General features: G+C 42.9%; 2 protein-coding genes and 2 pseudogenes across 2 annotated transcripts; 2 read left to right on the top strand and 2 right to left on the bottom strand.

Moving 5' to 3' along the window:
- The first annotated feature begins 10,948 nt into the window (after positions 1-10,948).
- LOC118670161 (protein Shroom3-like) lies at positions 10,949-101,408 on the top strand. Its single transcript, XM_036337166.1, has 3 exons — positions 10,949-11,116; positions 95,919-96,073; positions 101,384-101,408. Exons 1-3 carry the CDS (start codon positions 10,949-10,951, stop codon positions 101,406-101,408), a joined length of 348 nt encoding a protein of 115 aa, XP_036193059.1.
- On the top strand, positions 17,320-17,788 carry LOC118665083 (annotated as a pseudogene).
- Positions 76,230-76,983, bottom strand: LOC118670160 (mitochondrial assembly of ribosomal large subunit protein 1-like). The gene is given in 2 exon segments (XM_036337151.1): positions 76,230-76,430; positions 76,433-76,983. Coding segments are annotated over 2 exon segments (717 nt in total). The 5' UTR covers positions 76,965-76,983; the 3' UTR covers positions 76,230-76,245.
- LOC118661811 lies at positions 80,374-80,494 on the bottom strand (annotated as a pseudogene).
- Positions 101,409-119,291: the final 17,883 nt, after the last annotated feature.

The raw sequence follows: 119,291 nt of genomic DNA on the forward strand, positions 1-119,291 counted from the left end.
CCCAGGCCGTTCTCGAAGTTGTTCCCCAAATCATCTTCCCAGATTCTTCCCAACCAGCACCGATCCCTGTCGCTCTGCTCCCAAGGGTCAAGCCCAACCTCGGCGCTGCCCGTCAGGCCTTGGCCTTGCCTCGCCTCTGACCCTTCCTCCTCCCTCTCCTTAAATCCCCCTTTGAGCGGTTCCAGTTTACAGAATTCACGTTATGCAGCTCTGCCGTTGGTTATGCTGACCCTACGTCCGGGGTGTGTCTCAGGGTTCAAATGTGCTCTTCTCAGGGTAGCTGGCCCTCTTGCCTCGGAGAGTGGTTTCCTCTGCTGGGCTTCAGCTGCTCCCCGTCCTCCTCGCTGATGGAGAATTTATCAGATTATGTGATTACACACAGGCCTCTCGATGCTGCCCAAATCAGTGCTCGAGTGGAAGGAGTCCAGGATGACTGGGTGTGATAGATACGGCCTGCGGCGTTAACACCATTGGCAGTCACATTATATAGACGCCTACAGCGAATAACTTTTTATGTATTAAAATATTTTAGTTATCTAATAGGTGATTTTCATTGGTGTCTCATGTTTGTAGTTGTACCAGTACTGGGCCCTAGGAACTAAAAGACTTCCCTTTTCTTTTTGAAGTCTTTAATTAAAATATTGTGTTACTTAGAACAGTATAAAATTATACAAAGCCACATATATGTATGCAACTTAGGTAGCCTAATTTTATTATAAAAGTATTTGCATTTTGAGTATCTTGTCATTATATTTCATGGTAGTTTTTTTATATTGAATTGAAAAGAGTGTCTTAGCTTTTAAAATAAAGAATTTAGAAATAAAGGAAGGGGTCCAGAGTTCCTTTACCATTCATTTAGTCATTTCACAAATATCCATAGAGCATCCTTCACATGCCAGCATAGGTGTTGAAAATATAGGCGTGAACCAAATAGAGTTGGCATTCTTGTGGAGGAAGATGAGCAATGCACAGAGATAAGTTCAAATATGTCAGATGGGGATAAGTATTAGGGAGAGTGAGGAGGTTAGGGAGTGCGGGGTGCTGTTTCACAGTGTGGTCTGAGAAGGCCTGCTTGATAAAGTGACACTGAGCAGAGACCTGCAGGACTGGATGGGGGCGGGGGGGGGGGGGGGGGGAGGGGGGGGGGACATGAGGATACTGTGGGGTAGAGCTTCCTAAGCCTGTGGGAACCTCTTGGCCAGTGGACCAACAAGAGGAGGTTGAGGGCCCAAGTCACAAGAGCTCTTTAGTAAGAACCCATGTCTGGATCCAGGGTTGTTCTTTGTCTCCCTTCATTGGGTTCCTACTCTGGACCCGGCCCTATGCTAGGCACTGGGGGAGATAGGAAGCAGCTCATTTCTACCCTCAAAGAACCAGTGTCCTTTCCAGTGTTGTCAATCCAAATGGCTGACCTTTATGGGGATGCAGTTAAGAACAGTCAATTGAGCTCTAGCTGGTTTGGCTCAGTGGATAGAGGGTCAGCCTGCGGACGATGGGTCCCAAGTTTGATTCTGGTCAAGGGCACATGCCTGGGTTGTAGGCTTGGTCCTCAGTGGGGGGGGCATGCAGAAGGCAGCCAATCAATGATCCTCTCTCATCATTGATCTCTCTCTCTCTCTCTCCCTCTTCTTCTCTGAAATATATATATATATATATGTATATATACATATATATATATATTAAACACCTTTAAAAAAAGAGAAGTCAGTTGATTCATAGATGGTTCAGAAATAAGGAACTCAGGTCTGGTCTGAGCTTTGGCACTATTTATATGACTTTGGGTATTAGCATTTTCATTTGTAAAATGGTAGATGTAGAAATTATCTCATGCAAACAAAACTATGATTCTATAAAATCCCAAAATAGAATTTAATCTTAGTACGAAAACATTTGTTAAATCCCTTCAGACATCATATACAAGGTGTGTGTGTGTGTGTGTGTGTGTATATATATATATATATATATATATATATATATATATATATTTACTTAAACTTTAATTCATGATTTGCTTAGTTTTTTAAAAATGTGTTTTACCTGATACAATCAGGTAAATGTTTTGTAAATGAATGGTAGTTAGAAAAAAAAAACGTTTTAATTTAAAATATATAGTAGATTATGTAAAAAAATTAAACATTGTGTTTTCTTTATGACTTTGACATTAAAGGTCTTTTGCTATATGCCTTCAAAACTGCCCAGCCAACATGGCTCAGTGGTTAAGTGTCGACCTATGAACCAGGAGGTCATGGTTTGATTCCTGGTCAGGGCACATGCCCAGGTTGCGGACTCGATCCCCAGTGTGGGGCATGCAGGAGGCAGCTGATCAATGATTCTCTCTCATCATTGATGTTTCTATCCCTCTCCCAACCTCTCAGAAATCAATAAAAAGTTTATTTAAAAATAAATAAATAAATGAAGATCTTTGAAATGAAACCAGAGTTACAGAGTAGCCTGGATTTTGGTATAGATATTTTACCTTTCTGTTTTTTTAAAAAAATATATGTTTTTATTAATTTTAGAGACTGAGGAAGGGAGAGGGATAGAGAGAGAGAAATATAGATCAGCTACCTCCTGCAGACAACCTACTGGGGACAGAGCGGGCATGTGTCCTGGCAGGGACGAACCCGTGACCTCTTGGCTCATAGATCCACACTCAACCATTGAGCCACACCAGTCAGGCTCCTTTCTGATGATAAGGATTAAATTTTTCTATTTTAAGTCTTATTTGACAGCTGTATTTTCCCATTGCCTGGTACAACACGGACCCATCAAAGTAACTCAATATATATTGTAGAGGAAATAAGTGGCAAGTCATCTCCAATAATTTTTGCAAGTAGGTAGGGTAGAAAATATTAAAGACCATATAGTTTATGCTCAGACAGTCTTCTCTCCACCCAGGACACACAAAGAGAAATATATTTAATAAGAGAGTTTGAATTCATTTAACAAATATTTATTAATCACCAATTATATGCCAGGAACATCAGTGAACAAAACAAACCAAACCCTGCCTTCATAGACCTTACATTCCATTTAGGGGAGACAGATCATAAATAATCACTGTGACTTAATAACATATTAGAAGGTGATAAGTGCTGTGGAGACAAATGAAGCAGAGACGAAGAGGGAGTGTGGGTTGTATGGAAATTTAAACAGAGCAGGCAGGACCCACCTGCTTTCCAGGGGCACTTGTGATTAGCAGTCTAGGAGCATTTCCTGGCAGGGTAGGCTAAGAAAATGAGCAGTTTCTAATTTGCGGTTACTCTTGAAACTAGTTTTCAAAGAAGATTTTCATCAACCATCCGAAATGCAGGAGTGCTGTTTCTCTTTAGAGTTGATCGAGGTTTTTTAAATCAACTTTACTAATGTACACTTCACTTACAATACAATTCATTCATTTTAAGTGTACAGATTGATGACTTTTGAGGAATGTATATACCCAGTAACCAGTGCTCCAATCAAGCTGTAGAGCATTTGTTCTGGCCAGTGTGGCACAGTTGGTCACCCCATGCAACAAGAGGTTGCTGATTCCTGGTGGGGCACATGCCCGAGTTACAGGCTCCATCCCCAGTAGGGAGCATGCAAGAGGCAGCCGATAGATGGATGGTTCTTTCTTCGTGTTTCTCTCTCCCTCTCCCTCCCTTCATCTCTCTCTCAAATCAATAAAAACATATTATATTTTTTAAAAAAGAGAGACGTAGAGCATTTCTATCTACCTAGAAAGTTTCTTCACCTCCCTTTTCAATCTCTCTCTTAATATTGGTATGCATTGTGCCTTTAACAATATACGTTTTTAAGTTTGTTTGTTTTGAGGATAAACACTTTACAGAAGAATGAAAAGGGACAGAAAAAGGAGATAGAAGCTAAATAGCTAATAAAATAAGGTCAGATAGCCCTTTCTCTGTTTCTGCTAGTGAAGCCATCAGCATTGTCACTAGCATCTTTGAAGCCAACTTTGTTTTCTCCAAAGGACAGAAAATGCATGCTCATTATCATAACCATCTACTGTTTAAAGCTAATACTGTGGCTTCTGATTAGCTACATTTTTACTAAGATCTTTTACTTCTCATCTAGGAAATAAAATAAGTTTATAGATATACTAGAGGCCTGGTGCACAGACTCATGCACTGGTGGGGTCCCTCGGCATAGCCTGTGGGGATCTGCTGAAACCGGCAGTCCAACACCACCTGCCGCTCCTGCACCTGCCACCATTGCCACTTGGTAGGCTTGCTGATGTTCTGCTTCGGTCTCCAGGCTGGCACCCATTCATCAGCTCAGCGGCGCTCCTGCTGTGGGAGCGAACTGACCACAAGGGGGCAGCTCCTGCATTGAGCATCTGCCCCCCGGTGGTCAGTGCACATCATAGCAAATGGTCGACCGGTCATTCAGTCATTGGGTTGCTTAGGAAATCTATATATAGATAGATTACTACCAGCTTTCTGTTAAATTAATAATTCCTATAACAGTCATAACTTCTACCAGGTATTTAATATTTAGTACATGCTAACAGGTATTTTTATTTGTTTTTTTAATGCATCTTCCAGTTTTGTGACATCTACCCTCAAATATACTCAGCATGGTGAAATGATGAATAATGAACTGATTAACTATAGTGTCAGATTTTAACTGTGTCTTTACTTTTATGAGCATTTTAAACCTTTTATATTGTGGTAAAATATACATTACATATAATTTACCACGTTGACATTTTTTAAGTGCACAGTTCAGTAGCATTAAGTGTATTTACATTGTTTTACAACCATCACCATCATCCATCTCCAGAATATTTTCATCTTTCCATCTGAAACTCTGTACCCTTTGAACACTAATTCCCTAATCCCCTTTCCCCAACCCCTGACAACCACTATTCTACTTTCTGTTTCTATGAATGTGATTACTCTAAGTATCTCATATAAGGGATCATTTATCCTTCTGTGACTAGCTTATTTCACTTGGCATAATGTCCTCAAGGTTCATCCATGTTGTAGCATGTGTCAGAATTGCCATTCTTTTTAAGGCAGATTATCATGCTGCTGTATATGTAGACCTCATTTTGTTTACCCATTAATCCATCAACGGATTCCTTGACTTTAAAAAAACAACTAACTTTATTAAGATATCATTTTCATTCAATAAACGACATCATTTAAAGTGTACCATTTGAGGCCTGGCCAGTGTGGCTCAGTTGGTTGAAGCATCATCCCAGAGGCAACAGATCAATGCTTTCCCCTCACATCGATGTTTCTCTCTCTCTCTCTCTTTCTTTCTCTCTCCCTCTCTTTCTCTCTCTCCCCTTCCTCTCTCTAAAACCAATAAAAAAATAAAATGTACCATATGATGAGTTTTGACAGATATATATACACATCTGAAATTACTATCTCAAGACACACAACATTTTGATCATTCCTAAAAGATTTAAATTGACTGTGCTTTGATGGTTTTGGGGTGGCCCTTATGGTAGTTGGTGAAGCGAATGCTGTAAATTGCACACCCAACATCCATTTCACCTTCCTGCTTTCTCACAGAATCCTGGAGTTGTTTGAGGATTCAACACAGCATTCTACAGAACATTGCATAAGTGGGACAGTTTAGCTGGTGGGTCCTGATTATTTTAAACTAATCTGTGTACTTTCATCCTTCTTCCAAATGACTGTTTTCAGGGGTGCTTCTTGCCATTTAGACTTGAGGGAAGGACTGCTGGGAGTTTTCCTCAATCTTAAGAAGGAGACACATAAAGAGATTATTCTTTTTGCATTTGAGAGGTTGCCTAGAGAGATTGTGCAAACTTTAAAATAAGGTAGATTTTTGTCTACTTAGGATGGTTCTGAGACTTTTTTTCTACGAAAACTAAATAACTTTTCAAACCTTGTGGGAAGCCACCTATTGTCTTCACTAGCAGAGAGGTGTGGACAAGGAACCGGGAAGGCTGGTGACCCTTGAAGGCCTGGCAAAGGTCAGGGCTGTGCACGCACTGTTAGTCCAGACAATGGTAGCTGAAGCAACTTCCCCATTTATTATTATGTAAATCCTTGCTGATGGGCTAGTCTGCCTGTTACTGGAAATTGGCTGCCTAAAGGCTATGCTATGGGTGTATCCCAAACCAATAAAAGGTTGGTGAGGCCTAAGCACCAGGGGAAGTCCTTCCCCTTGAGTTGGACTTGCCCGCCTGGCCACCCAATATTTCCAAATTATTATTTCTTGTCTTGTCTCTTTCATTTGTGTGCGGCCCCTCTTCCAAATCCTGAACCCTGAACCACGCGGGACGTGAGGGAAACTTTACACAAAACTTACAATTTAATAATTTATTGTCTACAATTACTTTAATGATTGTATAGTCAGAAGATCCACTAGATGTCACTATAATGTTTTTCAGATGTAATCTAGTGACACTTTCAATCTTTGAAATATTACATTCAGAGGCATTAAAAAATCCAGGAAGTTAAAAATCATATTTAAAGTGATAGCAAAGACAAAGAGAAGAATGTTAGGGCTTACTATAAAAAAAATGCAAATCAAAAAGTGAGAATTTTGAATAGAACACATTAACTTTTCCTTAAGTGATGTTAGCAAATAGAATGATTCATAATTTCTAAGATGCCAAAACAATAATTAGGCAAATGACATTTAAAAGAGTGGTACTGGAATGCCAGACAATGGGAGAGTCAATCTGATTGAAATATTTTTCTGCCCTGGAGCCATATTCACAGTTAACGGAGCAACATGAACTCAATCACCAACAGTAGAAATGTTTCATATAGAAACAGAAAATAGAGTTTTGATCTGTTTTCATGAAAGAATGAATTTGATTAAGAAAGTGGCAGTAAATCTAAGTTAGAGGCAAAAGGAAGCAGGGAAGCAGTAGAAAGAAAAGATTCAAAACTGTATCACCAAGTCAGCACTAGCTTCCCTAAACTTTCTCTTAAACCAGGAAAAACCATGAAGAGTTTCATTGTATATTACTCAGAACTCTTTCAGTTGCAAGTAGCAGAAACCCAAGGCCAACTGTGTAAGGAAAAAATAAACAGGTATGTATAGGCTCACAAAACTGATTAAGAGTGAAGTCTCTGTTATGCCCAGATTTCAAGATCCTCAAAAGCCCACCAGGGAGCCAGCCGAGTCCGATGCAAAAGCAAAGAGTCTTTATTCGAGCTAGCTCGGCTCCCCGACCACACTCACTGACGCAACGGCAAGCCAAGTGGTAGAGAGAGCCAGCCCTGTGGGGAGAGGGGTTTTATAGTAAGGGGAGGAGAGAGGACTGTGGGCCCTGCTGATTGGCCAGGCGCAAGTCGGTGTCTTGTTACACAGGATGTGGTCATATCTATGGCACGCATGTCCCTTGATTGTCATTGGTTAGTTTAAAGAAGTCCTGGGTGTGGCTAGCAGAGGCTTGGGCTTCCGGGAAGAAGCCTTGCTGAGCACATGGCTGCCCAAAAATAGAGGATTTCTGGGCAAGATGGAGGGCATAGCCCTCGCCCTTTCAGTCACCTCAGGTATGGCCGCATCTAGTTAAGGCAGCAATTCTCAAAGAATGGTCTGGGAATCTTGGGGAGTCCCCAGATCCTTCTGGGTCTCCATGTTCAAGACCTTTTTCATAATAATAAGACCTACTTTGCTTTTTTTGTCACTTCTTCTCTAACAAGTGTATCGAGGAGTTGTCTGGGAGCTAAGCCAAATGGATATCAAACAGATAGAATGTGGAAGTAGATAGTAGGACCCAGCTGTCTTCTATTCAACTGGCCATAAGGAGATTTGTAAAAATGTAAAACAATGCCATGCTTCTCATTAATTTTTGTTGTTTGAGAAAATATAATGATTTTTCATTAAAATACGTTAATTTTAACATACTAAAATGGATTTATTATTTTTAAATGAATTAAAAATAAATATTTTAAATGTTCTTTTCTGTTTAAATTGTCTAATACAGTAAATGTTGATAACATTTCTATGGAGCCCTCAATGATTTTTAAGAGTGTAAAGGAGTCCTGAAACCAAAAATTTTGAGAATTGATGGTTTAAGTAAGGTACAGTGCACCCAGGACTCAAATGGTATTACCAGAACACTGTCTCCATATCTTGGATTGATTTCTTAGGGAGTTGGCTTCCTTCTTGGGTTTGTAGTGATCTACCTACCAGCTTGGCAGTAGGAGAGAATGAGCCTTTTTGTTAGCTCCAGTAGAATTTCTAGTTATTACATTGGCCAAGCTTGAGTCACATGTCCATCCCCATACTAATCATTTGAGCCAAGGTTGACACCTGGAGCCAGAGGTGGGGTCAGCCCACCAGCACCACAGTATAGGTGAAGTGGTTCTTCAGCCCTAGCTGGTTTGGCTCAGTGGGTAGTGCTTTGGCCTGCAGACTGAAGGGTCCCAGGTTCAATTCTGGTCAAGAGCATATGCTTGGATTGCCGGCTCAATCCCCAGTAAAGGATGGGGTGGGGGGAGCAGGGTGCAGGAGGCTGCCTATCAATGATTCTCTCTCATCATTGATGTTCTATCTCTCCCTTTCCCTCTGAAATCAATATAAATATATTTTTAAAAAATAATAAAAGAAGTGATTCTCCAGAGAGATACTGACTAGACAAAGCAAACAAGTCCTTCAGGGTGGAGATTTTAGGGACAGCCTCAGGGGAAGACCTCAATAGAATATTCATCAATTTCCAGGTGTGTCCTTTCAGGGTTGTGGTCTCCACTGATTGGTCGGTGCCTGGGATGGCGCTCATTAGTCAAAGCAGCTGGTCCTGAGGTGAGCTCTGGCCTGGCTCAGCTGGTTTTGCTGCTTTTCTGGGCCTGGAGCAAAACACAACTGAGGCCTAGATGTATTTGATTCCAGTCAGAACCTCCTTGTCCTGGGGCTTAATGCTGAAGGGCTGTTCTCCAGCTCCCTTGTTTGTTCCTTCTCTCAGGGGGTCTAACCCACAGGACTAGCAGCTTGCCAGGGGAGGAAAGACCTGGGGAGGATCCGAACCACATGACCAGATATGCAAGGTCAGGGGTCTAAGCTGCATGACCATCAGTATGATGGGGTGGAAAGGTTACCCTGGGGGCGAGGACCTTGCTTTCCCAGTTTTGCCTCTTGCTAGGCACCCGGGGCTTTCTACCCTGGTGACCTGTACCCGGCCCATCTTCCTTGCTCTGCTCATGTCTGTCTAACTGCCGACCACATTTCCACAGAAATACTGTTATTACACATAAATTTTACTTTTTTGTGTTTCTTTCAACCCCTCAGATAAAGTTACCACTGAAAATCAAATAACACTTGTCATGTGTTTTACATTAAATTTGTCTAGATTTATTATTGCATATTATGTCTGCTTCTGTATTACATTACCTTTTCATTAATTATGAATACAAACACCAAAATTAAATTGGTATCAAACCTACACTAATTTTTAACCTGTTTCCAACACAATTTACATTTACCACATACTTTTAAACAGAAAATGTTTTAGCAAACATATTCTTTGGAAATAATTCTAATTTGTTTCAGTAACTTGATAGCTGAGGCTTCTGTGTATAAGATATAGTTATCTTGGACGGTTCACAAATTTTTAATAAAAATTAGTAATGTTAAATTTCATGTAACATTGTTACAAAATCCCACCCATCACCCGAAATCAGGACACGATTCAGCCTTGAATGCCTACTACTTGCCAGGCATTTATTTTCATTTGAAGAATGAATAACAGTCTTGGAGCAGATAATTAAAGTAGCGAAGAAACCTGCCTTCTGTTCGTATTGAGTCAAACAAGCAGACACTTGATTGGAGAATCTTATTGCAAGATGAGAGGCTGCTCATGCTCATGTATTACATTGGTATTTTCGTCTCATGAAAAACATCAAGCCCTTAGGCTACCACCTTGGCACTTACGCTTAGGGCGCTGCTTCCTGAACTGGGCTGCACAGCAAAACGCACAGCGTTTAAAAAATGTCAAGGCCTGTGTCTCACCCCCAGGGTTCTGGTTTAATTGGTCCAACTGCTTCCCACTCCGAGGCAATTCGCCATCTGCATGGTATTTTATCAGCGGTGAGGCTGTTTGGATTGGTCAGGTCTTTGTGCTGAACTGAATTCTGCACAGCACAGCTCACTGTGCAGAAAGGTGGCGGTGCCTCTCTTTGCCTTAATCCGTTTCCCTCTCACTTCCTCACTCTCCTCGTACTTGAGGAGGGAGGCGGCGGCCTCAGCAGCAGCAGCCCTGGCTGATCATCACCTCAAAGACCAAAGAAAGGACCGGGCTGCCCCCTGAATATTTTCTCCGCTGAGGATTAATGTACCGCTTTTCCCACTGTTCTCTACATCCTGCGAAAACTTTTTTCCCTTTTGCAAGAAATAAACTCGGAACTTATTGCTGAAGCACATAAGCAAAAAGTTTTAGCACAGCTTCTCTGTCTCTTGGGGACAACTTTGAAAATTCTGAAGCAAGCTGAAGCATAGTAAGTGCTTTCTTTCTTTTAAAGCTACTTCTGGGGAGAGGGGAGGCTATTGTAATGGTAAATTTCACTGCTCGAGGAAGAAAGGGGTGATAATCAATCAAAAATGAAGTATTCGTTGGAGGTTTCGCAATTTTCTTACTATATTGTAAGACTATTTTAATTTCCTCTGTAACCATATACAGAAAATGTTTTATTGTGTATATGCATGAAATAAAAGCAGTCTTGAGAGAGACATTGAAAGAAGTTTTGTCCAATGAGGCGAAGAGATATATACACCACTCTGGGGCTGCATTGAGATCCCAGAATTCCAGGAGGAGACTGACTTTACAGAATGTTGGAGTGAAAAATCCTCCTGGGTCAGCATCTTGGAGTTAAGCTTGGGAGAAGATTTTACATCTGAAAGAACTCATTTCTTAAAACCCCTCTCTGGCCAGCACGTCTCGTGAAGGGGGGATAATGGGCTATAAGAGAAGCATCGCTCTCTTGAATCTGCTTCAGGCGTTTACAATTTAACTCGCATGATGAGAACCACAGAGAACTTCGAGGAGACTCGTGCCACACTAAGCCCTACCACGACCCCCACGGGAAGGTACATTTATCTGGAAGCATTCTTGCAGGGAGGAGCTCCCTGGGGTTTTACTTTGAAAGGTGGCGTGGAGCACGGAGAACCGTTAATTATCTCTAAGGTATGTTTCCTTTGCCAATAATGCCTTTATTCACATTGCTTTTTCAACTTTTGTCAAAATGTAAAAAAAAAGAGAAAAGTTGAGCATTGCCTGACTATTGCTGAATGTGCTGTGTCATACCTTGCCGATTGTATCTGGACATATTTTGCATAACTTGGTGTTTGAGAGAAAAATGTGTCTAGCTCATTTATTCTGTGAAAGCCTGGAGAAAAATGTGCTGGTTGGATGGATAATCTCTTTTTGTGAATGAAATAGTATAAAACCAGCTACCATGTGATCTTTTCAGTTGTAAATCAGATTAAAGATGAACATAGTTAAGGCGATGGCATAGTATATGTTTTTGTATGTGTGCCTCTATTTAACATATGGCTAGAAAAATATCTCTTCTTTTTCCTTTCAATTGAAAAATATCTAACATTCCAAAAATATTTTAGAATTTCTTTGTAATTCTGGATAATTGAGTATGCAAATATTATTGCTTTTCAGCACACTCAGAGAGGAGAATTAAATTAGCTTTCAATATAATTCAAGGGCAAAACACCAATTTTCCTCTTCTGTTTATGTATTTAAACTGATTTTTAAACTTTAGTCATCCTGTAACATGCCTCAATTCTTTGTTTATCTCTGGTGTGGATAGGTATAGCCAGTGAATGAATCTATTTTATACAATAGACTTAGTATTTCTGCTTTTTTCTTAAACTACAGTGATTAAGAGAGATTACAGAGATTTCTTTTAAAATTTCAGAATATTAGTCATCTAAAACAGCAGAATATAAGTGCTTTTCATGCAATGCATTATTCAAGAAACATTTGTAATTGGGGAAATGTTTTCGTGAAAACTGAAATGACTCTTACTGTACTTAGATGAGCCAGTGGAAACTAATTTCTAGCAGGCAGCCAAGAGTGTGACCACTGTGAGCTGTGTGACTTTCCCTTGTCATTCCTAAGAAACAAAAGATGTGTTTGTGTATGTATATCAGGAAGCCTTCCTGCTATAAGTAACCGAAGTCCTGATTTATAGTGGCCTAAATAAATTGGGTTTGTTTTTCTCATATTACAACAAGTGTGGAGGTAGGCTGTCTAGGCAAGAAGCAGCAGTTCAATAATGTCAACACGATCTCTCTGCCCTGCCATTCTTGATGATGTTGCTTTTGTCTTCATGGTTGCGTGACGGATGCTACCTCTGGCATTGCGTCTTCATTCAGGGCAGGGTTTTGGCTTTTTTGTGTGTGTGGAAAGGGGCACCCTTCCATCAGACTTCTGCTTACATCTCATTGACCAGAACTGTGCCACATACCTATCCTCAGGTTACTTACTGGCCAAGGGGAATGACATGCCCATGACTGGTTTAGACCAGTCAGGATTTCTCTCCTGGATTCTGTAGTAGGAACTTACCCTTCCTGACGTCAAGGAATCTCTGCCCACTATTTGAACAAATTGAGGTTTTGTTTTCAAGCAGAAGGAGGGAATGAGTGCTGGGTAGACAACAGAGAATGCTTGCCACAAATATAAATGTCATCTCTGCATTTAAAAACTCTGGTGGTACACTCAATTTACCTGGCCTTTAAGGATAAGATATTATGTATCTGTACACCAGAATACAGTTTGCTCCCAGATCTAATTCTACCACTATTGAGCCATTCCTCTAAGACTCCATTTTTATCTGCAGAATGGAGATATACTCTTATTTTCCTTACCAGAATGTGTGGGAATTAAACGAGACCATGCATTTAGAGCAGTTAGCGTAGGGGCTGGTACACAGAAGGAAAGGAACTCAAAAAAATCTTAGCAAAGATTGTGATTATTGCTTTTCATTGTTCTGGGAGAATTTGAATTAGTATACAGACTTGGCTGCTGTGCAGAGATCCAAAATAACAATAGCTTAAACAATATAGGCTTTTATGTCTTTCTCACATAACAATCTGAACATAAGCCAAACTGAAAGATGGCTGCATGACGTCAGGGACCCAAGTCCCTTCTACCCCTTGGGGTGATGTCCCGTCTGCTTGATCCAAGATGACTTGCCACAACATCTGCTTTCCGGTCAGTAATAAGTGGAAAAGGGGGAAAAGAAGGCAATCTCCTTCCTTTCAAGGGCATAATCTGTTCTGTCCAACGTGGTAGCCACCAGCCACATGTGGCTATTTCCATTTCAATTAAAGCTAACTAAAACGAGATACAATTTAAAATTCTGTTCCTAATATGCACTGGTCAGATTTCAAATGCCATATTGCTTCAAAGCTCTTGAATATCTCTCCCCATCCTGTTTGTCTGGCAAACTCATACTCATCCACTCTCTGATTCTTCCTCCCTCTGAAGTTTTCCTGACTTCCTCCTGCTGAGATAGGCAGTCTCTCTTCTACGCTCCCATAGCCTGCAGGTTCTACACTGAGTCATAGAGATACATTTTTATCTACGTTGCCTGTCTTCTCAGAAGCTTGTGAACCTCTTTGGGGCAGGGACTGTTTTTGTTTGTTTTGTTTTCATCTCCACCACATCTAACTTGGAGCCTGGGTACACAGCTGTTAGTTGAGTAAATGAAAGGGCAATGGTTTCCAACCTTGGCTGCACATTAGAATCACCTGGGAATCTTTTTAAAATCCTGATTTCTGGGCCTCATCCTCCAGAAATTCTGTTTCTTTGTTATGGGGTGGGGCCACAACATTAGTAACAAAGAAACAGAATTTCCGGAGGATGAGGCCCAGGTGATTCTAATGTGCAGCCAAGGTTGAGAACCACTGCTCTAGAGTCTCATGGTCTCCTTTCTCCATCTTTAAAGCCAGCAATAGCAAGGTGAGTGCCTCTCACATTGCATCATTCTGATTTCTAATGTCTGCTTCCCTCTTCGATTTTAAGGGCCCTTGAGATTGAGCTCAGCAGGATAATCTCTCCATTTTAAGATCCGTTGAGTGACAACCTCAGTTCCACCTGCAACCTTAGTTCTGCTTTGCCATGTGACCTGTCATATTCAGAGATTCCAGGGATTAGAACGTGGATGTCTTTGTGGGGAGATGGCATTATTTTGCCAACCAACATGGCGTGTGAAACTGATGGAAGTCTATATAATTAAGACAGTGATGAGACTAAAGTGAAATTTAGTGCCTGATCATGTATATCCCAGATCTTCCTTCTAGGACAGTGAAAAAATGGACATTACCTCATACACTACTAACCAAATGTTTGCTATTCTCCCAATCTAGGGTGACCCCCATTGTAAGAGAAGGGAAGGGACAGTACACATTGAGTCATACATATGAAAGGCACGTATACAAAGCAGTTATAAACTGCCAGGTATGGGTGACAATATAATGAATGAAGTATCATTTTTCTGTTGGTACAAATGAGGCAGGAGAATGAATAGGGAAAAGGGAACTATGAAAGGGTGGCAATAAAAGAAATCATTTTCAAATTCCTTTCTTTGGGATTTAAAGTCCCTAAAAAAGGAAAGGTGGGGGTGAGGAAAGAGCCTGTGTAATCTTCGAACTTCAAAAAGAAAGGGTAACTTAAAAAAAAAATAGCGTTTGTATGTGGAAGCTCAAGTAATTTAATAGTTCAGGAAGTTGGCAGCCTGATTTCATTATGACTCACTCTGCATTGTGGCTGAAAAAAAGCAGTTTCACCTGCAGTGGGCATGCACCTGCCCCCACAGTTTATAACTCAAGTAAGAGTATGACAACAATAAACAACTACTGCTGGCATGTACTGAGGGCTTACTGTGTGCCAATCTCTACTCCAAAAGACCCACATGTGTTAACTCCTTTAATTTCTACAACTCCGTGAAGAAGGTAATATTAGTATGCTAATTTTGTACATGAGACAGAATTCGAGTGGTTTACTGAAGCTCTCACAAGTGGTGAGTGATGGAGCTAAAATCTGAATCTAGGCATCCTGGTTCCCCAGAGTCTGTGCACTTAACACACTATGCCATTTAGTCATCATTGCCTATCAATAGGAATATTTGGCTCTGACTAGACTCTAGAGCAGGGGTGGGCAAACTTTTTGACTCGAGGGCCACAATGGGTTCTTAAACTGGACCGGAGGGCCGGAACAAAAGCATGGATGGAGTGTTTGTGTGAACTAATATAAATTCAAAGTAAACATCATTACATAAAAGGGTACGGTCTTTTTTTTTTTTTTAGTTTTATTCATTTCAAACAGGCCGATCCAGCCCTCGGGCCGTAGTTTGCCCACGGCTGAGTCCTCTTCATAATTCCTCCTCTGGAGAGAATCATCCAAAACATCCCAATCAATCTGCCATTTTAGAATGAAATGAATTGCTTTATTGCCCTGTGAGAAGCCTTGGAAATATAACAGGTCCATAGGTTAGGAAATTACTAATTTGGAACATACTTAAATTATCTGGGTGACACATGGAGATTTCCTGAATTTTCTTTTTATTTATTTATTTATTTATTTATTTATTTATTTATTTATTTTATTGCTTAAAGTATTACAAAGGGTATTACATATGTGTCCATTTTATCCCCCCGCCCTAGACAGTCCCCTAGCCTCCCCTATCCCCCAATCTGAATTTTCTTATTCACCTGTCCAGTTCAGCACTTTACAGCCTTATAGCTCCTTAGTTCCAGCACAGCAGCAACAGCCATACAATCCCTCTTGGCCCATTTCTTCTGCATTAAAGCAATGCTTATTTTACCAGCTCTTTAGCCACGATCCTTGAGTTCAATGTGAAATTGGTTTTAGGCAGTTCCCCAGACCTTGAGCTGATTCACCTGAGGTCATCTTTTCCAAGTACCAAGCTAGATCAGCTTATTATTGCCCTTTCACAATAGTCAGTCCCTTCTGAGATTCTCTCCTTACCTTGCTTTTCCTATAACATCCTCTGTCCTTCATACCCAAGTAGCCTCCTGTCGTTATTGTCCTTAAACTAATTTATTTGTTCTTTAATTGTTTCATCCTTCTCTGTCATGCATTTGCATTAGTTCCTCCTTCCGCTTATTGCCTCAGCACCTTTATTCAGGCCCTCTTAATACAGGTAGTTGTTTGCATTTGGAATCCTGCCAGTATCAAATGAGTATTTCTCTAGCTGTATATTCTGCTTCTCCTAGCAAAATACTTATTATTTCACACAGGAAAAATCCTCAATGAATGTTAAATGCCTTATGGAATTTTTATCATTTATTTATCTATTTGTTTGCTTGTTTTGTGTGTGTGTGTTGTTTGTTTGTTTTTGCCTTAGATCTATAAAGAGTTTCACCCTTAGACTGTCAGGGCCTGCCCCATTCTAGATTAATGTTTGATACTTAAGATATCTTAACTTCAAAAGGAAACAATGATTTACAAAAGACATTTTAGTCTGACACTTTTAGTGTATGCTAGGAGATGTCAAATATGGTGAGAAATAAATAAATAAGTAAAAGAATCTCAGCAATCATCTAATCCCGCTTCCTCACATCTAATCCCGCTTACACAAAGAGAAAACTGAGACCCAATAAAGTTAATTTATTTGCCAAGATGGTTTCTGCCTTAGCAAACAAATTGTGTGTGGGTGTAAAGCTCAGCTATGAGGGCATAATTGCTTTCTAGTTGTACCATTCATAGTTTTGTATGAATGCTAGCTCCCCATTTAGGCTGTTAACCTCTAGAACAGCGGATCTCAACCTATGGGTCGCGACCCCTTTGGGGGTCGAACCGCCTAAGACCATCGGAAAACACATATTTGTATTTAGAAATAAATATTTCACAATATATAATCACATATTGTTTTTGTGATTAATCACTATGCTTTAATTATGTTCAATTTGTAACAATGAAAATACATCCTGCATATCAGATATTTACATTACGATTCATAACAGTAGCAAAATTACAGTTATGAAGTAGCAACGAAAATAATTTTATGGTTGGGGGTCACCACAACATGAGGAGCTGTATTAAAGGGTCGCGGCATTAGGAAGGTTGAGAACCACTGCTCTAGAAGTTAAGGACCTTTCCTTTCTCCTCTCTTCCTCCCTTTCTTTCTTCTTTCTTTTCTGTTACCCACAGTGCTAAAACTCTGCATAGCAATGATGAAAATAAAAATGTGTTAATGAATAAAGAAGAAGATAAATGAATATTATAAGGGATCTTCTTTAAAATCTCTGTGAGAAAGATGTTGAGGGTAGTGTGCAAACACAGTACTGGTAAAACCTGTTTTAAAAAAATAAGGCAAGCTCTTTCCTCCATCCTTACGGGCTGCCATAATGGTGTGTATGGACGTCCTGGCTGTTGCTCTCAAGAGTATCAACAATGCCGAAAAGAGAGGCAAACACCAGATTCTTATTAGGCCGTGCTCCAAAGTCATCACCTGATTTCTAACTGTGATGATAAAGCGTGGCTACACTAGCGAATTTGAAATAATTGATGAGCACAGAGCTGGAAACATTGTTGTGAACCTCACAGGTAGGTTAAAGAAGGGTGGAGTAACCAGCCCGAGATTTGATGTGCAACTCAAAGATCTAGAAGAATGGCAGAACAACCTGTTTCCGTCCCATCAGTTCAGTTTCACTGTATTGGAAAACTCGGCAGGCATCACGGATCGATGCAAGAAGAAAACACACAGGAAGGAGACACACAGGAGGGAAGAATCCTGAGATTCTTTTTCTAGGGATGACATACATACATACATACATGCAAATAAAGTGCCACAAGGAACAACAACAACAAAAATAAGGCAACTAGGTTGAGCTTGACTTTCAATATAATGATGTCTTGCACACATTTAATGTTTGGTAAATGTCTGTTGAATTAGATTGGCGGGAAAGGGAGTTCATGTTTTAATTTAACCTTTAGAAGTTACCCTTTAAACTCTGCTTAAAGTATTAGGTATTTTAGACACCAAGCTTATGATTCTATCAATGCTGTTGGAAATAGCTTTTGTTCAAGTAACATGATGAGGTTGCGTGCCAAATGGATCCTAGCATCAATGAGAATTCTGCTTTCTCTTAAAGCTAATATTTATTTCCAAGGCATTGCCTCTTATGTAGGGAACACAATTTAAGAAATATTTGTTTCCTTTCAGTGAAACCACAATGTGATTGGAGACACATAATGAGAGACTTCCTATCAATCTTTGAAAAAAAACAAAACCCCAAAAGACTTTCTGGATCTGAACTAATTCACAGACAGATTCTTCCACATCTCTCCCTTTGATGTACTTCCAAATAGCAAACATCTTTATCCAAAGAGCTATGGAGTCGGTATTCTCCTGCATGGTCCATCCCAGGAGTCCATCCATCTCTCACCCATCCCAGGCCCTTCAATGAAACAAATCGAGGCAGACTCTCCCCAAATCTGAGCGCTGTTTCTCCCCCTCTTCTAATGACTTTCCCACACAAGAGAACTTGTGTATCTCGATCTGTAGAATGGAAGTAACAAATCTTTGCTGCCTTCACAGGAGGCTTTTCTAACTTGGCAGACCGATGTGTAGAACACTCTGTTCTGGGCATCTGAGCCTGAATTTGCTCTTACGTCAACTGCATTTTTTCATTCCTCAGACATTCATGCATCTAGTCGTTATGTCCTTTTCCGTCTCAAACTGCATTTTATCTTAGAGATTTATGAGATTTGTCTAAGTCTTGTTTTTCAATGTTCTTTGCTATTTTTCTGTTGCTTTAGGGTTGTAATTCCTATGTTATCTTTTTTCTTTTCATTTTAGAAAAGTCTGTCCAGTGTAGCCAAATACACTATCCCAGACTCTATAGGGCTTGGAATGATAATAGACATGTTTCATGTCAACGCAGTCTTTATGGGCTATGTGAACATGGGCAAGTAATTTAGTTTTCCTGGCCCTCAGCTTCCTCATCTTTAAAAATGAAACATTATCACCTAAAGAAGTTGCTGTAAGTATTCAATGGATTAAATTACACAATAGTGCTTTGAAATGATAAAAAACAATCCAGAGTTATAATATGATGATATGAACTGGTGGGAGAAGAGTAGGTACCAAACAGAAGTTAGCAACTCACATAACAAAGCTAATACTTGGCTGATTTTCTGTATCATGGTCAACAGTTGTTACCTCACACTGAAACACTGAACAGATCATTCCCTGCCCTCATGGAGCTTACAGAAGAAAGATGCTGGCAACAAATACATATGTACATGATAATTTCTTTCTTTCTTTTTTTTTTTTGTACATGATAATTTCAAGGTTGGTAAGTATTATTAAGAAAAAAAAAACCAGCCCTGGCTGGTGGGGCTCAGTTAGTTGAGCATCGTCCCATGCACCAAAAAGGTCACTGGCTCGATTCCGGTCAGAGCACATGCCTGGGTTGTGGGCTTGATCCCCAATACAGGGTGTGCAGGAGGTAGCCGATCGATGTTTCTCTCTCACATTGATGTTTCTCTCTCTCTCTCTCTATCTCTTTCTCTCTCTCTCCATCTCCTCCTCTCTCTGAAATCAATAAAAACATATTTTTAAATTTTTTTTTAAAGAAAAACACTCCAAAGTGATGGGTTCTAGAGTGGTAGTGTCTGTAGGGTGGAGGTATGGGGAGCAGAGTTAACTTTAAATGGTGTGATTAAAGAAGAGATTTCTGATAAGCTGACATCTGAACTAAGACCTAATGGATGAGAAATAAGAAATCAGACATATGAAGAGATTTGTAAGTTGGGGTGAGGCAGGAAAGTCTTGGAATGTTTCAGAAACAAGAAGAAAGTCAGTGTTATTGCAGTATAGTAAGTGTCTCAGTCTGTTCAGACTGCTATAACAGAATATCACAGACTGGGTGGCTTATAAACAACAGACAGTTATTTCTTATAGCTCTGGGGGCTGGGAAATCCAAGATCAAGGCACAGGCAGATTCAATATCTGGTGAGGCCTGGCTTCCTGGTCCACAGATGGTATCTTCTCCTTGTGCCCAAACGTGGCAGAAGGGGCAAGGGAGCTTTCTGGAGTCTCTTTTATAAGGTCATGAGTCTCATTCATGAGGGCTCCACCCTCATGACCTCATCACCTCCCAAAGGCCCCACTTCCAAATATCACATTGGGAGAATAGGTTTCAACATATAAATGTTGGGGGAACACATTTTCAGCATATAGCAATAAGCAAGGTAGAGAGTATTATAATATGAAAATGGAAAGTTTGTCATGGTTAAAGCACATGGGACCTTGTCGATAGTAGAAAGGACCTTGAATTGGATTTAAATGTAGGGTGTGAGGGTATATCACACCATGAGTCTTTCTCTACTTAGAGTGGATAACCAATTGCATGTATTTAAACTCTGGGAGATTTTTATTTTGGGGGGGTCGGGGGAGGTTAATTGCTGGCTCCTAAAGCCACCTTCTCTTCTCTCTCTCATATATTCCTAAGCACTAACTGGGTCTATAACACAACAGGGCCTTCCAAAAGTCAACTGTCAAAAGTCATTATGATTTATGGAATGATGTGTAAATAAACAGTAAATTTTTTTTTTTTAATTAATTGGGAGAGGTTCTCCTGCTCTGCCCCAAAATTATTAATCTCTTGGGGCTTATTTTTTATTTCGAGTCAACACGATTTCCTGGATTTGCTTTTGTCATCATATGACTAACTCTACTGAGGTCCTGCTCTGTAACAGGCATGCTATGTCACATAAGCTTCATAAACCTCTTGAACTATAGGTTCTATTTCATTTGCATTTTATGGATGAAAAAACTGGAAGTTTGCTTAAGGTTATAAAAGTAGGTAGGAGCTGATCTAAAACCTTTTGAATCTGAAGCCTGAAAAATGATTTTTAAAGTAAATATTGCATTGTCATTTTATAGTTCCAAAGAGTCCTCCCATCTCCTTTGTCCCATGTCATGATAAAGTATGGAAGAAGTGGGATGTGTGAACTGTGTGGAAAAATAGGCAGCTCACCCTGCTTGGTGTGGCTCAGTTGGCTGGAGCATCTTCCCGTGCACTGAAGCTCACAGGTTTGATTCCCAGTCAAGGCACATACTTGGGTTGTGGGTTTGATCCCTGGTTGGGGGGTGTATGGGAGTCAACTGATTGATGTCTCTCTCTCATCAATGCTTCTCTCTTTCTTTCTCTCCATCTCTCTCCCCCTCTTCCTTTCTCCCTCTATAAAAAAAAAATTTTTTTTTTTTGAAGATAGCTTGTGCCATGAAATGAGCAGTGTGCCAGAGACAACAACCTTAGGAATTAAATTGGACTCCCTGCTTCTTCCCAGGCCCTGCTGCTTCCTGAAGCCTTTTACTTCTGCAAGGTTCTGACCTCTGTCTCAAGTCACCTCTCTGATTGTTGTTTGTCAACTAGGATCTGGTTGTGTTTTCATCTTCATACACAGTCATTATCTTTGCCTTTGTTTTTCTATCATGTCCTTATCTCCTCAACTGACTTAAACTCTCCCCTCCCCGCAAGCCTAAACCCTTTGGCTTACCTTTTGACTTGGATACATTCCATTGCATAGTGAAGTCATGATAAAACCTTAACACTCAAATCAGGCCTGTTACCAAGGAGAAACACTAATTCACTAAATGAACATTAAGCAGTTTAATGCTAACAGGGGCTGGATCTAGTTAATACAGGAAATCAGACTTGGGCTTCGAACAGCTAGAGCACTGCTTTTCTGGGGTATCACAAGTCCATGCCCCCAACTTGGTGAAGAGACTGGTGATAAGATCAGCACCACTACAGTTGCACTTTCATGGAGGAGAGTCCATTGTACCAAATTTTGTGTCATTTTGTTTGTCCCTTTCTAGCTCTCACTTAGTTCATAATATAGTGCATCTGTTCTGCTCTTCCACCTTGTCTACTGTTCCATGACTCTCATTAGGACTCATCTTCCCTGAAAGGTATACTTTCCGGCTCTCCTAATAGTACAGTCACTTGGCGTGCTCCTGGGACTTCCACACAGTCGTTACCCTCAAAGCCACCGCTGCTTGGTAGCATCCCTCACCCATACTTGGCTCCTGGACAACTGGTTCAGACAGATCCTAGAATTCTAAAGACCTCAACATTTAAAAATAACTATTACAAAGCAAATAAAAAAATAACTGTGACATGAATTTGGAATCAAAACACCTGCAATTTAAGTGGCATAGACCTTCGGATTAGTCAGACAAAGTGCTTAGCACTTTGGGCGTTAAGGTATATCCTGAGCCACATATTTGCTAGAAGGTAGGAAGAAATATTAGACTTATATTTTAAAAAACATGTTTTAATTGATTTCAGAGAGGAAAGAAGAGGGAGAGAGAGAGAGAAAAACATCCATGATGAGAGAGAATCATGGATTGGCTGCCTCCTGCATGGATTGGCTGCCCACTGGGGATCGAGCCCATAACTTGGTTATGTGCCCTTGACCGGAATCGAACCTGGGACCTTTCAGTCCACAGGCCGATGCTCTATTCACTGAGCCAAACTGGCTAGGGCAAAATATTAGACTTCTAAAACTAATTGCCTGACTTTTTTCCTTTGAAAATTTAAAATCTTTAATGGAGGAAGGCGTATGTGTACAATTTAAGCTTTTGTCATCTGTGTGTAGTCCTCTGAGAAGGCCACATTTTTTAGGCCTTGTTTCATGGGAGCTGGGAAATGAGCTGCTGGAATTCAGACCCAGCATCTGGCTGGCTCCCAGAAATACATTCACATGTTGGGTGTTAAGATACATTAACAGAACAGGAGAGTGAGTAAACTTTTGGAAATATGAAGGCAGAAAATTCCTGACATTTTCCTGTTATTCCTTGATTATTTTGTTTTTCATATTCTCACTTGTGAGTAATTACTAAAGAGCAGCAGGTAAAAAACAACGCAGTCATTGACCTAAGTGTAAGCAGCAGGAAGGTTAAAAGAATTAGTCTTATTCTTCAGGATTGCATCCATAGTTGCATAGTGGCGCTCCTGGCTCAATGTTTACACCTTGACTTGAGTTCCAGCTGCACCATCTGCATTTCTTTCCTTACGGACTTTATTTTGCCTCCTTTTTCTACCCAGTTATTGACTCTGGGAGGAATGCTCAACCCAGGACTGAGTGGAGTTGGTAGATAAACAGCCCACGCTCTCGTCCCTTGGATGGGAAAACTCTGAGGTGCGTGTTTCCCACTACCTCCTAGAGTTGCCCTGGCAGAATTAAGCTGCACTTGCCCACGTTGTAGCGGACTTAATAATGCATCTGTATGAACTGTCTTCCTTTCGCAGTCTCCTTTGCCTACGTCCCTCTTAGTTTCCTTTACTTCCCAGATAAACTACTTGCCTTTGAATTCTTATCTCTGGGTCTGCTTCTGGGGAAAGCCAAACCAAGGTAATCCCCATTTAGGGAATGCTCACTAACTAGGTGAAAGCCAGAACCTGAAGTCTAACGTAGCTCTGTTTCCAAAGTATCTGGTCTTTCCACTCTACTATGGAATTCAAGCAGACGGAATCCCGTAGCAGCTTAGACCTAACATTTTCTTAGGTGCTAAGAAAAGGAGAAATTCACTCCTAGATATGAAGTTTTGCAAGTCTCTCATCTACTCTCTCACAAATGAGCTCGCCTTTCTCTTTTTTTCCAATGAAGGGGTTGATGAGTCACACTCTTTCTGTCTTAATCAAGCACCAAGAGCTCCGCTCCCCCCCCACCCCCCCTGCCCCGTCCCTGAGAGGAGGAGCCAGTCTCTCTTTTGCTCCAGTGATTCTATTATTCTATAGGCTCCATAGGTTAGTGGTTAAGAAAAATGTGGCCCCCTGGGCAGAATAGAGAAAATTACATCTGATTTTTTTGGGGGCTCTCTGAGCATAGCTTCTTTCCTAGAGTTTTATTCATGTTGCTTTTTCGCTTTCTCAATTCATGCTCTAAATACAGCACAAGAAGAAAGTAAACAATGTACTGTTTTTTAGTCCAGAAAATTTGACAGTATGGCCTGGCAGGGGTATGAAGTTTGGCACCTCAGCAAGCCATAAACTATAACATAATTTCCACCCCACCCAACTTCAACACAGCAGAATAACTTTTCAACACTGAATGTGGTTTCTGTGTAACTTGTATCACTGCCAAATTCAATACAAGAAGCTTCCTTTCTTTTGGAGCCATCTCCCCACGATGTGAATATTCTTTGACTCACCATGTTGTCCTTTTCCAATTTCCTTGTTGTTGTTTTTTTGCTTGAGTTCACGAAAGACTGACAAACGGTGGCCTCATGTGACAGCCATTAGTCTGCCTTAAACCTCAACTTGATCTTGAATGGATAGAACAATGAGTAGATTTTATGTGATTTAATTGATGTTGTCAGCTATATGAATTTGTTAGTTCAAGAGAAACTAAGCTTCCAGTCCTTCCTTTTCTAAATTCCTACCTGATTATAATAATGTAAAAGGCAATGTTCCCGCTTTCCATTGAAGCAGTTTTATAGCAGTCTGGACGCCGAATAATGGAGCAATAAGCATTTTATTCTATTTAAAAAGAAAAGGCAAGGAAGATAAGTATTTGCTTCTTTGGATTAGTGGGAATTAACAAGCATTTTTTAAATTGTGCTTGTGTGGGTGAGCACAGGGAGGGACTTTTCATCACGGGGGAGGTCTTGGCAAATCGGTGTTCATTTCAACCTCAGAGCAATGATTGTTGAACACATTTATGCCCACTCTAGCTCCAGGAAGCCTGTGGCATAGAATGTAGATTCAGAAAACAGTACAGAATAAAATCATCTCCCACTTTCCCATCTCTCAAGCAGGGGAAATGGTGCATTCTTTTTAGTCAGAACTCCCTGACTTGTCCTGTTTATGCTGTCATTTCATGGAGATTAAAAGTAAACCTTTCCATATATTGTTAGTGAGAATGTGGAATGTAAAGTGGTGCAGCCACTTTGGAAAAACAGGTGGCAGTTTCTTAAAATGTTAAACATGGTTACCACATCACCCAACAATTATAATTCTAAGTACTAGAGGCCCGGTGCACGAATTCGTGCATGGGTGGGGTCCCTTGGCGTGGCCTGTGGGGATTGGCCGAAACTGGCAGTCCAATGCCGCCTGCTGCTTCCGCTCATCCTGGCCCCACTGCACCTGCTGCAGGCTTGCGCCCAGTCAGTACTGATTGGGAGAGGCTTTCACCGCCACAGCGCACTCGCCAGCCATGAGCCCTGCATCTGGTGCCCGTCCTGAGGGACACCCTTGATGGCCCAGGACAGAATCTGTCCCGCTGAATTCCCTCCGGTTGTTGGGAGCCACCTGGCAGCTGCTCATATCGTTTCTTCCTTGCAGAGTGTCTAGGGAGGGGAAGCAGCCACGGTGCCCAAGGATGACTTCCAGGAGGCCAGTGGTGCTGTTGGGATCATGCCAGCAGCACTGGTCCATTGATGCCTGGCCCATTATCTGGAGATTAGACCTGCAGGACTATTGAGGGAGTGAGTGGCTGACGCTGGGCTGGTGGGCCACCGGGACAGGTTGGTCAGCTGAGCAGCACTCCCACTGTGGGAGTGCACTGACCACCAGGGGGCAGCTCGTGCATTGAGCATCTGCCCCCTGGTGATCAGTGACCAGTCAACCGGTCATTTGGTCACTTAGGCTTTTATAAATATAGACTAGTGGCCCGGTGCACAAAATTCATGCAAGGGTGGGGGGTGTCCCTCAGCCCAGCCTGAATCCTCTCCAATCTGGGACCCCTTGGGGGATGTCTGACTGCCGGTTTGGGATCGGGCCTAAACCAGCAGTTGGACATCACTCTCACAATCTGGGACTGCTGGCTCCTAACCTCTCACCTGCTTGCCTGATCACCCCTAACCACTCTGCCTGCTGGCCTGCTCACTCCCAACTGCCACCCCCTGTGGCCTGCTCGCCCCCAACTGCCCTCCCCTCCTGGCCTGATCGCTCCTAACTGCCTCTGCCTCAGTCCCACCACCATGGCTTTGTCCGGAAGGTCTCCCGGTCTAATTAGCATATTACCCTTTTATTAGTATAGATATGCCCAGCAGAAAAGAAAACATATATCTACTCAAACTGAAATTCTGTACCCATTAAACAACTCCTCATTCCTCTGTCCACAATCCTTAGCAACCTCTACCCCCCAATTCTACTTTCTGTCTTTATAAATTTGACTACTCTAGGTACTTCACATTAGTGAAATCATACAATATTTGTCCTGTGACTGGCTTATTTCACGTAGATAATGTCCTCAAAGTTGTAGCATGTCAGAATTTCCTTCCTTTTTAAGGCTGAATAATGTTCCATTGTATTTTGTTTATTCATGAACATGTGGGATTTCCACCTTTTGCCTAGTGTGAATAATGCTGCTAATAACATATGTGTACAAATATTATTTAAGTATCTTCTGTTTTGATCTGCTTTGACTGCCATAACAAAATACTGGGTGGCTGAAAAAACAGAAATTTATTCTCACAGTTCTTGAAAACTAGAAGTGCAAGCTCAATTTTCTGGCTGATTTGGGTTCTGGTGAAAGCTCTGTTCCTAGCTTGAAGATAGGGATGCAGTAAGATGAGATTTGGGGCTGGAGGGGAGGAGGGGTTGCTCTCTGCTCTCTCTTCTTATAAGGACACTAATTCAGACTGGTTCCCCACCCTATGACCTCATTTAACCTTAATTATTTCTTTACTCCAAATAAAACCATGCATATAAATTTGGGGAGGAATCAAACGTTTAGTCCATTATACTTTCTTCCAATTTTTCTTTTTTTGATATATATCTAGAAGAAGAGTTGCTGGGTCGTATGGTAATTTTATGTTTAATTTTTGAGGCACTGCCATACTGTTTTCCACAGTGACTGCACCATTTTAAGTGCCCACCAGTAATACACAAAGGGTTCCAATTTCTCCACATCCTTGCCAAGACTTATTGCTCTTCTTTCTCCTCCCTCTCTTCCTCCTCCACCACCTCCTCCTCCCTCTCCTCTTTTTCCTCCTCCTCCTCCTCCTCCTCTTACTTCTTCTTTTAAAATAACAGCCCTTCTAAGTGGTGTAAAGTGGTATTTCATTGTGGCTTAGATTTCATGTCCCTAATGATTACTGATGTTGAGATTCTTTTCATGTGCTTATCGACCATCTATATATCTTCTTTGGAGAAATGTCATTTTTAAATTGGATTGTTTGTGTGTTTTTGTGTGGCAGTTCTTTATATATTCTGGATATTAATCCCTGATCAGATACATGATTTGCAAATATTTTTTTTTCCATTCTGTAGGTTGCCTTTTCACTCTATTGACAGTGTCCTTTAATGCACAAAGTTTTTAATGTTGATAAAGCACACTATTTTTTCTTTGCTTCCTATGCTTGGTGTCATATCCAAAAAATTATTACTAAGGTTAACATAATAAAGCTTTCCTTTGTATCTTCTTATAGAAGTCTTATAGTTTTAGCTTTTACATTTAGGTCTTTCATCCATTTTGAGTTAATTTTTGTATATGGTGTACAGTAAGATTCTTTTGTATGTGATATTCAGTTTTCTCAACACTATGTATAGGGGTTGGCAAAAGTTGGTTTACAGTTGTGAGTATGCAAAACAGTTTATTTTTGTATTATATATGAATTATTGCATTATTCATTATTATTAACCTACTTTTTCCCACCTCTGTATTGAAAAGACTGTCTTTTCAATTTTGAATGGTTTGGGCACCCTTCTAGAAATTCATTTGACCATAAGTGTGAGGCATTATTTCTGTGCTCTCTATTCTATCCCATTGGTCTATATATTTGTCTGTATACCAGTGCAACACTTTCTTGATAAGATAGCTTTGTAATAAGTTTTCAAATCAAGAAGTGTGAGACGTATAATTTTACTCTTCTTTAAAAAAATTTTTGGGATCCCTTGAGATTCCATATGAATTTTAGGATGGAGTTTTCTATTTCTGCAAAAAAATGTCATTGGGGTTTTGATAGGAGTTGCACTGAGTATGTAAATTCCTTTGGGTAGTATTGACATCTTAACGATATTAAGTCTTCTAACCCAGGAACAGGGGATGTCTTTCCATTTATTTGTATCTTCCTTCATCTTTCAGCAATGTTTTATAGTTTTCAGTGCACATGTCTTTCACTTCCTTGGTTACGTTTGTTCTTAATTATTTTTTCTTTTTGATGTTTTTGCAAATGGAATTGTTTTCTTAAGTTCCTTTCAGATCATTCATGGCTTGTGTATAGAAACACAACTACTTTTTTGTATGCTGATTTTGTATCCTGCAATTTTGATGAATCCACTTATTACTTCTTATAGTTTTGGGGGGCATAGGATCTTGGAGTTTTCTGCATATAAGATCAAAATCATCTGCAAACAGATAATTTTACTTCTTCCTTTTCAGTTTGGAAGCCTTTTATTTCTTTTTCTTGCCTATTTCTCTGGCTAGAACTTTCAGTACTCTGTTAAACAGAAGTGTTAGATGCAGCTCACCTCTAACAATTGTGTTAAGCTCAAGAGTAGGAATCTATTAACAGGTCAACAGCAGGAAAGGAGGGGAGGTGGGGTGGGGTTTGGAAGGGGCCTTAGAGCAGCTGCGGTTCATTTAAAATTGGCTTTTCTTTTTTTCTCTTACTCCTGCAACTCCTATAGAATCCAGGAAGAATAGGGACGTTTTTTTCCTATACAGCTGATTATAATAACAGGCCAAGATCTCTTTGAACATAACCAATATAGAAAAAAAAAGCATCCGTGGCCATCAAACTGGGTAAAATAGTAACATAATCCCTGGTTTGTAGTTTGAATCCTATTAATTATAATTGTGTAGATTTGTACAGTGAGAATGCTTGGGGAGTTTTAACGCCAGATTTTTCAAAGACGACATTCCTCATTAGACCTTCCCCATTAAGGCATGCTTGAATGATGCTACACAGCCGAATAGTTGAAATTTTTTTCCACTCTTGTCATAGTCTGAAGACAAAGGATTCTTCCGCTTGCCAAAGTTCCCCGGAGCCTAGGTTGAGCGGCTGTGACAGCACTTCAGCAGGGAGCTTTCTATTCAGGCTTTGGTTTGCCATCAGGCCTCATTCACTAAACGGGATCGAGTGGGAGCAGTATATGGAGAAAAAAAATCAATGGAGGCAAAATCTGACACAGCCAGATATGGTGCCATGGACCCATGTTTACCTTTCACTGATGCTGAGTCATGACGCAGTCTAGGCTACGGCACAGAAAATTGTAAGATCCTTGTTCTAAATGCATTGCATATTCTTGGTGCTTTGGCTGAAGCAATGCCACATGCATAGTTGAGCAAATGCTAGCATAGTATTGCAGCTTACTTGACTTCTTCTATGAGAAGCAGTGAGAGTGGTGTAAAAGAGCTGGGAGCCCTGCGGTTGATAGCAAAGGGTCTTCCGATGGTCTCACAGTCTTGCTTGTCGTCAATCTCTCCTAGCCTCTATTTCCTCATCCCCAAAGTATGGGTACTGTACTTGTTCCTTCTAACTCACAAGGTTCTTTTGAGAATCACATAGGGTTGATTCATGTTTGTTACATTACCAAGGCATACTTCTTATTCATTATCATTAGAATTTTTATATTTGAATTTAGATGTTGTATGTATATGATTCTTCTGGATTATGTGTGTATGGACTTCAGCCATTACCAAGAGACAACTTTTTAATATTATCCAAGGAAAGTGTTGAGAGCTATATCAAAGTGACTTTAACTTAGGTATAAGAATTAAAAGGTTCCCTCCATTGGCCTTCAAATGGACAAAAATAGCATATTTGTGACTAGACATAGCCACAGGCATCTTTCTCTTTTATGTAAAATTTGGCATAGCATAGTGGTTAAGAGCACCAGCTCTATGGCCAGAATTGTTGGGCTCAAACTTGCTAACAGTATGCCTTGGACAATTTATTTAACCACTCTGTCCCTCTATGTCCCCATTTATAAATCTGGATAAAAGGTGGTAATCTTATATAATAAAAGGCTAATATGCAAATCGACCGAATGGAGGAACAACTGGTCGCTATGACATGCACTGACCACCAGGGGGCAGATGCTCAATGTAGGAGCTGCCCCCTGGTGATCAGTGTGCTCCCACAGGGGGAGCACTGCTCAGCCAGAAGCCAGGCTCATGGTTGGTGAGCGCAGCAGTGGTGGCAGGAGCCTCTCCTGCCTCTGCAGCAGCGCTAAGGCCTAAGCTGTCACTCGGACATCCCCCAAGTGCTCCCAGACGCAGGCTGGGCTGAGGGACCACCCCCCCCCCCCCAAGTGCATGAATTTCATGAATTGGGTCTCTAGTTGCTTCATAAGATCATTGTGAGGTTTTAAAGGATTAACAGAAGCAAAGCTCTTAGAACACTGGTTAACCTAGTGTTATTAGTATTATCTAGTTAATTGGAAGAGAGTTTAGGGAAAAGAAGGAGAAAGAAGGGATCAAATAAATAATCCCTTCTCCCCAAACAAAACAAAATTGGAAAGAGTTGTCAAGAGAGGAAAAGATAATGGGGAAGGTAGGGATCCAGGTAGAGACACAGGTCCACAAACATATCAAAATAGATGTACAAAGACACTTTCACCCCTGTGACCTTTATGTCTTTTACTACTGAAGATTCTAAAAGCTGTATTTCATCTTCGTATCGTAGATTATGTGTTGGCTTGCTAGGGCTGCCATAACAAACTTCCACAGGATATTTTGCTGGGCGGCTTGAAAAGCTGGAATTTTCCTTAGAGTTCTGGAGGCTAGAATTCTAAGATCAAGGTGTCGGCAGGTTTGGTTTCTCCTGAGGCCTCTCCCCTTGGTTTGCAGGTGGCATCTTCTCATTGTGTTCTCCCATGGTCTTCTGTGTGCACACAACCCTGATGTTTCTGTGTGTTCACATGTCCTTTTACAAGACACCAGTCTGTTTGCATTAGGACCCACTCTGACAACCTCATTTTAACTCAATAACCTCCTTACGGCTGCTATTTCCAAGTAAATCATACTCTGAGGTACTAGGGGCTAGGGCTTCAACATAAGAATTGGTGGGGGGATACAATTCAGCCCATAACAGGCTCTCTGCTCCATAGACAATGAGAAATTAACCAAAGGAACAGAATTTACTCCAGTCTGATATAAAGGAGTCAAGGGCAATTGTGAGTCCAGTAGTAAAAGTTGCTTGAATGTCTCATGTGGTACTTATGTCACCCACATAAAAGATAATCAATCTGACTTTCATGGAGAAACTCAGACTTTCACGGAAAAGTAATAGACATTTAGCAATAAGTTTTGGCTTGGTTTAGACACGATGCCCATAATTTTTGGTTGGAAAGTAGGATTTGAAGTTGGGTCAGATGGGAAGATAGAATCTCTGCTAGTTGTTTTGGCAGAGGAAAGTTAATATAGGAGATAAGCATGAATATATTTACTATGACCTGCTCATGAGGAGCAATTTAGCATGATATCATCAACAAGGTAGATATATGTGATGTTCTGTGGGATGTTAAGATGATCAAGATCTCTGGAGACTAGCCAGTGACAGAAAGCAGAAGAGTTGGCTTAGTCTTGAGGTAAAAGAGTGAAGGTATACTGTTGTCTCTGTAGGTAGAAAGCAAAAGGCTTGTTTGTGATCCCTCAGGATTGTTTGAAGGGGAAAAAATTAGATCAATAACTGTGAACCAGAGGTGAGATACATGTGTTCATTTGCTCAAATAAAGTCATCTTATCTGGAACAGCAGCTTCAATTGGCAATGCCTAGTTACGTCTACAATAATCCATAATCATTATCCAAGATGAATACATCTTCTTCACAGACCAAACAGGTAAGTTAAATGGGAATGTTAGGAATTGCCACACCTGTGTCTTTTAAGTCTTGGTGGTTCTATAAATCTTAGTATGTCGTAGTTTACTGTCTGAGTGGGGTGGAGGGATCTCCAAGAGCTTCCACCTGGCCTCCTACAGTAGTAACTCTTCTGTCACATTTCAGTGTGGAGATTAGACCAGTTTCCAAGCATCATCAACCATATACTCAAGAACTAAGATGTAACCACAGGTGAGCCTTGTAAGGTAGATTGAGCCAAACTTCATTTATCACCTCAGCACCATAAGTCTTCTCTTTGACTATGATCTCCAGTGGTGTTTTGGGTTCCCAGGAATTAGCATACATTCAGGACCAGTATCTAGAGAATTTCAAAGATCTACAGGCTCTTTAATTTCCCTCAATAAAAAGGTCAAGATTTCAGTTGAATCTTATTAGCAAAGTTGGTCCCCATCACTTGTTTATTCAGGCTACTATATGTGTATATACTAGCTGATGCCTGACACCTGCTGTGATAGGCAGTCTTTGCTCTGGGGCTCCCCATCAGCCTGGCCAAGTCTTTCTCAGAATTGCACTGCAGGCTGAAGCTCTGCCTATTTAGGCTACTTTCCTTCTCTCCCTCCTTTCACCAGAGTCAGACCTGCACTGTGGTCAGAAGGCTCTCCCCTCCTATTCCTAACCCATCACCCCTTTATCTCCCACAAGTGTTTCCCCCAGTACATGTCTTGCACCTCCAGTTCCACTTTGGTGTTTGTTTTTTGGAGAACCTGAACTGACTTAGAAATCAACTAATCATGCAGAAAAAAGCCCAAAGTCCATTGAATATTAGATTGTTGACAAATATAAAATTGCTGGACCTTGGAAGCATAGTTTTATATTTCCCTGATAACTTAAAGTTTTTTTGGAACATTAATTAAATGTGCCACACATAAAAGACCTGAATACAGTTGCTTTCTTTCCCCAGAAACACACCTATGCTCTAGGGCAGCGGTTCTCCACCTGTGGGTCGCGACCCCTTTGGCAGTCGAACGACCCTTTCACAGGGGTCACCTGAGACCATCCTGCATATCAGATATTTACATTATGATTCATAACAGTAGCAACATTACAGTTATGAAGTAGCAACGAAAATAATTTTATGGTTGGGTCACAACATGAGGAACTGTATTTAAAGGGCCAGAAGGTTGAGAACCACTGCTCTAGTGGGAAATTGTCACTTAGGGAAATAAAATTTTAAAGTGGGTCCAGGGAAGAGATTAAATTCTGGGGATTGGGAACAGAAACTGTGCTCTCTTTATCTTCCTCTTTATTTTGCTTCCTATTTTATATCATAGTGTTAACAGGAGAGCTAACATGCCAGAAATGAAAAATGTGGGGTTCATGTGGTGCTCTCAACAGGCTCCTTGAAGAACATTTTTCCCTTCTTTCCAGGATCAGCTAAAATTGAATTTGGCATTGTTTGCCCTTTGTCGCCTAGGCATTCGGGTCAGACTCTTGTCTGACCTAAGTGAGGCGATGATGGACAGGTCTGTAGAGGGCATTACCACAGCCTAATCAGATAAACCAAAGCCAAAATTGTTTTTCTCTTCTCCCACGGTGTCTGCTCCTTCATGTTCTTCCTCTTTTATGTTCTCTTCTACTTTGCCTTGTGAATTTTTAAGACAGTGCAATTTATTGTTGTTAGTGAGATGGAGAGTTTGACTTCAGGAACGGTAGTATGAATCGAGCGTCTTCTGCCTTGTAGACAGACTTTCTCAGGAACTGAGAGCAGTGTATGTCAGCCCTGGCCACTGAGGCACAGCCGCTCTATAATATCTTTTGCCTAATGCAGAAGAAGGGGCCTGCTGTTTCCTGGATGCTTTGGGCATTCAGTCAATAATAACAATGCATTTAATCATGGGAGAGTCTAAAACATTCACCTTGTAAGAGTAACAAAAAGTCCAGAATCAGCAGAAGCCTTGCAAACAAATAAACTAAACAAGACTAATAACAGAAACCAAGTACTAAGGGCAATAAAATAATCTTTTTTTGTGTGTTTAATTTTACATTTTAGTAATCATAACAGACAAGGAAGGAATATGCCTGGGTTTGGGGCTGAAGATGCAATGACAATTTAGGCTTAAGAGAAAGTAAAATAATGCTAAAATAGTATTTTCCTTCTCTGCTAAGAGAGTAATAAAAGGAAATTGTTGCTTGTGTGCTTTGTGCCAACCCTTGTGCTGGGTGGTCTATATATATATTATCTTAGTCCTCCCCAGAATCCGGGAAGAGAAGCATGTCACCTCCATTTTACTAATGAGTAAACTGAGGCTTAGAGACGTTAAATTAGCCCAAGCTCACATGGCCTGTTCATGGTCTCTCTGGCTTTGAAACCCAGACCTGTCTGACTTTAAATTATGGATGAAAGATAATGATCATGGAGTATAAAGGACAGAGAAAATACTGGTCAAAGGGATGAACACCCAGGGAAGCTAAGTAATGAGTTCTAATGTAGAGCAAGCAAAGGTGCTTGGTGATCGTTGCCATGTACTTTGTGAATCCTAACCAGGGTCTCAGAGACCTCCCAAATGAAGATGCTGAAACTGCATTGATGATCTTCAAGGATCTAAGTGAGGAGAAAGGGGAAGGAAGTACAGGAAGACTCAAAATGAAGATATGTCATCTCAACTTTCATAAACCTAGTCATAGTTTGAGTAATTTGGACTAGCTTTGAGACATGCCAAACCCTCATTGTCACTGGCTTGAGGAAGTTACAACCAGAACTTAGAAAAATGACTTGGTTGTAAGGCTGACTCCAAAGAGTGCACCCTACTTTCCAAACCTAATTTTAAAAATGGGAATGAGTAATTTGGGCTTGATTTGAGCTGACTCCATTTTTCTAAGAAGGTGGGACAAGGGGAAATACAGACAACAGACGATATTTGAATTAGCATCAAAGAGCACAAGAGACTCCTTTAGCTTAGATGACAAGATTCAGCCCCCTCCAAGGCAGAGGAATAAGGCTCCATCAAAAAGGCTGGGATTGATTTTTACCTCTCCTATTGCAAGATTTGACATGAGTGGGGTGAAACATTCTACATACAGGAAACATTCCTACACATTTCTAGTGGAAATGTAAATTGATACAACATCCACAGAGAGCATTTTGGTATCTACATTCTCTTTAAGCCAGCAATACTACTTCTAGGATTTGAACTGATAGACATACTTATGCACACAGTGATATATGTACAAGGACAGTCGCTGTAGCATTATTGGGAAAAGCAAGCAAATAGAATTTCTTGTCTCTTGACTAAGATTTTTTTTTTGCACAGTTTTTATAATTCCCTTTTAGGGCTTTTAGTAGCTATTACTTTGCTATTATTTTTTGTAATAAACTTGGGTTCATTAAAAAACTACTAGATTAATTAATAATTTTTATGATAAGCCAAAAACAAACACACACACACACACACACACACACTGAGTGGCCAGATTATTATGACCACCTGACGTTTGTAGGCAAATTAGCTATAATTTCACGCTGAAGTTGCTAGAGGGCCAGACCATTATAAATAGGGAAGCAGGTTGTTTACCATGACAGTAGAAGTGATTTTTTTCTGAAGATATGGGTAAACAACGAGATTTAACAGCCTTTGAATGTGGGGTATATATACACGTTTACCCATTTCTTACACAATCACCAGATCTCAATCCAATTGAGCATTTGTGGGACGAAGTTAAAAGAGCCATCAGGCAGCTGGTTCCACACCATCAAATCTCACAGAACTGGACAGTGCTATTCATCAGGCATGGTGTCAGATTCCTCGCATCACCTTTCAACATTTCGTGGAATCAATGCCAAGAATAATCACCGCAGCATTGAAGGCAAAAGGTGGCCCAATGAAGTACTGATGGTGTGGTCATAATAATCTGGCCACTCAGTGTGTGTATGTGTGTGTGTGTGTGTGTGTGTGTGTGTGTGTGTGTGTGTGTATGGAGGTCTATATATCTGTGTGTGTATGAAATTCACACATTATATTAACCAAGATTATGTTGTTAAAGCTATTTCTAATTTAAGGTGGTACAGTGTTTTGCTATGTTGATTCATTGTAGGACTATAGCCATAACAAGCATTTCAATATTTAATAAAATAAATTTTGTTTGTGACTATAGGTCATGGTCCACTTTTCCCAGAACTTACAATGTCAGCCGCTATAGAATAAAGTGGGCATTGGAAGGTGGAGAGAGAGTAAAAGGCTGCTGATTGAAGGGTATATAATAAGCCTTTAGAGGCAAGTCATCCAATCATCTCCTTTTGCTCTTTTTAAATTTCCAATAATCTCCTTTCCCTCTTTTCTCTAACCTCTTAACTTAGTACTCCAGATAGGTGAGAGGATTAGGGTCAGGAAAGAGTCCAATAGGTCGAAGAATGAGGCTAGGTTTAATTTGAAGAGACTGGACAATAGACAGTTGAAGATATGGTGTTTTTTAGGAAGGAAGATTGAGATTTAATATGAAAAATGTGAAGAATGGGTCAGTTAAGTTCTATCTGGTAAAATTCTGAAAAGATCTCAAAAGCTTCATTGACACACAGATTTAAAAACATTTTCAAAAATGAAAATTATAGCCAACTCTTAATTAAGACTTAATATGTGCCTGCACATAGTGGCCTCTATGCACTGACTCTTCTTTCACTTTGCACAACACATCTATGAGGTGGGTCCTATTATAAACCCCATTTGCATTTGGGGAAAGAGACTTAATGGCTAAGTGATTTGATCCAAGACTCAGAGCTACTCGCTGCACCACGTCCCTCTGTTTATCTCAGGGGTTTCTGTGAGAATCAAGTGAGTTTTTGTGCATAAAAGTACGTTGAAAACCACAAAACATTAGATACTTGAAAGCCAGTTCTCAAAAGATAGAAAATGTTATTCCCTCTATTCTATGGAACCATCCTTTTAATACTAAACTTGGAAAACAAGTTACTCTTGGAGCTAAAACAAAATTAACCATGGAGGATCAATTTTGGATAGCAAAGTAAGTATTAAGAAAAACAGAAGGATCAAAAGAAAACATGGCATACAATCTAGATAAGTAGTAATAAAAAATGGCCTCTTTTGATGGAGTGAGAGAGTTTCACAGAGCTGAAAGCTGTGATTGCATTGCCACTCTGTATAGAAAGTCTCTGGAACAGGACTGACCTGGCCATGAAAGGGTAATTGCATGGCCTAAGAGATTGTTCCCACCTTCAGCTGCTAATGAAGCTCTTGGAAAATGCATCCCCACTTAACGAATGAGGCTGAAAATGCCAAGGAGCCTTTGGCCAAGGATGTGTTCTCTAGGCTCAGACTGAATCCATTATTTTGTTAGAGTACTGCCACCAAGCCAACCATGGGCAATTTAGCATGCCACATTTCAAGCAGAGTTTAATTCGTCTGATACATTCACTTTTGTGTGCCACAAATGAGACAAATACCCTATGATCAGATGATGGCCTGTCAGGAATGCCACAAACACAAAGTACTGGCATTAATGGAGAGTTCTTCAGTCAAGTCTTGGTTAGACTCTCATTTAAAGCTGGTCTAAAAATTTGCCAATGATCTCAAGTTCCCACCTTTGCTGTGTCTGTGCCTTCTTAGAAGAGGTAAAAGGTGTGTGTGTGGGTGTGTGTGTGTGTGTGTGTGTGATACCCAACTCCACTTTTGTTATGAATCATTGCTTATTTTCATAACAACAACAAAAACAAACAGTAAATGTCTTGACCAAGGAAATCACCTCTGAGTGATGCCAAATCTGATATGGATACCTCTTTATAGAATCAGACAGTTCTGGGGTTACCTGAAGATAGTTGTCTCTTATATGTACTAGTTCCTTCTTTTTTTATGGCCATACACTTTCCCTTATGTAGCAAATCCAAAAGCAGGGATGGTTGGAATGTTACCCAAAGTGGGAGAGGCCTTACTCAGTCCTAACACCCACAGAGCCCACTATCCCAGTCAGAAAGTGTCACATGAATGCATCAAAAATGGGTCCAGCATCCAACTGTAAGAGAATGCGTTATAATAAATACCACTTACTGAATACCTCCAGTTTCAAGGCTCTGTACATCTGAAAGAACATCTGTGAGAGACACACAGGATCCAGTGAGCATCTTTTTTTCCTAACAGATTTAAGGCCAGCTCTCAGGTACTTTGGGGATCAGAATTACCTGGGAAGAGTTAAAGGTTGTATTATGCAGGCTCTGGAGTCAGGTGCCTGGTTTTGCATCTTGTCTCTGCTGTGTGTTAATTGGGTGGCCTGGGGCACATTACTTATCCTTGGTAAGCCTTAGTGCTTGTGTTGGTAAAAATAAAAGGGGGGAGGGTGCGGAGAGGATGAAAAGAGAAATAATCATAGATAACTCATTAAAGATGTTGTGACGATTGACTTATATAATACTTGGCACAGTTTCAGGCAATGGTAAGCATATAATAAATATGAGCTTTTCATTATATACTAGGGGCCCAGTGCATGAATTTGTGCACCTTGAAAGGAACTGTGGGCCGCAAGGCTGTGGTGGGCACAAGGGCGAGTCTTGGCCCATCCTTCGCGCCTCCACCCAGTACCTCCTGCCACAGCCTCTGGTCCCCTGTCTGCCAGCAGCCCTGCTCCCGCCACCGCTCCTATGCTCTGACAGCCCCGGCCCAGCTCGCATCCGCAGCCAGTGCTGGAGCCTCCACTTGCACCTGCTGCTGGCGCCTGGTGCCGGTGCCAATCGCTTGGCACCATCAATGGGTGCGAGTGGCAGCTGCTGCCCTGATTGTCCCTCAGGAGCAGGGGGAGGTAGAGAAGCCCTCAGGGGCAATCAGGGCTGGCAGCTGCCACTCGCAACTGCTGATGGTGCCAAGTGACCAGGGCTGGCGCTGGGCGCCAGTAGCGAGTTGTAAGCAGCAGCTTCGGCGCCAGCAGTGGGAGTGAGTGGTGGCTCTGGCACCAGCAGCAGGTATGAACCAGGCCAGCGCCAGCAGCAGGTGCAAGTGCCAGGTGGGACCGTGGCACACGGGAGCAAATAATTTTCAGTAACCACCAGAGGCTTGCCCCAATGACAGAGACAGGCACCTCACCTTGGTCTGGTGGCCCCGCTCACCTGCTCCATCATCCCACTGTGGCCAAAACCCACCATGTTCCACATGAGCCCCCTGGTGGTCAGCGCACGTCATAGCAACCGGTTTTTCAGTTCTGCTGTTCAGTCTATTTGCATATTAGCCTTTTATTATATAGGTTATATTTTTCCCACCTAGAATGAGCCATTACCTAAGGTGGATAGAGGCAAAACAAACAAACAAAAAACAGATTGAGAACACAGCTTTGTGCAATAATTTAAACCTCTTCACTAATTGAAAATTTACAGGAGATGCTATTATTAGATAGTAAAATTAACTGATTTTCCATTCTTTGTTAATTCATTCAGTATTTGCTATCAAGTACTGTAATAAATGCTATTTGAACACAAAGATGGATCTAATTTGGGCTTCGCCTCAAGAACCACAATCTTATATAGATGAGAGGGTGTTTTAATTGGGAAGCAGTGGTGGCATTGAAGGGAGCCTTGATTGGCAATACTCTATTTCTTAACCTGGCTGGTGGTTTAATAATAATAAATTAAGTTATGCACTTATGTTCTGTATACTTTTTGGTATATGTATTTATTTATTTAAAAATGTCTTTAAGAATGGTGTGTGAATTATATCTCAAAAATATATGAGATATTCATTACCTGGATTGGGAATGGTTTCGTCGGGCACCCAAAGCACATGAAACCAAAAGAAGAAACTAAATAAATTGGCTTTATTAAAATTAATAACTTTTGCTTCAAAGGACAACACCAAGAAAGTGAAAAAGACAACCTATAGAATGGGATAAATATTTGGAAATCACATATCTGATAAGGATCTGGTATCTAGAATATATAAAGAACTATTACATTAGTCAATTATACCTCAATAAAGATGAAAGCAATTAGACAAGAACTATTAAAACCCAACAATAAAAAGAGATATATAACCCCATTAAAAATGAGCAAAAGATTTGAATAGACATTTCTCCAAAAAAGATATGTGGCCAACAAGCACATAAAGATATGCTCAACATCATTAGTCTTTAGAGAAATGCCAACCAAAACCACAATTAGGTACCATACCCACCGAGATGCCTATAATGAAAAAGACAGACACCAGCAAGGCAAGGATGTGAAAAAATCGGTGGGATGTATGTAGCCACTTTGGGAAACAATTGGTGGTTCCTCAATAAGTTAAACATAGAGTTACATGATCCAAAAATTTCACTCCTGAGTGTACACCCAAGAGAAATGAAAATGTATGTCCACACAAAATCTTGTACATGAATATTTATACCAGCATTATTCAGAATAATGAAAAAGTACAGAAAAAATCCAAATGCCAATGAATGGATGGATAAATAAAACATGATATTTCCATATAGTTATTAGTCAACTAGGGGCCCAGTGCACGAAATTCGTGCACTGGGTGTGTGTGTGTGGGAGGGAGTGTCCCTCAGCCCAGCCTGCCCCCTCTCACATACTGGGAGCCCTCAGGCGTAGACCCCCATCACCCTCCAATCGCAGGATCGGCCCCTTGCCCAGGCCTGATGCCTCCGCCAGAGGTGTCAGGCTTGGACAGGGGACCCCCATCTCCCCCCGATCACTGGCTCTGCCCCCCGCCCAGGCCTGAGGCCTCTGGCCCAGGAATCATGCCTGGGCAGGGGACCCCCATCTCCCTCTGATCGCTTGCTCCACCCCCCGCCCAAGCCTGACGCCTCTGACCCAGGCTTCAGGCCTGGGCAAGGGGACCATCATATCCCCCCAATCCCCGGCTCCGCCCCCCACCCAGGCCTGATGCCTCGGCTAGAGGAGTTGACCCTCATCACCCTCCGATCACCAATCACCGGATCGGCCCCTTGACCAGGCCTGAGGCCTCCGGCAGAGGTGTCAGGCCTGGGCAGGGGACCCCCAGCTCCCCGCGGTTGCAGGCTCCACCCCTGCCCAGGCCTAACGCCGAGGCATTAGGCCTGGGCAGGGGACCCCCAGCTCCCCGCGGCTGCAGGCTGTGCCCCTGCCCAGGCCTAACGCCGAGGCATTAGGCCTGGGCAGGGGACCCCCAGCTCCCTGCAGTTGCAGGCTCCGCCCCTGCCCAAGCCTAACGCCTCTGGCCTAGGCGTCCGGCCCGGGCAGCGGGGACCCACAACTGCAGTGGCCCCGTGATCGTGGGCTCCGCTTTAGGCCCAGGCAAGGGACCCCTAGCTCCCAGGACTGCCAGCTTCGACTGTGCCTAGCTCCCATCGCTGGCTCCACCCCTACTTCCTGCTATCACTGGCCAGGGCGGCAAAGGCGCCTGATTCTCCGATCATGGCTGGGGGGCAGGGCAAAGGCCCCCAGGGCCACCTTTGCCCTGCCCCCCAGCTCTTAGCTCCCCCCTGGGTTTCCGATCACTGTCAGTGGCAGGGGGCTTCTTCCTGCTTTCCCTTTCGCCTCCCTGCATTGTGCCTACATATGCAAATTAGCCGCCATCTTTGTTGGCAGTTAACTGCCATCTTAGTTGGCAGTTAATTTGCATATAGCCCTGATTAGCCAATGAAAAGGGTAGCGTCGTACGCCAATTACCATTTTTCTCTTTTATTAGTGTAGATCATATAACAGAATGGAGCACATGGAATTAGATAGTGGTAATGGTTGTAAAACTCAGTGAATATATTAAAAACACTGACTTGTATACTCTAATAAGGTGAGTATCATGCTATTTTAATGACATGTTTTAAAAAATTTTTAAATATTTTTTATTGGTTTCAGAGTGAATTACATCTTAATAATATATAAGGTATGGGGCAGTTTCATGATTTTAATGTTGTACTCGCCTAAATTATAGAGTGTATGAAGAAATAATAGGAAACAAATTTGAACATATAAATTGGTATCTATACTAACAAAAGGATAATATGCTAACTAGACCAGATAGACTGGACATCTTCCGGACGTCCTTCCAGACAAAGCCGTGGTGGCTGCGAGGGCAGGCAGCCACAGAAGCTGCGAGGACCGAATGGGCAGGCAGTGGCGGCAGCAGCATGGTGATGGGGCGGCATCTTCCCCTGATTGGCCCAGTTGCCTCCTGCAGATGGAGGCCAGACTGGCTTAGGCCTGCTCTGGAGCAGGCCTAAGCCATCAGTAGGACATCGTCTGAGGACTCCCGGACTGTGAGCGGGGGCAGGCTGGGCTGACGGACCCCTCTTCAGTGCACAAATTTTCGTGCATTGGGCTTCTAATCAAATTATAAAGGGCTTCCATTGCTGGGAACTTGGCAGTGGAGAACAATTTAAGGTTATTGGGAAAGTCAGTGATAGTGTTTCAGGAAATTTAGTCCAGCATCACTTTCATCATCATCTCTAACATCTTTCATAGGCTTTGTACTAGACAGTATTTTGTATCTTAAAATTTAGTTTTGTGTTAGGGAATATATGTGATTTTAGAAAATCTCTCCCAAAAGACTTGATCATAGAAGCCTGGTAAATTGTGTTATATAAACCTTCATAATGGCATAAAACATTATGGATATCTATATACATATATACATATATACATATATACATATATGTGTATATATATATAACTTTTATAGGAAAGAAGTAATAGATAGAAGATGAAAGCAAGATTTTATTTATTTATTTATTTTTTTCTTTAATTTCTTTATCGGTTAAGGTATTACAAATGTGTCCTCATCCCCCCGAAAGCAAGATTTTTATCATGTTCACTAATACACATCCTTGATTTGGAAAATAGGAAAGGGAAAATATATTACTGTATCAGTCCAAGTCTCAATAGGACACATCTATATATACAAAAGCCTAACCAACCGGCCGACCAGCCAACCGGCCAGTAGCTATGATGCACACTGACCATCAGGGGGCAGACGCTCAACACAGGAGCTGCCGAGCAATAGCAATTTTGCAAAGTGCCCTCTTGCACTCCGGGACCCCTCAGGGAATGTCGGACTGCCGGTTTCGGCCAGATCCCCACAGGCCAGGCCGAGGGACCCCACCGGTGCACGAATGCATCGGACCTCTAGTATTATAATAATTGGATGAGAGTTTTTAAGAACTGTGAAGAATCAGAGTTTGCCTTACTAGCAAGCTAACAAGTTGTCCTGCCACAGTTTCATAGATGCTGGTAGAAAACAGAAGACTCTTGGGTCAGAGACAGAGGACTTCTTTAGTCTGTATTTTGCCATAATCCATTTCTACTTCAGTAAAAGAGTTAACCATTTACAGAATTTTCAGAAATATGATCAAAATAGTATTTGGAAGCTCTAATAAATATAAAATAAAATATTAATACAGAAGCTGTATGAAATCTGATTGATTTTTGAGTATATGCTACTGGACATTTGACAAGCTTATAAAGTAGATATTGGTTTTGGGGATTGAAAACTATAAGCTAAAATAGAATGTCCAGGAATTCAAGACAAATTACTTGAACTTACACAGAGCACTTAACTTTCTCAATGCAGTTCTTCAGAAGGACAGGTTCAGTAAAATGTGTTAACTGCAAACTCATTGTTCACACCAGCCTTCTTTATCCAATATTCCATGGTGGGGGAACAATTTACAGTGAATGAGAAAACGTTTAGCAGTGAATTCTCCTAGTGTTTTCTACAATATCTCCTGGGATCCATGTGGTTTAGTCAACACAAAACAACACTGTCCTAAAGAAATCCCCTTGTTCTAGAAATCCCATGAAGCCACCTGATCTGTATGACAGTTGTATTTTATTTCATGTAACCCTGATGTACTTCTACAAGCCGGGCAGTATGCTGAGTACTAGCATATGGGGGAAATGAGACTTTGGTGGGGGCTCCAGGATTTGAATCTGGAGATAGCAAGTTTTCCAAGTAATTTGAAAACTCTTTGTTTTGAAGGGATCCGTTACCAATTAGGTTAGAGAAGCTTGTGTGTTTCATACACAAGGAGAGATGATCTTTCTACGCTCCCTGGGCTCCCAAAGCCATTTGCTGCAACTATCTGACCTCCACCCAAGAGTGTAGCTCTGGCCTAGGATCTGTTTTCTATAGTTTCCTAAATGCTGATCCATTCATTATTAAAGAGACTTGGCCTCTAGCATCAGATTACCGCATTTCTTGTAAACCAGCTTAGTGGCAACAAAATCCAATTCATCTCTAGACATTGGGTTTTTTAGCGGAGTGCTTCTATTTTTGTTTCTTGGTTAAAGAAGAGCTGCAAATAAATCCATGGGCCTATTTGGTTATCACCATGACTTTTAAAAGATCTGACCATATAACCTTTTGTCCTATCTTAGATATTTGCTGTGTTTGTGTGTGGGTTTTTTGTTTTTTTTTCCCTACTGAAATGTCTTTCTTGTTCTTAAGCAGAAATAGCAGAAGATTAAGAATTAGGATATGTCGTCTCTCCTTTCCTTTCTTAATCCCCCATGTATAACCTAGTGCAGTAAGATAATGCTTCTGAGAATGTGCTATGGGTTTTTACAACGTGTGTGACTGCTGGTGAGCTGAGACAGGCTCAGCTACAATATCTATGAGTTTGGAGAAACAAGTAAGGATTAAAGATAGAAGAGAATATTCATAACATATATATTCACTAGTTTATAGGGATGAAATAAGACAGAAAGGCTGGAGCAACATTTCTTAAACTAAATAAGATTTGGTTTACTTTGATGTATGGCAAGGGGAAAGGTTTAATTTGATGTATAGGAAGGGAAAAGGTTCAGCCTCCCTTCCACCCACCTCCCTGAGGGAAACACACCATGGCTCTTGCTGCGAGACTTCATAACTTGTCCTTTTTCTGTTTTTGCCTGAATTGTCTAGAGGCTCAAAACCAGGGGTGGGCAAACTTTTTGACTTGAGGGCCACAATGGATTCTTAAACTGGACCGGAGGGCCGGAACAAAAGCATGGATGGAGTGTTTCTGTGAACTAATATAAATTCAAAGTAAACATCATTACATAAAAGGGTACGGTCTTTTTTTTTTAGTTTTATTCATTTCAAATGGGCCGGATCCGGCGGGCCGTAGTTTGCCCACGGCTGCTCAAAACCATTCTTAATGCTCAGTTACAGTGACTATATGAATTTTAAAAAATCTAAAATCATTGTCATAATTTTTCCTTCTACTTTATTATAAATGTACATATATAGTTTGTATGATGGTTACATATGTGAGTGTATATAGTGTAAATCTATATATTTATTTCTTCTAAAGTCATCTATAATCGTTTTTGGAAGGACGTGAGATATAAATACGTGGTAAAGATCACATGAGGTGTGCTGGATAGTTCCTTTTCTGTGCATAACCTTTAATTAGCATTTTCTTTAATTTCAAGGGAACAGTAAAGCTCATTATGAAAGGAATACAGAAAGGTGACAAAAGGCAAATAAAAAAATAGGTCTTGAGAGGGCTGATTATGGTTCAGCAGGAGCATCCTTTGAACTTTCTTTTTAATTCCAGGGATTTTACTCAGCTTGCAAAAATGTGCTTGAGATGTAGTGACTCCGAGACCCACCATCTGTTAGCAGAAAGTAAGAGGGCTGTGATTACAATCTAAGTTTCAGAGCCTGGGTGGTGGGCTTGACATTTGAGAAACCAAACAGGGCCAGCCTTTTTGTCTTTCTCTCCCCTCCCCCTCCCCCACTTCCTTCTCTAGGACCCAAGTTCTCATGCTGCCAGCCAGACCTGTCAAATTGAGAAAGCACTGAAGCCTTCCACCCACTCTTCTCTACTCTGCCGACCAAAATATAACCTTCCTGTGTGTGTGCCTCCAGATCTGTTAGGAGGTGGAACCCAATGTGATTAAAAAAAAAATTCACAGTAAATATTAAATAATAGAACTAATTTCCTTCTCAAACCACGTAGGAACCCCACTGTAGTCAGCTTTCCATATCCTTTCAATGGCCTGTGTGTTCTCTGGATTTGGCTGTTGACATGTCAAATTAGCAATCAACCATCACTTGCTCTCCCTGCCTAATGTCCTCACCTTCCTGCCTCACAGATACTAGCCACCTGCAAGTAGCCTGGACTCCTGCCTTTTCTTTTTCTTTCCATGTTAAAACAAGGATTAAAACTCTATTTGGCTAGAGTTGGTAAGAAGGATTGGAGAGTAGTAGACAAACTCCTAATTGAGTTTTTTCCCCCTAATATAAACAGAAAAATTGCCTGGCTGGTGTGGCTTGGTGGTTGAATGTTAACCTATGAGCCAGGAGAGGCCACGATTTGGTCAGGGCACATGCCCAGGTTGTAGGCTCGATCCCCAGTAGGGGGAGCGCAGGAGGCAGCTGATCAATGATTCTCTCTCATCATTAATATTTCTATCCCCCTCTCCCTCTCCCTTTCACTCTCTGCTTTGATTTAAAAACAAAACAGAACAAAACAAAAAACACACACCTAAAAATATAGTCTTCTTTTAAAAAAATAGAAAAATTGACATAATGTTTATGAGAGAAGAGTTATATGTTTAGTTGTTTGGAACATTTTGTTTCAGAAATAAATATCCAGAGATAGAGCCACTTATGGTGTTTTCAAGAGCTTATCTTCCTGCTAGAAATGGGTAAGGTATGTTTGCTCACCTCAGTACAGAGGCTTTGATGCTTAGCATAAAAGAGGAACTAGTATTTGAGACATCCTGGACTGGGGGGAGTGGAGTTAGCTTTGGTTAGGTAATCCCTTTAGATCAGACCATAGAAGTCTGCAGTATCTTTACAGAATGTTGGCGTGGCTGTGACCCACGTTTTGCCCTGCTGTTCCTGAAAAGGCTTTTTCATCACCTTTTGTCCTTTCCTAAGTCGTTTAACACTAGAAAGACTGAAATTTAGTATATACCTATATTGCCCAAAAGCAGTCAAAATGACTGCATTGTGAAAGAATAATATCGGAGCACTCTTCACTTATGTTCCTTAGCTTTTCCAATAACTCACTTCTATTCGACATTTCTTTCATGAATTTAGGGCGCAAAAGAAATAAAATAAACAACTTATTAGAACACGTATCACTGCATAAAGATTCGAATAACAAGTACTAGTTTAGCTTATTGAGCAACTGCAACTTATCAAGTATCGACAATTTATCATGTACTTGTATGTTATCATGTGACGGTAATCGAAAAAAAAAATGAAAACTGTTATTTCAATACAGAGCCGAACTGGTCATATAAGAAATTTACTCAATTCAATAATAAGAGTCATTTGATTATTTAAAATTTCCCAAGCAGTCAAAATGACTGCTTTTGGGCAATATAGATATAACACATATATATACTGGAAATGAAGGAGGGGGAGGTAACTACAATTATTAATTAATGCATTTATATGTTGTACAAAAAGTCACAAAATTCTAAGACATTGTGTCCTTAGATACATAACTGTTTTTCTAATTGAAATTAAAAAGCAGTCAAAATGACTTCCTTGGGCAATCTAGTGTTAAAAATAGAGGAAGAGAGAATAATGTGATCAGGAGCTCCAGGAGCATTTATTACTTAAGTACTGCAGTAATCAAAATAGGGATGTTTCATTATTCTTTGTCTTATATGTCTGAACTGTATCATCATAATTAAGTGTTTGTTTAAAAACACTAAATAGAACAAATGGCCCTAGGGAATAAGTCCTACTTAGTCATAAGATTCACTTGCATAGATACTAATATGGTCTCAATTTGGTCATTTCCATTTTTTTTTCTGCTTTCCTACCCTTTACACAACACATATGAGATTTTTCAGGTCTGACTAGTTGCTTCCCACCCTCTCTGACATAAAGAAGAAAATGTATGTATTGTCACTTACTTAAAGGTCAGCAGCTTCCCTCTCTGCTGGTTGGGATGGAAGTGAACACAAACAAGTTTGATCAATAAACATAAGTGTATTGCTACCTATATTTACTCCAGAAGCACAGAAAGTTGTATATTTAATTGGCAGCTCAAAAAAGCCAGAGCAGCCCGGCCAGCATGGCTCAGTGGTTGAACGTCAACCTATGAACCAGGATGTCATGGTTTGATTCTCCGTCAGGGCATATACCCAGGTTGTGGGCTCGATCCCCAGTGTGGGATACGCAGGAGGCAGCCAATCAATGATTCTCTCTCATCACTGATGTTTCTATCTCTCCCTCCCTCTCCCTTCCTCTCTAAAATCAATAAAAAATATATATATTTTTAAAAGTTAAGCACAAAAAAGCCAGTGGATGGCAATTAGCATATTTTGAAAATGATCTATAATAATAAAAGTGTAATATGCTAATTAGACTGGATGTCCTTCTGGACGAAGCTGCGACAGCAGGACCTAAGGCAGAGGCAGCCACTGCGGAGGCAGGGGCTGAGGCCCTTGCACGAATTTTGTGCATCAGGCCTCTAGTATTATTATATACAGAAAGCACTGGCCAGGTGGCTCAGTAGGTTGGAGTGTCATCCCCTATACCAGTGGTTGGCAAACTGCGGCCCCTTGAGTGTGGCTCTTCCACAAAATACCACGTGCGGGCGCGCACGGACAGTGCGATTGAAACTTCGTGGCCACACTCAAGGGGCCAAAGAGCCGCATGTGGCTCGCGAGCCGCTGTTTGCTGACCACTGCCCTATCCCAAAAAGGTTGTGGGTTAGATTCCCAATCAGGGCACATACCTAGGTTTTGGGTTCAATCCCAGCCGGGGTGAGTAGAGGAGGCAACCGATCCATGTTTCTCTCTCATTTTGATGATTCTCTCTCTCTTTCTCCCCCGTCCCTCTCTCTCTAAAAATGCAATAAAAGAGCATATCCTCGGGTGAAGATTTTTTAAAAATTATGCAGAAAAAGATGATCTGCCTATAAATAAGATTGCAATTTATAACCACATGATGGATGGGAACCTCTTTCCTAAATATCTGAATGAGTTGGGGTCAAGGCAGTGGGGCTGATAATGAAACTTTGTCTTGTAGACCCTCAGGAGAGCTGGCTGTGCCTACTGGGTTCAAACCAAATAGCCTGGCTGGCCAACCGCTGTTTGTATCCCAACCCATTGGTACATATTTAATAATTCTTGCTAAAAACAAAAACAAAAAAACTGGTTCTTCAGTGGTGGTGGGAGGGAGAATGCCCGGAAAAAAAGGCCACATGCTAATGCCTTCATGGTAGCCAAGACCACCTCTATGGCCATGAGATCTTGCTCTGCACGACTCCTGGAAACACCATCCACATAGATTCCAAATGAATGACACAGCCTGTAGTTGTGCAATGTCTCAGCTCTAGTGGTAATCATTTATTTGCTGATTTGGAAATGTTTCCAGAAGTATCCCTAGTGAAGGACAAAGGTCTACTGTGTATCTTATATACTTCACTATTAACCGTCTGATTTGTACTGAGTAACTACTGAATAAATATCTACTCAGTAAAGAAATGAGAGGAAAGCAACTTTGAAAAAACAGTTTTATTGAAATATAATTCACCCATTTAAAGTGTACAATTCAATGGTTGTTAGTGTATTTATGGACTAGGGCATCTATCACCGCAATCAATTTTAAAACATTTTATCACTCTCCCCCCAAAACCTCATACCTACTATCAGTCACTCCTGATCCCTCCTTTCCCCAGCTCCTGGCAACCACTAATCTACATCCTGGCCCTATAGATTTGCCTACTTTGACATTTCATATAAATGGAATCAGACATTGTGTGTCCTTTTGTGATTTTTCATTTTTCCATTTTCATCCATGATTTAGCATGGATCAAAGTTCATTTCTTTTTATTGCCAAATTATATTCCATTATATGGATATGCCACATTTTATGTATCCATTCATCCATTCGGGCAGTGGTTCTCAACCTTCCTAATGCTGTGACCCTTTAATACAGTTCCTCATGTTGTGGTAACCCCTAACCATAAAATTATTTTCGTTGCTACTTCATAACTGTAATTTTGCTACTGTTATGAATCGTAATGTAAATATCTGATATGCAGGATGTATTTAGATGACCCCTGTGAAAGGATCGTTTGACCCCCAAAGGGGTCGCGACCCACAGGTTGAGAACCGCTGCATTAGGGGATATCTGAGTTATTTCCACTTTTTGGCCATCATGAATAATGTTGTTATGATCATTCATATACAAGTTGTTTATGTGAACATATATTTTCAGTTCTCTTGGTTGTACACATTAAAGTAGAATTGCTGGGTTGAAAGGCCATTTTTAATTTAGAAATCTCTCCATTAGTAACTCTTATATTAAAGGTCATTTTACTGATGGTTTGTGTCTGTCTAGGCTGGTAATTCTTGGTCCTGCACCAACCTTCCAGCCCCCACTCCCAACCATGTTGTGAACCAGTAGGTGAACCACAGAAAATTGAATTGTACTAAATGTTTACTCTCTTCTAATGAGGTCATACTTACGTTGAATTCACTCTGATTTATTATTTTGCTACTGAACTTGGAACACAGATGGTATTCCTAAGAACTGGAACTATAGAGTGGGAACAGAGGTTCGCTGTTTCCATTAGTCAACTCTCAAAGGATGGATAGAGCCAACTTCAGATTATTCTAAGGCCTTTGCTCTCTTAGTTCTTTGCCATCCTTCTTTCTTTTGGCCCTTTTGTTTTCCATTAGTGCCACTTGGTGAGCTAAGAGACCTGAAACACAGATAAGTCAGCCAAAGTATTTGTACCTCAAGAGGTGTAAAGAACTTTTCATATGTGTGTCATCATGGTTTTTCTGTACTTTATAAATTGTGTTTATCCTGAAACTATGAAGAAGTTGCAGTTTGCTTCTTTGAACCTATTCTTAGGTTCTATATTGTGTTACTAGAGGTATTATTAAGGATGGTAAAAAGAACTTACAGTATTGGAGGCAAATTGTTTAAGTGTATAAATTACAATAATTTATTTTTAAAAAGGAGGCCACTGAGTGAAAATAAGGACCACCAGAAAGAATTTTTAAAATTGACCATATTTTTATCATAAGAGTAACTTTCTGTATAAGTACTCTGGCTATGATTTTGCACAGTGAACATTACTTTAGACTTGAGATCCCAGGATTAATGGATTTGTCAAAAGTCTGATTTTTAATGAGCCAAAGCCATTTGAATTGTTCAGACATTAACAATTTTCTTAGTGGCATGTATATTTGAGTAGGAGGTTATAAAGAGTAGGCAGTGAGAGGCATGCTGTTTGACTTTTAAGGAGAACATTCTTTCATTGGAGAGGAATAAAATATGGACTCCCCTTTAAGCAGAGCAATTTTCATCTCTATTGTCCAGGTTTCTTAAGAACCTGATAAAGCATTAGCCTGGCCAGATTTCTCAAGCCCCTGATAAATCATTAGCCCTACCGTATCCAGCGTTCCCCATTTATCCTTCTTGGACTCCTTTTCCACAGAATGAAATTGGTTGATTCATAGTCTGGCCCGGGGCTTTGAATAGAGAGCTTAGGGAGAATGTTTAGGATGTGTTCCAGCAAGCCAGCAAGACTGTTGACAGGTGGCCAAGCCAAGGGAAAAAGTATTAGTAGTAACAACAGCTTACACTTACATAGCTCTTAATCATATGTCAGGCAGTGCCATAAGCATGCTACATGTATCCATTTGTGTGATTCTCACGGCAGTCCTATGAGGTCAACCAATTTTTATCCTTAATTTAGCTGAGAGACCTCAGGCACAAATAAGAGACTTGCGAAAGGTCACACAGCCATGATTTGAACCCAGGTGGTCTAGCTCCAGCATCAGTATGCCTAACCGCCATGTTTCTGCACAGAAACTCCCATGCCCGCCTCTGGCCACTGGAGGAAGGAGGGAGGGCAGGGCTCAGCTCCCTGCCAGCACTTTCCCAGAATGGACTGGTGAGCTGAGGCATTGTCTTAGCCCTTCACTGCTTGGATACTCTCAGAGGGCAAAGGAAGCATTTGTTATGTGGAATTCTTTTGTGGCTAGAGGGTATCAACAGGGAACAGGTCTTGCTTATCTTTCTGATATATCTTTTATTGCTATTTTTTAAACAGAGAATGAGTGCTCTATAATACAGCTAGAGGCCCGGTGCGCGCCGGTGGAGTCCCTCGGCCTGGCCTGCACCCTTTCGCAATCTGGGACACCTCAGGAGATGTCAGAGAGCCGGTTTCAGCATGATCCCCACAGGCCAGGCCGAAGGACCCCACCGGTGCACAAATGTGTGCACTGGGCCTCTAGTATGCATATAAGCTCTTTGGTTAATCTCTTTCTGCCCTCCCCTCTCCCCCCTTCTTTCTGAGATTCATCAATCTGTTCCCTGTTTCCATGCCTGTGCATTGAGCGTCTGCCCTCTGATGGTCAGTGTGTGTCATAGCTAACAGTCAAATGATTGAACGGTCACTTAGGCTTTTATATACATAGATATTGACTTTTATTATAGTTGGTTGTGCCAACTGGCTAAGAGTCAAATTAAGAGGAATCAAAATTTGAAGATGAGAAAGCTAAGTCCCAAGACCATAGCAAAGTGAGAAGAATGTAGTTTGTGCGTCCATTTAATCCCTGGTGTGACCTTTAATCTCCAGCACTTAACATTTACAGAAACCATCTAACTGAAACACAAGGAAACAAAGAGCCACATGGCTTTTCATTTTTGCTTTTTGAAGTTGTGCAGATGTCAGATGGAGATAAATAAATACTGTTATCAGCTTCTGGAAGCAGAATGTGCTTTCAAAGAGTGAGTCAAGACGTGAGCCAGGGTTTGTGGCCTCAGAGCAAATGAAGGTCTCCCTGAGGACACAATGGGGTTTTAAAATGTTGGAGAACACTTCTTGGAAGAATGAGCATGGCCCAAAATGTGGCTCCCCTCGGGTCTCTCCTCAGTCAGGTAGAGAAAGACAAAGAGTCCGTTTATAAAATGGATATTGGGTGGTGGATAAAAGGTAAACTCAGCCAATGGAATAGTAGAAATTTATTTCACCAACTGAAATGAGCTCATTGAGGGCAGGCGCCATGTATATATTACACACCCATACATCCTAATACATAGTGGAGTGCCTGCTACTTAATAACAAGAATAACGGAAAAAATAATAATTACCGTTTATTGACACCAGGTGTGCTATGTATCATTATCCCCTCTGTGCCGCGCTGGCACGGCCAAGGGTGAACCTGAGTGGGGGTGAAAAGACAGACAAGAGAATGAAAGCCGGGTCTCGGTGGGACGCTGCTTCTCTGAGAGACAGCGCCAACGCCCACAAGCTGTGTCTTTATTTTATAGCAGATGCCACGAGGCAAAGTAAGGGCGTGATCAAGATGTTTACAGCATTCTCGTGGGTTTCAGTCCTACTCAACTACACGCACCTGAACTCCATCACTCAGGCACGTGGGGCCACGTGTTCAGACCATAGGTTCAAGCTTACAACTATACAGTGGGGCCTTGACTTACGAGTTTAATTTGTTCTGAGACCGAGCTCGTTAAGGAGCTCATTAACTCAAATCACTCTATCAACTCAATGCAAAATATCAGCCAAGAGACAGCTGGTATCTCAAAAAACTCGTTAGTCGGGACACTCGTAAGTCAAGGCCCCACTGTAGTTGTTGGCTCTAATTGTGCTGGGAGGGCCCTGCCCTCCAAGCTGGGACTTGCATGTGGCCACGAGAGGACTGTGCCCTCTCATCAGCCCAAGGCTCGAACCTGTCCAAACACTGTAGCCGTGCCCCACGCCCCTCCATTTCATAAATGAATAAACTGAGTCTTGGAGAGTTAAGTCAATAGCCAAATATCACACAAGTCATTTAACTACTTAGTCTGCTTTCTTACCCACAGCAGCCTGTTGTGGCTGACCTTACAAATTAGGCTGAGTTTTTTTGTGTGTGTGTGTTTTTAAATATATCTTTATTGATTTCGGAGAGGAAGAGAGAGGGAGAGAGAGATAGAAACATTGATGATGAGAGAAAATCATTGATTGGCTGCCTCCTGCACACCCCCTACCGGGGATCGAGCCCACAGCCTGGGCATATACCCTTGGCCAGAATCGAACCTGGGACCCTTCAGTCTGCAGGCGATGCTCTATCCACTGAGCCAAACTGGCTAGGGCTAGGCTAAGCGTTTTAAAATATCTTCTTGGAAAGTTTTCTGAATTGCAAACTTGGAAAAGTGGTATGTGGGATGAGGGCAGAATGGTTTGGTGGCTTTTGCAGCGTAGTGTGGCTGTGGAGTGGTAAGGGTCTGAATCAATATTCTAGGTAGAACCAAAAGGAGAGGAGAGAGCCAAGACTCCCTGAGGAGGGGTGAATGATTTTGAGATGTGAGTACCAATTGATTATGGGAATTAGGGAAAGGAAGGCGTCTGAGAGGAATCTGAGGTGTCCAGAGAAGGGACAGAAGGATTTCTGGCACCATGAGTAGAAATAGGGGATCAGGAGAAAGCCAGTTTAGAAAAACTTTTTGGCATGTGGCGATGGCAGGGTGCTGATGGACAGTGGGAAGTGTGGCAGCCCTTTCCTTTCGTCTCACTACAGAGGAGCTGAAAATTCTGGATTCTTACTTTCCTAGATTCCTTTGCATGTGTCTCCCTTGTGTCTCTGATGATGAGACACAGTGGATACCTGCTGGGGTTTTTTAGGAAAGATTTTCCTCTCTGATAATAAAAACTCTAGTAAGAAAAATTCTTTCAGCTTTGGTTTTCAAATGCAGGTTTCTCATACAGGGAGCTGCTGCAGCCATCTTATAGTCTTGGGGCATCGACCAAGAAACAGCTGGGAAGCTGACTTAGAGCCCTGCCATGGGGGAGCTCCCGAAACCACACTGGGACGACCCAGCTCTTGACCTGTCGTGAAAAAAAAAACAACAAAAACAAACAAAAAACCCCACAAACTCCCATTGTTCAAGCTATTTTTAGAGGGATAGTTTGTTATTTATAGCCAGAGCATCCAAATTGTTGTCGACTTTATGTATGTCCCAGGCTATCTTGAGATCCAAGCTTGGCTATATTTTCTCTTTTAGACATAATTTTTGGAAAATCACCATAAGGGGAGGGATCGTCAGAATTGTTCAGCGAAGCCTCCAAAATAGTAGGAGTTCTTACAAAAGGAGAATGCCATTTCTAGAGAATGAGGGCTCTAACAAAAGTCTCTAAAGGTCAAACAGCCTGACGTAGGTCTTAGACCCAGTTTGCTGGTAGGTGAGAGTCCCTGGGAGTTTGCAAGGTTGCATTTTCTTATTTCAGAACAGCTGCTCTTTTCATTTGCTCCTCCCACCTCCCTTGCATTTGCTGGAGTCTGCTGGCAGGGAGGCATGGTTAGCCCAGTGATGGATGTGCACTAACAAGAATTAGCCTGCTTTGTGGAGCTTTGGAATTGCAGCAAGCATGCATTCTGGCATTCTGATGGTCTGAATGACTGATTGATTGAAAAGCAATTGATTGCAGAATTTCCAAATGAGATTCAAAAGGTACAAGTTAGATTTCACAAAAGCCAACACTATTTTTCACTCTTTCAATTCTTCATTTTATACTTTTAAAGTTTACAAAATTAATTTAGAATTTAGTACTCACTTCACCATCTGCCTCCTAAAATTTTATCTATTATACATAAAATTTAAATTTATTTATTGGTTTTAGGGATGAGGAGGGAGACGGGGTAGAGGAAGGGGAGGAGGGGAGAGGGAGGAGAGGGAAAAACATTTATTCCTATGCACCCTGACCAGGGATAAACCTGCAACTCGGGTATGTGTCCTGACTGGGAATCTGACGAGCAACCTTTAGGTCAGCGGTTCTCAACCTGTGGGTCGCGACCCCTTTGGCGGTCGAACGACCCTTTCACAGGGGTCACCTAAGACCATCCTGCACATCAGATATTTACATTACGATTCATAACAGTAGCAACATTACAGTTATGAAGTAGCAACGAAAATAATTTTATGGTTGGGTCACAACATGAGGAACTGTATTTAAAGGGCCAGAAGGTTGAGAGCCACTGCTTTGGGTGCACAGGAGGACATCCAACTAACTGAGCCACTCCCCAGCTGGGCAGATTCCTCAGTTCTACATGAAGGGTAGGGCTGGGTGTGAGGTTTCTCTACACTCTTCTCTGAGAGAATGTACCTGAAGACAAATGAGAATCTTGCTTGAGGTACAATCTCAACAAAATCTGGTTCTGATGGTGGGATTCTGGGTGGAGATGCCAGGTAAAATATAGGACCCCTAACTAAAATTCAATTTCAGGTAAATAAGAATTTTATTTTTTATTATAAGTATGTCCGAAATATTGCATGGGGTGCGCTTATATTAAAAAACTATTCATTATCTATTTGAAATTCAAATTTACCTGGGACTTTTGTATTCGCTAAATCTGGCAATCCTACTTTTGAGGGAGTAATTGATCATAATGGCATCAGCCTAAGTTGCTTGAGAGAGGGTAAAGGAAGAGCTGCTGGAGGGCCTGTGGGTTTGATAGATCTGATGTCCCAGCTGGGGGCTGAGTGGGTTCAGCCAAGGGTGAGGGGGTGAAAAAGCTGAGGTCTAGATCAAAACTGGGTGAGAAGAGAGCCCTCACCTCTTATTCTTCACTTCCCCTTAACATCTCTTCTACCCCCTTTTCCTTTTCACCCCTAATTGGCTTGAACATAACATGAAAATATTAATTGTTTATTATAGGCTGTAGTTATGACATCGTTTTTATGGCCCTTGTTCTGAATTTTTAAATAAGTGGGTTGGCCCCTGTTTATTTTTCTCACTCTTCATGCTCATTGCCCCCTCCCAAATTAAATTGATTTCTGCTGGTGTGTGCCCTAGATTGATTTCTCTCTCCCCACCCCCCACCCCCCCACCTCTGTTTTAACTATTTCCCAATAGAAAAATGATTGCCACATTTCTCAAACACCTATATAAATTTCTAGCCCTTTTAGAATTTTATTTATGATCATCATTCAGTTATTTGTACATTCTTTACCCACATAGCATGTCTTTAAGAAGTAAAAAGCAGGAGACCTTACAGCAGAGAGGGGGACAAAATTGCACGTGGGCTTTCGCCTGGAATGTTGGTTGGCTGCCTGTAGCACTTCAGAGGCAGAATCAATATTGTGTACTACTAGGTCTGTTCCAGTTTGTCAAACAATATCACTTAACACCTCTTGGTTGGGCAACCAAGCTTTCCCATTAAGTAAGAGGACTGCCGAGCTGGAGGAATGGAGGAGACCTCTCCCAGACGGTAAGCATTTCAGGGCACAAGACCCTTATGTTAAAAGTAGCAAGAGAATGACTGGGGGAAAAGAACAAGCTGATACTGATACACACGTGATACAAGACATGGCTGAGGTAGGTCTCTGATGATAAGGGGATGTTCTTCCCCCACCCCCACCCCCCAAATGTTGGCAACTCGAGAGCAGCCACAAACGGGTTTTAGTTATTATCTGGAGATTGAGTATTGGGTGGAGCTGTCTGGTGCCCTCTCTATGGTGCTCTCAGTGGTCCTTGGGCTGTAGACTTTGGTGCCCAACGTGCCAGGTATAGAATTTGGCAAATGGAGATCATAGGTCAAGGCCAGTTCTAAAGGTGCTCTTTTTTTAAAAAAAAATTCTTACCTACTTGACTTGAAATTACTGCTAATAAGCCACTAATGAGCCCAAAACATTCATTCAGAAGCTTTCTTTTATGTGGCAGGCACCAGGGATACTGAGAAGAATGAATGGCCTCCATCATCTCGGAGCTTCTAAAATAAATTGGGCGGATGATTAGACTACAGTGTAATGAGCGCTGAGGTAATAGTTCACACTAGATTGGGAGGGTGCCGGGAGCACAATACCGAGGAGCTCGGCAACGAGAGGAAGGCTGTAGATGCAGTGAGGTTGTGGGCTTGAAAGTTGGGAGAGCTGCTGTTGGTGCCATGCTCAAGTCCTCTCGCCTGGACTGCTGGCCCCAACCCTGACTGCTGTGCGTATTGACGAGAAGGCTCCCGGCTGCACTCTCCCATGGACAGTGCCCGCCGCTGAAAGGTTAACGACTGATTGATAAGAGAGTCCAAAAATATGGCCTCCTTGCTTCAAAGTGGACAGCTCTGTGGTGCTTCTCATGATTCAGTGATCCTGTGGGATCGGACTGGAAATCAACTTGAGCTGGGAGCACACGTTAACTTCTATGCCTTCCTGCCGCCCTCACTTCCTTACCGGTTTCTCCTGAGAACACCTCTCAGTAAACCCCTTCTACATGCATCCCTGTCTCTGGCTCTACTTCTAAGAAACCCCATCTGATGGGAGAGGAGCAGGAAGTTGATGTGGTTCTGATGCTGTGGGTTCTTGCTTCTCTGATGTGGAAGACAGTAGACAAGGTGGTTGAAAAGATTGATGAACGTCTCATGTGGGGAGCGTGTGACCAACGTGAGGAATAGGAGCCGTGATGATTGTCAACTTAGGTGAGAGAGAGACCATATTTTTGTGGCACAAATCTCTACTGTGGTATCATTTTCTTCAGCACTCTGCAGCCTGGATATAAAAACAGAAGTTGATGGCACAAGGTTATAGTGCTGACAGATGGAGCCGTAGGAAGACAAGGGACCAAGCGTGATAAGAAAGGACTTGAAGGTAGGAAGGAACAAGTAGTTTGGGAGATAATGGAGGTGTCAATGGGCCAAAGATATTGTTAAGATCGAAGAATATGTGCGATGAGCACAATACAGAACACTTGGCTAGAAGGGTATGTTCAGAGTTTGGAGTGTAAGAATTTAAGATTTGAGGGTGAGAGCATTTCTGCTTAATGACAGAAGGTCTAGGGCAGTGGTCGGCAAACTGCGGCTCGCGAGCCACATGCGGCTCTTTGGCCCCTTGAGTGTGGCTCTTCCACAAAATACCAACTTCTGCACATGGGCCACGAAGTTTCAATCGCACTGTACATGCTTGCCCGCACGTGGTATTTTGTGGAAGCCGCGGTTTGCCGACCACCGGTCGGCTATGCCATGGCACTGGTGTCTGAGTCAAGTGGAGGGGAGTCTCTGAGGCAAAGCACTGCAGCGTTAGGGCCACCCTCATGGGCGTTGTCAGCACTGAGGGGTGGTGGTGACCTGAGAACTCCCATGCAGCCCTTACCTGCCCCAAACACCCGATGCCATCACTTCCTGTATCTGGGACTTTGTGCAGTTGTGTCCCTAAAGGCATTGGGCACAAATGATTGGAGGCACATAATCTCCTAGTGAGACCCCTTTTCTTGGTTGAACTATTTCTTAACAACTTAAATAATGTCCATCTTTCAGTTTTCATGGTGTCACCTAGTTCTCTTGGACTAGTTGACCTTCCTGTTAAATCTCTCAGTCAGGAGAACTCCACTCTTATTTAATATCTCTCTCTCTGTCTCTCTCTCTCTGTCTCTCTCTCTCTGTCTCTCTCTCTCTCTCTTCTATGTATTTCCACTTGCTATTTTTATTTGATATGGGGAGCGTGTGCAATTTACTTGCTGTTTACCTACTTTACTTGAGCTAGACTGAGGCTCAGGTAGATAGACAGCTCAAGGAAAGATAGATAGATAGATAGATAGATAGATAGATAGATAGATAATAGAGAAGCAGAGGATAAGGGAGAGATCTTCCTCTTTTAGGCAGTATATAAGGACTGGTTTACTTTTTCTTCCTGTGTGAATTATATATAGAGTTCGTAAGTTGCATGGTTGAATTGATGTTACCTTAATTCCACCCCTTAATCATCAAATATATTCTAGTTTAACAAAATAGTAAGTGGGTTTCAGCTTATCTCCCAAAGGCAGTGGGACTGCTATGGAGATTTGGGACTGGGACAGTGAATGAGAGGCGTGGTGGCTGAATAATGAGAGTAGCTAACAAAACTGAACTTTGCCCTTTTGGTATGGGAATACTCAATAATGCCTGGATCTTTCCTTTTGTGTTCTGGTTTTATGCAAACACAAATTACACTCTTGTTGACTTCACTGTAACCTATGAAACCGAAGAAGGGGAAACTTGAGTCCCATGGAAGGCAGTTTCACCAAACCTGCCTCTTGCATTTGTGTGGTAGAAACTGAGAACACCTGCATTTTCTAACCGCTTTTATGAAGGAAGTGCCCCCAGCAGTAATCAGCACATGCTGTAAACAGAAAAAGCTACTTTTTAAAAATCATACATTCTAGAACTGGAAGCATCCAATCCTCCCTCGTTGTACAAATGAAGGAAGGAAATGAAGCCCAGAAGTACCTGTTCACACGGGACGCCAGTCGGTACTGACGGTGGGAATTCCATGGCACCGTAGAAGCAGCGTAAGCTTTGTGGAGGCCTGAGTGGGAATCAGAGCCCTGCCACTTCCTAGCTACAAATCGCATTTTCTCTTTGCGCCTGACCTCCCTCCTGTGCCCCTCACTCGCAGGCTGGGCGTGAGGCTTTCGCAGCACAGTGGGTCAAGTCCTTGCGCGCAGTGGATGCTCCTTAACTAGTCATCCTGATCGGCTCCCTTTGCTGCCGGTGATGACACAGAACAACCATCTCAACAAATGCTCAGTACAACGACCGGACTTTCAAATGTCAGCCAATGGTGAACTTGTTTCAAGCAATACTCAGTTCACTAAAATTCCCATGTAATTCAGGGTCGGTAAACACACATTTGTAGATGAAGTATAGGATAAATAAGGCATGGTTCCTGCTTTTAAGGAATGAGAATAGACCTGTGGGCTGTATTTCAGTGAGGACGGTAGTCAGTGCCACTAGCGAGGGGTAAACGCAGGTCTCTGGGTGAATGGAAGAGGCTCCTGGATGAGGGCCTCAGGGAAGTCTTCGTGGAGAAAGGCACATTTGAGAGGCTTCTTGGGAGGTTCTAGAAAAGAGATTAGGGACCATTCCTGTCTTAAGCATAGGCACAATAGAGGATATATTTTGATTTAATAAACTTCTCTATTTAACTGAGAATAGACTGTGTAAAGGGAAATGCTTAAAATAATAATCGTAGTTTCCACTTACAGAATACTTGTTACATGCTAAATACTTCTGTATTCATCCTTTATACAGCTCTGTGGGGTAGATTGTTATCATCTCCCTTGTACAGATGAGGAAACCGAGGCATAGAGAAGTGACATGTGTTGCCGAAAGGCCCACAGCTGGTATGTGGTAGAGCCAAACGTGGACCCAGGTCATCTGACTGCAGAGTCCATGCTCCGGGTTTGATATTAGTGCGCTCCAGTTTCTCCTTTGCTGCTCCAGACCCATGCTCTGCCCTTCCCACGGCTCTGAGCCCCAGGAGGTTGAGCTGGATGGATTCTATCAACAGGCTCCCTTGCCCTCTGGTTCCCAGTGAAATAACAGGAGACAGTTGGAGAATGGGCCTCAGGTTGCCTGGGTTGCATTCCTTTAAAGAAGGCCATAGCTCCTATAGCAGTGATGGCGAACCTATGACACGCGTGTCAGAGGTGACACGCGAACTCATTTTTTTGGTTGATTTTCCTTTGTTAAATGGCATTTAAATATATAAAATAAATATCAAAAATATAAGTCTTTGTTTTACTATGGTTGCAAATACCAAAAAATTTCTATATGTGACACGGCACCAGAGTTAAGTTAGGGTTTTTCAAAATGCTGACACACCGAGCTCAAAAGGGTTGCCATCACTGTCCTATAGGCTGTCCTCTCCTGCAGCAACCGGCCTCACTGTGTTTCAGAACCATTCCGTCCTCAGCCACTGCTGACCCCAGGTGCTTTCCTATCTCTTACTGGTTCCTTTAACTCTGTCTCCATCTTTGTGAAGAGTGGAATTTGGGGTCATAGGATAATCATATGTTCAGCTTTAATAGATACTGCCGAGTAGTTTTTCACAGTGGTTATACCCATTTATATTCCCAGGAGCAGTGGGTGAGAGCTCCCGTTGCACCCTCGTCAACTCTTGGTATTCCCTGCCCTTTTCATTTTAGCCATTCCAGTGGGTATATAGTGGTATCTCATTGTGGTTTTAATTTGGCATTTCTCTGATAATTATGGAAGCGGGACACCTTTTCATGTGCTTATTGGTCCTATGGCCGTCTTCCCTGGTGAAGTACCCAAGTCTTTTTTCCATCTTAAAATCAGGTCTCCTGTCTTTTTCTTACTGATTTGTGAAAATTATTTATATATTATGGGTACCAGTCTTTTGTCAAAGATATGCACTGTAAATATCTTCTCTCACCCTGAGGCTTGCTTTTTAATTTTCTTAGCACTATCTTTAATAAACAGATGTTCTTAATTTTAATACATTCCAATTGATAAATTTTCATTCTTTATGCTTACTACTTTTTATAGTTTTTTAAAGATATGTTTGCTACTCCAATATCATAGGATGTTTCCCCATGCTTTCTTCTAAATGCTTTATGGTTTTATTTTCATAGTTTTTGTGTGTGACGTGAAATTAGAATCCTGATACTTTTTTCTCATATGACCCTCTTGTGGATCCAGAACCTTTTCCCTTAATTCACTGCAATGTTACCCTTTTTGTAAATTAAGTGTCTGTATATGTGTGGTTTTATTTTTGGACTCTGTTTTATTCCAGTGGTCAGCTTCCTTGTGCCAATATTGCACAATCTTGATGATTATAACTTTTTAGTGAGTCTTGACATCTGGAAGTGGACGTCTTCCAATGTTGTTCTTTTTCAAGATTGCCTCAGCTCTTCTTGGTCCTTCGCATTTTCATATGTATTTTAGAATCCCTTTGTCAACACACAAAAAATATGCTTAGACTTTGATTAAGAGTGTGATGAATCTATGCATTAATTCATGAAAAAAAGTAACTTCTTAATAGTATTGAGTCTTTCAGTCCATGAACATGATAGATCTCTCCTTTTATTTAGGAATTATTTAATTTTGCCCAGTAATATTTTGTAGTAATCAGTGTAGAGCTCATATACATATTTTGTTAGATTTATTCCTAGGTATTTAATTTGCTATAGTAAATGGTATTGGTTTTTTAATTTGTTTTTTTTTATTTGTTTGTTACTAATATATAGACATATAACTGATTTTTGTATATAGACTCTATCTAGTAATGTTGTAAATTCTACAGAGTATAATACTTATAGAAGTCTTTTTGTAGATATCCTTTACTAGTTTAAGGAAGTACTTTGCTATTCCTACTTTCCTAAGAATTTAAAACCAAGAGGATGCTGACTTTTATCAAACTGTATGCCTCTGTTTTTTCTGGCCCTACCTGGCTCAGTGGGTAGATCATCAGCCTGCTGACTGAAGGGTCCCAGGTTTGATTCCCAGTCAGGGCACATGCCCAGGTTGTGGGCTCAATCCCCAGTGGGGGGCATGCAGGAGGCAGCCGATCAATGATTCTCTCTCATCATTGATGTTTCTCTCTCTCTCTCTTTCCCTCTCCTTTCCTCTCTGAAATCAATAAAAATATATTTAAAAAAATTTTTTTTCTGCATCTCTTAAGGTGTCCACTCCCGTTTTGACTCAGCTCAAGAAACCGATACTAAAGCCCTTTTCCTGGGCTTGGCTCGACCCCCACTTTCACAAAACTCCATGAACAGAAACTGGACAGACTTGAGCCAGGGAAGTGGCAGTAAACATGGAAAGGGCAGAATAAATGGGAAAGATCTTGATGATCTGTAATATAAAGTATGTTGTACAGTCAACAGTGGGTTTAAATGAGATAGAACCAGACCTCTCAATTTTTACAACTTCTGCCTTCTTTTAATAAACATAAAAACTGTACGTCCAGCCAGTGTTGCAGAGTGGTTGAGCATGGACCTATGAATCAGGAGGTCAGGGTTTGATTCCCGGTCAGGGCGCATGCCAGGGTTGTAGGCTTGATCCCCAGTGGGGGTGTACAGGAGGCAGCCGATTAATGATTCTCTCTCTCACCCTTCCTCTCTGAAATCAATAAAAATATATTTAACATATATTTAAAACTGTATGCCTCTGTTTAATATTTCTATTATAGAAACAGTAAGCAATTTCAAACTATAAAATTTAATAGTGATTCAGTTGTTTTTTCAAATTTCACATCCAGTGTTTCCCTATACCCAGAGTCTAATACAGTGATGGCGAACCTTTTGAGCTCGGCGTGTCCGCATTTTGAAAAACCCTAACTTAACTCTGGTGCCGTGTCACATATAGAAATTTTCTGATATTTGCAACCATAGTAAAACAAAGATTTATATTTTTGATGTTTATTTTATATATTTAAATGCCATTTAACAAAGAAAAATCAACCAAAAAAATGAGTTTGCATGTCACCTCTGACACGCGTGTTATAGGTTCGCCATCACTGGTTTAATACATGCTGCCTAGAAGAACCTCTTCCCCATCCCTCTCTTCCCATTGCAAATCAGTGACCATGAAACACCCCTGCATGGGGGAGGGGCCAGCCATCTGGCTCTGCAGTCCAGCCTCATGCCCTGAGTGTCCCTGGGTGGTTGGTGTAAGAAGTGTATAAAGACTCTCAGCAATGGGACTTCATTATTGAAAGGTACAGAGCTGGACAGTTCTGACCCAAGTTGCAGATGGATCTGTGGTCAGCAAACTGCGGCCCCTTGAGTGTGGCTCTTCCACAAAATACCACGTGTGGGCGCGCACGTACAGTGCAATTGAAATTTCGTGGCCACACTCAAGGGGCCAAAGAGCCGCATGTGGCTTGCAAGCCGCAGTTTGCCGACCACTGGAATACACACTTATGGGTTTCCAATTTTACTAATATTTAAGCAGTTTGATACTACATATTTCAATCTTTGAACATTAGACTTGAATTTAAACGAGCCCTAATGCCCTCTTGTGGCCATGAGAGAATGTGCAAAGAGTAATAACTAGTTTTCATTCTAATGACTGCTTTGTGTACCTGAGTCCCTTTGATTTAAGGTGAACCTGATAGTAGAAAAAACTCAAGTCACAAGCCAGGCAGAACGCGGTCACTTACTGAGCCCTGTAAACTTCAGATTCCTTATCTGATAAGTGGCAATAATAATAGTACCCACCATAATAAGGCGCTTGAAAATATTAGAGGTTTAAAAGAGTTTTCTTCTGTTCCTAGTTTCCTAAGATTTTGTTTGAAGGTATAAATGGATGTTGAATTTTATCAAATGCTGTATCTGGACCTTTTAGGATGTCCACTTCTGCTTTGACTCTGGGACCTAATACCATAGGTCTTTCCCAGGTCTTGGCTTACCCCACTCTGGATACATATAATATTTAGGCCTGCACATAGTAGGTTCTTAATAAATGGCATCTGTAAACATTATCAATCATCTTAACAGTGAGTCCAGAGGGCAGGGAAAGGGAAGAAGACAGTATCCTAAAATAACCTGGCTACAGATACTGGGACCTTCTCCTCCCCTCATCCCAGTCTACCTCATTCCTGATTCCTGAGGCAACCAGCCAACTCTTAACTATGTCTTTTTATATTGGCAACCATATTTTTAATAGCATGCCTGTATGGCTTTTTCTTAATTTTTTTTTCAGATGTAGGTACTATTTATTGACTCTATTTTGGAAAATGAAAATTTAGTTCTATTGTAGTATTCCTTCTATACTCCCTCCCACCACCACTCTTTCCCATTTATGATCCCATTTAGGTAAAATATACTAGTAATTTCACTATATGTTTATACATTTTTCTTATTATTGCTTACTTGGCCCTGTTGCACTTGATCCAAATGCACACTCTGTGAGTATAATTTTCCAAAGAAGTGGTGTGGCCCAGGAGAGGGATGGAGTGAGGTTCTTGGGTCCAGTCTGGGTTTGGTTTCCTTCTCTGTGAACTGAAGGGAGTTGGAGTAGAGAATTTCTAACACCTCTTCTAGCTCTAAAATGCTGGTTTCTCATGAATTTGGTCTATGAACTTAGACTTTCTTCTCTTAACCACAAGGGGGCAGCATAAGCCAAGACTCTTGGCTGCCATTTGCTACAATCCTCAGGAAAAACTGATATTCCCCAATTCACACCATGTTATAACATAAAGGAAGCAAATAGCTCAAGAGCACTGCCTGCTCTTAGTGGTTTCTGTTAGAACTTGGTTGAATGTCCCTAGAATGGTCCTTATATCACTACTAGAGGCCAGGTGCATGAAATTCATGCAAGGGGGCGGGGGGGAGTGTCCCTCAGCCCGGCTTGCACCCTCTCGCAATCCAGGACCCCTCTGATAGGGTCCCTTGGTCTGGCCGGCGATCAGGGCCTATCAGGGCTTTCCTTCCCCCGGCTGCCGGCAACTGGCCCCACCCCGCCACTGCAACCGCTTGCCATCTGTGCGGTGCTGCCCCCCCTCCCTCGCCACTGGTCGCCTCCTTCTACCAGCAACAGGTGTGGGGTGCAATCGCTTGGTTGGCCTGGGCCTCCCCCTGCGGGGCGATCGCTGGCCAGTCCTGCACACCCGCTACAGCATTGCTGGCCGGGGGCCTGAGCCTCCCTCTGTGGGCAATTGCAGAGCCCCGCCCCCCGATTGATCGCCCCGCCGGCTGGGACCTCCCTCTGTGGGGCAATCGTGGGGCATGGCAGGGCTCCCCGACCGATTTCATTGCACCTGCCTTGCCTGGCGCCAGTGCGTGTCATAGCAGAAGGTCGTCTGGATGGTCATTCTGCTGTTCGGTCGCTTGGTCGATTTGCATATTATACTTTTATTATTATAGACTAGAGGCCTGGTGCATGAAAGTCATGCGGGGGGGGGGGGGTGTCTCTCTGCCCGGACTGCACCCTCTCGCAATCCAGGACCACTGGCTCCTAACTGCTCACCTGCCTGCCTGCCTGATCGCCCCTAACCACTCTGCATGCCTGTCTCATCACCCCAAACCACTCTGTCTGCCTGCCTCATTGCCCCTAACCCCTCTGTCTGCCTGCCTGGTCGCCCCTAACCACTCACCTGCCTGCCTGATCACCCCAAACCATTTGCCTGCCTGATCACCCCTAACCACTCGCCTGCCTGCCTGATTGCCCTTAACTGCCTCTGCCTCAGCCCCTGCTGTCACCATGGCTTCGTCCAGAAGGAGGTCTGAAAGGTTGTTAGGCTGTCTGGTCTAATTAGCGTATTATGCTTTTATTATTATAGATAATCAGGATTGCCCAGCTCTTCCAATATTTCCACAGAAAGTATAGAGTCACCCCCACTGCTCAGTATCCATGCCCCTACCTCACCCTTCCTCAAGGCCTTTTCCACCCCAGCTACTGCTTCTCAAAGAAATATCTGCCAAATTCTCACCTGTGATAAGCTTGGAGCTGCATAGTAGGTGGCAGCTGTGTGCTTTATGTGGTGACAACAACTTCTTTATTGCAGGATCTGGGAGGATTTGAGGTGTGGCCTGGTAGTTGTCATCCAGGGAAATGAGTTTCAAATAAAACACCCTTGTGTTGCTGTTCTATTCAAATGTCTCCCAGGTACAAACAGTGGTAGGAGAGGCAGAGCTGTGGGTTGGGACACTGTGATCCTTGGTTGGATGATGGCCCCTGGCCAGGAGGGCTGGGAGTGGGTGGGGCGGAGGTGGAGGCAAACCAGGAAGTGAGATGGGCAGCCCTATTGCAGAAAGAGTAAGAGGCCAGTTTTCAAAACCTACAGAAGGTGCTGCTTTTGAGATTCCTAAGAGCAGAGGCCAGGGGCCTAAGGCCACAGGGAGTGTGTGTGAGGCCAAAATAGAAACATCACCTTTCTCCAGGGACTTTGAGGACTCCAAGAATGAAGTTGGCCTAAGCAGGTGGAAATAGATTGGAAGGGCTGAAAAGATAGGGTCAGGGGTCCAGTTAATGGGTTCATGTAGACTGGACAGAACTTGACACATACATACCAGGAAGAAGTGGTTTAATGGTTTAAACGTAGGCCCTAGGACTGGAGCAACTCTTATGATCCCCATTTCCCGAGATGCACGTCCCTGATGCTGTAGACCAGGGCTCCTCAAACTTTTTAAACAGGGGGCCAGTTCACTGTCCCTCAGACCGTTGGTGGGCCGGACTATAGTTTAAAAAAAAACTATGAACAAATTCCTATGCACACTGCACATATCTTATTTTGAAGTAAAAAAACAAAACGGGAACAAATACAATACTTGTATTTGCATGTGGCCCGCGGGCCGTAGTTTGAGGACCCTGCTGTGGAGGATGGTTGGCTGTGAACTTACACATATTTTCTGGATGCTCCCTACCTGACTGGGGAGGGCACCTCCAGAGGAGAGGAGAGCAGGTGGCAAACAAGTCGTGGCTTTCAGAGACAATCCCCTTCCTCTTTCCTTTTCTTCCTGCTAAGTGATCAGAACAGAATAATCAAGGAAAGCAGCAGCAGGAAATGGGTACAAAATTCCCTCACTTTCCACCCTCTTGTCTTGTGCCTGCTTTAGAGGTTATACCCCTTGCAGGGTGCTTGGGATTGAGGGACAAAGAGGGAAAATTCTTACCCTTTTAATTTGGTAGCCTCTTTGGAAGCCACTTCCCAAATTGCCCCCAAAATGAGTCAGGGAGGGGCAGGGAAGGCAAGCCTTGCTTGTCCCTTAGGAGCTTGGGCTGGGGGGAGCATTGCAATGAACAGGGAATCACACAACGCCATGTGGCTGCCCAGGAGGGAGACTTAGCAGAGAATTCCACAAGGGCCTGCCAGGACCTGAATTGTTTGTTACCAACTGGGAGAGCGTTGTAGAAGTCCAAAGGTGGAAAATGGTTACTATTTTGCTCAAATATAGGAAGCGTGGGTTGGATCATAATTGACTTCCTTGGGAATTTCATAAGAGGGTCCCAGGTGGTTGGGCACCCCCACATCTGCGTTAACAATTCCTATAAAATGCTTGGGTGCTTGACCACATGCCACCCACCTGGCCAGCCTGGTGCTGTTGCCTTAGGTCAGTGGTTCTCAACCTTCCTAATGCCGCGACCCTTTAATACAGCTCCTCATGTTGTGGTGACCCCCAACCATAAAATTATTTTCGTTGCTACTTCATAACTGTAACGTTGCTACTGTTATGAATTGTAATGTAAATATCTGATATGCAGAATGGTCTTAGGCGACCCTGTGAAAGGGTCGTTCCACCCCCAAAGGGGTCGCAACCCACAGGTTGAGAACCGCTGCCTTAGGTGATACTGGGCTCCCCGCGCCTACATGGAGAGCTGACGCAGGCTAACCCCGTGTCAGACTCATCTTGAATTTCCCTTGACTTCCCAAACTGCTCACCCCAAACAGCTCGCCTGCCTGCCTGCCTGCCTGCCTGATTGCCCCTAACTGCGTAATACGCTAATTAGACTGGTCAGCTGAACGACCTTCCAGACGTCCTTCCTGACAAAGCCCCCGCAGCAGGTGCTGAGGCAGAGGCGGTTAGGGGCGATCAGGCAGGCAGGCAAGCAGTTAGGGGCCATGAGGCAGGCAGGCAGGTTCCTGTGTCTAATGTTGGGCCTTTTCTGATTCCCTAGTACTGTTTGCATGTATATGTTAGCTTCTGAAAGAGAGAAAAAGCTGTTCAAAGCTGCCTGTGGGAGAAGGGGAAACAATACTTGTATCTCAGTGATCACATTTACAGGTAGCTTTAAGGGGGAAGGAAACCTGGGTAATTGCTGATGGAAAACCTTTACATGGAAGTGACTTCATTGTCATTAGGAACCACCCACAGGGACTATCTTTGTCGTTAGCTGGTAGGCACTAAGGAAATGCTGAGGATAAGGGGGCAATTTGGAGGACTTGGAACTTTGCTTTTTTTATCTGGGTCAGACATTGATCTTTAAAAAAATGATACACTACTGTTTAGTCATTAACTTATTTGAAATGTTTTACTGCTACAGTTCCTGGAGTAGGGGTATTGAGGACCAATGACCCACATTAAAAATTCAGGAAAGGCTAATGGGAAGCAAGAGACAACTTAATTAACTTTTCAAAAAATTTCTAAATGCCATTCACTGGTTAAATATTTAAGTGAAACATATGAACTATAGTAACAGTTGCATCCACTTTGGAAAACAGTTTGGAAGTTCCTCAAAAAGTAAAACATAGAGTTACCATACAACCAGGAATTCTATTCATAGACATAAACCCAAGGGAAATGAAGACATACATCCATACAGATGTTTATATGAATGATCACAGCATTATTAACAATGTTTAAAAAGCAGGGAAACCCAGATATCTATTAACTGATGATGGATAAACTAAATGTGGTATATCCATACAATGAAATATGATTAAGCCACGAAAAGGAATGATACATGCTACCACATAGAGAAATCTTGCAAACATTATTCTAAATGAAAAAAAAAAACAGACACAAAAGGCCACATATTGTATGATTCCATTTATATGAAATGTCCAGAATAGGCAAATTCATAGAGATGGAAAGTATTGTGGATTAGTGGTGGCCAAGGACTGGTATAGGGGAAGATGGAAGGGTGACTGCTAATGGAGATGGGGGTCTCCTTTGGGGTGATGAAAATGTTCTGAAATGAGACAGTGGTGATGGTTGTACAACAGCGTAAACATACTAAAAACCACTGGATTGTACAATTAAAAAGGATAATTTTATGGTATGTGAATTATATTACAATAAAATATGAAGCATGAAGCTATATTCAAGAAATATATTAAACATTTAAAAGTGAAGTATGGGGAAAGAGAAAAAGATAATGGGAAAGACAGAACAGAAAACACTTGGCACCAGAAAGAAAATAAGAACAAATGAAGAAAAAGGGAGACAGATCCCATGATTTTTGATACAATAGAAAATTTCTTTCATTGTTCTCTGAGGGTCCGTTGGGCTGTAGTCTTCAGATTGTTATGACCTATTTATTATAACCTTTTGAATTTCTAATTCACAAATTGACCGTTTTTCCAAGTCTTCTGATTGCTCTTTGCCCTTAAACTCCTCAATTGCTTGGGTTTTATTCCAATGAAATTAATGAACTGAGGATATGACATTTGTCTCGGTTTGCAATATCAGCCAGTGACCAGAGTTGGATATCACATCTAAAAACATGTAAACTCGTGCTGAGACGTCTCTGGATAAAGGATCTCCATTGCCACATTTAATTCCACTACTTATGGTCATATGGAGATGCCCAGTAGTTGGCCTTTTGATAGACTTATCAGTCTCCCCCAAATGTTAAAGTTTTATGAGGTGAGTAATTCAAGGTCTTGGGTATAAATTGCTCTTCACTTATTCTCAAACACCAGGTGGGTAGAAAGCTCAGCTTACTGATGTGAGACCTGGTATGAAATGGGATTATATGTAAGTCACTTCTCCTTATCAGAAATGTTACTTCATAATGAAAGACAGACCATGAGAGAGGTTGGGAAAAGGTTGGTGGAAATTAGGGAAACAAACAGTAGACTAGGAGGGGATGTGGGTTATGATGTGACTTAGAAGTCACCACAGAGCCTATCCTCTTCTTCAACCTCTATGGCCAATCACTCACCAAGGCTGCTGCTTTCATCTCCTACTATTACTCGGGTTTATTTTATTTTCTTCACCTTTTCTCTCACGTAGTCTCTTTTCAACTCTAGCCCCGTCAATTCTAATAGCTTTGTAACAAATTTCCTACTTTCTATCTTGCCCCCACCCCCTAAAATTAATCCTTCACATTATGAAAGTGATATTTCTTTTTTAAAAAAATATATATTTTATTGATTTTACAGAGAGGAAGGGAGAGAGATAGAGAGTTAGAAACATCGATGAGAGAGAAACATCGATCAGCTGCCTCCTGCACACCTTCTATTGGGGATGTGCCCACAACCAAGGTACATGCCCTTGACTGGAAAAAACCTGGGACCCTTCAGTCTGCAGGCCGACGCTCTATCCACTGAGCCAAACCGGTTATGGCATGAAAGTGATATTTCTAAAGTCCAAATCATACCATGTTCCTGCCCCATTAGTTATCTGTGTTGAGAGCAGATGACGCTTTAAGCAGAGATGCTTATGGTGTAAGGACTGGGGTTCCCTTGCAAGGCCATCAGACTTTGCATTACCTGAGCCCAACCTGGAAACCTGGAGATACCCCTGGGGAAAAGGAGTATGATTTTTAAAAAAGGAAACCAAAACTATCAGCTAATAGATATTTTGCAATAAGCACATCACATAAATATGTATGTTCCCAATGTATGTTCCCAGTGCCAGTCCAGGGGGAAAGTCTAGTCCAGGGGTCCTCAAACTACGGACCGCGGGCCACATGCAAATACAAATATTGTATTTGTTCCCGTTTTGTTTTTTTACTTCAAAATAAGATATGTGCAGTGTGCATAGGAATTTGTTCATAGTTTTTTTTTAAACTATAGTCCGGCCCTCCAACAGTCTGAGGGACAGTGAACTGGACCCCTGTTTAAAAAGTTTGAGGACCCCTGGTCTAGTCAATAGCACACTTGAGTTCGGTCTCCAGTTCTGGTTCCCTAAGTTTCTGGTCCTGGGTTCCTTTTTTCTTTTTTAAAAATATATTTTTATTGATTTCAGAGAGGAAGGGAGAGGGAGAAAGAGAAACATTAATGATGAGAGAGAATCATTGGTTGACTGCCTCCTATATCAACCCACAACTCAGGAATATGCCCTAACTGGGAATGAAAGTGTCACCTCCTGGTTCATAGGTCAGTGCTCAACCACTGAGCCATGCCAGCCAGGCTGGTCCTGGGTTCTTGAATGAATTACAGCTGCTACCTCCAGGTCCACTCCCAGTCCCATGAACACAAGAGAAAGCTGTGAAAAAAATTTTTATAGGTAGCTTGAGAATCTCCTCTGAGCTAGTCAACACAGGGAGTTTTGTTTCCAGCCAAACTATCATCATGCTGAGTATTCAATGGTGGATTTTTTTTTATGTTCTCACTTGAGAAAATCCTTTTCTATCCTGTGAAATGTCTGTTCATTTCATTATCATCAAAACTCTTCCAATAGGTTCCTTGGTGCTGCACAACAGGCTTGGTGGCTTTCTCACCCACAATCTTACAAATGGTTTAGATACTTAGCGCCCAAAGGACCATTCCAAGGGGAGCAGTAAGGTTCCTCCTAAGTGACAACTGCCTGGTCTGTTCTGTTGTAAAAGGAATCTGAACTTTGACACGTGGAAAATGCCTGCCATGGGCACAGGTGGGGAAGAGTCTGTGTATTTGTCCATCCTGGACCACACCTTTTGTTGTCCAGGAACTGACGAGTCACCCCAGTGTACTCAAAGTGGGCACTGAATGGGTGTAGGCAAATTACTGGACTATTACAGACAGGATGTCCAGAGAGGCCCACTCCCTTCTCTCCCATCCCCAGCATCACAGCTACATCCCACGTACACAACAGGCCTACCTCTGCAGGCCCGGTGGACTGCTCTCAGCTCTGCTAGTCCAGGCTCTGCCTGGGTAACTTCTCATTAGTCTAGCTAACTTGTCATTTTGTTTCAGATGATGTGCTAGGTAGAGAGAGAAGATTTAGGATTCTTGTCCATGCAAATGATATTTAAGGAATTTCTCTTGTTTGAGTTGTTGATTTACCAGAGAATTCTTAGGATTTTTTTTGGCGGGGGGGAGGGTTCCATAGGTTTGAGTTAGTGGCTGGTGTTATCTTGGCAATTTCTTAAACATTATGGGATCTGTTCTGCTAAATCCCAGATCCGTGAGGGCCTATGTATGCTAATGGAGAGAGGAAAAGATCAGGTGTCTGCAGAGGAGGGCCTGGCCAAGAAGTTGTCACCAGATGACCTTGGCGGACCACTCATTGAACCATGGTCTCCTAAGTGCACCAGCTGTAAAAATATGTGGGTTGAATGATCTACTAGCTGCCTCGCCGGGACGTTGCGGCTACAACAGAACAATGGTGCGGGAGTGGGACAGGAACTCCTTTTCCTTCAAAGTAAATGCTATAAATCGTTTATGGTCATTTTCCTTAATCCAGTTAATTTTTTAAAATCCAGAAGGACAGCTTTTAAAATTAGAGATTTATTTAAGTTATAAGGAAATGTCTACTCAGATACTTTTCAGAAATTACAAGATGATTATTTTGATTTTGTATGTGTTTTATATATCTTCCTAGTGAAAAGTAAGAACTAGATTCTTTTTTAAAAAAAATATATTTTATTGATTTTTTTACAGAGAGGAAGGGAGAGGGATAGAGAGTTAGAAACATTGATCAGCTGCCTCCTGCACATCTCCTACTGGGGATGTGCCCGCAACCAAGGTACATGCCTTTGACCGGAATCGAACCTGGGACCTTTCAGTCCACAGACCGAAGCTCTATCCACTGAGCCAAACCGGTTAGGGCAAGAACTAGATTCTTAAGAATAATATCAAGTACCAAATTATCAATTTCAGATAAATAAGTAAAAACAAAAAAACAAACAAACAAAAAAAAAAAACAATGAACCTCTTAGAGGTATTTTGAGGAGGCTCAAACCTCATGTCAGGGACTACATGTATTCATTTGTAGTCCCCTCCATCTCACATCAGCATCTGGCACCTACAGGCGCTCAAGAAATGTTTATGACTTTGAAAGACAGAGACAAAGGCAGAGTGAGTTCTCATTAAGGCACAGGGTTTTATTTCAAAGCCTCCCTCCCTCTCCCTCGCCCTAGACAATTTGGCTCCATGGATAGAGCGTTGGCCTGCTGACCAAAGGGTCCTGGGTTCCTCATGATGAAAGTGATGGTGACACTAGTAAGAATCATCAATATTTATTGATTACATAGTACTAGTATGCGTTTTTAAGCAAATTACATATATATATATATACACACACACACATACACACACACATATATATATATATATATATATATATATATATATTAATTCATACAAACCCATTTTATAGGAAACTGAGGCACAGAGAGGTTAAGTAATGTGCCCAAAGTTCTACATAGCCTAAGTTGGAACCATGTGGTTTGGCTCCTAAGACTTCCCTCTTAACACCATTCCTGGATGACACCCATCTGATGAGCTCCAGGTTGTCCCATCTCTGTTAGAGTGACATCCAGAAGTGGACCCAGTGCTACAGGTGCAGTCTGTGGACTGCATTTTTCTACTTAGTAAATTTCTGTTCCCTTCCCTGGCTGCCGGCTGCAGGTTCTGCACTGCACTGCCCTCTGGTGGTCAGCACACGTCATAGTGAGCGATCGAACTTCTGGTCTCCCAGTTAAACTCCCGAGGGGACACTTTGCATATTAGCCTTTTACATATATAGATTAGCTAACTCTGAAAACTGGCCTAAATTGCTGGAGCCTAAATTCAATATCGTGGAAGAAAGGAATGCCATTCACGTCAGTAAGACAGAATTTGCTTGATTTTTGAGTGTTACATACAGCTATCCTGATAGCTATGTTCCAAAGCTTCTAAGCTCACAGCTGAATTCTGTGTAAGCCAGTAGCACTCTGTTTGCACAATGGATTCCACATTTTAGTGCAGAACATTAATATCGTAGAAGGGAGGGCACAGTCACTGTGCCCAGTGATGTCCACGATTAATAAGAAGTTGCACATATCGCCAAATTTTCAAATTTTTTAGTTTTACTTCTTCATAAGCTCTCATTCATTCAATGAACAATTAAGGGTTCACAGGCCTATTGATAAGTATCGAGAACAGTAAGACACAATCCTCCATCTTAACCATGTGATCAAACTTACCATTACCAATGTGTATTGATAATCAAATCAAATGTTATAATGTGCCTCCTGATATGATGCACTAAGGAGCACATAATGTCACCCTTGTAGTTCCATGCCAAACTAGTTTAACAGGAATCTAATCACGAGGAATCAGTTAGACAAATCCAAATTTAGCGGCAATATACAAAACTGGCCTGGACTCTAAAAATTTCAAGGTTAATAAAAGAATGGATAAGAAGATTAGAAAAACATGATAATTAAATACAATGAATAAACCTTGATGGGATCCTGGATTTTTTTTTAAGCTATAAATGTCATTGTTAGGACCAGTGGGAAGTTTGACTATCTACTCTATATTATAGTGTCATATATTATATCACATGTCATATCATATAGACTTTATATTATATTTAATGTTACATTTTTGGAGTATGATCATGATATTATAATTATATAAGAAAACATCTTTATTTATGGGAGATACATACTAAAAAATTTAGAAATAAATGTCATGATGCCTAAGATTTACTTTCAAATGGTTCAGTAAAAAAATTTTATACCTATATGGTGTCCCCCCAAAATGTATACACACACTTTGAATAATTATAAAGGCAGTGTTTATTAAAATACATTTCATTTTCAAAATTGAGCTACCAGCTGTTAAAGTGTGCATACATTTTTTGGGTTACGCTGTATATTGATAAATATGTTAATGTCTATTCTGTATGTGTGTGTGTGTATGATTATTTTATTAGTTTCCTAGAGTGCTGTAGCAAACTACCACAAACTGGGTGGCTTAAAACAATAAAAATGTATTTTCTAACCATTTTGGATGCAGGAAGTGTGAGAGCAGGGTGGTGGCGCGGAAGCCTCAGGGAAGGATCCCTCCTGCCTCTTCCAGCCTCTGGTGGTGGCCAGCAAGCCACCGCATCCCTTAATTTGCAGCCACACTGCTCCAATCTTTTCCTCTGTCTTCACACGATGGTCATCCCTCTGTTTCTTTATCCCTCTTCCTATAAGGACGCCAGTTATTGGATTAGGGCCCATCCTAATCCAGCACGGCCTCATTTTATCTTTTTTTTTTTTTTTTTTTTTTTTTTTTTTAAATGAGTAAACCAGTATTTTATTCACATTTGAACTCCATTGGAGTCAGGGAAGAAGGGTCATCTTCTATTCCAAGAATGAAGTCTTCAGGTAATGTCTCAGGTGCGATCTGAGCTAACTGGTCATCATAAGAACGCAGGGTCCATAACTTCTCCAGTTCATACATTTCTCTGGTCTCTGGAAGCATCAAATGAATCACCATGCAAAGTCCACACACAGCCAGTCATCAGTGTCCTTCCCTTCAATTTTCACATGAGGCTCATTTTTACTTTTTAGGAATTTATACATTTTCACGATGTAGTAGGCCATGGCATGCAAGTGTCGGGTGGAAGTTCCGCTCGCGATCACAAAGTAATCTGTGTATCTCATTTCGGGCGGAACCCGGATCACGCAGATGTCTCTTGCATTCTCTTGCCGCAGAAGCGAAACCAACATATCGATGTCAAACTTGGGCCCCGTGTGATCTGCGGCGTCTGGTTCCCGGCGCCCCTCGCCGGCGGCCTCCTCCGCGCCGGCTGCCCACTCCGTCCGCTCCTCCAGGCCGGGCCCGCCGTGCAGGCCGCGCGCACGGTCGGGGGTCAGGCAGACCCGGCCGAGCGCTGGTCCCGCGGGAAGCCGCCCCGGGGCCAGCGCCCGCAGCCGGGCCCCAGCGCCCGCCACCGGCCCCGCGCCCGGGGAGAGGGCCCTGAGGCCCAGCAGCGTCCACACCCGCCGAGCCGCGCACCCTGCAGGCCCCATCGCTGTCGCGGCGCGTCGACTCACGGCATCTTATCTTGATTATATCCACAAAGACCCTATTTCCAGTAAGTTCATATTCACAGGTATTGGGTAGACATCAATTCCCGGGGACACTATTCAGCTGGTGCAGTATCTAAAGCTTTTACAGAGGGACGGAGGGAAGGGGAGGGGAGAGAAGAGTACATAATGTGGCAAAATGTTAACAAAGGGTGAATTTTGGTGGAAAGTGTGTGTTTATTTTACCATGCTTTCAAGTTTTCTAAAGGTTTGAAATATTTCCAAGTAAAATAAAATTTGGGAAAAAATGCTCTGTAAAAAAGGGGGTGCGGGCCATTGTCCTTGCCCGTAAGGCTGTCTCCATGTCATGAAGGACACAGTGGAGGGACATGCATCATGAAGGTCTCAGAGCACAGGGGCCAGGAACAGAGACAACAGTGCTGACTCCGGGTGGGCAGGTTAGGGAGGGTTTGGAGAAGGGACGTGCAGCTGAGCAGAGGTTTGAAGGACAGTTAGGAACCAGCTGCGGGTCTGAGAGTGCACCTGGGGAGCTGCCAGCTGGCCAGAATGGTTGGGGCAAAGGGCATGTGTGTCAAAATGGTCGGAGTGGAACCTGGAGAGAGGCAGGAACCATGTCATCGAGATCGCTGCATCGAGAGAATTGGCTTTGGCCATGAAGGCCAGGACAGGAGCCAAGGTACAGCCTGAGCAAATTTTGCTTTGGGGACTAGAAATATGGAGAAGCTTGGGGACAGTCAGTTGGGAGACTGGCGGGACGAGCCAGATAAGAAAGAAGGGGCATCAGAGGAGGGGAGGGGAGGGTGTGTGAGAGCTGCGGAGGAGCCCAAACGGGAAGGGCTTGGATAGGCAGGTGTGGAAGAGGGGAGAACAGGGTGGGGTGGGTGCCTGGGGGGTTGGTGCAGCCTGCCCTGCAGGAATGCAGGAGGGCTGCAGACGAAGGCTGCGGGAGGGGGATAGAGGCTGTGCTCGGTTTGGAAGTGCCAAACCTGAAGGTCAGGTGAGGGCCTCAGTGAGATGGCTGGGGCCCAGGAAGTAGACCTGGCCTGGTGACTCTTGCATATGTTGGTACTGAGTGAAATCATGGATTTTTAGATTTCCCAGTTAGAGTGTAGCGAGCAGAATGTAGTTACAAGTAAAGGCTGGGTATAAAATCCTGAAAAGCAGAGCAAAGGAGAAAGCCCAGCAAAGGAGGCCAGGGAGAATTGGACAAACAGGGCAGGAGCCTGAAAATCCGACATCTTAAAGACAGGGTGCGAAGGCCTCCGGGAGGAAGTCTCGGTTATACTTTACATCAGGGGTGGGGAGTCATTTTTCGGCCAAGGGCTGTTTGGATATTTATAACATCATTTGCAGGCCATAAAACATTATCAACTTAAAATTAGCCTGCTATATTTGGTCCAATGTTTAATTAACTCACTCCTAATACCTTGGCAGGGCCAGACCAAATGATTTCGAGGGCCGCATATGGCTCTCAGGCCGGACGTTCCCCACCCCTGCACCATGCAGCACAATGCCTTCCCTGGCACACTCGGAGTCTCTGGCAGGTTATTTTTAACTGGAACCTTGTAAAGTCAATGTTTGTACTTTGACAATTGTCCTGTCCGATGATGGCTTGTTCTACATGCTGACCTGGAGTTACTGTATGAGCCGGGGAGTGGTATGTGAGAGAAACCGGGTGAGTGACATAAAATAATCCTACAGCCTTCCAGCCTTGCTCTCTGACAGATAAAACAACCCATGTGCATTGTGTTCCACCGCTTGCATCACCTGAGTTGTCAGTGGAATTTATGGAATGGATTGTTCTCTTGGAGTCACCCAATGGCCCTGAACAATGGGACCACACATTCTTAGTTTTATATAAGAGCTAGTAAGGAATGTTTCATCCACCTGATCAGAAGCAGGGAGCCATTGTGGATGCCTGCCTGCCTGCGTTCTCTCTCTTTCTCCTTCTCCTCCTCCTTGTCCTCTTCTTCTCTCTTTAAGGAAGAAAAAAACAGGGACGGGGGGAGGGGAGGAGGAAAAGAAAAGTAATGTAGAACCTTTGTGCAGAAGTCTCCAGATTCACAGTGGTTCTCAGCCTTCTGGCCCTTTAAATACAGTTCCTCATGTTGTGACCCAACCATAAAATTATTTTCGTTGCTACTTCATAACTGTAATGTTGCTACTGTTATGAATCGTAATGTAAATATCTGATAGGCAGGATGATCTTAGGCGACCCCTGTGAAAGGGTCATTTGACTGCCAAGGGGTCGCGACCCACAGGTTGAGAACCGCTGCTCCAGAAGCATGGCATCACAGGCTGGGGGAAGATAAGTATGAACTGTGGGACATAAGGATACTCTGGGTTTTCACTTCACGGAATACATTTTTATTTCTTTGAGTAATCTTCTAGGAAAAAGGCACTAAAGTACGAGGTAACTCCTGGGAGGCCCTACCTTGCTCGTACAGTGAGCTTTAGGCCTGAGAAAATCCCCTTCTTCAACCGAAACATTTCAGGGTGATTTGGTTGCATGTGACACAGTGGAAGAGGCGGATGAACTCAGCTCTGGGACGTTCAGAGGCAGTGGTCTCAGAGTCCATTTGGTTTGGTAACTTGGAAGATGTCTCTACTCTACCATGTCAGTTTCAAGCTAAGGCTCCAGGGTTCAGTGTTCATCTCCAGAGCGAGGCCTGTCCTCAGGGCTGGCCGGCCGGCCCATGACCCACCCCTCTGGTCCCGGAAAGGTCGCGTGCCAGATTGGCCGGGCTTGATTTTCCTGAGCCATCCCTGCGGCAGCAGAGGTGGGCTCACCTGGTGATGCAGGCACATGTGCACCACGAAGGAAGGGTGGAGTAGGTACTGGGGCGCCAACCGCAGTGCCCACTGCTAAGTGACTTCAGATTCCTGCTTTGAGGATGAAAACTCCTTTAAGAGGGCGTCAGGCCTCTCATTCTGAAATTTGAGATGAAATTGAAATAGTAACAGTGAATTTACACTAAAATGTGTTGAAGGATTTGGCCTTCACCATGACAATCTGCTGGGGGAGCTTTCCTTCCCCAGAGCTGTGCTGTAGCCCCTAGAGCAGCGATTCTCAACCTGTGGGTCGTGACCCCTTTGAGGGTCGAACGACCCTTTCACAGGGGTCTCCTAAGACCATCGGAAAACACATATATAATTACATATTGTTTTTGTGATTCATCACTGTGCTTTAATTATGTTCAATTTGTAACAGTGAAATTGGGTCACCACAACATGAGGACTGTATTAAAGGGTCACCGCATTAGGGAGGTTGAGAACCACTGCCCTAGAGGGACAGAGGAAAGGCCTTATGCTATACCACCGCACGTCCCAACTCCCCGGTGGGAATGAGGGAAGATGGCTGCCAACCCTCTCCATCTAGGAGCCAGCTAGGACATGTTCCTGATCTGGGCACTACTGATCACCCTCGCTGGTGAATCAAGACCAGCGGGTTCTCTCTGAAGACTCTAGCGCACAGGACAAGAGCTGTGTCAGGATGTGACTGCAGTCTCGGGAGCCCAGTCCCTCTTGAGTAAGTTCTTAGCCAGTTTAAGATTCTTCTCCTCACCCCACTCTTTTTTTTTTTTTTAATAACCAGAGGAAGATTTTGTCTTCAGGTATGGCGACATAGAACATGAGCTCTTTAACCCTCACACCCATACAAGCTTCAGATAAGCAGAACATGGAGCAGAGAGGACCAGATTAACAAATGACACTCATATGGAAAGCCCTTCTCACCTTCTGCATCTGCATCCTGCAGTCAGGGATGGTCACATGGGAGGCTGGGCACAGACTCGCTGGTCTTTAGAGGAATATCCTCCTAACCAACCTCTCAGTGGACTCAGGTGCATAGAAAGGAGAAACTGCCAAGGAATATACTTGCTTTCCCAAATTGCCCTGGGATACCCTGAGTGACTTCCAGTTTTCTAGTACCATTTTCAATTCGTGGTTGGAAGTCCGAGGATGCCTTGTTCTTTGCCATTTTATGTAAGGGACTTGAGCATCTGTGGATTTGGGTATCCCCGGGGGGTCCTGGATCCAATCTCCTGTGGATACTGAGAGAAGACTGTAGTTACGTTTTGGAGGAGTCGTAAGTTGTACTGTGTGGAAGTTGGTGACCCTAATCCCCATGTTGTTCAAAGGTCAACTGTATAATAATGGTTGTGCTGTTTGCTTGGTTTTGCCATGACTCCAACACCCTCCTACTCAGAACATGCATAGAGTAGAATCTTTTTACAATGTAGTCAATGAGATGGCAGGATTTCCATTAAAACATTAGTCAAAAGGTGGCCTTAAGCTCTGAACACCCAATGAAGTGTGGTTTTGGCCTATGTCCCAACACCAGCCTCATGGAGAGACTCAGTTATATTCACTCTTCAAATAAAGACAGATATAATTCATCCCGTGAAGAAGTTTGTGAGAATTTCACAACACCATGCAAATAATTTGCACACTACAGTAAAAAGTAGTGGTTAAGGACACAGTTTTTGTAAATCACAGTTTGGGGTTAAAATCTCAGTTCAGTCACTCTCTTAACCCCAGCAAGATACTTAACCCTGTCCATACTCGAGCTTTCCCTCCAGGGTGCTGTGAATGGTGTACACACACGTGTGCCGAGAGATTGGTCCTCTCGGTCCTCAAGAAGGTGCTATGATGGGAAAAAGATTTGAAAGATCATCATAATCTGAGCTTCTGCATCTCTCAGCTGTAGCTGTGTTTTCCTCCTGGGGCTGGTTTAGGGATTAAACGCAGATCTCTCCGTACAGCACTTAATAAGCAATAACCCAGTGGCAGTGTGCTCTGTCCATACAGCTCTTGGGCAGCCATCCAATTTCACCAACACTTGGAAAATGTCTAGAAGATAATTACTTCCCACTCCTTTGCAAAGAAAATCCTGAAAGCCCTGAGCAAGGCCAACAAACAAACAGTGCCTTTCCAGGGAGGCTAGTGATGCTGGCCATTGGAACCAACCCAGGTTCTCTCTGCCAGCTTGTTCTGTGGGGGCTGCCTTCTTTTACAGTCGGTAGCTGAAAAGTGTGAACACTTCCATCTCCCGTCCCACGGGGAAAAAATAATGTCCTCCAACTGGAGAGCTGCTGCAGGCCATTTCCAATACACAGAAAGAGTCAGGGCCAAGATGTATTTTTCCTCAGAAAGCAGGTCCTGATGAGCTATCTTTTTGTTTCATTTTACTTATGGACACCTTGTCATCATTTGCTTCACTATAAGCCTCTCATTCTGAAATTTGAGATAAAATTGAAATAGTAACAGTGACTTTACACTAAAATGTGTTGAGGGAGTGAATTTTTTCTATGGCATAAATGTCAAGTGAGCTAAAAGGTAATTTTATTTCCCTATAATTGAATTAAATTAATTCATGACCCCCAATTTCTAGTTGGTAATAGAAAACTCAATCTTTCAAATTCAAGATAAATTCAATTACTTCTGGTTTAAAACCCAGCCTTTCCTCCATGTAACTTTACTGTAGGGACATATATATTAGGGTCAGAGAGGTGGCAATAGTGTCTATAAAAAGCAGAATCATAGTTAAATCATAAATTGAAATGGACACTTACAATACCTACGGGAGGCTTAGTGATTTCCCAGAGAAACCCAAAGGCAGGTGTCACTGGAGTCGGAAGCCACTGTTCTCATCACGCTAAAGCCTGTTTCCAGGTTGTTCCCATTAGTTTCTCAGGGGGTAGATGAGTGTGGGCAGAAGACAGAGGTGAAGAGTCTCTGGGCATCATCTTCGAGAACACTGTTGTGGGAAAGCCAAGAATGAGCTCACAACTGATGCAGAATGTTTACAAGCAATGCACCCTGCAAAGGTTTTGTATTTAAAAAACAGTGATAAACATAAAACCACCACCCTCTCTTCTTGACCCCATCAGTTGATTGTGAAAAATAACCACATATTACATTCACTTAATTTTTAAAGAACCTTTATTGTTGAAAGTATTACAGATGTCCCCTAGTCACTTAATATTTTTTTAAGAAGAGTTCACACACAATCTGGGAGGCTGTCAACTAAGTGGAAATTAAGGGAGTCTTGCTTTAGCCAAGTTTTATTTTTGTAACTGCAGAACAAAGTCCTGTGTCTGGGGTAGTGTCTTAGAGCACAGATGGGAATCTGGAGACTGGGTTTACATGCCTTCTTTGCAGCTATTTAGCTCTATGACCCTAGGTAGAACAAATAACTTCTTGCATAATTTTCCACCTGCAAAATTATCTATATACTAGAGGCCCAGGGCACAGATTTGTGTACCGGTGGGGTCCCTCAGCTTGGCCTGCACCCTCTTGCGATCTGGGACCCCTCAGGGGATGTCGGACTGCCGATTTCTACCCAATCTCTGCAGGCCAGGCCAAGGGACCCCACCAGTGCATGAATGCGTGCACCAGGCCTCTAGTTAATTATAAAGTATCCATGAGTGAAATTCAGAGACCTAGAGGTCCAATAAATGAGATTATGCATAGAAAGACATGCCCCAGTGTGTAGTTGCAACAGGTGCACTGGAAGGTGGCCTCTGGTGTGTGTGTGTAGAGCACAGAGTCCCAGGACTTCAGAGCGAGGTGGAGCCTCAGAGGTTATTCTATCTCCTTTATTTGTCTTTGCTTGTCTCGACTGTGATCCATTGTGATTGATTTTACAGATTAAACTCTCATAAAACAATCTTATTTCCTGAATTTCCAGGCTATTGGGGTGGGTGTTACCCGCATTGGAGCTCCCAAGTTCAAACATATGTGATTATTGTGGTCACTTACAACAAGGCAGAGAAATTGTTTGTTTAGTTTCCTGTTGATGGAGAATTCCTTGACATCCAGGGCCTCTTCCTTTTTGAGCTCTGTATCCCCAGGACCTAGCACAATGTCTGATGCAAAGCAGAGGCTCAAAAAGTGTTTATTGTTGTCATTGTCAACAGAGACATAAAAAATGTTGTGACCCAATCCGATTAACATAGACTTATTTGGAGAATAGTAAGTTAGCAGAAGAGTGGTATCCTCATGGAGCCTAGACCTTGATGGGACACCAAAGGACAGCACTTGTCTCTGTTGTCTGGTACTGCAGGGGGGGTCAGCATCGTTAGTCTGCAGTTTCTCATAGTGGTCACAAGAGGAGCACAATCTCTGATGGGTGCTGCTTGTTGTCCTGGGTCTTCATGGCCTGGAGGCCAGTTCTGGCTTCTCAAGGAGGCTACCCCTGTAGGCTAACCTTCTCAGTCTCCCTAGTCAACTGGCTTCTGGTGGGTTGGCCAATGTGAGACGGATGGAGGGTGGGAGGAAGACAAAGCCAAGGTATTTCTCTTACCTATTCATCTCAGAGACTGTCTCTGACAGTGGTTGTGTCTTCCCCACAACACCAGATCCTGCCTGCCATGGCCACACCAGACAGACCCCTGGGTATGGGAGTGTCAGTGGCTTTTTGCCGTGGCTTGGGAGTTCATCCACTACCTACATGATTAATTCCCTGTGTTACATTTCCTCTGTTTTCAATACTTAGAGCAATTTCTATCTAATATAATGTTCAGACACTGTTCAGGCTCTGGAAACTGTGTGATTCAGATCCTGCCTCTAATATTTATGAGCTGTATGACTGGAAACAAGTGGGGTTTTATTTGTTTGTGAGTTTGTTCTTGTAACCTCATTCTGTCTCAATGTCCTTATTGGTCAGAAGTGAATAATAACAGTAGCTACATCATAGTGTTATGTGAAGATTAAATGAATTAATAGATATAAAGCATTTAATACAGTGCCTAACTCATGACAAGCCCTACAAACTATTAGCTATTATCATGATAATTGTTGCTTGAACAGTGAGGGAGGTATAGGTTATACTTTACACCAGGGGTGGGGAACCAGTGCTTACTCTAGTCTGAACACAACGGCATTTCCTGTTTCTAATTCATGTTTGACACTTAAATATGTTACCTTGCATTGCTAGTTATCTTACTTCGTTATAGGCCTTGCAATTCCAACTAGATGGCAAGGGGTGAAAAACAAATGTTCTTGTATCTTCTGAGCCCAGCACAGAGCAGGTGCTCAGTACTTTGGTTTATTTATAAACCAGTGAAATGAACATTTCCATTGGATGTTGCTAGCCACCGGTAAATGTGTTGCCTATGGACTTTGTGGTTAAACTGAGCCTCAATTCCAATTCCTCCCCATCTATACTAATAAAAGGGTAATATGCTAATTAGACTGGGAGACCTTCCAGGAGACCTTCCAGACATTCTTCTGGACAAAGCCATGGTGCTGGGGCTGAGGTAGAGCTGGTTAGAGGCCAAGAGGGCAGGGCAGTTGTGGGTGATCAGGCCAGGATGGGATAGCAGTTGTGGGTGATCAGGCTGAAGGGGGGAGGGCCGTTGGGGGTAAGCAGACAAGCAGGGGGGCCATTTGGGAGTGAGCAGGCCATCAGTGGGGGTCAGTTGGAGGTGATCAGGACAGAGGGGGGGCAATTTGGAGTGAGCAGGCCAGTGGGGAGGAGAGGTGGGGGAGAGCAGGCCAGCAGGGGGAAAGTTGGGGGCGAGCAGGCTGGCAGGCAGAGTGGTTAGGGGAAGAGTGGAGAGGGTGCAGGCGGGCTGAGGGACACCACCACCACCACCACCACCTCCACCACCACCACCACCACCACCACCCCCGTGCATGAATTTCGTGCACTGGGCCACTAGTATTTTATATTGGACTTTGGGCCAAGTTTTCTCACTAATTGACCTCCCAGGATTGTTATTCAGATTATGTTGGTTAACTTTAGACTACTTAGCAACTGGGAAACATTCCTAACTGGAAGTTATAGTTATAAGGGAGGCTATGAATAGGACTTAGGGGGCTGTACAATAATATCCTGACCACCATTCCATTTCCAAACTTCAACTATAGGAAGTAGAAACCAAACTTGGTAGGATTATTTAAATTAGCTATTTATTGAGCTAATATTTATATAAGGCCAACTTTCAATAGAAACCAACCTCTCACTGCTGGTTCAGGGTCATTTAATGAATAACCCATCACCATAAAATAAGTGGGGAAAGGTTGGCCGGGAGGCAGGCTGCAAACAATTCCATATGAGTCACTTGGTTATCGCTTCCCCCCCACATCCATCTCCCTCCTTACAGCACAGAGTTTTTGACTGATTGAAGTTAGTTGGTGCAAGGATTCCAGACAGGGAAAAGCAAATACATAAGTCAGAGGTCAGGGGAGAAGAATAAACCAGAGCTGGGGCAGCAATGCCAAGCTGATAATGGAAAGATAATGGATGTGGGGGTGGGTTTCAGCAGCATCAAAAAGGGGAGCCAGACACCCCGTGCGTTCTCAGGCATCTGCTCCAGGCCCAGGGGTACAACTTGTTTTAAAAGGTCTATGGCGCATGGGTTTCTAAATATTTGGGCCACCCATCACGGAGTTTTGGGTGGTATTGCTGAGTAAAGCAATTAATAACTTGTTTTTCTTTCATTTCTTTCACTGGCAGGACCTTCTGTTTATGTCTCCTTAGTAGCAACTTAGGAGTAAATTTGCTGACAAGCATCTGTGTGCAGTGGGCCACTTGGTGGAATTTTTATCATGCGAAAATGATCCCAGATGATTAGTTGAAAAATTGCCAGGAATCTCTGGAACCTCATTAAACCTCAGTTGAACACACAGAAGTTTCCTTTTAGGGTAGAGTTAGGGTAGAGTCAGGGTGAATAACTTACAAAAATAAGCTGAATTGATTACTTTTATAAATATTTAAATTTTGTAATAAGCATCCATTCCTAGCTTGCTCTCAACTAACTAGGAAGCTAGAAATCAGTGATGCTATGGGCCAAGGGTAGATTTTTGAGGTTAGATTTTTTTATTGGACACATAGCTCCACTGTTTACTAGAGATTTATTAGTGATCATGGCTTAATCTTTCCATGTCTGGATTATCTCATTTGTAAAATGTATACATAACCATCCTACAGGATGTACCAAATAATAAGGCAACTAGACCCTGGCCTTCAGAGAGCTTCAAAGTTTATATATAGTTTTTCTTTTCTCTTCTCTCTTTTATTCCAACCTCCCCAATCCTGCCCCAGAAGTTTTTTTAATTGAAACAGCCTTTGCTAAACATGGATACCTGTGGGTAGAGAGGTGTTCCAAACAACGACAAAACCACTGAAAGTGAAGGCCATGCCGATGTGCACTTGGACAGTTCAGGGAGTCTCAGGGAGGCCAGGTGCTGAAGCAGAGTGACCCCAGGGAGAGGGACAGAAGAAAAGATCAAGAGGATTCAAAGGGGAGACCGTGAGATTGTGTAGGGTCTTGAAGGTCATTGAGAGGACTTGAGCTTTTACTCTAAGTGGGTTGGGAAGCCATTTGATCGTTCTAAGCTGAGGAGTGATGTGTTTGACTTAGTTTTAGTTTTAAAAGGCTGCTGTGCTGAAATACATTATGGGATGTGTAGTAAAATCATCATATTATACACCTTAAATGGACATACGTTACACGTCAATATCTCAATAAAGCTGGAAAAAGAAGGAAAGAAGGAAAGAAAATACATTGTGGGGTAGGGGTGTGGAGTGAGCAGAAGCGGCACATGGGCAGAAGTGGGGACACCAGTTAGGATCCCACAAGAAAATCCAGGCAGGAGATGGTGGGAGGTCAGAACAGGTCAGTAGCAGTGTAGGTGGTGAGAGGTAAGCAGATCATGAACATATCTTGAAGGTAACAATTTAGGCTTTGCTGATGGATTCAATCTGGTGAAGGCTAATATATATGGTTTTGAGGGAGAGGGGTGACTAAAATATTCTAATGGTAATTATGGTAACAGTTGTACAACTCTGTGAACTCATTAAAATCATTGAATTGTATACTTTAAAATGATGAGTTCCATGGCATGTGAATTATCCTATATAATAAATAGTAATATGCAAATTGACTGTCACACCCTCACATAAGATGGCCACCCCATGTGGTCACAAGATGGCCACCCCCAAGTCATCACAAGACAGCCACCACAAGATGGCCAGCAGGGGAAGGCAGTTGGGGGCAATTGGGTTGGCAGGGGAGCAGTTAGGCGTCAATCAGGCTGGCAGGGGAGCGGTTGGGGGTGATCAGGCTGGCAGGCAGAAGTGGTTAGGGGCAATCAGGCAGGTGAGCAGTTGTGAGCCAGCGGTCCTGGATTGTGAGAGGGATGTCTGACTGCCAGTTTAGGCCTGGCCCAATCCCACAGTGATCGGGTGTAAACCAGCGGTCGGACATCCCCCAAGGGGTCTCAGATTGGAAAGGGTGCAGGCTGGGCTGAGGGACTCCGCCCCCCAGTGCACGAATTTCATGCACTGGGCCTCTAGTATCTCCATAAAGCTGTTACTAGAGAAAACCAAAAAATAAGATGGTGGTCAGAGAGTGGGGTGCTTGAAATTGGGTGCATGGAAGCTTTGCACTTTGGTAATGTCAAGAGCTAGGGTCTGACCATGGAAGCAAGTCCCTGTGATGGCTTGTAGGAGGGAGTCAAGGGAAACAGAAGCCCGAAAACTGGAGGATCATCTGCAAGGTTATGGGCATCAAGTGTGCTGGCAAGAATAATGCTGGGGTCTGACCTGAGCTGGGGGTAAAAGTCTTCAGGGAATGAGGAGTGACCTGAGAGTTTGCAGGTGACTACAGCAAGGAAGCACATTGCAGGTGGGAGTCTGTTAGCAGAGCTGGGGTGGGTTACAGAGATTGTTCTGGAATATGGGTGTTTGTGAAGGACTTCAAATGTCCTTAAGAATGAGGGGCCTACTGTATTTTCTCTTCATGCATTTATTCACTCACGTAACACATATTTATTCTTTCTCTGGCACCATTATCTACTCACTGGTCCATCTTTGAGGATGCAGCCAAGTGTGGTAGAGCTGCGTCTTGGGATGGCTGCAGTGTCCCAGCAGCCTCCTGGGGATCTCCTCTCAATGAGTTTCTCCACTAGTAGAGCACTAAACTGGTTCACATGTACCCTTTCCATGGTCACGCTCATCCTTTTGGCCATCTCTGTGGTTTAGGTTAAACTAACACGGTGAATGATTTTATTTTTGTCAAGGGATGCTTTATAGTTGGGTGGGAGGATGTGTGATGTGCTTTGGCTTTGGACAGATCTGGATTTGGATTTTGGTTCTGTTCTTTATAATTTTGTGACTTCAAGCAACGTAATCTTCTGAGTCTATTTTGTGGTAGACAAAATACCTACCTCATTAGTGTTGGAGAGAATTAAATGACATTATGAGTGTCCAGATTTTAAGAGCTAGTAGGCACACCAGACATGCTCTTTTCTCTTTCCCTCTATTTTTTCTCCCTTTGCTTTTATGCTGAGACTGCTTCTACTGTTTCATTTCTAGCTTTCAGCAGCTCCATGTCTGGTTTCTAATCAGAAGCCTTCCTCTTGGGATGGTTAAAATTATCAAGCGGACTTCCAGATTGTCATAGAATCACTCTATAGAGTACTATATTATGCTTCTCAAAGTGTTTCATAAAATTTCTCTAATCTTAATCTATGAAATAACCTGTAAAGTATATAAAAGAGGTATTAGTATTCCTCATTTATGGAAGAGAATATAAGGTACTGAGTGTAACTAACATTTACTGAGTAGTTACTAAATGGCATTTTTCTAAACACTTTGCAGGCATTAACTTAATCCTCACAATAATACTATGTAGGGGGTTATTATCCTTATCTCACAGAAAGGGAAACAGGCACAGAGAGGTCAAATAACTTATCGAAGGTCACTTATCTTCTAAGCGTGGGGGCAGGATTTGAATCCAGACAGTTTCATTCCCAAGCTTAACCACCATATGGCTCTGATAGAATGAAAATAAACAAATCATTGTTCAGAACGCTTGAGTGAAGAAATCCTTTTGCAGGTTACTGCTCAGGTAAATTTGTGGCCTCCGGAATGTCATGCATTGAAATGTTGGTAGTTCACAGTGAACTAATAGAACACAATTGTTATCTTGTACAGGAGGGGAGCCTGTGTGAGTTTTCTTACCCAGTTTCTTTCTAGCTCAGCCTCCACTGAGGTTCTTTTGCATAGACACCAAAGGGAGTCCCTCTAGACATTAGCAATGAGAATAGCCACCCTTGTCATATTATAGTTCTGCTTGTTGGGAGCCAAAGCTTTTCTAGTATCACAAACCTAAACCATGGAAAAAACTTTGGGAAACTTTAGGAAACAAATACAATTGACCCTTGAATGATGTGGGCATTAGGGATGCTGACCTCCACACAGTAGAAAATCCACATATAACTTTTAACTCCCCCAAAACATAAATTGTCCTTCAGTACTCATGAGCAATTGGTTCAGGACACCCGTGAATACCAAAATCCACGGATTTGCAAGTCCTCTAAATAAAACTAGAGGCCCAGTGCACAACATTCATGCACTCAGTGGTGGTGGGGGTGGGGTGGGGTCCCTCAGCCTGGCCTGCACCCTTTAGCAGTGTGGGCCTAAGCTGTAGTCGGACATACTTAGAGCTGCCACAGAGGCGGGAGAGGCTCCCGCCACCACCACTGCGCATGTCAGCCATCAGCCCAGCTTGTGGCTGAGTGGCGCTCCCCCTGTGGGAGAACACTGACTACCAGGGGGCAGCTCCTGCATTGAGCATCTGCCTCCTGGTGGTCAGTGCACATCATAGCAACCGATCGTTCCATTGCTCAATTTGCATATTACCCTTTTATTATATAGGATGGTGTAGATTGACGCATTCTGTAGGTCCTTTGCATTCCTGTATTCCCAGCTGCACATCAAAAACAGCACAGGTGCCTGGGCCATTGTGGCTCAGTGGTTGAGCATCAACCCATGCACCAGGCAGTCACTGGTTGGATTCCAGGTTAGGGCACATGCCCGGATTGTGAGCTTGATCCCCAGTAGGGGATCAGGAGGCAGCTGATCCATGTTTGTCTCTCACCCATGTTTCTCTCTCTCTCCCTCTCCTTTTCTCTTCCTGAAAGAAATAAAAAACATATTTTTAAGAAAACAGCACAGGTATTTATTTTCTAACTAAGCATGTTTCCTTTTTGCTTTTGCCACCAAGAAGCTGAGATCCAAACTGCTCTCCACTCCACTCTTATAATCTGCAGACAATTATCCTAGAAAAAGAAAATCAGCCTAATGAAATCCACTTTAAAACAAGGACCAAAATATGATTTTAGATTACACCTCATTGAGAAACAAAACAAACGACTATGAAAATAAGTTTATTCAACCTTAATTTTATTAAAAAAAAAAATGTAAGTGGCAATTGCAATCATGTGCTAACCCTCAGAATGAAGAATTAATTACATGGACTTTTAATCTTAATTTTCTCACATAATTTTAAGATGGCTTACTGTTTTATCCTTTATATGCAAGTCGGCTACACAATTGATTTGCATTTTATTTTATATCCTGCCTCTTTTGAAAGATAAGTAAGTTAACTATGCAGTTGATTTGCATGGTATTTGCTTTTTGTTTTGGTTATTTGCAACCCCATATCCGGGATTCTGACAAAAACTTTGATGCAATAACAGGAGACAGGGCTGGTACCAAACTGCAAGGGCTGCTTGAGTGAGGCCTTATGCAAAGCTGGTCTCCTCACTCATGAGTATTTTTGAATTATGAAGATTATGAAACCTCCCTTGTAACTGTGGAGACCTGGATAATAAAAATCCCGTGTATGGAATACATTTCTTGCCATTAATCTTATCCTGGGTTTTTATTTTATTACTTTCCCCTTTTTGTTCAGATTCCCTCAACTATTTATTCTTTATATTTACCAGGAGCTGCCTTAAATCTTTTGTAAAATACATATATGAATATGGACTACTCAACTTTTTAATCACCCCATACTTGTTCTTCTGTTTTGTTTTTTAAAGATTTTTTAAATTGATTTTTTAGAGAGGGAGAGAGAGAGAAACGTCAATGTGAGAGTGAAACATCGATTGGCTGCATCTTGCACACGCTGCACCAGGGAGCCTGCGATCCCGGCATGTGCCCTGACTGGGAATGGAACCGGCAACCTTTTGGTGCATGGGACAACGTTCACCCAACTGAGCCACACCAGCCAGGGCCCAAACTTGTTATTTTTTGTGAATCAATCATCTTGGGGGAACCAGGGGCTGTGAACCTTCCTTCCAGCAGTGAGGAAGGTCGAGTGGCTGCTGTGACCTTAGTGAAGCTTAACGTTTACCCGACGTTTGAGATCCGGTCCTCCCTCCCCATTAGCAGTAAATCTAAGGGCATGTCTCGGTTTTCTGGGGCTTCAGCTCATCTGGAGAGTTCATAGGGTCGTTGGGTAACTTCCTGCCCTGAGACCACTCTCTGAAATAAAAGCTTCCCTCCAAAGGAAAGACTGTCTCCTATTTCACATATAAATCAAGTTAACTCTTGTTTTGACCTCATCTCTTGCCAGCAAATGTCTTCCCCTTGGCCTCTGTAGTAGCTAACAACGTGTATTCTTGTGATGTAAAGTCAGAAAAGTATTGAACTTATTCCAGGGAAACTGCAAAACCCCACAATCCATGAAACACACCTCCATGGAGTCTGCTAAGTGTCAGGAAACTTCTGTGCACTCGTTCACTTGATCCTCATCCAACGCTGTGTGGTTAGCCTTCTTGTTCCCCGTTAGGCTAAAGAAATGGGTGTTCACGGGGGAGGTGTATTTTGCCCAGGATCCCCCAGCATTGGCATGAGAGTCACACCCATGCTGGTCTGACTCCTGCGCTCCCAGTTTTCACACACACACTGCTTCCACTTCTGTTCTTGTGCCTGCCACCCACATTATGAATCTTGGAAATAAACTGTCTCCTATTTAGAAAATAATAAAAGAAACGGGTTATATCATCTTTAATAGGAACTGTTGTATATGTATTCCAATTTAAAATAAAACTAAGGCATTTTCCCTGCTGGTATTTTAAGTGTGAGAACACACGTTTCCGTCCCTGGCACTGTCTCATCATTCTGCACAGAAACAATGATGCCCATGTTTTATAGAGGAGAGACTCATTCGGGGCCCTCAGATCAAAAGGGTCAGAATCGGGATGATCAGAACACTCCTAAGCCAGTGTTCTTTCATCTACTGCAACACAGTCATTTCTGACCCCAAAAAGACATTTTCAACAGCACAACGCCAGTGAGGTGAGAAGCAGGTGGGGAGAGTGGGACATTAACATGTGTACCTCATATCGCTCTGAGCAACCCATGACAATGTTTCTGTTTCGTCTGAAGTCCAGCAGTTAGTTCTGGGTTCCAAAAATGCTTATTAATTTCACAGGATCTGAGAGCAAGATTTACTTCCTGGGAGGAACTTTTATTTATTCTACTCTATTGTGTTGTCCCCACTTTACATACAGTTTAAAACAAGAATTTCTAGGCTGTGAGTAATGATAGCCCCCAGTGAATAAAAAGCAACACTTACAAGCTTTGTTTGAGAGATTCTTAATATATTCCTTTATCTACTTATCTTTTTATCTTTCCGTATTTTTCTTATTGCTTTAATACAGTTTTTGCACTTTGGGAGAACACATTTCTCCTCAGATCACCAACTGCACAAACAGCACACAAACTGCACATTGGTTGCATTGACTGTGAGGTATTGAATTACTCCTCCTTCCCCATACTCCTCCCTGTCATCATCCAGGAATGAAAGGAGCCAGGAAAGCAGGGGAGAGTGCAGGTGAAATTCAGTTGTGGTGGACTTCTGCAGGGCGAGTCACATTGTAATCAGAGCTCGGGATAGGATTACACAGAAATGGAAGTCATTGCATGTTCAGTTTTATGTTGCAAGGCCAACCCTGACTTGATGGCAGTGTGGGCCCACTCTTCTTCTCATGTGTAAGCTGTGAATTCTGTTGAACTGGGGCAATATAATACCTTCAGAATTCATAGTATCTCTGAAAGAGAAGTCAGAACACAAAAATATTGGATGTCAGGTTTCTGGGGCACTCAGAGGATTAGGCAGACACGTGAAGAAGTGGTAACTTGGTGACAGAGTTCCATGGGAGTCTCTGAGGCAGCAGGCTGGAGAGTGTGGGCTCTGAAGTCAGTCTTGAATTCCAGGCTGGGCTCTGTTGCTTTACTGATTTTGCAACCTTGAGCAAGTCATGGGTCTCCTCTGAGCTTGGTGTTCATGCTTATATAAAAAGATTATAACATCTTTGAGACTTTTAAGATAATGCAAAAAAGTTATGGGAGCACAGAGGGCACTCAACAACTGGTAGCAAGCATGGTGAGGTTAGGGAGAAAGAAAATAAAATCCCGAGGGAACAGCATGTACGAGGACTGAGACGGGAGTGCATCCGGAATACCCACATGCAGGGAGGACTTTGGTTTCTACTCTGAGTGTGATGAGTAGGGTCACGCAGAGGGGAGTGACCTGATCTCCTTGAGGTTGGAACAGGTCACTATGTTGCTGCCAACGATATGCTTGTGATCACAGCAATGCTGCAGCTGATGACGTACGATGGGAACAGGGCTGGCGAGGAAGCGGGTGAAGGTATTTCAGTTTGAAGGCACAAACCCTGAGAAGCAGAACATAGGACCAGCCCCAAAATGGCAGCCTCACTCTTTTTCCTCTAGATTGGATTAGAAGAATTAAAAGAGAGGACAAGGAGCCAGGCCTAGCTTCCTGCCTCTCCAACACCACACCCAGCTGCTGACATGGACACACACACACACACACACACACCTTTGTGCCTCTACTTACTTCGAATGTATTTCTATCATAGCATATCGCCCAGTAATGTTTTTATTTCTTTTAAATCAACTTCTCCAGATTTGTTGCAGGCACTATAGTAGGTGCTAAATTTACAACGATATAAAAGACTGTAAATGATTCAAATGTCAACCCCTCACCTGGTCATCAAAGCAAAATCAATTTAATCTTATGGGTGTGGATACATTCAGGATTTGAGAAGGGAAAAGCATGCTAATTTTCCAGGTGTATATTCATCTAGTTTGAGGGCTTAGGGATTTCCCACCCAGTTGTACCTGGTGTATTATCTGAAGTCATTTAAACTGTTGACAATCACATTCTTGGAATAAGTAAATTCTACACAGGTGAAATTGGACAAACAATACCAATGACCTCTTTAGCTGCTGAAGAATTGGTCCAAAGGTTTAAAATAATAACCTTCATTTTTCACTGAGCCTGTTGACAGACAGTATCAGCAGGGCTTGGAGTTAGAAGTATAATCCTCTTTGATGAATAGTTCCAGAAAAACGATAGTTAAACCTTTTGTAAATATCGCTAAAGTCATAATAATGATTTTCAGATAGATTGTGTGAATCATTGACATCAACTAAAAATTTATGCATTTAGTTAGTCCTGGTATATTGAAGTTGATTTTGTTACCAGCGCATCAGCAAAAGCACCTTGACATCTCAATTTATCATTGGTGATAATAAATAGAGACAACAAGGATTAAGGTAATTCCCAGCCTTGCTTTAGCTAATAGCTTCAACTTTCTTGGCAAGCAAGTTTAGTATCCGAGTGGTCAACAAAGAATTATCCACTGACACTGATGCTATCAACTAGAAAGGCAGTAACAGGGCCAGCAAGGGAGGAGGAGGGGAACGTGGAATCCTAAATGTCCACAAACTGGCACAGCAGCCTTTAACCTGGTGAATTAGGATTATAGACCCAAAAATAAGGTAAGAAGAACTCAACTTCTAAGGAATGAAAGAGTTGCTTTGAGTGGACTTTGGGGTTTGAAGATGTAAAGGGCTGAGGGCCATCAGCACCCTGGGATAGTGGCTTCTGGATGGAAACCAAGATCATTCATTCCTTCAGCTAATGTTCCTGAGCGTGCACTGTGGGCAGGCAGGGTGGAGGGTGTGGGAACAGGAGGCCAGGCCCTGCTTGCTCAAAGCTTACCCTGTGAGTGGGTTCTGGTCTCAGCGCGTCCTTGGGGCTCTGCAGAACGCAGGCCGCGCCCAGGGCAGCTAAGTCGTGGTTTGTTCCTCTCTCTGAGCAGATTGAAGAAGGGGGCAAAGCGGATTTGGTGAGCTCCAAACTGCAGGCCGGGGACGAGGTGGTGCACATCAATGAGGTCGTGCTGAGCAGCTCCAGAAGGGAGGCCGTTTCCCTGGTGAAAGGATCCTACAAGACCCTCCGGCTGGTGGTCCGCAGGTAAGTGGGCTGGTGCTCACTGTGCTTCCTACACAGCCCCCAGCCTGCCCCATGGCTGGTTGCTGGCTCTTTAAACCTCATCTTGGGGATCATTATGCCTCTGCCCCATTTTTCCTTGCCCATTTTGTGGCATGTGCGAAGGAAGTTGGGTGAAGACATTAAAACACTGGCCGCTCCAGCAGGTATCGGCTTGGCAGAGTTCTCCCTCACTGTACTTCCAAATTTCTGGGCTTGATGAAAAGTGACCCTGATCCCTGGTGTGGTGAGAGCTAGATGAAGCATTGTCTCATTGTGGGACCAGAGAAAGCAGTTGGCTTGGAGCGTTAGGTGACATTCCACTCGCTCACCTACACCACAGTGGTCACCAAAACAAGCAAATTCCTTCTTTTGTTTGCTTTGTTTTTCTGGTTGTGATAGTGGTGGTTCCTTTGTTGGAAAAGGTTTGGGTTGTGATTGGTTTTAATGCCTGAAAGTAAGAAGTTTCCTGCTCCCAGAAAACCAATTCCCTCTTGGTGGAGAGAATTAGTTAAAGAAAGGGGAAGAACTCTAATTTTTTTAAATCACTATTACTAACCAAGTACTTCTCGAGGTGTTTGACATATGTTAGCTCATTTCACCTGCACAAGAACCCAGTGAGACAGCTTTCACCGTCCCTATTTTATAGGTAAGAGGTAACTAGGTTACTGAAGGTACCAGAGCAGATTGATAGGTGGAAGAGACAGAAAAGTGTCTAGATGTCCTGGTTTCACTTTACCTGCATTTCCTTGACCTGCTAAGCCCTAGGCCTACACATTTTACTTTTTTAAAAATATATTTTTTTATTTATTTCAGAGAGGAAGGAAGAGGAAGAGAGAGAGAGAAAGAGAGAGAGAGAGAGAGAGAGAGAAACATCAATGATGAGAGAGAATCATTAATCGGCTGCCTTCTGAATGCCCCCTACTGGGGATCAAGCCCACAACCCAGGCAAGTGCCCTGAACTCCTGGTTCATAGGTCGATGTTCAACCACTGAGCCGTACCGGCCAGGCACATTTTACTTTTTAAAAAGTATTTCTTCATTAATCAGATTTTGGCTGCCTTACTTGCCAACTAAATATTATAACATCTGAGACTGTTCAAGTTGCCTGGAAATTTAGAAGTCATTAGATCAAGCCACACTATTTTTAAGGGTGAAAAGTTAGCTGATCTTCTCATCACGCCACAGATAGTCTCTTACAGGATCCTTCACTCCTGCATCCATTCATTCCTCAGACTTGACTGAGTGAGCCCTCACATAGGAGAGCGGCAGCTCCTCCCAGCCACAAAAACACAGCCATGGGTGTGGTCCTACCACGTCTCCAGATCCAAGTGACTGTCCGTGTGCTGGGCTGCCTGTTTTCTCTTCAGAGCCATCTAACTGGTTGTTTCTCTGGTGGCCAGTGATACAGAGTGGCTCAGAGCATGGGTGCCAGAGTCGGATCAGTCTGGGGTCAGGTTCCAGGGCTGTCCTTCTCATTGGGCAAATTACTTAACCTCACTGGAGATTCAGTTTTCTCATCTTTAACATGGTAACAACAGATGCTCCTGATGTTGTTTACTACATTGTTACTGGCCAACTCCAGGCCCATTCCTTGTGGCTCAAGATTTGAGTAAAGCAAGTAGTCATCCCAGACATGATGGCTAAGTTCAAACAGATGGGCAGGAAGGCTCAGAACACTGGGCCATTCCATGAGTCCAGAGAGTGTTGAAGGTTTTGAACTCACTTTGACATTGGAACCCGAAGCCCAACTTTAGAACACTGACATTTACCTGTTGAGGACTAGCAGAGGAATCCACGCTCCCGATGTGTTTTGACAGGACTCTGGTGATGGATTAACCTCTGAAGAGGGCCACACTGTTTCCTGCTGTGAAAAGGGAGTCACACTGCCTCTGGTTATGCCTTCTAGTGGGTGGTGACATCAGATTTGTGTTACTTCTTTTCTCAGAACAGGAGACAGTCCTGGCCTTGTCATTTACAAATTGTGTGACCCTGAGCCTCCCTTGCCTCAATTTCTTAATTTATAAAATGGAAATAATTTCTGCCTCAACAGGGCATTATGAGATTTAATGAATAAAGTATAAGTACATAGTAGACGTTCAATATTTAATCATTATTAGTTATTCAAGATCCCCTATCCCTTCCCTCGGTGAATTTACCACCATTAAGGGGCTGGTCCCAGCCTAACAGATACAGAACTGGACATGACAGGGCCCAGGAGCTCATGGAATTTAGGAATATTCACTCACATTGACCAAACTCACAAGAAATTGAAAGATATACACCAGAATGTCAATGCATTAACTCATTTTGAACAAGTATCAGTATACTTTATCTGCACAGGAAAGCTCACTAGGAAGTCAAACCATAAATTCATGGTGATCTCAGACTCAGCGCCCATGTGCTGGCATCTGCTCTGCCAGCCATATGGCCTCGCTCCCCATTAGGGATGTGTCTGCCAGGCTCCCCAGCTGCTCACCCTGGCGAGTCAGGGCCCCTCTGGACTGCAGGGATCATGCTGCCAAGGGCTCCTCTCCAATCTCATTTCTTCTCTGCTTGTCCCCTCCAAATCCCCTTTCTGACTGACACATTCTTTCTTTAGATATGCTAATATGATCGATAAGGTTACTGAAGAGTCCTTGCACTCTCTGCTTCTGGGGTGGGAAGCATTTTGTCTCAAGGATGCCTTTTGAATATGTCTTATCTCATCCATTATGTATTGATTTTTATAGTTGAATGCTCCGAGTTTAGGAAAGGAGGCTGGCTTCACTTCTCACACTTATTTAGAGACACAGATTATGGATGGGCCTTGCTAGACATGGATAGACATTCCTCCCGACCTCTCAGAGAACTGGGGGAAAACCCTTTGCCCTGGGCTAACCTGGCATTGTGTTTAGTAGAGCTATCCCTGTCCTGAGAAGTGTTACCTTTCTACCTTGGCTCATGTCATGTCCTGAGATTTTCATTTGCTTCTAGTTACTCATGACAGGGTGACTTGTGATGTTTCACTGATTAGTTTTCCTTCTTGTCCGAGTTGATCTCTCTACTTTAAAGGAAAGATTGAGGGGGCTTCTTGGAAACATAATTGGGGGTTCAGTTTCCTAGAGAAATCTTTTTTGTGATGGAAATGACACATCAGCAGCTCCTGTACCTGCTTCTTTTTCTCTTAACATTAGTTTGGGGCCAGCTTCCACAGCCGTCATAAAAATGCCAGGAATGCGGGGCAGAGCAGTGGTGTTTATATAAGTTTTGAGGGTGTTTTACCCGGTGACCAAAAACAATCAAAAGTAGAAACACCTTCTTAAAAGGCTACAATGACAAGAGAAATGCAAAGTCTCAAGTGAGTTGTGGGTCAAAGACCTTAAAGACCTGCTGACCCATAAAGAAGGCAGAGTTTAGTGCTCTGGGTGGGAGGAGGGAGTATGGGTGGTGTAGATGCTGCAAGAACAATGTGTCTGCCGCTGCTGGGTACACAAAGAGGGAAGATCTGTAGCTAGTGGCAGATAAATGGAGAAGAAATGAGAAAATAAGAAGTGGGCCGAAGAAAAACCTTCCTAAAGGAAAACAAACACCTCCCAGCTGAAGGAAAATCGAAGAAGGAAAACCTTCATGGAATGCAAGGACAGTACAAAGGGTGGAAATTAGGAAAGCAGACATGCACACAAATAGGAGCCAACAAGCCAAACCCTCAAATCAGTAGAGGCTTCACTTGGCAGATATGTGCAAAATACATGTCTTAGAAACAGGGAACATTTAAAATGCAAACTAAACAAAGCAAAGGGTCTCCCAGCTCAAGTTAACATCCCTGGAGGTGATACAAGGTGTTTATAGTACAGGCAGCACTCACTGCTGTTCGCTGATAACTCAAATTTTAAATTTAAAAATTAGGAGGCTACAATTTCCCTTCAGAACAGGCTGTTGGGGTTAATTGCTGGGTATTCATCGAAACTCAGGTTTTTAACCAGAGTTGGAACTCAGATTTCTGTCTTGAATTGAATAATCAGAATGGCACTGTAACCAATGGATCTATAATCCCAATACTGAGAGCCTGCAATCCCCCTTTTCTTGGCAAAGCCAAACCTCTCAACCTTCTGTATCAAGGTGCTATTTTTGCCAAATACTATCCTATTCCTGAGTTGTTTGTTTACCAATGGTTTGTTGGTTTATGTGGCAAAGAAAAGTTTGGGGGTATATTTCATGGTAGTTGTTTTGCACTTGTTTTGGAAAGCTCATGGAAGCCACGTGAATGTCAGATTCATTCTTTCTGGGAGAGAGGGCCCAGGAGATGGAGATGCAGGATGTAAACTCTGATGGCATTAGGCAGTAGCTCTGTGACCCTGAGTCTTCTAATATCTCTAATTCTTACCTCATAGGAGCATGAGGATTAAATGAGAAATATGTGCATACAGTATAATAGCGTGGTGATTTAAGCATGAACTGTCCTGGAAATAAAATGCATATTTGTTAAGCAGGTGACCTCCTTTGAGAGGCCTTATCTCTAGAACATATACGATGGAGGGTCCCTGTCAATGGGATGACTATGGCAGAGAAATGGTTTTTCTGGGTGTAGGAAGCAGCGTGCCTGATTCAGAACTGTGAGCAGAGGGTTGGGGGAAAAGGGAGTCCTTTTTCAAAATGGAATCTTAGTCCTTTTTCAAATTGGAATCTTACTCCTCTGTGGCTTAGTCCTCTATGGATACCTTCCCACCATCTCTGCAAATTTGGTATCATTTTTCTTCTTCCCATTCATTTTTACTATGAGTTTATGTGTTGAAAGGGGACATTTATTTATTTATTTATTGTTTTTACTGAATATGAGTGTGTGTGTGTGTGTGTGTGTGTGTGTGTGTGTGTGTGAGGAGTAGAAGTAGATTGTGTTTTACTGAGGATAAAAGGGACTGGAGAGAAGTGGAGCTGAATTAGTAAAAGACAATAAGCATCTGCCTAAAACCTGTGTGCTCCCAGGCTGTGTGACTTGCCCTGTGTAGGGGGACCAGAGTGAGAATCTAGGTCTTGTCACTTTCAACCTACAGCTCTGCCTGGAGGTAAAAAACAAGAGAACTGTATCCAACCATGTGTACTAGTGACTTGCCGAGGTCACGGTGCTAGTATCAACATGAGGCTCTTGGTCTCTGAGGACATAGGTCTTGGGGCCTCTTGGCACCTCAAGCAGTGAACTTTCCACTCCCCTGCCTTCTCCTCTAGAAATGCGTGTGATGCTTAAAAAGCAAATAGACAAAAGGCAAAAACAAAACAAAATAAAAACCCCCAATACATTGACTTGTAATTCATCTAGGAAAACATGTTTAACGAAGAGGTGATTCCCGCTGACCATGAACTTCCTGCCGGAGTTCAGAGGCACTGCTTTGTGCACCGGCCTGTCTCAAGTTCTCCATCAACCTCTGGAAATAAAACTATCTGTTGCTTTACAGCTGCTTCCTCCCGCCTAACAAAAATGGTGATGAAATTAAGTTCACCACAGCCCTCGGGCCCACACCCCCCCGGAAAGACCATCCCACATTTCTAAGGGTTAGCAGAATAGTCCCTTTTATAAATGGGTGCGATGACGTTATTGGAACGGAATGGGATGGGTGGCTCGCACACTTGCTACCTCTGTGTCAGATTTCTGTGACTTTTTGCGTCTACACTGAGTTGTGAGACTGTAACTCATCCAGGACTTGCAAGTCAGTGATCTTGAAAAAAGTATCTGGTAATGAGTAGAATGCTTTTTAAGGCCCTCTTAAAGAATACAAAATTAACTCAACTACTAGTTAAAAAAAAAAAAGGATTGTGGAAATCACTCCCTTTTCCAACTCATGGTTACAGTTTAATAATAGAAAAGAATTTCTTGGAATATTAATCTACCCCCTCCCCACATCCTTCCTGCTATTTTGCCACCTTGCCTCCTCCAACCCCAGCTGCCTGACTCTTTTCCCTTAAAAAGCATCTACAGTCTTAAAGCAACTGATTAACCACATGATGTCTCCTCTTAATGAGTTTAAAACAGTTTAAATAATTCATTAAGAGCTTTAAAAAGTAAATCGGACAGAACTCTCCAGTTTTACAGCAACAAAGTTTGACGTGGGGTGGAAGGGGCCTTAAAATTTTCTGGAACATAAAAAGCATCTGTTTTTCCTGATAAATTGACAACCTTTAAGCCAGATCGTGCCAGTTCTCAGATGTGCATGTGGAAGAGAAATCCATATCATTTGGATTCCAACCTCACTCTCTTGTGTTCTGACCGTGATGTCATGGGCACAAGTCAATCTCTCTGAGACTAAGTTTCTTCTTAAAATGAAGAACGGTAATAATATCTTCCCTGCTGAGTTGCTATAAGGATGAAAGAAGGTAATGTATATGAAAATGGCTCATTGTAATGAAAGATAAAATCGTTAGTCCAAATTTACCTGATTGCATTCTCCTAAGATTGTTCTAGTTAAGGCACTGATCTGACTGGTTTGTGAAAATGAGAACATACTGGTTGTAAAGTTTCTGATTATAACCTTTTTGCTAAGAGGAAATATAGTTTTAAAAGACAGACAGTACCACCTGGCCAGTGTGGCTCATTTGGTTGAGTGTTGTCCCATGCACCAAAAAGGTCACCGGTTTGATTCCCAGTCAGGGCACATGCTCAGGTTGTGGGTTTGATCCCTGGTCGGGATGCATGCTCAGAGGCAACTGATCGATGTTTCTTTCTCTCTCTCTTTCTCCCTCTCCTTTCTCTCTAAGATCAATAATAAACATAAAAACAGTACCAACTAGGCCCAAGTTCAGAATGGGGATTTTTTTAAAAAGATCAAGTTCTTTGGACATCTTAAGTAGAAAGCTCTCATTCTGAAACAAATCAGAGATCATTGGTGCGAAGCTGAGTGACAGAAAAGGACCCTCGGGCAGCAGAAAGGGGCTCTCTAGGCAGCTATCTTTCCTTTTCTAGGCCATCTTTGTCCCATTAAATTAAAGGATTATATTCTTTAGGCAGCACAACATGCGGCCTTTGGGAAAAGTATGATGTCAAAAGATAACTCTCAAGTGGGCAGGCAGTAGGAGTTGGGGACAAAGAGGAAAGGAGCAATCACAGTTTACAAATAGGCAATTGTAAAACTGTTCTTTTCTTTTAAAAAAAAATTTGCTGACTTCAGAAAGGAAGGGAGCGGGAGAGAGAGATAGAAACATCAATGATGAGAGAAAACCACTGACCAGCTGCCTCTCCCCACACTGGGGACCAAGCCGCAACCCAGGCATGTGCCCTTGACCGGAATCAAACGTGGGACCCTTCAGTCCACAGGCCAGTGCTCTTTCCTCTGAGCCAAACCAGCTGGGGCTAAAACTGTTAGTGAAACCCTAGGCACTCACCTCTGTATAACACACATGGCCTCCTCCACCTCACCTGGACCCAGGAACCCAATGAGAAAGATTCTTTCCTATGTATTTCCAAGAGTTGCCTGTGTCAAGAAATTAAAAAGGGCCCCGTGCTGTCCTCTGTGGCCTAGTCCTCTATGGATGGGCAGGCAGGGGGTGGGTCACCCTGGCGCCTTCTGAGGAGAGCTGGGAGCTCTAGCGGCTGTCAATGGCGGCAGTAGATTCTGCTGGGAGCCTCCCGTGTCTTGCACAGTACCTCCCACCTCCGTGTGCCCCCCAGCACTTGGGATGACCGTCTCATCCCCTCTGGTTCCCACCATTACTTTGTGTGTCCTTTTGTTCTTCGGCTCTTTGCATTTCTTTTTTTTTTTTTCTTTTTTTTTTAATATATTTTTTTATTGATTAAGATATTACATATGTGTCCTTGTCCCCACGTTACCCTCTACCCCCCACCCCCCCCACCCCCGCTCATGCCCTCACCCCCCCGTTGTCCATGTCCATTGATTAGGCCTATATGCTTGCATATAAGTCCTTTGGTTGATCTTTCCCCCTTACCCCCACCCTCCCCTACCTTCCCTCCAAGTCCCGACAGTCCAATCAATGCCTCTCCGTCTCTGGATCAGTCCTTGTTCATCAGCTTATGTTGTTCATTATATTCCACAAATGAGTGAGATCCTGTGGTATTTATCCGCTCTCAAGTTCCATCCATGCTGTGGCAAATGGTAAGAGTTCCTTTTTCTTCTTCCTCTTCTTAAAGAATACCTTTCAGCATTTCATATAATGCTGGTTTGGTGGTGATGAACTCCTTTAGCTTTTTCTTATCTGTGAAGCTCTTTATCTGACCTTCTATTCTGAATGATAGCTTTGCTGGATAAAGTAATCTTGGTTGCAGGTTCTTGCTATTCATCACTTTGAATATTTCTTGCCAGTCTCTTCTGGCCTGCATGGTTTCTGTTGAGAAATCAGCTGACAGTCGTATGGGTACTCCCTTGTAGGTAACTGACTGTCTTTCTCTTGCTGCTTTTAAGATTCTCTCTTTATCTTTTGCTCTTGGCATTTTAATTATGATGTGTCTTGGTGTGGTCCTCCTTGGATTCCTTTTGTTTGGGGTTCTCTGCGCTTCCTGGACTTGTAAGTCCATTTCTTTCACCAGGTAGGGGAAGTTTTCTGTCATTATTTCTTCAAAAAGGTTTTCAATATCTTGCCCTCTCTCTCCTTCTGGTACCCCTATAATTCTGATGTTGGTACGCTTGAAGTTGTCCCAGAGGTTCCTTACACTATCTTCATATTTTTGGAATCTCTTTTCTTTTTTCTTTTTCGGTTGGGTATTTTTTGTTTCTTTGTATTTCAAATCTTTGACTTGATTCTTGGGATCCTCTTTTCTGCTGCTGGATCTCTGTAAATTATTCTTTATTTCAGTCAGTGTATGCTTAATTTCTAGTTGGTCCTTTTTCATGTCCTCCATGGTCTCCCTATACTTATTGAGGGATTCATTAAATTTATCGGCGGTTTCCATAAAATTCTTGAAAAACCTTATAACCGTGGCCTTAAACTCTATATCCAATCGTTTGCTTTCCTCCATTTCTGCCATTTGTGACCTGTTTCTTTGTCTCTGCATTTTGGCAGCTTCCCTGTGTTGATAGAGTGGCCCTGTGCGCCAGGTGTCCTGTAGGGCCCAGTAGCTCAGCCTCCCCAGTTACCTGGGGTGGACACTCTTGGTGCACTCTTGGTGCCTTGGTTGTTGTAGAATCACTGGGAGGAATTGACCTCCAGGCCAATTGGCTGTGAGAATCAGCTGTGTCTAAAGTGGGAGAACTTCTGTGCTGAAGACACCCTTCTGGGGCAAGACTTGCTTCAGTGGGGCTTTGGTGCTCACTGAGTCTGCTCCCTGAGTGCGTCCCTTATGGATCTGAGGAGCTGCAGTCTGGATGGACCCCCTCTGACCACTGGGTACAGTGGCTCCTGGATCTAAGGAGGTGCTAATTCAGCCTCTGCCTGAGGCCACACAGCAGGAGCCACGAAGAGGCTCAGCTGTGAAGCAATGCAAGCCGCTGCGGGGCCTTGGGCGTTCTCTTGGAAGTTCCAGGTCTGCCTGGTTCGGCTGCAGTTAGGTACATTCACATGCAAAAGCCTCTGCCGCAGCCTGGGTGGGGCGGGGTCTCAGGGAGTCAGAGGGCGGAGAAAGCAGCCATGGCCGATTCTCTGCCCGGAGTCGCGCGTCTCAGTGTTCCAGTAACGGCTGCAAGCACCTCTGAGGGAAAGCCGCCCTCAAGTTCGCTCGCTGCCGGACAGATCAGCCTCTCCCCGTATGAGTCCTGGGTCCCCAGAGACTTCCCGGAACCGGAGTTCAGAGCAGTCAGGAGCTTGTGACTCAAAAAGTCAGCGCGCGCGCCGCCGTACCTCTGCACTTCACCTCCGCAGCGCCTCTGGCTCTCAGCGTGCTTTTCTTTCCTTCTAGTTGTGGAATTTACACTCAGCCAGCCTTCCTGTTGTTCTGGATGATGTTTGCTCAGTCCTTTGCGGTAATTTTCAATTGTTGTGTGAGGCGATAATTTCCCGGTGTTTACCTATGCCGCCATCTTAGTTGCTCCTTCGGCTCTTTGCATTTCTTAATTTGAGCAAAGGACCAGCAAATACCTGGGACATGAATGCAGATCCCAAACTGCAGTACAGTTTGCATTGCATCTTAGGACCCAGGATCAGGCTTCCCCAGAGGGGAAACCGGTATAACTGAGAACTGTGGTAACTTAGCCTTTGAACATTTTTTTCCACTTGAGCAAGTGGTTGAGAGGAGGGGAAGGAGGCAGCTGCGGTGGCCTCCTACCCCCAGAAACTTTTCCAAGGGGCCTGGCATCATGGGAATTTGCTCAGTATGCTTTGAGGAGGTATTTCAATCCTGCTGGGACCATACCAGAGCAGCTTTTGGCTTCCCTGGAGTCCTGGGTTTGAATGTCACTGTCTAGAAGTATAGTATTTGATTTCCTAACCAGTTGTTCCTTCCCATGGAAAATTCATCTGACACATTATTGGGTTTCCTGAGAGGTATGCAATAAGACTCCCTTACTGTAATGAGAAAAGGGACTTTTTTTTTTTTTTGCTGGAGCATATAATGATAACTGCTATTTTCACTCACTGGGTTACATATGCTCACTGGCTGTGCACTGAACACTAGCCACATACAAAGGAATGCTGTATTGTTCCCCAGCGAAGGGGGTTGATGATAAACGACCTGGTTTCATTCCTGGGATAACATGGTTTTACAGCAGAAGAAGGTATTCCAAGCAGGACTCACTACTCCATGCCCAGCCGTGAAAGAATGGCACTCAGGTATCTGTCTGAGCCTCAGGAGTTGAAGTCTGAGCTCTGAGATCACACAAGAGTTACGGTGGAATCCTCCCCCTTCGCCCCCATTCTAAATGTGAGGCATCAGCTAAAACTAACATGTTTGCATGATTCTGGTTTCGAATATGAACCAAATATCTGTCATCCTGAATTCTGGAATCAAAATGGTTTAAAGCTGCCCCCTTTCAAACTCGGCTGCATGTTGCGGGGGTTAATAAAAACACACTAACAGGTGCCCCCAGAATTCTAATTCAGTTCCAGCCCCCCAAATTCTAACTTAGTTGGTATAAAAGTGTAGCCTGGCATTGGACAGTTTCAAAAGCTGCCCAGGGGATTCTAATGTGCAGTAAAATGTGAGAACCACGGGTTAAAGCTGTAAGTTGAAGTGATCAAGAGAAACAGTGAGTAGGTAGAGAGACTAAGAGGCAGAAGAAAGGCACACAGGGCGGAAGGCGGTTTAAGGAAAGTAGTAGGAGAACCAAGAAAGCCAACAGAGAGGGAAGGAGCACAACAAAGCCTTGTTCTAGTGGGGGACCAAGTGCCAAAGCAGAGACCCCCGCTGCTGAGTTTCAGGGCTGTCTGGGACCCAGAGAGGGCTGCCCGCGAAGGGCGAGGCTGGCCCCTGCCCTTGCATTTCTGTGAGTTGTGTTTCTCATTACTGCTGTATGGAGGTGTAATCTTTTTAAGATCATTAAGTGATGTTACTACTGGGAAATGGGAATGGCAGGGGAGGGGTTGTCGGTGGGCAGTGCGGAGGCCTGTGACCTGAGCCGTTACCAGGGAGTTCATTTTTACCAGCAGGTTTTGGGGCTGCCAGCCATTGGAGGGGCTAAAACCATACCCATCTTACTGCAGTTAGTTGCCACGTTCACCTCACATGTCATTTCCAGAGGGTACCCCTATGAAACATACCATGAAAGAAAGATGGCTCAATGCCATTGAACTAGTTCAATCTGACGGGACATAACATGAAGACAATGTCAAGAGGTACTAGCGTGGAATAAGCATGTGAGCATCTATTTAGCTTATGAAATATTCATGTACTTTGCAATTTTTCCACTCCCCCCTTATTCTGCTGTCATTCCCCAATTTAAAAAATCTTTTTAAAATGTTTTTATTGACTTAGAGAAAGAGGAAGGGAAAGGGAGAGATAAATGGAAACATTGGTGAGAGAGAAACATCTATCGGCTGCCTCCTGTGCACCCCATACTACTGAGGATCAAGCCCACAACCCAGGCATGTACCCTGACTGGGAATTGAACCGGCAACCTCTTGGTGCATGAGTGGACACTCAACCACTGAGCCACACTGGCTGGGCATCAGTCCCCAATTTTAAAAAGCACACATTGGAGAGCCTTAGCACATGTGGAGTGAGGGGTAGAGAAATGGTGCCCAGAATCCTTCATGGGAAATCAGAGCTTTGAAGGTCCTGTTCTGGAGGATTCCACTGTTTTACTTTCCTTTTGGATTATATGTTTTTATGTCTTAATTATGACTGCCCCAAGATCACAGGTGTCTTAATAAGGTGCTGGGGACGAGGCTTGAAGTATAGGGTTGGGAGCATTAAGAACCCTCCATAGGTACCTAGTCTTCAAAAGACGGAGAGACCCCTGGGTCCTTCTGACTTCAGATTACCCCAATGGTGTTTTCCCCTTTGACTGTTGCTAATTAAAGTGCCGACCTCAAATATGCCTTCATTACCACCTGCCTCCTCATGGATCTTTTGTTTCTGGTACCCTAGCAAGTGGCAGTTTGCAAGAGCCTAGTTAGTCCTTGGGAAAATTACACCTGCAAGGCCAGCTCTTTGTGGCTTCGCCTCTGCCACTCAAATGTTTGCTCAACTGCCTCTCTGGTCTGAGGCTCATGTCCCTGTCTCTCCACCAGCTGCGGGACTGCTTTGTACAGTTTATCAGCATGTTTGAAAAACGCAATTTTTCCACTCCCCCCTTAATCTGCTGTCAAACTCCCAGCTGATGCCGTCTTTGTTTAGTGGGTGGGAGGCGTCAAGTTATCCTCAGGATGGTTGCTTGGCGAGTGTGTTTACTGTTTGTGCAGAAAGGTGGCTGGGTTGTTTTTCATGAAGATTGTGATTCTTTCTACGGAGGTTTGGAAAGGATTCTTTGGAATGTTTCTTTACAGGTGTCGCTTAGAAATCAGCCATTGTCACCTGATTGTAAATAAACAGGACCCACAAGCCCTAGGCACCACATTGTTGGGGAGTGAGGTATTTTCATAACCTTTTGTCCTTCACCCTTATCTATAACTTGAGCAAACGCCGAAAGAGGATGACTGTTTTTTTGCTCGTGGTTGCACGTTACTTTTTTAATAACATTTTTTTTATTAATTATACCCTTTTGGCTTGCTCCCTCACTTCCTTTGGGCATTTGCTCAAATGTCAGCCTTCCCTGCACAGTCCGTTAGAACTTGCAGCCCCTTCCTGTCATATTCCCAGCATGCCTTGATTTTTATTTTTCACCTGGGAGACATATACTCACAAAGTTATTCACTGTCTCCTCATTAGAATATAAACACCTACATTTTGTTCAGAGTGGTGTCCCCAGTGCCTAGAATGGAATGAGCACCTAATAGGGGCTCAACGAATGCTTGTGAAATGAAAACAAAAATATACCCTCTAGCCGCAGTGTGGCCTGGTGGTTAGGAGCATCGGTTCCGAGCCAGGTTGCCTGACTTTGAATCCCAGCTTTATCACATACTACTCCAGCACCTTAACCGCTGTAATATTTCATCATCCGGAAAGTGGGTACAGCTCCCTCACTGGTGTAGTAAGTTGCTGTAGAAATCTTGGCTGTTAAGAATTACGTCATTAGACAGAGTTAGTCCCTTTTCCTGCATTAAATTTCATTGGAGCGGGCAGGCTGGGCTCATCCTCACTGCCCTCCCTGTTCCCTTTGGTCAGGAGTCTCATCACTAAGCTGACCACACTTTTCACCTGTATCCTTCAGCCTAGAAAAATCGTGCAAGCCTCCCTGGGACAAGGGCCTTTGCAGTCACCTTGTCACATGGAGGCGTCCAATAGCGTCCCTGCCCCTCCAGCACAGTGCTGTGCAGTGGTGAGGGGCACTGGCTTCGAATCCCACAGAACTTAGTTTGCAGCCCTGACCCTCACTGTGAGGTCTGGGCCAGCTGACTTCACCTCTCATTTTTTCTTTTCTCTTTTCTTTTCTTTTTCTCTTTTCTTTTCTTTTCTTTTCTTTTCTTTTCTTTTCTTTTCTTTTCTTTTCTTTCTTTTCTTCTATTTTTGCCTCTGGGAAGTGAGGACAGTCATCTCTACTTTGTATGAAGGTTGTAACAATAAAGACAATGGGTGTAAAGAAAATAACCTCAGCCTGGGTTTGGTGCACTTTCATCCAATCAGAGAATAGTTGCTGGGCGGCTGCTGGGACCAGTGCTCAGCAGATCCTAAGTGGAGGCATGTCCATCCTTTGCTAAGAGAAGGGGGTTCTTCCCTCCTTCCAGCCCGTTTTCCTGCAGCAGAGCCTAAGCTCTGTGACTGAGAGAGCAAGGGTCGAGGTCAGTGGTCGGCAAACTCATTGGTCAGCAGAGCCAAATTTCAACAGTATGATTGAAATTTCTTTTGGGAGCCACATTTTTTAAACTTAAACTATATAGGTAGGTACATTGGAGGAACCAAGATGGCGGCATAGGTTAACGCCGGAGTTTGCTGCTTTGAACAACTACTTCAAAAGTGAAACCAAAAAACGGAAGGGACATCACCCAGAACCACAGGAACGCTGGCTGAGTGGAAGTCCTACAACTAGGAGGAAAGAGAAACGCATACGGACACTCAGAGGAGGCGCAGTGCTGAAGTCAAATTCTGAGGTGCGGAGTGCGCGGAGCGGGCTGGCGGCGGAGGGCGCGGTTGGCGTTTTCAATCGGGAGGGAGTCGCAGACTCTGAGCTCCAGATACAGGCGAGTCTTTAGCGACCCAGACTCAAACGGGAGAAGCGGGACTGTCTGGCTTCGGTCAGAGCGAGTGCAGCTTTCTCTCTGAGCTTTGCAGGGGGTGCTGGGACTCAGAGAGGCAGAGCCCCTGGGGACAGGACTGAGAGCCGCCATAACTGCTCTCTCCGGCCCACCCTGTTGATCCTGTGCGACCCGCCCCGCCCAAGCCCCGCACAGAGGCATTTGCCAGATAGCCTCAGGCAAACGCCAGATTAGCACCTCCCTAGAGGACAGAAGTTCTCTCACTGCTGACACAGCTGATTCTCATAGCCACTTGGCCTGGAGGTCAAACCCTCCCTGGAATTAGCTACAACAATCAAGATTTAACTATAAGACTGTGCACAAAGACCACTAGGGGGTGCACCAAGGAAGCATAACAAAATGCGGAGACAAAGAAACAGGACAAAATTGTCAATGGAAGATATAGAGTTCAGAACCACACTTTTAAGGTCTCTCAAGAACTGTTTAGAAGCCGCCGATAAACTTAATGAGATCTACAAGAAAACTAATGAGACCCTCGATCTTATATTGGGGAACCAACTAGAAATTAAGCATACACGGACTGAAATAATGAATATTATACAGACTCCTGACAGCAGACCAGAGGAGCGCAAGAATCAAGTCAATGATTTGAAATGCGAGGAAGCAAAAAACACCCAACCGAAAAGCAAAATGAAAAAAGAATCCAAAAATGCGAGGATAGTGTAAGGAGCCTCTGGGACAGCTTCAAGCGTACCAACATCAGAATTATAGGGGTGCCAGAAGATGAGAGAGAGCAAGATATTGAAAACCTATTTGAAGAAATAATGACAGAAAACTTCCCCCACCTGGTGAAAGAAATGGACTTACAGGTCCAAGAAGCGCAGAGAACCCCAAACAAAAGGAATCCAAAGAGGACCACACCAAGACACATCATAATTAAAATGCCAAGAGCAAAAGATAAAGAGAGAATCTTAAAAACAGCAAGAGAAAGAAAGTCAGTTACCTACAAGGGAATACCCATACGACTGTCAGCTGATTTCTCAACAGAAACTTTGCAGGCCAGAAGGGAGTGGCAAGAAATATTCAAAGTGATGAATACCAAGAACCTACAACCAAGATTACTTTATCCAGCAAAGCTATCATTCAGAATTGAAGGTCAGATAAAGAGCTTCACAGATAAGGAAAAGCTAAAGGAGTTCATCACCACCAAACCAGGATTATATGAAATGCTGAAAGGTATCCTTTAAGAAGAGGAAGAGGAAGAGGAAGAAAAAGGTAAAGATACAAATTATGAACAACAAATATGCATCTATCAACAAGTGAATCTAAGAATCAAGTGAATAAATAATCTGATGAACAGAATGAACTGTTGATTATAATAGAATCAGGGACATAGAAAGGGAATGGACTGACTATTCTTGGGGGGGAAAGGGGTGTGGGAGATGGGGGAAGAGACTGGACAAAAATCGTGCACCTATGGATGAGGACAGTGGGTGGGGAGTGAGGGCGGAGGGTGGGGCGGGAACTGGGAGGAGGGGAGTTATGGGGGGAAAAAAAAGAGGAACAAATGTAATAATCTGAACAATAAAGATTTAATTAAAAAAAAAAAACTATATAGGTAGGTACATTGTTATTAACTTAATTAGAGTACTCCTAAGGCTTAGGAAGAGCCACACTCAAGGGGCCAAAGAGCCGCATGCGGCTCTCGAGCCTCAGTTTGCCAACCACGGGTCTAGGTGGATGGGGCTTGTTTCCTGCCAGTGAAAGTCACACCCAAACTGGACAGAGATCAAATTTGTCAGGGGGAGCGGGGAGGAAGGTGATGCTAATGACTGTAGCTGTAAAAGAACTTTTGTATGGGGTGGGGGGTCAGAGGTCACAGGCAAAGCCTCTCTCCTGACCCCCAGAGGGGTCACTCTGGAGAAGCTGCTGCCTGCTTTGTAAAAGTTAAGGCGCCCAGAGGTTGAAGGGCTTAGCCTTAGGTCACAGGACTAGAAACGGAATTAGGAAGAGGAGCCAGGTTTTCATGGCAGGTCAATATGTCCCGGCAGCCAGGACCACTCCCCTTTGCTCTAAGCTGTGCCTTTCTCGTTGATGGCAGGAACAGGTTATTTGGTGTATATGTGTTTTATTTGATTCTCCTTTCTAACTCTTCCACGTCTTTCATGTTTTCCTATAACAGTTTTTCCTCAAAGTGTGCACTTTAGACGGCTTGTATCAAAATCAGCGGTGATGCCTGCTTTAGGTGCAAATCTCTATACTCTTTGCTAAATCTAAATCGGACTGTCTAGTCACGCAGTGGTTCTCAACCTGCGGGTCGCGACCCCTTTGGTGGTCGAACGACCCTTTCACAGGGGTCACCTAAGACCATCCTGCATATCAGATATTTACATTATGATTCATAACAGTAGCAACATTACAGTTATGAAGTAGTCACAAAAATAATTTTATGGTTGGGTCACAACATGAGGAACTATATTTAAAGGGCCAGAAGGTTGAGAACCACTGGGTGGAAGCCTGCTTTTTAACAAACTTGCCAAGTGATTCTACCTCCCACTGAGGCAGGCAGTGAGCAGCACTCAATGTTCCAGCTTCCTCTGGCTGGGGGAGGTCCTTCCTACACATCTCACCTGGTCGCCTTGCCCCACAGAAGACCCAGAAGCATGGATCCACGTCAGCCTGAGCAGCTCCATGGTTATTCCTCGAAATGAAAGGGTAGCTGTGTGCCTCTTGGCCATGATGCAGAAGTAAAATTCAGAATTCAGATTTTCAACTTCACATCAAGATCAGGAATGGTTCCTATCTTCTCTGAACTCCTTCACAAACGTGTTGGAACACAACCCAAATGCACAGAAATGTTCAAAAATAGCAATAGTATGAGGCCGGCCTACTTTCCAAGGGCATAGCAGCTTGCGGCAGTTTCTAAAAATAGACCTTTCTGATACAGGTCACTAAGCAGGAACGGCCTCCCGTGTCACTCTGTTTACAGTTTCCCATCTGACACCTTCAGAGCAGCAGTGCTGCCTGGAGGAGGCTGGGGACCCACGTCGGTCTGGGGGGCTTCCTGGGAAAGTGCAGCCTGGGCTGCAGCCCAAGAAGGGGGACGTTCAGCAGCATCCTGACCGAGACCCGCCGTGTTTGGATGAAGGGCCCTTTCCACCTTTGTGTCATGATTCCTTGTCCGCGTTCCATCACTGTCTCAAAGTCAGGGGCAGAGGTCAAAAACTCCAAGTCCCGCCACGAGATACTAATGAACAGAAAAATAAGCTCATGTTCAGGAATGCACGACCCACGCTGTTTTGTTTGTTTAGGCTATCTTGCATTCTTTCCCCTTTGCAAACGCGTGAGTTGGCAAGGCATCCTATCGTTGCAAATGTCATTTTGACACCTTCCCATAAAATGTACAGGAAAGGCTCCCTTCTCTGATATTTTTGGACTAGCCCTATAATAGTGAGAGTTCTTGTCTTCCTGTGTAGTAATTCATGGATATATACCACTTTCCTGGCCCCTAAATGCAGATGACGTGGGTGGTATGAGAATTAAAATTTCTTGGGATTAAAATTCTGAAATTAAGCAAATGGGATAAAAGAATGGGGACACTTGGAATTGAATACAAATGAGGTGATTAAACTGGACCATCAGGCTTTCACATCCATAAGATTCATAGTCAGTTCTGAAGAATTGGCTTATTTTGGATCAAATGTAGAATATTATATCTAGGAATCCATTTAAAAAAATTTTTTTTTATTGATTTTTAGAAAGAGGGGAAAGGGAAGGAGAGAAAGAAACATTGATGTAAGAGAGATACATCGATCGACTGCCTCATACATACCCCCTACCAGGATTGAGCCTACAACCTGGGTATGTGCCCTGACCGGGAATCGAACCAGCAACCTTTCGGTGCACGGACAATGCCCAACCAACTGAGCCACACCAGCCAGGCCTAGGAATCAATTGTGATTTATGAGTTAGCTTGTCAACATTAGTAAATAATCCGAGTAGGCGCTCACCTTTGTTAGCTTTGAGTGTTCTATGCATTTCTTTCTCTCATTTAATTCTCACAACAACCCCATAAAATAGGTATGCTTATTACTCTATTTTAAAGAAGAGGAAACAGACTTTCAATAAGGCAACCTGGCCCAGGGGACAGACACCTCTAAGAAGTGTGGATTTGAACTCCCATCTAACTGACACAAAAGCCCACGCTTTGAGGAGCGGGTTTTCTGTGATTGCTCCAACCCCTGAACCAGCGTGGGCCCTTCAGCCTCTGGGCGACCACAGTTTGGGTTCTGCCAATGCTTTTATTTATTTTGCTTTCAAAACAGTACACACTGGTGCCTTTTGTTTCCCCAGCAGTGTTGATTCACATTCCCTTAAATAAATTAACCTTCCCCTCTTGTCTAACTCATTTGATGGGAGCAAGTCCACCTGCCAGTAAAACTAGTAACAGGAGAAACAACACAGCAAGAAGAGAGAAGCCACAGAGGGTTGTATGGTTATTAGAATGTGAGTGCAGGTGCATCATTTTTCTGCTCTCCCCCAAAACAAAACAAAAGAGCCCCAAAGCTTGATTCTAATCAATCACAGTGTGTCCTGTAATTTTTAAATAGTTGATATACCTGATTAGTATGGAAATGTGGGAACATTCATTGTTTTTTGTAAGAGGACTTTGGAGATTTTTATCGCTTCTCTTCCAAATATTAAATGTTTGATAATGGTGCTAAGTTTAAGTGCTAGACCTGTGGGTACTAGCTCATAGCCCTGGAAGACTCTGTCCATTACAGGAAGGGCTGGGCTGGAGTCTGATCCAACTTCTGAAGGAGATGAGATATGTCTTTGTGCTCTGTTCTTGCCAGCACCTAATGAAGGCCCCAGGCTTTATCCCATTAGTACCCACTGCTCCCTGCACACCCCACCCATTCTGTCTCAACTCTAACCTCTTCTAGGAATTGTTCCTCTACACCTGTCTCTTTTCTGGTTCCTCATTCAAACTTGCCTTTCGGTTTCTTGCTCCCTTTGAACCTTGTTGAGCTCTAAAGACATAGCTAAGAATAGCTGAAAGTCTTTGAGGACCATACAATCTTGCATTGATATAAAATGGCAGTAATAAAGCTATTATTCATATTTTTTAAAGCAATTTGAAGGTTAGCAGGATCTTAACATAAAGGAATGTCTTCCCAATGGTGTTACCCCTGTGACAAATTGGTTGGAGCTATCTGTGGACAAATAAATAAGTGGGTCTTGTCATTAAAAGCCTTCAAGTCAGAAGATGACCTCAACCTCTTAAGGCTGACCTTGGCTCCTCCCTGTACAGTCAGCGGGGAGTCTGAGTGGCCAGAGATGATGGGCCCTGAGGTGGGGTTGGAGAATCTATAAGATGTCCCGAAAGAAAAGTGAACATGCTCATTTCACACTTTTGGAAATCATCTGACAGGTGTATGTTGGTCATTCAAATGTGACTGTCCAGGCCTTGAATATAGTGAAAAGAAGCTGATGGATATGTTTCAGGTACGGAGGCTTTTATCCCAGCCTAGTTTTCCTGTGCCACCTGACTGTTTCTGAGAGATTTACACAAGCTTGAAGCCCAGTATGCACAAATTGGAGTTTAGCTTTGTCAATTGCTCTCCATTGGCACAACAATGAGACTGTATTGTGGTTGAGATTTGTGGGCTGAAGTAGGCAGTGTGCTGAAAGGACACTCTGGTAACCTATCACCCCATGTAAACGTGCACAGAAGGTCCCGTGCAGGGTTGCCAGATTTAGCAAATCAAAATACAAGATGCCCAGTTTATGTTTGGATTTCAGATAAACAACAACTAATTTTTAGTAAATGCCCCTGATTTTATCTAACAATTCTAGTCACATAACAATTCATATGTACAGAAGAAAAAAAGTGACTTCTTTATTCTGACTAAATGTAATCTGGTCTTCCCCATAAACCCATACTTGATGGTCAGCAAGGAAACAGACTTTAGTCGTAGCCAAGTTCAAAGCTAGCCTGGCCTCATTGTTGAATAGTACCTGGAGGTGACGCTTAGTCTTTCTAACATAAAATGCTCCCTTCTCACATGTAAACTTTCATCTCTACTGCCCAGCTGCTTTGCCAAAAGAGTGTCTGGGGTTTGGGGCAGGGCTGAGTGCAGGTCTTAGGGCACAGTGTCCCCTGGTCTCTAGGCTCTGCCTGTGGTCTTCCCTGTCACCTCTGACCTCACCGCTGAACTCTGCAGCTGTCAAATTCACAGTCACCTCTGGCCTGGGTGATGCCCTGGGGCAGTGGTCCGCAAACTCATTAGTCAACAGAGCCAAATATCAACAGTACTTCTTCAAAATAGACTCGCCCAGGCCGAAAACCCACTTCTGCGCATGGGCCACGAAGTTTCAATCGCACTGTACGTGCGCGCCCGCACGTGGTATTTTGTGGAAGAGCCACACTCAAGGGGCCAAAGAGCTGCATGTGGCTCGCAAGCCGCAGTTTGCTGACCACTGCCCTGGGGGATCCCTGGCAACCTCCCACCCGCAGACACACACATTAGATTCAGACGCCTTAGTGTCTGCTAAGTTCTCCACCTCAGTAACCCCTGGCCCAGTGTTCACCTCAGGATCATGTCACCCCATCATAGCTGCCTCATCCCAAGTCTACTGGCTGGCCTCTGTTATCTGTCTGAATTGATCTGGGCCCGGTCCTCCCCAGTGTGAGATTCTTCGCAGTGGTTCTCAACCTTCCCAATGCCGCGACCCTTTAATACAGTTCCTCATGGTGTGGTGACCCCCAACCATAAAATTATTTTCGTTGCTACTTCATAACTGTAATGTTGCTACTGTTATGAATCGTAATGTAAATATCTGATATGCAGGATGTGTTTTCATTGTTGGCGACCCACAGGTTGAGAACCGCTGTTAGAGTCTCAATGGAGCAAACAGAGCCAAGATGCCCCAATGCCCTGGCCATTCCCTCACTTACCTCGCTCATGCACTCTTCTGCCTGAAGCCAGAGAGGTGAAATCAGAACTTGCCATCATCTTTCCCTCATTTCCACAATACTCTGGAATGGGAAGGGCTGGACTTTCTCGCCATTTTCTTACTTTGCTCTATGCTTCTGTTCTTCTGTAACTGCAAGCCTCCTATCGTAGGTGGGAGGGGCATCTTCTTTGCACTACGGGGGAAAATGTGGTGATTGGAATCCTAGAGGCTTAACACTGGATACGTTGCATTGGTTCTCAAAAGTGTGGTCACTGACCAGAAATGTGTAGGAAATGCAGATTCCCAGGTCCTCCTCTAGAACTACTGAATCAGAAATGGGTTTGGGACTAGCAATCAGTGGTTTACCAAGCTTTCCAGGTGATTCTGATGTACCCTTAAGAACCCCAGCTTTAAAGATTTCAGCAAATTCTTTTATTCCCTCTTATAGGTTCCAAGCCTAAAGTCTTATTAAATAGACCAAATACTGCCCAATCAATCTAGTTGATTAATATTGCTAGATCAACTTGAAACATGTTTTGGTTTAAAAAAAAAAAAAAGAATGTGCAGCCTTAAAAAAAGGAAGGAAATTTTGACACATGGTCCAACATGAGTGAACATTGAGGATGTTATGCTAAGTGAAATAAGCCAGTCTCAAAAAACAAACATTGCATAGATCCACAGGTGTGACGTACCTAAAGTAGTCAATTTCATTGATATGGAAAGTAGAATGATGGTTGCCGAAACCTGGGGGAACCGATGACTGGGGAGTTATTGTTTTAAGGGTACAGAGTTTCAGTTTTGTAAGATGAGAGGAGTTCTGGAGATGGGTGGTGGTGATGTTTGCAATACAATGTGAATGTACTTAATGTTACTGAACTGCACAATTAAAAATGGTTAAGGTGCTACATTTTGTTATGTGTATTTTACCACAATTTAAAAAATTAATTAAAAATAAAAGAAGGAATTTGGTAGCTAAGCAAAGATTAAAGTTCTGAGTTAAAAATGGCTTAAGTTCTTAAGCAACAGGTATTGATTCGAGGAAAGGTCACATGGCTAACTCGCCTGTTTATCTGTGGAACATAATCCTGGATGTTAGAGTTCAGGTCTAAACTTTGAAACAGGTGCTTCTAGTAAGTCTGGGTACTTCACTAGATCGTGGTTGAGTTTCTGAGCTACCTGAAGTGTAAAAAGAAGATACAAATAGATCTGGCTCTAGAACTCCAATAGGATAGTTGGTCCTAGTGTGACTATTGAGATAAAAGGTATTATGGAGTTTTTGCATATCTCAGACTAAAAGGCCTTCAGCATAAATGAATTGCTAGTGGCCTGTATCCTTCTACATAAAAAGTATTGGCAAGCCATCAGCTTTCCCCCATCTGCTGAAAGAATGAGCCACCAGGGAGGGCCTGGCAGTGTACTCTGTCCATTGGCTTGAATAGGAGGTCGCCTAGTGCCTTTATTGCTCTACTCTGCCAATCATTGGGTATATAAGCCCATCCTCCCCAGAGGCAGCAATGAGGCGAAGGTGTTGGCAGATGGTGGCAGATGTTACTGGCAGCTTTATACCCCCTCTACCTCCCAATAATAGGCATTGATTG

This window comes from Myotis myotis, unplaced genomic scaffold (genome assembly GCF_014108235.1).
Source record: "Myotis myotis isolate mMyoMyo1 unplaced genomic scaffold, mMyoMyo1.p scaffold_m19_p_1, whole genome shotgun sequence".
In the NCBI taxonomy this organism is placed as follows: Eukaryota; Metazoa; Chordata; class Mammalia; order Chiroptera; family Vespertilionidae; genus Myotis; species Myotis myotis.

What these genes read in the sequence shown, in the direction of transcription:
- LOC118670161 (XM_036337166.1), top strand. Translation starts at nt 10,949, where the DNA reads ATGATGAGAACCACAGAGAACTTCGAGGAGACTCGTGCCACACTAAGC. An exon ending in AACCGTTAATTATCTCTAAG is followed by an intron (nt 11,117 to 95,918) that starts GTATGTTTCCTT and finishes CTCTCTGAGCAG; the next exon opens with ATTGAAGAAGGGGGCAAAGC. An exon ending in CTCCGGCTGGTGGTCCGCAG is followed by an intron (nt 96,074 to 101,383) that starts GTAAGTGGGCTG and finishes TAATTCATCTAG; the next exon opens with GAAAACATGTTTAACGAAGA.